Source organism: Mus caroli, unplaced genomic scaffold (assembly GCF_978045245.1).
Source record: "Mus caroli unplaced genomic scaffold, Mus_caroli_1 scaffold_14, whole genome shotgun sequence".
NCBI lineage: Eukaryota > Metazoa > Chordata > Mammalia > Rodentia > Muridae > Mus > Mus caroli.
This window is the reverse complement of record NW_028227269.1, coordinates 5,340,104-5,462,550: the sequence shown is the minus strand read 5'-3', so window position 1 is coordinate 5,462,550 and position 122,447 is coordinate 5,340,104. Positions and strand designations below refer to the sequence as shown.

General features: G+C 44.5%; 2 protein-coding genes across 4 annotated transcripts; one reads left to right on the top strand and one right to left on the bottom strand.

Moving 5' to 3' along the window:
• The first annotated feature begins 9,854 nt into the window (after positions 1-9,854).
• Gdf7 (growth differentiation factor 7) lies at positions 9,855-15,489 on the top strand. Of its 2 annotated transcripts, none has more exons than XM_021178516.3 (2): positions 9,855-10,224; positions 12,843-15,489. In XM_021178516.3, the coding sequence occupies exons 1-2, from the start codon at positions 9,855-9,857 to the stop codon at positions 13,808-13,810; spliced, it is 1,338 nt and encodes a 445-aa protein (XP_021034175.1). In that variant the 3' UTR covers positions 13,811-15,489. The 2 variants fall into 2 exon arrangements, with proteins under 2 accessions (XP_021034175.1, XP_021034174.1); XM_021178515.3 differs by having other exon boundaries at positions 12,822-15,489.
• Positions 15,490-26,192: 10,703 nt separating this feature from the next.
• Positions 26,193-120,655, bottom strand: Ldah (lipid droplet associated hydrolase). 2 transcript variants are annotated; one of them, XM_029484714.2, is made up of 8 exons: positions 120,585-120,644; positions 119,979-120,047; positions 108,741-108,896; positions 99,730-99,873; positions 88,165-88,337; positions 44,749-44,983; positions 36,050-36,132; positions 26,193-28,052 (listed from the first exon to the last, which is right to left on the bottom strand). In XM_029484714.2, exons 3-8 carry the CDS (start codon positions 108,892-108,894, stop codon positions 27,861-27,863), a joined length of 981 nt encoding a protein of 326 aa, XP_029340574.1. In that variant the 5' UTR covers positions 108,895-108,896; positions 119,979-120,047; positions 120,585-120,644; the 3' UTR covers positions 26,193-27,860. The 2 variants fall into 2 exon arrangements, with proteins under 2 accessions (XP_029340574.1, XP_021034530.1); XM_021178871.3 differs by lacking the exon at positions 119,979-120,047 and having other exon boundaries at positions 120,585-120,655.
• Positions 120,656-122,447: the final 1,792 nt, after the last annotated feature.

The following is a 122,447-nucleotide window of genomic DNA, read 5'->3' as shown; positions in this document are numbered from 1 at the left end:
CATGCACCATGGAGAGTCTATAGAGGTCGAAAGACAGCTCTATGGAGTTGATTCTCTCCTTCCACATTTCCATAGCTTGTAGGGATTGGAATCTGGAGGTCAGATTTGCAAGAAATTATTTTAACTTGAGTCATCTTGCAGGCTCCATGCCATGCTCTCTAGGTACCATCTCAGCACACTCAAACCATTATCCTCTGTGCTTCAGTGAAGTAATCTCACAGTCAATTTTAAAAGTTTGAAAATGACTTCAAACTTTGCCTCTTGAAACATATACATTCATGCACTTTGTTAGCGATGTTTTGGATTTGTCTAGAGAAAAGGTGACAATAATAGATGTTTTAAATGTTAAACTTATAATTATTACCACCATTTACTACTCTCTTTCTCTCCCTCTCCCCCCCGTGTGTGTGCATGTGTGCATGTGTGTGCATGTGTGCGTGTGTGTGCATGTGTGCGTGTGTGTGTGCATGTGTGTATGTGTGTGTATGTGTGCATGTGTGTGTATGTGTGCATGTGTGCATGTGTGTGTTCATGTGTGTGTGCATGTGAGTGTGTGTGCATGTGTGTGTGTGCATGTGTGTGTATGTGTGTGTATGTGTGCATGTGTGCATGTGTGTGTTCATGTGTGTGTGCATGTGAGTGTGTGTGCATGTGTGTGTGTGCATGTGTGTGAGTGTGTGTGCATGTGTGTGTGTGCATGTGTGTGAGTGTGTGTGCATGTGTGTGTGTGTGTGCATGTGTGTGAGTGTGTGCATGTGTGTGTGTGTGTGCATGTGTGTGTGTGCATGTGTGTGTGTGCAGTTAACTCTGCACTTGTGAGATCAAGGACAACTTTCAGGAGCTGGATCTCTCCTTGCACCATGGATTCTGGGGTGCGGATAGAATTTAGGAGATCAGGCTTGTATAGAATGTTATTTTACTCACTGAGCCACCTCATAGGCATTAACACAGAGATTTAGTGGAGCCTCCCCTCCTGTCCCATCCTAAGCCCCTCTCCTTTTTCCACCCTTCCCTTCTATCCCCTTCCTCCTCCTCCTCTTCCTCCTTCTCTTCTCCATTGCAGAACAAAATGGAGTCAAAAAGGGCTGTGTGAAGGAGCAGTTTCCTAGAGAGACAAGAATTGGCAAACTAGGAATGTTCCCGACAAGGAAGGAGTCAGTAGGGTCTGAGCAGCGGAGGAAAGCAGGAGTCAGGGCATGAAGCTCAGTGTGTTTGAGCTTAGCCTTTGCACTGACACTGGTCACCAGAGAGGTGTGCACAAAGGACCCTCCTGAACAGCCTAGCTGTGTGCAGTGGTGTGGAAATGCACGTACAGCACAGGAACCCAGAATAGGGGAGATGGCGAAGGCTGCTGAGGTGCAGAATAATAGGGAGCGGGCGTGAGAACCGCAGGAGATGGGGCTTTTCATGAGCACGAGCAGAGGAGTCAGGATGCTGCTGTGTGGCTGAGCGGCAGCTCTGCTCTTACTGTGCTTGCCGGCCACACACGAGGGCCTGCGTTTCACGCCAGTACCATGAAAATCCATGGCCAGAAGCCCAGCACTCAGGAGGGCTGAAGGGAGGAGAAGCAGAAGTTTAAGGTCATCTTCCACTCTACAGAGAGTTTGAGACAGAGGCAGCCTGAGGGCATACGAGACCTTGTCCCCTCAATGTGTGTGAGTGTGTGAATGTAAAAGTTTAAAAAGATGTTGCTATGGTTTGGCTCGTGTGAGTGGCTGGACATCTGGAGGAGCCTGAGGTGGTAAAATGATCAGTCTGGTTTGGACAAGAAAGGTTTCAGGGCCTGGGATATAGAGGCCATTGAATCTCTCTGGTCAGGACCTGGGGATGTGAGACTTGGGTGTGGGGTCCTAGGTGGAAAGGAGATAGTCTTTCCAGGTGACACATCCTGCATGAGAGTCCTGAAGAGATATTTTGAGGGGGGTCTAGGAAAGCAGAAACCATAATGGGGACTTGCCAGGAAACCCCAGACTGCTAGCATGCCTGCCACCAATACCTTGTGAGCTAATGAGCTGGACTTCCCGGTGACTTGGGCTTGTCCTGTGCACCACAGGAAATTCAGCACACCTGGTGCCTGTCAAGAGTACCCCAGGATTCCTGTGGAAGTGACCCGCTTCCTTGATAGCAATTCCATTTTCTGCTTCCATGGGTCCCACAGGCTCCAGTGCATAATTGTGTGCAATACCTGGAATGTGGGATCTGAATCTGATATTGTGTGCTTCCTGCTCAACGCCATGGCTAAGGCGGTGGTAACAAAGACCACGCTGCACAGTGTTGTCCTCCTTCCCGTCTCACCCTGGGAGGACCACTCCACATGTGCTTCTCCCAGAGGGAGTCAGACTCCAGCGCCGAGGCCACTCAGACTCTGCAGGGGGATGTCTAAATGCTGGCTTAGCCTCCTGGCACCCCCAGGTTTGTTTCTAGTGGGGTGGGCTGTCTGAGGAGCTGCTCGTTACCTCTGTCCACTAAATGATGCTCAAGGGGTCTGCTCATCCTCATGTGATAAAGTGGGAGGCCCCACCATCTTGCTGGCCATCCAGCCAGTGCTCACAGGCACAGCTCAGGCCTGGGGCTGCAGAAGGAGACTCGGCTTTGTCCAGTGGTGTTCACTGACCACTTGAGGATAGTTGGAGATTTCAACGAGAACGCAGGCTCTGGGGACATGAGGACACCCTGGAGATGAAGGGCATATGAGTAACAGCGTGGGGTGGGGGTGGGGGTACAAAGAACTGCCAGGAGGAGTTGGTACCAGACTTAAGAAATGAAAAAGTGAATGTTCTTGTTCTAGCTTTCTCTGTGAAGAAATGGGTCTAACAGAGCCACAGCCCAGAGTGGTGAAAGCAATGGAGCAGAACAAAATGCACAACAGGCGCTGGAGGTCAGGAGGTCAGGAGTCACCCGCTGCAGAGGACCTGGTGCTCGCTCTCTTCTGACTTTTGCACATACACACACACACACACACACACACACAGAGAGAGAGAGAGAGAGAGAGAGAGAGAGAGAGAGAGAGAGAGAGAGAGTACATTCACACAAACACAAATAAAAATAAAGTTTTTTTTTGTTTTTTTGGCTTTTTGAGACAGGTTCCTTCTCCTCCTCCTCCTCCTCCTCCTCCTCCTCTTCCTCCTCCTTCTTCTTCTGTGTAGCCTAGAACTTGCTTTGTAGACTAGACTGGCCTTGAACTCATAGAGACCTACCTGTCTCTGCAAAGGAGTGCACCACCAATCCCAACTCTAAAAATAAGTCTTAAAAAAAAAGTCCTGGGGGTGGGGAGAGGGGTATGTTGCATTACCAGGAGAAAATTTATGTCTTCTTCTACCTGAAAAGAGCTTTAATGTTGGAGATGAAGACAGCCATCTTGTGAGCATGAGATACAAACATGTGTTTGGAGCCAACGTGTTCAGGATGTAAGAATCTGAGATCTGATGGAACATGATTCTGACAGAGGAGAGGGGGGGGAGGGGGGATGGAGAAGAAGAAGAAGAAGAAGAAGAAGAAGAAGAAGAAGAAGAAGAAGAAGAAGAAGAAGAAGAAGAAGAAGAAGAAAAAGAAGAAGAAGAAAAAGAAGAAGAAGAAAAAGAGGAGGAGGAGGAGGAGGAGAGAGAGAGAGGAGGGAGGGAGGGGGAAAGGGAAAGAGGGAAAGGGAGAGAAGGAGGAGGAGACAGATTGTTTTTTAAAAGCAACAAAAATCACCTCTGACTTAATGCCAGACACGACCGCCAACAATGCAGCAGAGCCCCCAGAACTGTGTTGTTGGGGAGCATGGGTTTGGGGAATAGCGTCCTGGGGAACACTATGTTGAAAGAACCCATCATTGGTGTGAGGAGAAACCACGATGTCAGTGTTCCCTGAGATGGTAGTGTTGAGTGTGATCATTTAGTTAAAGTCATCTCTGTACTTAGAATATTTTATATGCATGGTTCAAGACTTTTTTTTTTTTCTGAGACAGGGTTTCTCTGTGTAGCCCTGGCTGTCCTGAAACTCACTCTGTAGAGCAGGCTGTCCTCAAACTCAGAAATCTGCCTGCCTTTGCCTCCCGAGTGCTGAGATTAAAGGCGTGCACCACCACTGCCTGGCTATGGTTTAAAATTTTACAACTAGATGTTTCATGACTAAAAGCAACTTGGGGAGGAGAGGGTTCCCCCCCCCCACCACCACCACCAACCCTTACAGGTTACAAACTATCTTCAAGGGAAGCCTGGGCAGGAACTCAAGGCAGGAACCTGGAGGCAGGAACTGGAGCAGACCATAGGGGCACACTGCTTACTGACTTAATTCCCGTGATTTGCTCAGCTTGCTTTCTTATACAATGCAGGAACACCAGGAGTAGTGATACCCACAGAAGTCAGGGCCCTCCCATATCAATCATTAATCAAGAAAACATCCCTCAGACATGCTAGCCAGCCATGTTTATGGAGGCAATTCCTCACTAGCGGTTCTGCTTCCCAAGTGACTGTAGTTTGTGTTAAGTTGGCAAGCACGAACCATCACAACCCCCTTCATCTTTGTGTATCTAGAACAGGAACCCTGAGTTCTTTGACCACGGTTGGAGGAATGGGCACTCCAAACTATCACCCAATGGCAGCACTGATTCTAAAAGTCCTTGTTGATTTCTAATTTTGGGTACTGTCTTCATTACTGCTTTATTGCTGTGAAGAGACACCATGACCAAAGCAACTTATGAAAGAAAGCATTTAATTGAGGTCTTGCTTACAGTTTTACAGTTCTAGTCCATTGTCATTGTGGTAGAAAGCAGTGGAACAGGTTTACATCCTCATATGCAGGTAGCAGGCAGAGACAGACAGACAGACAGACAGACACTGGGCCTGGTATGGGCTTTTGAAACCTCAAAACCTACCCCCAGTGACACACCTCTTCCAACCAGACCACACCCCTTCAACCAGACCACACCGCTTCCAACAAGGCCACACCTCCTCCAAGGCCCCACCTATTCCCATTTAAAGAGGCAGAGTAGGTGTTAGGCTTTGTTTGGAGAGATGGCGTCTCATCATGTAGCCCAGGCTGGCTAGAAAGTCAAAATCTCTTTGCTCCGTGAATTCTGGGATAGTGGATAGAGGTCAACTCTGTCAAGGTCAAAAAGTCCATAGTAATGGTGGTTTGAAGGCAAGTTCCTCCCCATACTGCAGTGTTATGTTTGTTTGTTTTAACTCTGGATGGTCATCTCAGTTTAATAGTCCCGGGCTGAAGCAATCAGATGCAGTTACATACTGTGGCCAGAAGGTGGCACTATCCACAAGTCTTTTGCAGTTTGTCCCGACTAGGAGGCACTGAAATGTACCCCAGGAAGGCCTCTGGGAAAGAAGCTACCCTTCTATCTTATCCCTCCTTTCCTCCCCTCCCCCACCGGGTGGTCTGGGTCATAGAGCAGACCACGCCCAGAGGCCTGGGGCCAGGGCTTTTGAGGACCCCAGTGTGAATGCCAGAGCTGTTGCTGGGGGCAACCCGGGCAGTCTACTTATAGGTTAAGCATGGGAAATTCCTGCAGCTCGAGGAAGCCTGACCCTGGGTGCTGTGCTGTGCTAGAACCTTCTGGAATTCAGGTCTTTCTGGAAGAGACTCATGAAGCTTTCCTAGGGGCTGAGTAGGGGAGCTCGTGTTATCAGAAGAGAAGGAAAAGGTGAACGTCTCTACAGGTTATTCTTCTCTCCCTCCATCTCCTCTCAGGGAAGTCTAAACTGGTACCCTGTTTCTCCAGACAGAGGAGATTCTCCTGGCCCCTCCATCTCTCTTTGTCCCCAGTCTCACTATATTGAGCAGGAGGCAAAGCCAGGAAGAGTGAGGGGCTTGCAGCCAGAGGTTAGTCTTGAGTTCAGGTCTCTTGACTTTAGGTTTGTGAGGCTGCAGGGACCCAGAGCCCCCTTCAGTGGCAAGGACAGAGAGCTTCATGTCACTCTTCACTTCATTCACTAGTACCCTCGGCAGAGCAGAACCACAATGTTCTGGACCTCAGTGGAGAGCGAAGGGTTAGCCAGACACAGAGATGGCTGTGATGCCAAATTATAGGCTGCAAGTCACCACTGTCTGCTGCAGGACTTGGCTTCCTCTCATGGACCATGTGGGCTGCACAGCAGTTCACTTCTAAGGGACCCCTTGTTCCCATCTCAGCACACAGGAGACCTAGACATTTGGGTGTGGCTGGAGCTGGCTACAGGCATCTCAGGTTTCTTTCAGTTCCAGTACCCAGAAGCCATCACAATATCTCTTGTGATACGATTTAAGACTAGATTTCTAAGTAGCACCGTCCCAGGTCATAGCCAGCTCCCTGGAATGGAAAGCTGGGCTAAACTAAGAAGGCTCTGTGACTGAAGCAGGGGCTTTGAGCTCAGAATAAGCCAATAGTTTCTGAAGGGACAATACACAGAGAGTTTATCCCCAGGGAGAACACTTGGGGATAAAAATGTGGCACCCACCCCTCCTGACTGTGCTGGGGCTGAGCATCACAGAGACCAGGAGGTGAAGACTTCCTGTCTTGTTTGTGCCCCATCCCTGAACTCTGCCATCGTCCGCTGGGATGCTGCAGGTGCTTTCCAGCGAGTCAGTCCTGTGGCAGAGCCAAGGACAGGGACCTAGCCTGTGGCAGAGCACACCTCTAGAGTCCTCTGGCTGGGATCTCAGCTGCCAAAGGCTCCCAGCACCAAATGTGGGCCTCTTATGCATGCCTGGGCTAGGCTTGGAATTGTGGATCCAAGAGGGGCCATCTCCTCAACGGGAGGATTTGAGCTAAGCACAGTGAAGGGTGAATGGCTGAGGGAATTCCCTGACATTCTTTTTCTCTGTCTTCTGAATTTTCACCCCAGATTGGTGTTCATGCTTTGGAAGCCCTGGGCAAGGGAGCCAGAGACCTGCAGGACAGGTGAACCCTGCCGCATCTCCTCCAGGCTGTTTCCCAAGCACAGTGAGCTAGTTCCCAGTTTGTGGCTGAGGCAGAAAGGAGAGCCCATTGGGGAGTTCTCTCTTAACCCTCCCTGGGACCTTACAGTCACTTTCTTTGCTGAGAAGATTCCAGAGAGCCAGAGAGGGCCATGGAGGGATTAGCAGACCAAAGCCCCTTCTAGTCTTAACTCCTTAGTGTGGTGGAAGCCAAAATCTGAGCTAAGACAGTTAATCTAGGCTGGGCTACTTATTACATGACCCCAGGCAAAGTTCACATCTTCGTGACTCAACTTTCTTTTTAAAAAATTCTATCACAGGATAGAACAGCTGGCATGGGGCATGTAAGGCAATGGGCTGGTGACAAGTGGCTAGTGTCACTTAAGCAGGAGGAAGAGGGAAAGGAGCCAGGCAGGCCTCCAACACCCCCATGCCTTCCTTTTTTTAGGGCTCTGCTTCAATGTGGTCTTTGCGGACAGAAAAAAACCTCTCCCATCAAGGTACTCAGAACGTCCTTGATGGTCTGCCAGGCGTTTGTGTATTACTGGCTGTTGTTTCTTCTGCACACCCTGGCTCTCCATGAGTTTGCCTTGAGTATTGATGGATTCTCAACACCCGAAAGAGTGCCTAGCAATAAGAAGTTGCTACAAGAAGAGATGAGTGGAGATGGATGGGTGAATGAATGGGTCTGGACCGAGAAGTACAAATGACAAGAGTACAGTATGTCTTCCATGCAGCCACAGCTGGCAGGTTGGGCTGAGCCTCCCCCCCCCCCCCGCCCCTTTCTATTTTCCTCTAACATCAGCTTCCAGTGAGCTCATAAAACCTACTTCTCTTCTGAACTCTGTTAATGCTCAGAACATCTTGTGGGACAGGAACAAGTGACTGAAACACCTCTGCTCCAAGCTGCACCTAAGCCACACATCATGGACCAGGAAGTTGAGTCTCAAACAGTAGCTATGTGGCTTCCTTGACTCCACTCCAGGAAGGATCACTAACCTGTCCCAATGGCCTGAGCTCCAAGGTGGCCTAAGGGAAGGGGTGTCATGTAGTCAAGAAACACTTACCATCCACTGGGCCAACATAGTGCCAGATCCCTTCTGCTCTTCCCTTTATACAGTTGGTGAAACGGAAACCAAGACAAGTGGAGGGGACTCGGAGGGGCCAGGACTGTTAGTGGCCAAAGCCAGAGCTGGAACCAGGGTGGTGACAGGCCAGGGCTCTCTGTTTTCTAAATATAGAATTGATTTGTAAAACACTCAAAGTCTGGACATGAGTGGCGTCTGTGGAAAGAAGGCCAGTAAGGCACCAGAACCCACTGTCCCTCTGAGCAAAGAGACCCCTGGCTGGCCACTGTAGGCAGGGGTGGATGGGTGGGCAGGGAGTTATGCCAGGAAGTCTCCACCCTACTAGAGCCACTTCCTCCAGGCACCCAAAGAAAGAAACCCATAATTATGGCTTTTGCATCCGCTCCCCAACCTGGCCACCAAAGGTAGGTTGTCATCCCAGATGCCCACCATCTGGCAACAGCAGGAAGGCCCTGAGTAGGGAGGCCGGCAGCACAGACCCTGGTCCAGATGCACGCATGCCTGCTATCCAGAGGGTGGGGTGGGAGTATAAGACTCCAATGCGGGAGCCTGGGCTATGTAGTTTATTAGGAAGAGGCTTTTAGATAGCACCTCCATCTGACTCACAGACTGGGCATGGATTCTGAGTTTGGTATCCAGAACAATGTTAAAGTAATGGGTTTGGGGTCCAGGCTTTTAAATCCCCCGGACAGTTGGTCTATTTTCTGGACATTCTTGCTCTGGGGTTTGTCTGAACTAAATCGACACACATGCTGGCGCCTTCCCCGCTCAGAGCAGGAGTGGGGAGGAAGTTAGCCAAACAAAAGTCCCAGCGTCTGTATGCTCAAGAGTCACCCAGGCATAGGCCAGAGGTGGCCCTTTCCACCCATGCTCATAGAGTGCTATAACCACGCTGGCATCAGAGCGCTATTCCATGGCTTTGCTACACAGCCTCTGGGCTTGTGGCTGCACTCGAACGTTGCCCTTGCTCTGAAGACCTTGAAGAAATGTGGTCACCTGCCCCACTCTCCCCCTCCCCCGGGCAGATTACTTTGCTTGCACATTCAAACCCTGAGACCTAATTTGAGTAGGATTCAGCTGGTTCCCGCCTTCCTAATTCATTAAACCCTTTAAGGTTTCAGCTCCTGCTTTGGCTCAAGATGCCCACCCAAAGCTTTTCCTTTTCGACAGCCGGTCGGTGCCCATCTGTCCCCTCCAGCCTACTCATCCTTCATCACAGATTCTCTCCCTTTCTCTGGCCTCCCACTGTTATCTTCAGAGGGCTGTGGACAGGAGAGGGTGGCATCCAAATGTGTATCGTAAACATCCCTAGTAACTCCCTAATGAGCATCCAACAAGGGGGCGTACGGCGAGAAAGCTGGATGGGAGGGGCCCAGTCTTGTCTTGGCCCGGGTCTGGCATCCCTAGCACTCACAAGATCACGGAGAGGGCGGTGTTTCTCCATGAAGGAGTCGGGAGGAAGCTGGGCGGGTACGCGCGACGCCCCATCTTCCAGCCAAGGAGTGCGCTGAGGTCTTGGGGCGGAGGGGGGGTCGTAGTGCCTTCGGGAGGGGAGGCGGGGCACCGGGTTGTGGCAGGAGCCTCGGGCGGATGGCCTTCTCTTGGCAAGGACAAGGACCAGGCACTACAGCAAGGGGAGGCGACTTCTACCCTGCATTGTGCGATAGGCCTGAGTTGGGGGGCTCAGCGCTGCGGGTTGAACGTTCAGCAGGGGGCGCTGCTCCGAGCGCTGGGCGGGGGTGGGGTGGGAGAGGAGGGGGGCAGCGGCTTGCTGCGCACACTTCCCCCATTATTAAACACTATGTTCAAAAGGCGTCGGGGGACTTCCCGGAGCCACGGAGCCCGTGTCGCGAGGCCGGCCGGCCCAAGGAGCCCATGGACCTGAGCGCTGCCGCCGCGCTGTGTCTCTGGCTGCTGAGCGCTTGCCGTCCCCGCGACGGGCTAGAAGCTGCCGCGGTGCTCCGAGCGGCGGGGGCAGGACCAGCCTGGAGCCCCGGGGGCGGCGGCGGCGGCGGGCGGACCCTCGCCCCGGCTCCAGGCCCTTCAGCTCTCCAGGCCGCTGCGGTTCCGGGTCCCCGAGCTGTGCGCCGCGCTGCGGGTTCTGGCTTCAGGAACGGCTCGGTGGTGCCACACCACTTCATGATGTCGCTTTACAGGAGCCTGGCGGGGAGGGCTCCGGTCGCGGCAGCTTCAGGGCACGGGCGCGTGGACACAATCACCGGCTTCACAGACCAAGCAACTCAAGGTACTTTACGCGTCTTCTGCGCACCAGCCCATCCCGTCTACTCTTGACTGGAGACGAGCCGGGGGAGGCAAGCCTCTGCCCGATTCGACCCTGAACTATGATCCCTATAGCTATCCTCAGGTGCTGGAGAGAAAACGTTGTCTTCGAAGTCATTGTTCACGAACCCCTAAGCCTGGACGGTGGTGCTAGTCCAGGCTTGGTCTCCGAGGGCTGAGGGAGTGGGAGCTGCTCTTCGGAACAGGCTGGCAGGTTCCCCTCAAGCCAAGCGGAGTTCAAGACCCGCTTCTTTGGGGGAAGGGTCTAGTGTAGCCTCGGGCCTGGAGCCCTGGGAGAAGAAAGAAGGGCAGGAGTTGGGGCCTTTGAGTTTCCGCCAAGAGGGACGAGCAGTGATGGTAGTGCCTTGTGTCCAGCGGGGGACTGGGGGCTACACACAAATTGAAGCTCAGGGGAATTCAGGGTAGAGAAGGTGGTATCCAATTAAAGTAATGGCCTCTCTCGGTATCAGGAGGACCCCACTCAGGCAGACCGTTTCGGGTGGATGGTGGCTTGTGTATGGGAAGAGAGTTTGGGTGACTGCCTTCTGTGGCAGTAGGCCCCAGCTGCCAGAGTCCAGGACCTCGGCTTGTGTGGGGAGAAAAGTGATGGTTGGAGCTCAAACATCCCATTTTACCCTGTGTAGGGCCCTCCAAAGGTAGGATGTGGGTGGGGTTGTGGGGTGGTTGTAGAATGTGTGCGTCATCTGGCTTTTATTAATCTCCATTGAAGTCATTAAAGCAGACAGATAGGGAAAATTTAACTAATTTCAGGCGGAAATGCAAGTAATTTTGGCTTCAATTCTGCCCAGCCAAAGATCTAGCTTGGAAATCAGGAGGGAAAGGAAGGCAAGTAGGGCTGGAAAGTGAGTCTAGGCAGCCTTTGGCAGTCTGCAGGCCTTTGATACCAGCGTGGGAAAGCAGGCTGTGGCTACCGCGCATCAGCCATCTCAGAAACACACTCAGTGCGCAGCATGTACGCACAGACAGCTTTGTTTCCATACATAGAAATCTCTGGTCCAGATGGTCCTATGGGGCACTTAGGACCAGCATCTATTTTCTAAGGGTCTGTCGTGGCACGCCACACTGACTGGAAACTCCAATCCCAGTGTGCAGAATCAGGGAAAACTCCTAACCTGTCCCTGCATAGGATGCTTTCAAGCTGCCAACAGTGAGAGCGGCCTAAAGTAACAGAAGCATCAGACTTTGTTAGGGCTGGCCAAGTGTACAAGGTTATAAAATCAGCTAATTCCTTCCGGTGTAGCTCTGTTTCACCTACAAGACCCAGAGGCCGGTCACCTTTTCTCCCTCCCTCCCTGGGGAGGTAGCAAGGCCGAGTAAGCGGGGTGAGGCGGAGGCTGCAGAGAAGGGTCTTTGAGGGGAAAAGCAGGGACAAGGAATATGGCCCAGGGCCTCTGTCTAGCTTGCTCCCACCAGTTTCAGTTTAGAACAGAGCTGGGAAGGCAGAACAGTACACCCAGACTGTAGACTTAGAACATGAGGGCCTGGCTCCATGGTTGAGAACAAATCCCCAAAGCTGGGGGGAGTTTGCATGCTCTCTCCGATGGGGCAAAACGAAACCATATGACCCCCTTCAAAGGCAACGCCTTATCTGCTCTTTGGTGGAATTTAAACATTTTTTTTTTGTCTGAGTCCACCCCAAAAGAAAAAGGACCCATGACCAGAAATAAAACCCCAAGCCCGAAATAAATCACACCAGAGCAAAAGAATAAGCAAGCCTCCACAGCAGAAACACCGCCACCTCTTAATGTCTCCGTGAAGGTTCTCTGTCTTTTCCATTCCTCTTGGTGGCCGCGGGGGCACCAGAAGGAGCCAAGAACGGGGTTGACGTCGCTATCCTGGCTGAACGGGCAGGGTGGGCTGAAGCAGAGGGTGTCGCAGTGCTTATGCGTTCCGTTTCCGGACAATTTTCAAGGGCCCAATTTGCACGGGAAACCGTGGTCAGTGAAGGTGTCTAGGCTGGGTTGGGAGAAGAAAGGAACCAAAGGGAAAAGTGCTTTTAGGGAATGAGAAGTTTTCGTTTTCCCGCACATCCAGGAGTGCTTGCAGCTCTCTGGGGCACTCGGCTCAGCAGTAAGGGACAATTGTCACATAAAGCAAGTTATTGGGAAAGTGTGTGAGCGCTTTCTGTTTGGCCCCCTTCAGGACACCCCTGCTCAGAAAATTGACCTACCTTTCGGCAACAGTAAGATGCCAGTGCAGGCAGCAGAACTAATGGTTAAGTTTTTGGTCCGGAGATGCGGTGGTGCGCTCTTGGGTCCCGCAGTCCAGCTATTAGGTGTGTGTATGTGTGGCTGTCACGGTGGGGTCGAAGAACCAAAGCTCCAGGTGTAGGCGACAAGAAAGAATCCCTTTACCCAAGGGATTGACATCATTCCTGCGGGAACGCAGATGCGGGGACGCTTGCCGGCTCTTATGGTCCTTTCTGGGTCGCTTTATGTGTCAGGGATAGCCAAGCCAAACGAGGCCAAGCTGCCCTCCCCATTGCTGCGTGTCCTGGCTTTACCCTCACACTGTTCTTTCTGTTTCTGTCCTTCCCCGCAGACGAAACGGCGGCCGAGCCAGGCCAGAGCTTCCTGTTCGACGTATCCAGCCTCTCCGAAGCAGATGAGGTGGTGAATGCGGAGCTGCGCGTTCTGCGCCGGAGGTCTCCGGAACCAGATAGGGACAGTGCGACCCTCCTTCCGCGGCTGCTGCTGTCCACGTGCCCGGACGAGGCCGGCACAGCTCACCTGCTGCACTCCCGGGCCGCCGAGCCCCTGGGCGGTGCGCGCTGGGAAGCGTTCGACGTGACGGACGCGGTGCAGAGCCACCGCCGCTGGCCGCGCGCCTCCCGCAAGTTCTGCCTGGTGCTGCGCGCGGTGACGGGCTCGGAGAGCAGCCCGCTGGCCCTGAGACGACTGGGCTTCGGTTGGCCGGGCGGTGGCGACGGCGGCGGCACTGCTGCCGAGGAGCGCGCGCTGTTGGTGATCTCCTCCCGTACGCAAAGAAAAGAGAGTCTGTTCCGGGAGATCCGAGCCCAGGCCCGCGCTCTCCGGGCCGCTGCAGAGCCGCCACCGGATCCAGGACCAGGCGCTGGGTCTCGCAAAGCCAACCTGGGCGGTCGCAGGCGGCGGCGGACTGCGCTGGCTGGGACTCGGGGAGCGCAGGGAAGCGGTGGTGGCGGCGGTGGCGGCGGCGGCGGTGGCGCAGGCAGGGGCCACGGGCGCAGAGGCCGGAGCCGCTGCAGTCGCAAGTCACTGCACGTGGACTTTAAGGAGCTGGGCTGGGACGACTGGATCATCGCGCCATTAGACTACGAGGCATACCACTGCGAGGGCGTTTGCGACTTTCCTCTGCGCTCGCACCTGGAGCCTACCAACCACGCCATCATTCAGACGCTGCTCAACTCCATGGCGCCCGACGCTGCGCCAGCCTCTTGCTGCGTACCCGCACGACTCAGTCCCATCAGCATTCTCTACATCGACGCCGCCAACAACGTGGTCTACAAGCAGTACGAAGACATGGTGGTGGAGGCCTGCGGCTGCAGGTAGCATGCGGTCTGGGGAGGGTCTGGCCGCCCAGGACCCTGGCTGAAGAGCACATGTCATCAGGCCCGAGGGACGGCGGACTATGGCCTCTGCCAGCACAGAGGAGAGCACACAGTTAACACTCACATTTACACACTCCTTCACTCACGCACATGTTTACCGTGGACGGCAGGCGCTAAAAGCCTTGCTTATTTGCTACCATTGATACAAACCTCTGTCCTTTTTGGGAGAGGGAAGGGCATCTGTGTTTATGTTGCAGTAATTGGCACGAAATCCTAGTAGAAACGGGTTAGCATTGGATTCTCCTTTTAGTTGGAGGCGGTGTGGCTGGATTCCTGACATTGGCTATGGAGTGCACTGCAGGGCTGTGATACCCAGAGTCTCTGGATGTGGGCATTGGGAATCTTCAAAAGTAAGGAGCCGTGGGGCTTGGGAGGAAGCACCCGTTTCCTAAACAAGTCTGATGCGGTACTGGCTCAGTTTTGAAAAGGAAGCTTTATCCAAAAGAATGTGTTGTGTTGCAAAATGCCAACACAGACTTTTAAAACTTCATTCCAATTAGGAATGATCTGGAAAGTAGAAAGAATAGTTTTCTCCGGAGGGTGTGTGTGAAATGGAGGAGACAGGTGAGGAACAGGATAGGATCTGCCAGGTTTAGGAGTGTCTAGAAGGTGCCAAGAGGATTTCCTAAGGGGTTGTCAGGGATACAGTGTCCTGGGGCCACCAGCATCAGCCCAGGATTCAAACCCATTTGCCAGATAGGCACAGCCCCCTCCAAAAGGCAATGAGTGTGGTAGCCTGTGTGTGCCTTTCACTGTGTTCGTTGCTATTTTTTTGGCAGCAAGGCGGAGTGAAGCCACACCAACACCTTTGTCAGACCTAAACACACAGCCTGGACATGCAGGGCTGGAGGAAGCAGGGTTCCGCTCCTACACTGTGGAATGAGAAGGTGGCAAGCCTGTCTCCCATCTCCAGAGTTTTTGTTCTGCAGAGCCCTTTGATTTCTTGGTGCCAGTTCATCCTTTGGGGCCTCCTGTCAGTGGCCAGGGAAACAGAAACAAGCTGGGCTGCACCTGTTGAGAGTCAGAGGACCACTTTGACAACAGTACCCTAGGTTTTCCACTTTGACAGTACCCTAGGCTTTCCACTTTGACAGTACCTGAGGTTTCCCACTTTGACAGTACCCTAGGTTTTCCACTTTGACAGTACCCGAGGTTTCCCACTTCAGGTTTTAGGGGAGGAGTCAACTCTGCACTTGTCCTGAATGCCAAGGCCCATGACGTTTACAGGTCTTTTAGTTTTTAGTGGATACTCCCGAGAGAAGGAAGGATGGACATTTAGATTCAGCTAATTTATTTAAGAGTCTCATCTGAGTCCTTTTCATTTTGTAAAATTTCCTCCCAAGGGGAAAATAATCCATGTATAATTTATTCTTAAAATGAAGACTTCTCTCCTTTTAGAATGTGAACTTATATGACTGGGGATCTCTGTAACCAGAAAATGCAATTATTTTATCATTTTTTCTTTTAAATCATAAAGTGGCTACTCTTGATATAATTTCATCTTTGGGGGAGGTGTGCCTGGGCAGAAATGTGCATCCAGACTTCTTGATTCTGCCAGGGAAACCTCCCTTTTCTGTTTTAGATGATGTAATAGTGGCTGTTCTGATGTCACAATGGAGAATAAAGTGGTCATAAAGCTAAAAGCTGTATTAGAAAGTTTAGAAAAATCAATGAAAATTACAGTTGACGATTACTTAGGAAAATTTGAGGATTATTTGAGGAAAATTTAGGGTGCTTACTACTTTTGTATAGAAGCAAACATTTTAATACTTTTTTATTTTTGTGACTAGGCCAAACAATTTTTGGGGAAAACTAACTCAATTCAGCCTGGTTGTTGTACAGAAGGGATATATCCATGTCCCACCCCCTTTAAACTTGATGACCTCTTTCTAACAAGAAAGTGATGTTTTGAGAGTGGGAATCTCCCTGTGTTGAGGCTGCACCCACAGAAGGGTACCGTCACTAGAATGGTCAACATTGTGCACTGGGCTGTAGTGTTCATGTAGTGCCTCTGAGGCCTCAGGTGTGTGCTGAATGATCTGAACTTCTCCCAGGGCTCCCTTGATCCTTCGTGGATCCTCTGTGGAACTAGAAACAGGGCTCTTCTTCTGGTTCGGTCTCCTGTAGCCATCCTCTAGAGGATGTATTTTATGACCACAAAAGGGCCAACCGCATGTGGGGCAGATGGGATGTGGTTAAACTAGCTTGCCAAGAGGCGGAGAAAGGCTGCTGCCTGCACAGTTGGGAACACTCTTCAACATCTGCCTTGTCATCTAGGCTTTAAGAGGGGCGGGTGACCAGGACAAACTCAGCTGCATTCTGGAATCCCTGTCTGGATGCTGTAGTCAGCACAGACCATGTCAGTTAGGGTGCCCCCTCCTGCCCAGCCTGAGATCACCAAAGCCTCCCTTCTGAAGTAAACCGAATTCTCCATGTTGCTGGGAACCTGAACCACTGCTTCAAGTGAGGGAAGGCTGACAGGCCTGCTAAGGAAGTAGGGGAGGCCAGCTGGACTCTCAGTCCTGCCAGACACCAAACTGGCCTGGTTTGCTGCTTGAAGCCATAATTTATGGATTAAGGTAGCCCCCTCCATTGGCAGGAAGGCATTTTCAGGATTCCTAGACTCTGGTCTTGTGGGATTTGGGGTTACCAAGCAGTTGGACTGGACCAAGCAGAGCGGGTAGTCGGCTACTTAATCTTATCGTGAGGAAGAATGTCTGGAGTTGTGCTGTGCTGTAGTGTTCATGCTTGGCCTTGGCCCACTTTCCTGGCATTTCATGTTCGGATGGTATGGGGTAATTAGCTTGTGCTTTGTGTGATAGTGCTACCAAAGGCCAGTGGATCTCTCTGTCCCGTGCTGATCTTTCCTGACAACCATCATGGTGTCAGCAGGGACAGAAGCTGGATGTGAGTCCTGAGGCGAGCCTGGGTAGATTCTGGATGCTAACTCTACAGGTTCTCATCTCGCCAGATCCTCCCTTTCAAGGCCAACACAAATGCAGTTGTAGACTGCACCTGTTCTTAAAGTGCCATGTCCGGACGCATCCTTTCCAAGAGCATCTGATGTCCCGAGAGGCTAGCTCCTCCTCTGAGCCTGCCCTGAAACGGCAGTGGAAAGTAGAGAACACACTGTCATAGGCCTGGATGCTTCTCCAGAGAGTGTCTTCTTGGGAGCCAGGTACAGGGAGGTAGGGGCCTTTCCAAGGGACTGAGCATCAGGGGCCTCAGCTGGTGAGCTGGGAGGATGGGGATCTGAATGTAGCTTTCTGCCAGGGAGCAGTGGGCCTCTACTCCCCTTTTAAAAGTGTCAGGGGTGGAAAGGGAAGAGAGGATGTGGAGAAGATGGAAAAGTTGTTACAACATCTGAGGAGTGGGTGAGACATCACTAGATCTCCATAGGGTGGTCAGCTGATGTCTCTGGTTAGTCTTAGAGCCAAGGCTTCTGTACACAAAGGACCCAGCTCTCTTCATAGTGTAGCCTGGGCCCACCTTGTAGGAGGCCATGCAGGTATCAGGATTACAGTACATCTCTTGAGAGACATCTGAGGAAACTCAGTCATGGGCAGTCATCTCCCTACCTAGATCCCTTAAATGACAACTGCTCTAGTCTCAAGGTTCCTAGATTCTTCCTAGAAAGCTGTTCAGATGTTCCAAGGCAAGGCAAATAATCCTAGCCACAGCCACAGCGCCAGAGTTCTGTGAGTGTGGGCTTGTGCGCGCCTACCATCTTATCTAAATGCCAGCCTATGGTGGAGCTTCTCAAATGTTGCTTCAGTTTTCTACCCAGGCTGAGGCAGGTGCAGGAGAGGCCAGGATCTGGGGCCTGGGGTTTGGCTCCCCACCAGCCAGGAGCTGTTTTGTTTTGGAGAGTGTGGTTACCCTGGCTCCATGTGCTCGAGTTCAGATTCAGTCACATCCAGGCTGAGCTGGGGAAGGGCTGCTGTGAGTTCTCTCTGGAGACAGGGAAGGAAGTGAAAGTTATACTCTATTGGCAGCTCAGGTGCTGTAGGTAAAGTACGGGAGCCAAGGGTGCAGGTAGGCTGCCCTCCCAGGGTCTAACATCTGCCTGAAGCTTACCAGCATAGTGATTTGGTGGCAGGAATTGGAGTCAGACGACCTCATCTTCTTTTATATGACCTGGAAAATGGTGGCAGAGTTAAGCGTTAAGAAGCACTAAATGGGAAGAGTTCAAGATCCCCACCCCCCAGCTTTGATTTTTGTAGCAAATCCCTTCGTAGATTTAGGCTGAAGCTAAGTTCCTCCCCCCGCTTTTGTGCCAGAGCTGAGGAAAGCACAAAGAGGTACCGCAAGTGGGGCAGTGGTAATGGTACCCCGTTCTTAAGAGGTCCAAATTTCAGGCTGCCTTGAGACTGGCAGTTGATCTCTCATCAGTGGCTGTGAGCTCTGAGAACGATCCAGGGACTGGGGGATGCTGTTTCTGGTGTGCACACATCCATCTTAACTGGGCCCCATCTGTGCTGTGCTTGTAGACAGCTTACAACTTGGCTCTAGACTTTCATCCAGACAGAACTGGGGATGGTGCTTCCTGGCAGCAGTGGCGACCATTACAATAGAGTGTAAGTCAGCGTGGCCAGTGGCAGGTGTGAGGTCACCGCTGACCAGTCTGAACTTCAAAACTCTCTCGCTATTGTTGGTCAGTGTTATCTCTTAGCAGCAAATCTATTCAATGGTCCATTTCTACTGCTTGGTGTTGAGCTTGCAGGTCTCGTCCAGCACCTGTGAGGCAAACTCAGGACTGGTTTCTTTCCTGTGCATCCCTTTCAATGGTAAGAGGGCTTTGGCAGCCACACGCTTCCTGAGATCTGTTTCTGTGTTTGGTGTGAAGGTGTGAGAAGCACATTTTGCTCATCAGATGAACTCCCTTCCAGAGGGGAACTCTGCTTTCAGAGGGAGTGGCAAGAGAGGCTCCGTAGTCCAGAACGTCTTATCCCTTTCAATGGCTTCGTAAATAAACTGCCTAAGGAAATCAGAAGAGGCTGAAGCCAAATTCAGGCCCCGTAGGTACAGTGCTACAGGCCTCCAGAAGAAGGCCAGCTATTTTGCTTTTGCTAGTTGTTTTGCTATTATTTGAATGGTGGTGGCTGGAGATGTGGCCAGGCAGGAGGTGGGCATGGCGTTGTCCTCTTGTATCCAGGTACTGCTCCATATGACCAGCACTGGCATCTTGCACTGTCTAGAGATGGGATGAGATGCCATGCTCTGCATCTAGGGCCCTCAGACTCTTGGCTGTCACTATCTAGAGTTATGTTTGGCCGTTTGGCATGTGCAAATGTGGACCAAAACAAGAGTTGTGGTAAAGGTGCTGTAGAAGTCCTGCTGAGTTAGAAGCAAATGTGAACTGATCCCTCCAAAGCACACAATCTCAACTCCCTTGGGGGTGGGGGGCACATGTGGCCCCATGCCTGAAAAATACTTGTTCTCAGCAACTGTGTATAACCTGTCCCTACTTAGACAGTTAGAACTTCCAGACCCTCCTGATAGTCTAGCCCCTTTCAGACAACCCACGTAGGCGATAGAAAGCCCTTGCCTGGCTTCTCAGCGGATCAAGTCTGCAAGGCAGTGATAGGGGTGGGTGAGTGGCTTTCCCTGAGACAGGAGTGAGGTCTGTGATTCCTCCCGGGGTTGGGGGCTGGGGTGGTGGTGCAGCAGCCATCTGCTTTGAGGATTGTGGGATGGCTTGAGGAATGAGCCTCACTTTTGGAGCCAGCCTGTCCATACAGAGTTCACTAATCTGCACCTCTGTTTAGAAACCATGATCCAGTTCAGTGAGAAGGTTCAGCCTGCAACGCGCGTCCTGGCTGGGCAGCAGGCTAGTGTTCCAAGCTGGGGACGGAGACTCCGAGAGCAGTTTCTCCGGCATGCTCCACCTCTGATAAATCACAGACTAAATAGAGCACCCTTGGGGTAATTTGATTTTTGCATTTCACGTTCTATGGTAGAACAAAGAGCTTTTATGTTTTGTGTTCTTTGATAAAGAGTCATAATTAGGTCTTTTAGCTGGACGATTTTTGTTTGTTTGTTTTTCTCCGAACTATAAATGCAATAAAAACAAAAATAGGGTTTAACACACTGTCTGTGACTTGCTCTTTCAGCAGATGAGGTAAGCTCTTCTGAAAACTTTGGGATTGTTCATCTTGCCTTCTGTACAAAGGAGCAGATCCTTCCAGTCCTTCCACTGAGAAGGTTGTTGCTGAGCCTGCGCATGGCGTGATGCTGTGTAAGTAGGTCCTGGGTGGGCAGTGGAATGCGGCACACGGTGAGTGGCCCGCGGCTTAAAAAGTAAATTTAATCTGATTCTGATACTGTTATTTTATGGAAATGGCAGAACTCGAGCGATGGTAATGCCACCAAGGCTCAATTCCACAGCTGTTCCCTCAGCGGCTAAAGACAGAATTAATTAGTTTCAGGGGAAGTAGCTTTCATTTTGCAATGACACCTACTGTTCCTCAGACAGTGGAGCAGGCACTGGGAGGGAGAGGTTTTAAAAACTGAAATCTCCTGGTTGGCAATCTTCCAGCTTGGATTTGGCCAGAGCAGAGCTTGGGAGCTTGCAGGCTACAGTCGAGCATCTGCCTGCTGCCCAGCCTGGCCGCTTGGGCAGTCCCCGATGACACTGCGCAGTGCTGCTGTGACCAGACTAGCTAGCAAAGAACCAACCCTTGGGGGTCAGGCACGAATCCATGTGTATATGTATTCTCAAATTTAAGTAGGTTGTACATATTGAAATGTAAATGACCTGTAAAACAGCGAACTATTTTTTCTTAACCATTACATAGCAGTATATATTTGTTAAACAGCTTGTATGCTCATCATTCACCACTCTAATATTTTGTACAGATAAGTCGATTAAATCTTTTACTCATAAAACTGCTTCTGACTGGTGCTTGGAGATGGAGGTCTGGACCAGTGCCGTTTAGCCTACTTAGTCTTTGGAGAGCAGCAGCCAGGGACTTGTGCGTCAAAATGACTGGATCAAAATGGGTAGATACATGGTAGGCCTGGCCCTGCTAGTCTGTGTTGACCATGGTGCTCTCAAGCAAGAGGGTTTCAATGAGGTATCTATCCATGGCCGGGATCCCTAAGCACAGGGCCATCACTGTGAAACTGCTGAGGTCCCTATGCATAGCCCCGAACTGTTCACCGAGTAGTCCTGGGTTCAAGACAGAAGAGGGCTTTTCTCTCCAGGAAATGACAAGCACGGCAGCTTATAAGGAGTGAACAGTCATTCAGAAACAGTTGGAAGGGATAAACCTTTGGCTTTTGCCTACTCCAGGCTGCTGAGGATCTATCTCACTGCAGAAAGCATGGGTCCTCTCGCTCTGGAGGCTGCATGGCCTAGCCTCTGAAGGAAGTCTCAAGGCATAAAGGCCAGTTGAGTGGCTTCCTCTTTGAGACCGAGCACATATTTCCGAGGACCAAGTCTGAGAGAAAACGTGACGAGCCAGTCTGCTTGGTCCTCCACACACCTCCTTAGCTGCTCCAGCTTCTCCCCCAACAGCCTGTAGTGTGTAGTGTGCTCTCTTGGCTCTTTTGCCCGACTTCTTCCTACATTTGCAGCAGGCTACTTCATTTGCCTTCTGGTTTTGATCACGGAGAGGAGCAGGGGTGACAGCTGACAGACCTGGCCCTCATGAAGGACTCGTGACCAATATGACCTTTGAGGATATAGGGTCCTGGATATGGTGACCCACCTTTTTGATAGCAACAGCAACACCTACCCAGTTTGGATCCAATGTTTCTGTAGTTCGTTGATGGTCTCTGTGGTCATGTTTCCCTCCTGTCAAAGACAGACAGACTCTCTCTGTGCTCTTAATTTCATTATCAAACACATTTTTCTTTTATTGAGAGAATATATATCTTCTCAACTAAATACTGTGGCAGGTATAATAAATGTGTCCTAAGACCCTTCCAATGGAAAGGTGTAAAGTCTTGTTCATCATATTCCTAGGCTAAAATTTCAGTTTTTCATTGTCTATATGACCTATTCCAGCTTGCTGTGCAGGGGCTCACACATTCACAAGAGAAGGGGCACTTGTGGGGAGAAAGTCAGGGATTTGAAATTGTATCCAACTTCCCAAACACTGTTGTGAACAGCTCTAAAAGCCTCTCCAGTGGCTGACACTGAGAAAGCCAAGTTCAACTTCTGCCCCCTCCCTGGCTCTGCTGTGCAGTCTGCCCCTGGTGGCACTCATTTCCGAGCAGGGGTGAAGGTGTCCTCACTGCTGTCCCCCGGGAACGGAGACTCTGTGGTCACAGATGCACAGGGCTCGTGTATCCCTGGAACCTGTCCTCATCTGGTCAGAAGGATCAGCGATCTGGGGAGAGGCTTCTCCGCTGGGATATGTCGCCAGTGCTGACTTCGGTGGGGCTGTGGGTGTCTGCTGAGTCCTAATCACATGCAGGTGTACCGTGATGGCTGGTAGGAGGAAGCCCAGATGTTCTTCGGAGCTTGAGCTGGGTGGATTTGCAGAGGTGGGAATCTAGTCCCTCTGTGAGGGAGGGAGGGAGACCTTGCAGGTGCACCCACACCCTGTGGCTCTAATGGACGCCCAGTCAGGGGTCACATTCCCATCCCAGAGAAGAGGGATTTTCCCATAGACATACCCAGGAAAAGAAATCCAGCCTGCTGTGGGGAGGTCAGAACAAACCCTTCACCAGAATGTTTGAGGAATGCAATACAAAATGAGAGCGTTCGACTCAGCTCGGCCATTGTCCTGGGTATTGTTGCTGTAATTCCCATTTGGGGCACTCTGCAGGGATCATGCTCGGTAACTAATAAGCCACATATTTGGTAGCTGCCAATGCCTAAGCCGCAAAGGTTTTCTAATTATAGAAGAAGAGAAACAACCATGGTAGTCATATCAGATGAGACGGGCCACAAGGGTTAGTGGCCTTGCTTTGCAGTTTGCGCTCAGAAGTGAAAGGTTGTCTTTGAATTTACTCTGCTCAGGAAGTGCACACATGGCTCTGTCCGATGCTTTCATCGACATCCCTAGTTTGAGGATGCAGACCTCCTCAAATGTGACTTCCTGACAGTCTGTCCGGCTGAGAACCTGTATTCTGTGAGAGCTTTCTTGCTAGGTCTGGAAAAGATGTACACTAACTTTAGATAACCAAATTTATACTGAATTTCTGTAGCAGGCCCTATTCTCTGGTGATGACTGCAAGTCCAGTCTACCTTCTACAACACTCATTTGAAGAACAAGGAGAGCCGGGCATGGTGGCACACGCCTTTAATCCCAGCACTAGGGAGGCAGAGGCAGGCGGATTTCTGAGTTCGAGGCCAGCCTGGGCTACAGAGTGAGTTCCAGGACAGCCATGACTACACAGAGAAACCCTGTCTCAAAAAACCAAAAAAAAAAAAAAAAAAAAAAAAAAAAGAACAAGGAGGAGGGGTGATAGTAGGGGCCAGGAGAACCAGGCTCCTGCTCCTGCAGTCATGATGCTAAGAGATCCAAGAGTCATGACCAGTCTTCCAGGATGGACTGGCAAGAGGGAGTTAGATGGACACTCAGGAGGTAGAAGCAGTTGGTGTTTTTGGGCCAAGTCTCAGGATGGGCATGATTGAGACTTGAAGCAGGGATTCTCAAGGCTTAAGAGCAAGCACGTCTGCAGAAGAGTTTCTGTGTTAGGCCCAGAGAACCAGGTGTCTAGAAGGCTTGGCAGAGTGTATCTGTGATAGACACCAGTATGTGGGTTTTCCATCGCCTGATGGAGCTCTTGCCTGTTTGGAGTGCTACAGCTTTCAGTCTTTTACAAGCCTCATGTATGACCTACCACCTCCTTTCACTTCTGCCTAGGGGCGGGCAGGGGGAGGGGCTCGCTTGCCCTTTCTGTGACTTCCTTTCCAGTCCTTCTGCTCTTGCAAGCTTGCCCACTGTGGCCTCTAGGAGGCAGCACGGTGTAGTAGAAAGAAGGGGACAATGCCATGTCTTTAGAGCCCTGGCCTAAACTAGGATCTTGGCTCCAGTCACCTGCTAGCTATAAACTAATGTTTTAAAAGTTTATTTTACTTCTGTGTATTTGTGTGGATGTGCATGTGGCTGTAGCACATGTCTGCTCTCATAGAGACCAGAGGTATAAGATCTCCCTGCAGTTGAAGCTGTAGATCATTGTGAGCAGCTCCACTAGTGTGCTGGGAACCAAACTCAGGTCCCCTGCAAGAGAGTGCTTCATCACTGAGCCATCTTTCCAGCTATGAGAGTGACCCAAGGCACGTTGTACCTCAGGTTATTTGAACACTGGGCAAATCAGAGCCTCCGAGGACTGGGAAGTCTGCGTGCGAGACAGCACAGGGGAAAACTTACCTGAACTTGCTCTCTTTATGCCAACCTGACCCAAGTCCTGCCTGCTCTTTATGAGAAAAGGCCTCCCCCTCTTCCCCAGGAAGCCTCAACTCACAGAACTACAGCAACACCGTGTATGGCCATTGTGTCACCTGGAGCTGGCAGAGTCCCTACTAATGCATCCCAGCTGCTCCCCACCTGGACCAGGGGGATCTCTCCCCTTCATCTATGGGGCACAGATAGGACTCAATCCCCCCCCACCCCCAAGTATATCTTCTCTTCTGTGCCCAGGAGGGGACCAGGAACAGAGACGTCTCACATGTTCTGAGAATTGCTGTGTTTCCAGGGTCTTTTCTAAGCCCACTCTGACAGAATCCTAGGCTGTGTGTGTGGAGGCTGCATGACCCAAGGCCAGAAGGCTGAGCTGGGTTAGCATGTCACAACTGAACAGGAGCAAGGTCCAGCAGCTTGGAGACCACAGCATCCTTACAGCCTGGGTGATAGCATGGGTACTTCTACTTCACTGGCGAGACTGAGGGAGGTTGCCAGTTTCTCCCGTTAGGGGCTGTGATAGCAGGCTGGCCAGACACTTTGCTGACTGCCACACACATGAACTCATTGTTTTATAAGAAACAAAACATCTTCGATCTCCTCAAGCAAACCGACAAACAACAACAAAAACCCCTAACCAGGCAAGTGCTGCTATCATCCCAGCTTCAAAGGTGAGTGGTGAGGAGGCTCAGGGAGAGATGGCATCTTTTTGGAGACAGGGTTTCTCTGTAGACCAGGTTGTCATTGAACTCATAGATATCTGGGCTCTGGCCTCTTTCTCCCTAGAGTTGGGATCAAAGATATATGCCACCACTGCCTGGCTGGGATGAAATATTACATAGTGTTGTGAAGATATAAACAAAAGATCTGTGATTTAAACTCAGTTTGCCCTTTACTGCCTAGAAGAAATCTACTGTCTAGAAAACAATGACAGAGAGGCGTAGTGGAAAGCTTTCTGTTTTGAAAACTGTTTTTATATATCCTTGAAGTATTGCAAAGCCCCCAAATATTGATAGATCCAGGGGAAGTACTCTCTGGTACATTTGTGAGAAAACTGGCAGGAGGCACCACAGTCCCTAGGTGTGTTCTGGCCTTCTCAGTATAAAACAGGCATTCTCTTAGGCTTACACAGTGCAGTCACTGAAGTCCGAACATTAACACTGCCATCTTTAGGTACTATCCAAATCATTCCCCAGTTTATTTTATAATAAAAATATTCAATCTAGAGTCAGGGGTGGTATTAGCTTATCATGCCCCTTTATTCTTATTTAATCTGAGTTGTGACAACTTTCATAAGGTTGAGGGAAAATCAAAGCACCGAGGTATGGGGATGTCCAAGGGTTGACTGAATTAAATACTGAAAGGACCCCAGAAATGAGCCCGCACGAGGAGCCTCTGGAGCGTCATTCATGGCTCAAGACAGACTAGGAACCAGCATGGGCCTGGATCAAGGTTCTAATGCTTTTCACCCAGCACCAGACAGTTTTATAGTGAGCACTATGAAGAGCATAGGGACCATCATGTGCTTAACTGGAACACTAGAGAAAGCTCCCGGGAAACGGATCACAGCTACTTCTCATATAGTTTTGTCTCTTGCCCTCTCTTGTCTGATGTTTGAGGCAGGGTCTTGCCACATAGTTCGAGATGGTCTCAAAGCATGTTTCTGGTGTCTGGGGAGGCCAGAAGAGGGTGTCAGAGCCTCTGAAACAGGAGTTCCAGACTGTTGTGAGGCGACATGTGGGAACTGGTGTGTGGGTCCCTTCCTCTGGAAGAGTGGTTAAGTACTCTTAAGCACGGAGCCATCTTTCCAGATCCTCTGTGTATTTCTCAAGGATTCACTGTCCTAAAACCCGATTCTTCCCTCTTCCAAAAGTGCAGTGACAGAAGCACCTTTAATAGCTGAATTCAAACTGCTTATACAATATCTTGGATACAACAGTACAGAGATCAGACCAGACACAGTAGTGGCTGTGGAGGAGACATTTATTATAAACTATCATTTGACGTTGAGGTGAGGAATAGGAATGAGGAACCAGGGCCTTTTAAGCAGGATTTGGAAAACAAAGAGTGATGTAAAATAATTTGTAAGAGAGATCCACAAATGCCATTCCTTTGTTCCAATAGGTCTGACTTGCCAGGACTTGTTTTTATGCATTGATTCCCACCAGTGACCAAGCCTGTTCTATAAGCAAGGTACTCACAGCCTGAATCCTGGCTTCGCAGGTCAGTTCTGCAGGAGGCATCCTTGTGCAGGCACCAGGGAGGACCTTGTGTTGTCTTCCTGGACTAAGGCTCCTTGTCTGGAGCCTGGCTTATCCCCGCTGAGAGGCTGAGCTCCTCTGTAGAAACCACATGGAGTGAGCGGAGTGTTGAGAACCCATTCTTCTCACCACTGAGAGGCAGCACAGCAGAACCAAATCCTTCATCATGGCCTTAGGCATTTGAGAGGAAGGGCCGTCTCACTGCCCTTGAGGAATGAATGGTACTGCTATGAGAGCTTTTCTCTACAAGACAATGGAATGCTTCCAATTGTTCAAGTCATATAGACAGTTGGGTTTATTCGCCTCTGAGATCTTAGGACTGAGTCAATTAAGGTAAGGTAGCATAGCTGTCCAGTATGTCAGGAAGGAAGCATCTCGGCCAGGAATATGCTTTTCTACTGGACTTCAAGGCTTTCAGGAGTGAAGAAATACAAATTTAATGGCTTTCAGAACTCTGTACATTCACAAAATCCTTTCTTTCCAATCAATAAAGTTTAGGCAAATGGAGGATGAGCTAATGCTTTACTCAACAACTTAAAACACCTTTCCAAAGATGATGTCCTAGGAAATTTTCAGAAGGGAAGAGTCCCAAGGCAGTTAATGGCATCATGAATGGAATGGGTGGCTCACTGCATCCTGTCCATGGAGGTCACTGGCTGAATCACACTGATGAGAAATCCCATGCAAATCTGATGTGGACACTTCATCCCTCCCTTCTTGCTCTAGAGGAGCCAGCAGGAGCCAGCAGGAACCTGGCCTTTCAGGGGTCAGGAGCCTGTTGGTTATCCTGTGGTAGGATGAAGTCAGGAGCCTTCAGCAACTCTGTCGAGTTAGTTGATCAATGTCAGGCAAACTTGATTTTTGGTTTATTGCAGGTGAATCATGACTATCACGGTGATGATCTCAGCAAGGACATGTATGAAGTCAGAATTGATTTCCCCTGAACTAGGCAAGTGCACCGTCAGCATCCTCTGCTCACTGCTCTCCCATGGAGTGAGCTGTCAGCCGGGTTCACTTTAGTCTTAGTGCAGGGTGTGGGAGCTGGTAATCTGTAAGCCAGGAAGGTCTCTAGTTTTCTTTTAAGCATTAGGATTAAACATTTGCCCCTATGCAGAACACACCTAGAACTTTCATGTATTGGCTGTAGGTGACTTTTTTTCCCCACTTGGGCCAGTACTTATTTTTTTTTTAAGAATTATTTATTTTTTTTAATGTTTATGTAGCTGTCTTCACACACACCAGAACAGGGCATCGGATCCCATTACAGATGGTTGTGAGCCACCATGTGGTTGCTGGGAATCGAACTCAGTACCTCTGGAAGAGCAGTCAGTACTCTTAACCACTGAGCCATCTCTCCAGCCCGGGCCAGTACTTATTTTCTGGGCGGTCTATTATTTATCCACTCAGCAACTATGGTAGCCATCTCCTGGCTAAAATCGAGAACAAAAGCATGTGGTATTCCTTTCTCACAGAGGTAAATATTGCCTTCTGGAAAATCTTTCTTCATGTCTTCATAGTACTTTACTGGACACCAGCCGTCGACTTTACCATAGTAAAACTTAAGCTGAAAGAAAAGCAGCAACACGTTATCTTCCCTTCCCAGTAGCAACTGATACGGGTGGTTTGCAGGGCCCTGAGGGCAGCACTCTGCCCACCGGTCCTAAGGGTCTCCCCAACCCCCGCCCCGAGCCCTCAGAGCCCTCAGAGACCACAGGATTCATTAAGGGAATGTGATGGGAAGAAAGCCACCTGGAGACTCTGTGGGGCAGATTCCTCTAACTCACCAAGGGAGCACCTGGAAAGGTCGTGAGTGCTGAGGTTGGAGTGGAACCGGGGAGGAGGGGGAGGGACACAGTTAAGCAGACACAGTCACTGAGAGACTAGTGACTGTGAACTTATTGTTTTCAGTAGGCACATGGATAGGTTTGCTGAATGGATACAAAGAAGTCAGATCGCCTCTGGCTTCTCAATGTAGCTGATAAAATGTGACCAGCACTCTAAGGGTCTGTGCCAGTGTAAGGAGGCTCAGTGTGACAGCAGAGTGTGCTACATTTAGGGAGAGCACTTCACCTCAGTCTCCGGTGACACCAACGAGGCTGAGTGGCAACAGAGCCTCTTCTGAGGCATTCCTAAGACTGTTCCTGGACATTTATCTAGACGTGCACATAAAAAAGATATGTGCACCATATAGATGCTACATTATAAACTGCCGTCCTCCACTGAAAAACTGTCCTGTACCCTCTAAGTCTTTACAAAACAGCAAAACAGTAAAATCATATTCAGAATGTTACAGTGATGATTAAAAATATTTAAGAAATGTGTGGCTTTCTCCTTCCATCTTTATGTAGGTCCAGGGGAATCAAACAGGTCATTAGACCTTCACAGTAAAATACCATAGTAATACTCTTTATTAAAAAAAAGACTAGAGCCGGGCAGTGTTGGCGCACGCCTTTAATCCCAGCACTTGGGAGGCAGAGGCAGGCGGATTTCTGAGTTCGAGGCCAGCCTGGTCTACAGAGTGAGTTCCAGGACAGCCAGGGCTATACAGAGAAACCCTGTCTCGAACAAAAAAAAAAAAAAAAAAAAAAGGAAAGAAAAAGACTGTATTTTAAGGGACAGAGGAGAAAAGACATGCTTCTTACTTATAGAACACTGCTTCCCTTTACTGGCACTGGAAGAGCAGTGGGAACAGAGGAGCCCAGGGAGCAGGGCCTATCATGGTTCTGCCTGATGCAACCTCTGCTGGCTGAACAAGTATGCATCCAAAGGTGTGCATGATTACCACTCAGGAGGCACAGCTTCCTTTCTCCCTCCAGGAGTGTGTACCAAGTAGCTAGCAAGCAGCTTCATCTAAAGGCCTCGGGGCTTGAGTGAGGAGCTGAGCCAGGGCATGCTTTCCTTTGCAGAGGCCACTGAGTACAGGCCCTGAAAGGCAGATCATCCTCGTCCATTGCTCCCTGGGTCGTATGCCTCAGAGCGGTGTGCTTGAGGAGTCAGGCGAAGCTGAGAGACCCGGAGCCCAGCTCATCAGAATCCCTGCACTTGAGGACTGAGCCCAGGCCTGGTAAAAATTCAGCAACAGTTTCCCGGAATCATGGATCCCAAAATACAGCTGCCTTAGGCTTCTTCTGTGGACCAGTGGACTGGACATTCCAGGGCCCAGCCACACACTTAATATCAATAACTCTCGTTACAGAAGCATGCAAAAGTGACCAGTCTTTTAAAAAAAATGTACTCAGAGGTCTATCTAGGCTTTGACTACTTTTATTAGAGTAATAACGAATGTTTATTGAATGCCTGATATACACTGGACACTCTGTGTGAAGTCTAAATTATAAGACAGGAGGTATAGCTATCATTTTAGCACAACTATCTGAGAATATGTTAATATTAAATGATTTCATTGATGGGGAACGACATCCCACAATGAAGCACGTGGCTGAGTTTAAGTTTGAACCCGGGTTGTGCCACCGAGAAGAGGACTCTCTTCTCCCACACTCAACTCTTCTCAGCCAGGCTCCCCTAGAGAACCTAAGGGCATGCCAAGGCAACTTCTGTGGATGCCGTGCCCGAGGTCAAATCAACATGGCGGAGATAAAAACAAGCCTATCTGTTTCCAGGATGATCACGACATTCTGAACAGGTTTCAAGTTAAACAGGCAGAACTAACACAATCCGTTTCAGAGTGGGGCTTGGCGGAAAGGCAGTCCTGGTGAGCTAGTCCAGGGAGCACTTTCCTATGCTCCACCAAGCAGGACGTGTGCATGTCAGAAGGATTTGCATGGCCATTGTGCAAATGTCGGTACTAGGGCTGTTCCCACAAGCAGCACACACCTCTGGCTGTGGCAGGCTAAACAGAGGGTGGGGACAGAGCGAGGGCAGAGCCCCCTCCCCCCACCTGAGAGTACTTTGCCTCCTTTAAGCCATGTGGTAGCCTGGCCTGGAGCAGAGGCAGTACCCTTGCCCTGCCATGGCTGCCAGTCTTCTCCCAAAGGTTGCAACCACTGTGTTCTCTCTAAGAACTGAAGACTCCTGTGGGCCCAGAGTGATACCCGGGTTCAGCCCGGAAGTAGCACACAACAGCTGTTTCCATAAGCTTGGGCCAAGGATGGTCACGGCAGAGTAGAATTTCCCTCCTATTTAAATGAAAACTTCAAGTTTATAAGCAAACTCGAGTTCACTTTGCTATGAAGGAGACTTGGATCCCCTATAGTTGAGAGCAATGACAGGATAAGGGAGCGCTGGTCTTCTTGTTACTTCAGATACACCAGGTGCCCGGAAAAGCACAGCAGACCCCGGAGGCTCCCACACAGATCTGGGTCATAGCTCCGAGTCACCACACAGGTGATTTTTCCTCCCTTGGCTTACTCTATTCCAGAGCTCACCTTATGCCCCTCCCTGCCTCTCTTCTCGGATTAACTGGCTCCTTTCCCCTAACCTTTAATTCGAAATGGCCAGACATCGATCTTGAGATGTTTCTATCTTTATATTGTAGACTTCTGTAAGTAGCCACTGTGCACGCTCACAGCTTCAGCTACAGGCCTATCATGCCACAAACAAAATGGACCCAGCCTCCCGTTTCTGCTTTATCGTCAGTATACATCTGGGCATGTATTCACTTGGCTATTCCACAAGTACCTCATATGCGTATCAGATACGCTGATATCTCACGTCCACTCAGTGCCTTTACAATCTCTTCAGCCCCGAGCCCACCGCTGCCATTCTTCTAGAGGCCTGGGAGCAGACATGCCACATAAAATGTAACTGTTTTCCAATATTCTTCCACACTTTTCCCAAAATGATCCCTCTCCTGGGGCAATCTTGTCACATTTTTAGGGACAACTGATACATGCTGGGATCCCTGAATGGGCTGTTGGCAGCTGCTTTGTGTTCTGATTGGTCAGTGGCTAGATCAATGGTGGTTGCCAAATATTTGCAATATTACCCCAGTTCAGTGGTTCTCAACCTTCCTAGTGCTGTGACCCTTTAATACAGTCCCTTATGCTAAGTTGACCCAACTATAAATTTATTTTTGTGGCTACTTCATAACTGCAATTTTGCTACCATTATGGAGTAAAATGTAAATATTTGTGTTTTCTCATGGTCTCAGGCAATCCCTGTGAAAAGGAATTTCATCATCCAAAGGGGTTGCAACCCACAAGTAGATAATCACTGTTCTAGATGCTGTCACCTTGCTTATAACTCAGTGTCCCTGACAGACAGACATATCCAGCCTCTCTTTCCCTAATGCAGGACTACCTTGGAGTCTACTGGCCCAAACAGACCCAGTGTTTGGGAGTATAAACTTGTTATTTACTACAATATTTTTCTTTTGATTATAAATACAGGCAATCAGCCACTATGTTATTAATATATATAATATATATATAATATATTCAAATCACAGTAAACTTACTGTAGATGACTAAAAGATGAATTAATTACACTCACTACTATAAACTCACAGTAGTAACTTTGACTGTTATATATTTTTAATTTTATTTAATTTTTAATTATATATATATATAATTATATGTATATGGGCATGTGTCTATACACAGGAGTGTGGGTATCCACAGAGACCTGAGGCATCAGATCCCCCAGTGCTGGAACTACAGTGGTTTTGGGTTGCCTGATGTGAGTGAACGAACTGAACTTGGGTCCTCTGCCAGAGCAGTGCTGAGCACTGAGCTACCTCTCCAGCACCCATTGTCTCCTCTTACTATTCAATGTGTTAATAAAGATGCACACAGTACTATATCACAAATTAATTTTTAAGACATTTTGCTAACTGTATTTCAATACTCTATTTTCTATGGAAGCTTCCTGACTGGATCTGTCTCTTTACCTAGAGCACAGTGTTCACTATCCACCAGAGGCTGTGAGCTGTGCTGAGGCCTCAGATGACAAGAGCAGCTCCTTCCTTTGGGGTGAGAGGAAGGCTGCTCATTTACATACTGTGTGTGACAAATGTGACATAACCTTAAACAGGGAGCCAGCGAGCCAAGGGGGAGGCCTGTAGGCCTGCAGCTGGGGAAACTTCCTGGAGGGGACAGTCAGTGCGAGCCAAGTTAAAGGAAAAGTGGGATTTAGCCAGGTGAAGAGACGGTGTAACCTCTGATGTCACCTGGCTGCTATACTCTTCCGGACACAACTATGATGAGTTTTCTTCTGGAAAGAGAAGCAGTTACCTGCTGTTGGAGACTGTATGTCAATGCAACTGTCCAGTACTGGGCATACAATCTCCAGACCTTGCAAAGGAAGGCAGCTGGCCTAGACTTTGCGGAGCTAAAATTGGTCAGTTTCCCTAAAGAATAGTAAAACCTCTCTATGTGCCAACAATGGAAACCAGTGGCAGAAAATCGGAATGTGACTTTCAAGCCGATGCCTGACAATCAGGGTGGAAGATGGATCCAGGAAGCTTTCGGCAGGATGTGGTAGCAAGACTATTTTTAGAGTAGTTTTCAAGTGGCTTCTTGGCTAGATGGTACAAACAATACTGTTAGTAACTGTTCTGAGTTGAACAAAGTGAAAAATGTAAAAGGTTTTAGCATCAATGCTGGTTCAAAAACTTCACACTGGGCAGTGTGAATAGGCAAGAATGTTCTGAGTTCCTCTGCTTAGGTTGAAACATGGACAAGGGCATCCTTGCACACAGCATCTAAGGAAGAGACATCTGCAGTCTCAGGAACAGGGCTTTTAGCTTTGACTAAACGAACCTTGGAAGCAGGGAGGCAATGCCCACCTTCCTAGAGCGATGTGCCCCGTTAAGTTCCCTTACTTTCCTAAGCTATGGGGACACAGTATGCTGAGCCATCTCTATCAAAATTAAATTGTAGCATGTCTCCTCCTTTTTCATTATGTGACATGAAGCGGTCTTGTGTCTGCACCTCACTTCGCTTTGGAATGCCGAGGAAGTGGGACAAACCTATCTGAGTAGAGAGTGGCTGTTCAGCTGGTAGAAGGCAGTCAGTGACTGGCTGGAAGGAGTTACCGAGTCACAGCAACGGACGGAGCTGCTTCCCGCCAGGCTCAACAACATACACACTAGTTGCTTTAAATTCTACGTGTGCATTTAATGTTATTGTCATGGGGCACAATTATTTCCTGGAGTTGGACAGCTTATTCCCGAGCTTGTGTTAATACTAACCTTGAAATGTTGACTAGCCACCAGAATATTCCCAGGTTTCTCTCAAGAAAGTCTCAGGAAACTTCCAGTCCTGCCACAGTTGCCATGAGCAGACCTCTATCTGGGAATGATTACTCGTGCATATGGGTTTAACTCGGCACAGGAATAAGCTAGCACCTTTCTTTGACCTCTTTCTTAGCACAAACACACAAACAGGATCCAGAATGAGTAGTATTTTACAGCAGCTGGCTTCCCCAGGTGGTAGGCCCGGCTCTAACATGACAGGCCCCGTCATTCCCCAAGTGTGAATTTTGGAAGTGAGCATCTGCCAATCTTACTATAAAGCAGTTGAACTGTTTTTATAAACTTCCAACCTGGAGAACTAAAGTGCATTTTGGAAACAGTCTCAGTTATAATTTAACTACAAAATAAAATGCTGTTTTCTGGTAATTTCATAGCCTCAATGCTAGAAGTATCTGAGAGCCCTGGAGAGCAGGTTCTCCCTGCCCAGTTTTCTCCATCTAACTAGTAACAGCTTCCTCTTCATTCGAAATTTTTATCTCTAGACAGCTGCTGCTTAAGAAACATAAAGATGGCTATGGGCAAACCAAAGAGACATGACATCTCCCAAGGACCTGTCGGAGGGAATATTTTTAATATTGTAAAATCCCTTTAAAGTAACACATATAATGCCTGCTTTCAGAAAGTTGTATTGGGAGGCTACAGAACTATGAATAGCCCTGTGGACAAGCTTCAGTCTAATGTCTCACAGCTGAAGAAGAGCCCCTCAATGCCGTGACGATCTGGGATTTGACCTGCAGGCTCTAGCCGAGTAAATGTCCATCAGGATCATTCTGTACCCAGCAGATGTCAGTGTCACATCAACTGTAAAGTTCTAGGCCAGTGCTATCTTAAAAAGTATAGGGCAAGTTCATATATATATTTAAGACAATTTTAGTAACAAGGTTAAAAAGAGTATGAAGGAATGAGTAAAATTACTTTAGATGTATTTTAAACATTTTTACTACAATATGTCTAAACTATGTCAACACGTAATAAATATATTAATGAAATACTTTCCTTTTAAGATACTGTTTTCCTGCCTGTGCCAGGGTTGAACTCAGGTCTTGTACAACATCAGGCAAGCTCTCTACTACTGATCTATATTCTGCGCACCAGGCACTAATGCTTTAAAAATTAATTTGCATTTATACTTCTGAAACACCTCAATACAGACTAATTACATGTAATACTTGTGTGGATGTGGGATTTTAACCATGCAGTTCTGGGCTGTGCACGAAGTTTAGCAGCAGGTTGTGTGCCCTTAGCATGTGCAAGGCCCTGGGTTTGATGGAACCAAAGCCATAGAACAGAATTAGCATAGACTTGAGCTGGAGAGATGGCTCAGTGGTTAAGAGCACTGGCTACTCTTTCAGAGAACCTGGGCCCAATTCCCAGCACCTATGGGGCAGCTCACAACTGTCTGTAACTCCAGTTCCAGGGGATCCGGCACCTTCACACATGCATTAATCCAAATAAAACACCAACACACATAAAAAACACATCTTTAAAAACAAACAAACAAACAAACAAACAAAAATAAACAAACAGTGTAGATCTACTATCTTCAGGATGACAGAGACAGATGAGGTGCCAGAAGTGCCAAGGCCATCCATATACTAGGATGTTTGGGTATATTCCAAACCATGGTGGCGTTACAACTTCAGAGACTTGTGCTTCCAAATAAATCTGTGTGTTGAGTCTAGTGTTTGCAGGTGCCACACGCCTGATATCTCAGAAAGCTGCTTTTAAAAACTTTATTATTTTATTTTATGACTATGGTGTAGGGGTGCTCTGACTGCATTTATGTCTATGCTCTAGTGTCTGGTGCTCAAGAAGGCCTGAGGATCCCCTGCAACTGGAGTTAAAGATGGCATGTGGCTGCTGGGAATTGAACCTGGGTCCTTTGGAAGAACAGTCAGTGCTCTTAACCACTGGGCCATCTTTCCAGCCCAGAAAGCTGCTTTTTATGTGGCAACAAGATAGCCTTACATGTTGGAGAATGAGAAAGGCAAACTAAATGGTCATCAGGTCGCACACAATGTTAGTTCTTTCCTACTGTTTTATTATATTTCAAAATAACTCATTTATTTTACAGACACTATTGAGACTTCTTAGCATAATACACTGCTAAACAGGGAAGTATTGATTTTAAAGGTAAATTCAACTAAACAAGTGGCAAAAGCTACTTATGAAGCTGTAATCAGCTTTGCTTATACCACATAACTCAAGGGTAACAGAAGAACTCTGGCTAAATAGTAACTTCAGCATCTTAAATCCAGTTCTTAGCCCATTCTTGCCTTGTGTCCTTAGGAAGCATTTCTAGCCATCAACTGGCAGCCTCAACTGACCCAAAATGCCCCCATGGTTACCTTAGGGAGAAACTCCTTTATGATGTCATCATCTCTCTTCACTATCTGGACCATTTCTTGGCTCCCGAGGTAGGCAGCGTTAGCTTTATTAAAAACAAACCAACCAACCAACAGTTAAACACTTAGAATATATCGAAGAAACATCAATGTCCAATTAATTTTAGAAAATTCACATGTTCCATTTTTGTAGATGCCAAGTGCTGTGTGACATGAGATACTGGTGGTTGTAAAGGAGGCGTATGAGCTGGCTGGTGGACTTGCAAAAGGAAGCTGTGTTTACAGAGGGCCACGGCTACAGTTTGGCTAACCCCAGGAGGGACAGGGCGGCCTACCCTGGCCAGCAAGACCCTCAGAAGCCAATGCATCACAGAGAATCAGACCGTGACCAACACCCTCTGTCCCATATAGAAGACATCCACAATGGTCTCCCTCCCCGCACAGCAACCTGGGAAACATGAAGCAGGAGACAAGTGTAAAGCCCACTTCATTGCTTTCTCTGTTCTCAGAATCTCTGCTCTTCACCGTCCAACATCCAGTGTCCTAAAAACTTTGCTTTCACATTTTATTTGTTTTTTTTTTTTTTCAGTTGTTTTAGGCAAGAGGGCAAACGAGGTCCTTATTATTTGTGTCAGAAGTGGAGGAGCAATGGGAAGTTATTTCCATTTGAAAAAAAAATCTACTTGTGATCTTCCCAATAGAATTTTTTTGGAAATAAGCAATTTAAACACACTGGCTGCTACTTTTACAATTCAGAAGTCTTCATTAAGAGATTATACTTTCTGTCTCTGGAAACATCTAGAAACATGACACACTTCAGATTTAATGAGGAAGACTTTTTTTTTGGGCTCTGTTTTACAAATTTAATTCAGAAATAGTTTTTAGTAACAGTGGCTAAAGTTTAGATGTTTTTTGGCTAAAAGATTTTATTAACAAATACCAAATACATGGCAGCAAGTCACCCATTTAGTGCTGCAAAACAGCAGAATTCAAGCCACATATGTGGGACCTTGGAAGGCCCCTCCATGGCTGATGCATATTGGTTAGGCCTTCTCATAGCCCATACGAGAGCTTATCAGTCAACACACATTTCCAGCTGGCCTTTCTACTGCACTGGCAGGCTGGAATGTTATCAAGGTGGAGGATATTTAATCAAAACTCCTATTCCTGGTTATCAATACTTTGTAGGTCAGAGACAGAGACTCTCCTGTGAACACGTCTTTCTTATACAAGCTAACCCATCAGCCTTGAACCCTAGGTATCTACTCTTTGGACAACTTTGACAGAGCAACCCAGCACCATCCCTTTCTTCCATCTGAAATCACCCCAGGGCCAGGGACCAGACAACAGAGACTACCCAGAAACTTTAGAATTTCCAATGGCCAGTCCTAGGTCTCCCCACCTGCTTTACTTCATCCTTCCATGGAATCTACAATACAGGCTGTAGGTCATCTGTCCCTTCTGCTTCCTAATCTAACCGGCTGCCTCCCTTTGCGGTCCTGTGTGATGTGACATGTACCCCACCCCTGGAAGCTATAAACAATAAACTGTGTTTTCAGTGGCAGTTGACCATGTCTGATTTTGCATCAAGGACAGGGGCATCTGGGTAGGTGAATGTGGTGGCTCTGGGAGAGTTGAGGAGGGGAGGGCAGGGAGCTATAGCAACCTAACGCTCCAGAGAGCCACAAAGGCTGCACTCGAGCTTTACCTGAGTACTGACCAGCACAGTCAAGTGCCACCGCCAGCATCCAGGGCAAGAACCTCTGAAGGACTGCAGGAACAGTGTCTGACCTGGGTACCACGACTATTGCTGCCAGCCTAGGGGAAGCCCCTTCATGTGATGCACAGCATGCACAGGACTCAGAGTGCTCTTTGGAACCCCAGGTCAACAAGTCAGAATCTGAACCGTGGCCACATTACACAGGAGGGCGGGGAGCCCAATGGCTGCCCACCAGGGTCTTCAGAGAGAAGCTGCCTATTCTGGACATTAGACAACCATCTACAGAGTGGAGAAAGATATGCACCACATGGCAAAAGTATTGGCATCTGAACATATTTGAAAACTTCTAGAAACCAACAAAAAAGAGGTAGATGACCAAACATCGAAATGAGAACAGGCTTAATAGGGAAAAAAATCTGAATACTTTGATAAGCTTATATTTCTGAAAATCAAATTTTCAGTTGGGAATATATTCTAACCTATTTCCACTCTTCCTTTCCTTGTCATTTCCCATCTAAGTATATTTTTTTCTTTTCTTTTAGACAAAACTCCCTGATTCTTTTCCAGTAGTCACTCTGAGCACATCATCTTTGTCATTCCTCAGCCATGCCCCCAATGCAGCACAGTGGTCAGAAATAATCATACCAAACAGAAGTGTAGTTTCCTCAGTGGAAAACACACTGCTCTTGGCAGTGGTTGCCCACAGCACAGCTGAGTTTCAAGCGCTTTGGAGAAGGAAGTGCTCAGTACAGGAGAACAGAAAAGAGAGCACGAAGGGAAGGCTTTGACCTGGGAAAATGTTTCTGTACTCGGGTTTCATCAAAGGCCTCAATAAGTTCCCTCGTTGAAGACTCACAGGGAAGCCAGCGCTCTAGTTCTTTGTTACCACTGCCCTCTGCAATGTTTAACTTTCAAGGGTCACCACAGGATGCACAGGAGAGAGGCTAATGGGCTCAGGGCAGCTGACAGGGCTGATGGCCAAGGACCAACAGGGCATTCACCATACAGCAGCCCAGTGTCACTGGGTTTTCCCAGTGCTCTTAGTCTGCACCAAAGGGCGCCTTCTGTATGACCCGCGGCCTGTCCCTACGCATGCATACAGCTATCCTCGAACCATCCTGTCACTCTCATGATCAAACTCAAGCAATCTTCTCTTCTGTAACTGATCTAGGTCTGATTTCCTCTGAGCCATATCTGTCTTCTGACAGCAGGCACTGGGAGGCAATGAACTGTCCACAGCTCTCTCCCACTCCCCTGTTAACTTGGAGGCAGGGGCTGTGTCTCACTCACTGTCCTACCCAGTGTCTTACTTACAGCAAGTATGCGAAAATAAAGAAGGAGTCAGTGCCACAAATGAGAAGGGCTAAGGGATGGTTGCTTGGCTAGGTATGTTTGGGGGTGGGGTGGGGAAGAAATGCCCGTTTAATATAAAGCGGTCCAGACATGACATCACAACGGAGGCCAAAGATGGCGGCTGAAGGACACTGATGAGCTAAGCAGGTGGACAAGTGCTATGCATAATCACAGAGAAGTCTAAGTGTTTCTCTTGATAGCAGTCATTAACTCAGAACACCCAGAGATGGTGATGCAAGGGAAGAAAAAGCACAATTAATGAGAAGAAAAAACGGAAGGTTATAAAGAGATACTCAAAGAACTTTCTGAAGCAGAATGTGGGGATGGGTGAAGCTGTGTGGCTCTTTGGAGGAACGTGGTTTGCTGCTGCTTCCAGGAGTTACAGTAACATGTTCTGGAATTGTTTGGTTTTGCAATCAGTCTGGAGGATAAAGATTGCTGGTACTGGAAGGAATTACTGACGATAGACAGTTTATTCAGGGTAGGTGAACGGTGGAGGTAGAAAATGTACTGTATGTGGGCATATATACTGCAGTGCAGAATGTGACCATTCCAGGCCAGGGTGGTAGCACACAGCTGTGAAGTAGCACTGAGAAGCCTGTTGTACATAGAGAGTGTGAGGCTAGCCTCAACTACCTATCAGTACCTTTTGCTCCCCCTACCCCCAAAGCAAACAAAAGCCATGGTCAGTCATTACCATCCTTTACCAACAGGACTGTCGGTCACTTCTGACTGGGTATACTACTTCTACTTACTCTGAGCATCTTTAAAGGGCTAATAGATCCTAATAGATCCAATATACTCAAAATTAGCCACATTTACAAGGGAGAATTTCTCTAGTGTTTATCACAAGACTTGGTTGCACAGATGACTGGGGCTTATTAGCACTAACAGAAATCAAAGAGTAAAAAGTTCTGTTTTAAACTCTTTAAAATGTAAACTGTTGTAATCATGGGTACAGAGGGGCTCTGCTACGGACAGGTGCATCTATGGAGGTTTTTGAGAGGGCTAGAAAGGCTGAGATAAAGAGCTGCCCGAGTCTGAGGTTACCATGCTAGGCTGACCCTACTGAGGTCTCGGGAGTGCTGTTATTGGTTTAGTTGGGTGTTAGGAAGGTGGTTGGCTCTATGAACAATGAGTCTCGGGATCAGCTTGGGGTGGGGTTGTGGCAGACATGAAGTAATCATCTGAAGACCGACAGGAAGACCCTCATCTCCAAGTTGAAATCAGTGACTTCAGCTTCCTTACATGGAGGGATATGGCTTCTAATCTACAAGAGGAGAACAGTGGGAAGCACGCGCCTTTCTAGCCAGGAGTCAGCCTTTTGCTTTATTTCTACTCTTTGCCCTTCTTTCTGTCTATGGTAGAGAGGAAGTTGAAGGAGCCATGGGATTTGGAATACTAAGGACAAGAGGGAGAGTGCCGCAAGTACCCACATCCCTGCAAGCTGTGGGGATGGAGTTCTAACCATTTCTCCATGGAGAGTTTGCAGTTCTTTGTTGGCGCACTAGGAAACAGCTTGCTATCTGCTGTGGCCACTGGAACTGAACTTTCTGTGAACTACAGCTCATATCAATTCCAACAGAGAAAACATGAAGCTGGAACCTCTGAATTTTCTGGGGATCTTGAGTCAGAGCACAGAGGATGGAAGCTTAACTAGATGGGGAGGAGGGAGGCATCATTCTGCATCTGTATGCATTGGAGGTTTCCCTGGACAGCCCCTTCCTGCACACATTACGATTATTTCTAGGAGTGGCAGGGTGTGGCAAGGCTGTACAGCAGCAAAGCAGAGCAGAAGGTAGACTTGGGGACTGGGGGGGTCCTGGAGACAAGAGCTTCAGTTAGAACAGAGGCCCAACACAGAAAGAGCTGTGGTACAGGACAGCATAAACCAGGAGGCCCAGAGAAAAGACTATACAGGATTAGACACACACAGAAACCCAGACAAAGACATTTAGTAGGGACCTTATCTAGCCTTCTTTGCCTGTACTGTTTTCTATCTTTGTCAATGTTGCAAAATGTGCTATATAACAACAGAGAAACTAGGTCTAGAAAAGAAATTCACCTGGTCTAAAATTCCTCCATAATTTAGAAAAATGTTACTTGTTTTTGCACTTCATTCTGTTTCTTTATAAGGCAAGACTCCAGTAAATTACCCACTGCACGGAGAGGGCTACCTGCCTGGTCATTATGGACATTGGGTTAGTATGCAGATGTGCAATCTTATCTAAGTAACTGTGTTTATTGCAGTGAAAAAATGATTATTACAACCATCAGATTTTAGACTAGAAGATAATTTAAAAACGGAAGTTAAAGCTGGGCGTGGTGGCGCACGCCTTTAATCCCAGCACTCGGGAGGCAGAGGCAGGCGGATTTCTGAGTTCGAGGCCAGCCTGGTCTACAAAGTGAGTGCCAGGACAGCCAGGGCTACACAGAAAAACCCTGTCTCGAAAAACCAAAAAAAAAAAAAAAAAACAGAAGTTAAAAAAATTCAGGAAAGCAGTAATATATTCCTAGAACCAAGGATCCCCCTCTTTTCTTTCTGGGTTTTAGGCTGAGCATCCTCTGGTCACTAGGCCCTCAGGTGGACTTTCTCAACAGATGAAACCTGCGCATCTAAGCTGACAGAGCACATCGCATGGCTGTCTGGTTTCCTTAAAGTAAAAAAAAAAAATATTCTAGGACTAAATGAAAATATTCTAAGAAGAAATTTGTGCTCTGTAGTGAAACTTGCTATCATTAGCTCATTAAACAGTTTGAAGAATCATTTCCATATTGATTAAGGAAGGAGAAAGATTATAGAAGTTCCTTTCACAGAATTATTTGACAAAACACCTTAACGTGGAAGAAAGTCCTCATGTCTTGGGCTACGTTTCTCTTGTTAGGTAATGGAAATGAATTAAAACATCAGTTCACTGGACCCTTGAGATCTCTCAGACACTGAGCCACCAACTGGGCACATACACTAGCTGGTGCAAGGCTACATACACATGTACAGCAGAGCACTGCCTGGCCTGGCCTCAGGGAGAGGAAGCACCTAACCCCTCAGAGAGCTGAGGCCCCAGGGAATGGGGGGTCTGGCGGGGGGGGGGGCGGGGGACGGCCTCTTGGAGACAGGGGAGGAGGAATGGGATGAGGAACGATTGGAGGGCAGACCTAGAGGGGGACAATGAATGGACTGTAAAAATGATTAAAAGATAATGAAAAAAAATTAGGGATGGTTTTACTCCCATTTCATGAGGGCAAAACAGAAGTGGCAGCAGCATTTCAAGTACCTTAGTGCCTACTCTGCCTAAGCTCAAAATGTGAAACAAACAACACAAAACAAACACCCCGTCGGCTCAGCCTAACAAAGGCTTTCAAACAGTATAAACAGTTCACTGTTTGACCTGTGATACTGTTGAGTTAAAATATATTTTCTTTTAGCTTTGATGAGAAAATCTAATTTAGCTGTCTGAGTGGGAGCCTACTTCTCACGAGACGGACGCACATCTACTCCAGGGAATCTATGTAGTAGCAAACATTCGGGAGTTGACTTAAGGGGGGAAATCCATGTAGAGTCTTTAAAAATAACATTGCAGACAATCTAGTTACAATCTAATTACCCTAATGAATGCAGAGGTAATGTTTATACTTTATGCGAATTGAGTTAGAGCCACTCTCTAGATGGGAAGTAACATTTCTCTCCTTCCATTGGAGAAGAACTCTAATGCCGCAGTACTCAGCACACCCGAGGGAAGATGGAGTAGAGGGCTTGGGATGCTATCTTTTCCAAAGGGTAGCAGCACTTGAAACTCTTGAACATTTCAGCTTTTGAAGTTTTCAGAGTCGAAATCAATAAAAATGTGTACAAACTAAAGGACACTGCTCTATCTAGACAGGGCAGGATTTATAATCTACTACTTGGACCAGCAAACTCCATTTGTTTCTGTAAGATCCCTCCTGGAGCACAGACATTACATAATTGGCAAACACTGCAAGGCAGCCTGCAAGTCAAACAGTAAGTTAAAGGTCACTCTCTGCAGGGCAACTGGAGCTCAGAGCAGGCCTACAGGGAGTGCGGGGCTGGACCAAAAGCAGGACCAGGAATGAGCTCTGGCTTGCCCTTCTTTCCAAATATCCTGACAACCTCAGCACATGGATGGCTGCTATGAATCCTGGTTACCTTTATCTATAAGGCATAAGATGTGGCAGGGCTCACTAACCACCCTCACTAGCCAGCCTGAGGCCATCTCTTATGAGCAGTGCCCTTCAGGAAGTCACCAAAGGGATGACCAGGTGACTGGACAGAGGTAGTTTATGTTTGTGATGATGCTTGCAAGAGGAGGCATACTGGCAAGCTAGAGGAGAACGGGGACATGCTGCTTAGGATGTCTGAGACACGTGGCTAATGATCACCTCATCACTAGGTTACTAGGTTGAACTAAATATCCTAGTTGTCATGAGTGGAGGATTCCAAGAAGGACAAGTAGTTTTTGCTTCCTTTCCCTGCAACCAAATTACACAGACTAGGAAGAAACTGGGGTCATTGAAGTACTGACCTCTCAGAGGTTGGAAATGGAGATCCGGAGCCAAGGAATCAGAAGGCCAGCTGAAACAGGCACAAGAGGGCCATGTGCATTCTGAGGCTTTAGGGTCTACCTTGTAGATGGTGAGCCTACTATGGCTGTGGAGAAGGCCTGCAACTGTGCGGCTGGAAGGCACTGGTTGTCCTTCTTGAGAAGGGGAATTTGTGCTGTGGTTAAACTGTCTTGCTTCCTCGGAATACACCAGAGGCCAATCAGTGGCACTACGGGGAAGAACTGTTCTCACTTGTGACTTCTGGGGTCTAGTTCTCTAAGAAGGCAGTTAGAACTCTTGTGTAGAAGCGACTAGAAAACACCTTCACATAAGCATTTGCTTAGACAAAAAATGAAGTGCTCATATATGCATTACACACTCAGCAAACATACAGATGTCGCTGATTACTGTATTCAGACTTTATCTACACAAACAGAGAAACAAAAATGCTTTCTTATGTTTCTTATCTAGATCTGTCCACCTTTTCTGGCCTTCACAAGGCAACAGGTAGTGCAGTTTAGACATACAATGCAGGCAAAACACCCATACACAAAAGAAAAAAAATAAAGTCATTTATAAATACTAGTAAGTAATTATTATCTAAAAATACAGATTAGCAACACTATTTTCCTGGCATACTCAGAAAAGAATGCATAGCAAAGCATCCAGTATCAAGATATCTTAGCATGGCGATCATTTACTCTTTGTAATCTACACTCTTCTAAAGTGACTGCAAGGCGAGCATCACGGTGGTAACCTGCTGACTCTATGAGGCTGTTTTCACAGATGGATTCCTGGGAGGACTTGGCCCATGCTGTGTACTAGCTGGGGCACATCTCGCCGTGCCGTAGCCACAGTGTGGAATCAGGAGCAGAAGAGAACACCAAAACTCCATAAAGCTCTTCTCTCCAGTTTTCATGCAAGTTCCCCTCACCGAGTCACAGTTCTGTTCTTAGATTAAGGTTTGGGGTAGAAAGAGCTGAACAGCTAACTTCCTGGTCACACACACAGCCTATCCTGTAAACATTTCCTTATACTACAAACACACACCTTTAGAAACCATGCTTACCAAGGCAGAATGGTTGAAGGATGTCCGTCAAAGGAAGTTCAAGCTTAAAGTTCATTTGTCCCGCGAGTTTTTGGATTATGAAAGATTTTATTACTTCAGGACACGGCTTAAAAAGTAAGTAGCTGGTAGCATAGAGCAGGTATCGAAACTGGCACAAAAATGGAGTGGCAAACTTGCCGTTGGGCGATTCAGATATTCGTTCGATAGTTGGGAAGAGCAGAAAGGCGTGGACGACCTATGAGAACAAAACATACTTGGATGAGAGGTTTTCTTCAGGAGTAGCCGAATATCTGCTCTTTTTCCTAGGTTCTGTTGAGTTTCCAGGCTTGCAACACCACTAGGGACCTGGTCAGACCGAACTAAAGCTGACTGTATTCTTCCCCTGTGACTACTCTGGGTCATTCCTTGGAGGCCCGGGGGCTAACTGCCGGAAGGAGGAATGGTATTCTTTGACTCATCCTAGAAGGGAATAGTGATTAACCACCCCTTGAAGGATTGCTGCAGCAGGAACTGGTACTACTGCATTGACTTTGAGGGTCAAACGAGAGGTGCCATTGCTGTCACCATTTCTTCTACAGATTAGGTTCCCTTGATTAGACAGCTCCCTTTTGAAAGGCTCTGCTATTCCTAATGCTAACTGTCAGATTAATTTTTAACAGAACCAAATATATTCCCAATGGATTCGATCAGTTCTTGGAAAGCAGTGCCTCTTAACTTCACTGTAAAGTGTCAAAGGACAACAAGCATTACACTAGCTCCATCAGAAAGACAAGAACTGATCCAAATACTCTGGGGGTGAGAATGAGCATTCCTGAAACCATTTCAAGTCAAACACTATTTACTATATGGTCATTATTAAAACATGATCTCTACAGGAGACAACAAAAGTCAAAATAGTTATATACAATCTGTTAACAGTAATATAAATAGGCAACCTTAATAATATTAGAAGATCACAGAACAGAAAAATGAAAATAGAGGCAATAGATTTTTAAAAATTTTTTATTTTTATGTGTATGGGTGTTGTACCTGCATGTATGTCCATGCACCATATGTATGTAGAAGTAAGAAGAGGGTGTTGGCTCCCCCTGGGACTGGAATTACAGACAGTTTTGAGCCATTATGTGGGTGCTGGGGATCAAAAGGTCCTCTTAAAGAGCAACCAGTGTTCTTAACCACTGAGCAATCTCTCCAGCCACCCCCTAATTTTTAAAAGATTTGGAAATTTGCTTAATGTATGTGTGTGTGCACACTGGTGTGCCCTGGTACACATCTAGAAATGAGCGACCATTTATGAGAGTTAATTCGCTCCTTCCACTATGAACTTAAGATGTCAGACCGGCACCAGTCCTGGCTTTATCTTTAAACATTTTAAGTTGAACAAACACACACACAGTGAAGCATGTCAAATGTAACATGAACATAGCAAGTCATTTTACAGCAAACAGTGAGGCAGGGGAAGATGGGATGTGCACAGTCTGCCTGCATCTCACAATGACGCCCCCCACCCCCCCGCCTCCTCCGTGTGCTTCATGACTAAGGGGCTGCTGGTGAACTAATTTTATGTAACACAACAAAGCTCCTAGTTTTAATTCATTTATTCAACCTCATGTTTATAAACTTCATATATGTTGGCCTTATCTTTGCTTTTGCAATCTTTAGTCAGATCTTAGTTTCTGACCCAGGGTTTTCTGTCAGAAGAATGGGACACAGTTCTTGCAAAGGCAGGTACTGACAATGACTTCCTCAGCTGTTTCTGTGCGCAGCGTCTCTTTTTTCTTACCCTTGGAAGGATAATCTCACAGGGCAGAGAATTCCAGGTTGGTGTTTTTTTTTTTTTTTTTTTTTTTTTTTTCTTTTTTCCTCCTCTACATGAAACATATCACATCTTCTCTCTCACTGTTTTTGTGAATTCTGAGAAGTTGGAAGAAATTCTTGCCTTTGATTCTCTGTAAGTAGAGTGTGTTTTTTCTCCTTGTCTTTGACTTTGTACTTTGGACATCCGTGCTTAACTATTTTTAGGGGTGTTGATCCTGGGCAGTGTCTTCCGAGGTGTCTCGCATGAGTTTAGTCATTACCTCTCAGAGTGCTTTCTGGTTCTTCTCCTCCGTACACTTCTCCTGCTACCCACGTCACGAGTTTGCAGAGCCCTGAAGTGTTCCGGTGCTGCTCACTCCTGCTGCTTCTTACTTTCTGACTGTAGAGGTTCCTACTGAGATATCTTCAAGTTCAGAAATTCTTTACTTAGCCATTTTCAAGTTATTCACGTACTCAGCAAAGGCCACGTTCACTTCTGTGCCAGTAGGTTTGGATGGCTACTACTCCCTTACCTTGAAGGAGTTCATGTTGACCATTCATTCTACTAGCGCTTTTAGCAGGTTCATCATAGCTGCTCAGAATTCTCGGCTTGCTAATCTTCATATCCCTGCACATATGGGTCTGTTGCTTACTTCCCTTTTCACTGTGCATTTTGCTATTCAGCATGCCTTGTAATTTCTTTCTTGCTAGCTAGACATGATGTAACAGGCAAAAGAAAGTGCTCTAAGTATGGTGTTAGCAGCATACTGTGTATTTTCGTTACTCTTGTGTGTGTTAGTTATTCTTGTGTATTTTGGAGTGGTGTTTTGTCTCTGCTTTCTGCCAGAGGGATAATAATTCTACAATATCTTCTGTGACAACCTGACTGAGCTTTTGGGAGACAAATCTCAAAATACAGATCCTACATGTCTAGGACTTTCTGGAATTTTAAACTTCAGAGTTCTCTACTCTGAGCCTTTAGGAATTCTTCAACTACCATGCAGCCTTTTCTACTTTGGCATTGGTGCCCACCAGAATTTCAACTTGTGACTCTATGCTCTGGTAAGTGGTCGCACCTTGTACATCCATCTCTCATTCTGTTCTCTGCTGGCCATCAAGCCTGCTTGGCTTTTACATGGGATCTGGGAATCTAAAGTTGATCCTCATGTATGCATCACCAGTGCTTTGCCTACTGAGTCATCTCCTCGGCCCTCTTGTTTTTTTTTTTTTAATTTATTTTTTTATTAGGTATTTTCCTCGTTTACATTTTCAATGCTATCCCAAAAGTCCCCCATACCCACCCCCCCAACCCCCTATCCACCCACTACCCCTTTTTGGCCCTGGGGTTCCCCTATACTGGGGCATATAAAGTTTGCAAGTCCAATGGGCCTCTCTTTGCAGTGATGGCCAACTAGGCCATCTTTTGATACATATGCAGCTAGAGACAAGAGCTCCGGGGTACTGGTTAGTTCATATTGTTGTTCCACCTATGGGGTTGCAGTTCCCTTTAGCTCCTTGGGTAATTTCTCTAGCTCCCCTCTCTTGTTTTTTAAATAGCTGTTGTGTAATTAAAAAAAAAAAAGACACACCCCACATAGGGCATCAATGACAGAGACAGAGATGATTTCACCCGATGAGCTTACCTGGAGTTACTTTTGGGACTGTCAGCAACTTACGGATTGCTACACTAAGAAAAACTCTTTCCTAGCACTGTCTATAAATTTTCAGTGCGGGTGTAGGGCTTGTGAGTCCCTCTCCTCTCCAATGAGTGTAATTACTGCTGCACACTGTTCAAGAGGGCAATGGCCATGTCATGTCTAGAGGGCGGTGTGCCACAACAATAGTTATCCTAACACATCCCCAGTGATAGCGACTCTGTGGCTTGGATTTGAGCCCCTAGTGATTAGTGATGCTGAGCAGAGTCTCAGGGAAGTACTGGTCAATGGTTTTCTTTTTTTGTAGACATATCTATTCCAATTTTTGATCATTTCCAGATTGAGTTTAGTCTTCTCTTTTAAAAACACTTTTATATTTTAACATTTATATTTTATTATGTACGTGTATGGCAGGCATACATGTACAAAGTGCTCATATGTGGATTGTAACATGTGGGACAGAACTGGTTCTCTCTGGAAAGCATGTGGGCTTCAGGGTTCCAACTCAGGTTGTCAGGCTTGCTGGCCTCTATTCAACAAGCCACCTAGCCCACCTGGTCTTTTCATCTCAAGTTATTTTTCTTTGTATTTTTGAAAAGACATTCTTCTGTGACTCTGAATTAAGAGTCTGTTTTTTCATTTGAAATGTTTCTTTATAATAAATTAGATACGCTGGCTCTTATCTTCTCTACAATGGCTGCAGTACATCAGTTGTGGGTCTGTTCTCTGATTTCAGATATCAACGACTGTTTGACCAGCTCCTTCATGTAGTTCTATGTATCAGTGCACTTTTCCTGTGGACCTGGAGAGGTGAGTCTCTTTTTCATCTTCTGTTGTGGGCAGTTCCTTTCTTATGGTAACCCATTTGATGACATTGCCCAAATGCTAAATTTGGCTAGGTGTCCCCTGGAATTCTCCCTTTGTGTCTCTTGCTAATAGGGAACAGGGATCTGAGAGTGAAAGCTGAGGAGGGTTTTTTCTTTCTGGTCATATCTTGCTTTTTCTTGGTCCCATCTCTCAGCTAAGTATTTAGGTATTTCCTGTAGACTTTTTCATCCCACAATAATTGAGATATTTTATTTCCGTTTTGGTCACAATACTTTGAGTTTCTCTGGCTTTCCTCCTCTGTCCAGTAAGAAGAGTTTTGCTCCTGGAGTACCTGTATGGCCTGGACAATGAGTGAAAACGTTTTGAGAGGAAGGGGTAACAGCTTTTTCAGACAACTTAAAATGCTGCTTTGGTAGCTGTGTTGGCAAATGCTCCCCACACTTTTTAAACAAAATGCAGAGTTCAGCTACAACAGAAAGTATGTTCTGTATATTTTCTAAAGCTAAGAGTATAATGCAGGGATTTGGCATGCTACTTCAACACTAGGCAGCATGCTTAGGAGTCTGAGGGGTAAAAACGATGAAAAATCCCTCAGGAATGGAAGTGGCGTTTTATTAGCCATTGACTTTCCAGCTCCCAATTCAGAGTCCTATCTTTTAAGTAATTCTAACGTCAAGAGTCCTTTCATTGTGAAAGCCACAGAGATGCTGTGGATTTAATGAGACTTGGCAGTTTCAAATGCATGGTTTTGTGCAAAGTAGTCATCGATACTGAGACAGGAAGGGCTTCTCAGCCCTGGGAAGCTTCCCTGGTGGAGGGCTTCCTCCCCACCTTGTTAGAAGAGATCCCCTCTGCCTAAGGAGAGGCTGCTTGGGAACAGCTGAGGGAGCAGCACAAGGACGTAGAAACTGAGACTCTAGGTCCAGGGGTGACAATGTGGTAAGGAAGCCAGGCTGGCCACAGTCAGTATTGTTCATGCTAGGTAGACTTCTGTATGCTGGTAACTAGGAATGGTCTGTCTCCTTCTTTTCCCATTTGTGTCTAGGTTTGTATATAAAGACTTCACTGAGTTGCAAAGCATGGGCCCTTTCTCATTATTTGGAAAGTTTAGTAAAATACCACAATTATTTATGCTCTGAATGTTTAGTGAAGCTATCTGGTAACGGGTTTTTATTTTCCAAAAGGGTATGGACTATTGATTGATTCAGTATATTTAATAGGTCAAGCTTACCCAAGCTATTTCTTTTTGAATTTACTTTTATATATTTTTCCCCTCCCATGGGCTTGGGTTCATTTCATTTAAATCCCCAAATTAACTTGATTGATGTTATTTATAATACCCAGTTATTATACTTCAATCTCTGTACCACCAGTAACGACGTCACTACTTGTATTTCTTATATTGCCTGAAGAGCCTGAAAGAGTACGCTTTTATAACTATAAAGGAAGTCACTTCATTTTTGGTTAATTTTTTTCTCTTGGGGCTTATTTTGTAAACTATTACACAGCTAAAACAGCGTTCTCTTAGCAAGAACTACAAGATAAGACATTTCCCATTCTTTTACTTTCTACATTTCTATGGTTGGAATTTCTACCCTCATTTAATCTTATAATTTAATTAAAATACATTTTCATTCTAATGTTAGTTAATAATTTAGGTATGAACCCAAAAAGCTCTTCTCCCAACCTCTTTTAGTTTTCTCCATATTTCTTTATCACATTTTAATAGGTAATAATAAAGGCAATATAAATCTATAATACAACAGGTCACATTCAAAAAGCAAAAAGCAAAAACTACACAATTATGCCAACAATGCAGAAAAATCAACTGACAAAAATATAACATCCTTTCATTACAGAATTTCACAACAAATTAGGTATGGAAGGAACGTGTCTCAAACCAGCGATGTACGAGGACCCCGGTGCTAACATCATGTTCCATGACAGGGAATTAGGTATGAGAAGCAAACAGAAGGTATCAAATCAGAAAGGATGGAATGGAACTGTGGACAGTAAGACACTGAAAATCTATTGGAACTAAAAACTGAGTTTAGTAAAGTTGCAGAATAAGAAAATCAACATTCAAAAGAAAATTGGTAATGTTTCTATACACCACCATCAAGCTACTCCCCAAAAGGTATCAGGAAAACAATTCCATTTTTATTTAAGGATGAGTTTAATCAATAGGACTGGAGACATAGTTCAGCAGTTAAAAAATACGCACTGCTCTTCCAGAGGTTTACCTCCTAGCACCCAAGTCAGGTGGCTCACAACTACTGCAATGCCACTCTCAAGGGATCAGACACCTTCTTCAAGCCACTGCTGCTACTGCAATCATGGGTACCCCTAGTCCATCACATACATATAAAATAAAATCTTTTTTTTTTTTTTTTTTTTTTTCAGTTTTTATTTTTTTTATTTTTTTTTTAATATTTTTATTACATATTTTCCTCAATTACGTTTCCAATGCTATCCCAAAAGTCCCCCATAGCGCCCTTCCCACTTCCCTATCCACCCATTCCCATTCTTTTGGCCCTGGCATTCCCCTATATTGGGGCATATAAAGTTTGCAAGTCCAATGGGCCTCTCTTTCCATTGATGGCTGACTAGGCCATCTTTCGATACATATGCAGCTAGAGACAAGAGCTCCGGGGTTCTAGTTAGTACATCATGTTGTTCCAACAATAGGGTTGCAGATCCCTTTAGCTCCTTGGGTACTTACTCTAGCTTCTCCATTGGGAGCCCTGTGATACATCCAATAGCTGACTGTGAACATCCACTCCTGTGTTTGCTAGGCCCCAGCATCGTCTCACAAGAGACAGCTATATTTGGGTCCTTTCAGCAAAATCTTGCTAGTGTATGCAATGGTGTCAGCGTTTAGAAGTTGATTATGGGATGGATCCCTGGATACGGCAGTCTCTAAATGGTCCATCCTTTCATCACCGCTACGAACTTTGTCTCTGTAACTCCTTCCCTGGGTGTTTTGTTCCCAATTCTGAGAAGGTGCACAGTGTCCACACTTTGGTCTTCATTCTTCTTGAGTTTCATGCGTTTAGCAAATTGTATCTTAAATCTTGGGTATCCTAAGTTTTGGGCTAATATCCACTTATCAGTGAATACATATTGTGTGAGTTCTTTTGTGATTGTGTTACTTCACTCAAGATGATGCCCTCCAGGTCCATCCATTTGGCTAGGAATTTCATAAATTCATTCTTTTTAATAGCTGAGTAGTACTCCATTGTGTAAATGTACCATAATTTCTGTATCCATTCCTCTGTTGAGGGACATCTGGGTTCTTTCCAGCTTCTGGCTATTATAAATAGGGCTGCTATGAACATAGTGGAACATGTGTCCTTTTTCCCGGTTGGGACATCTTCTGGATATATGCCCAGGAGAGGTATTGCTGGATCCTCCGGTAGTACTATGTCCAATTTTCTGAGGAACCGCCAGACTGATTTCCAGAGTGGTTGTACAAGCTTGCAATACCACCAACAATGGAGGAGTGTTCCTCTTTCTCCACATCCTCGCCAGCAACTGCTGTCACCTGAATTTTTGATCTTAGCCATTCTGACTGGTGTGAGGTGGAATCTCAGGGTTGTTTTGATTTGCATTTCCCTGATGATTAAGGATGTTGAACATTTTTTCAGGTGTTTCTCTGCCATTCGGTATTCCTCAGGCGAGAATTCTTTGTTCAGTTCTGAGCCCCATTTTTTAATGGGGTTATTTGACTTTCTGGAGTCCACCTTCTTGAGTTCTTTATATATATTGGATATTAGTCCCTTATCTGATTTAGGATAGGTGAAGATCCTTTCCCAATCTGTTGGTGGTTTTTTTGTCTTATTGATGGTGTCTTTAGCCTTGCAGAAGCTTTGTAGTTTCATGAGGTCCCACTTGTCAACTCTCGATCTTACAGCACAAGCCATTACTGTTCTATTCAGGAATTTTTCCCCTGTGCCCATATCTTCAAGGCTTTTCCCCACTTTCTCCTCTATAAGTTTCAGTGTCTCTGGTTTTATGTGAAGTTCCTTGATCCACTTAGACTTGACCTTAGTACAAGGAGATAGGAATGGATCGATTCGCATTCTTCTACATGTTAACAACCAGTTGTGCCAGCACCATTTGTTGAAAATGCTGTCTTTCTTCCACTGGATGTTTTTAGCTCCCTTGTCGAAGATCAAGTGACCGTAGGTGTGTGGGTTCATTTCTGGGTCTTCAATTCTATTCCATTGGTCTATTTGTCTGTCACTATACCAGTACCATGCAGTTTTTATCACAATTGCTCTGTAGTAGAGCTTTAGGTCCGGCATGGTGATTCCACCAGAGGTTCTTTTATCCTTGAGAAGAGTTTTTGCTATCCTAGGTTTTTTGTTATTCCAGATGAATTTGCAGATTGCACTTTCTAATTCGTTGAAGAATTGATTTGGAATTTTGATGGGGATTGCATTGAATCTGTAGATTGCTTTTGGCAAGATAGCCATTTTTACAATGTTGATCCTGCCAATCCATGAGCATGGGAGATCTTTCCATCTTCTGAGATCTTCTATAATTTCTTTCTTCAGAGACTTGAAGTTTTTATTATACAGATCTTTCACTTCCTTAGTTAGAGTCACGCCAAGATATTTTATATTATTTGTGACTATTGAGAAGGGTGTTGTTTCCCTAATTTCTTTCTCAGCCTGTTTATTCTTTGTGTAGAGAAAGGCCATTGATTTGTTTGAGTTAATTTTATATCCAGCTACTTCACCGAAGCTGTTTATCAGGCTTAGGAGTTCTCTGGTGGAATTTTTAGGGTCACTTATATATACTATCATATCATCTGCAAAAAGTGATATTTTGACTTCATCTTTTCCAATTTGTATCCCTTTGATCTCCTTTTGTTGTCGAATTGCTCTGGCTAGGACTTCAAGTACAATGTTGAATAGGTATGGAGAAAGTGGACAGCCTTGTCTAGTCCCTGATTTTAGAGGGATTGCTTCAAGCTTCTCACCATTTACTTTGATGTTGGCTACTGGTTTGCTGTAGATTGCTTTTATCATGTTTAGGTATGGGCCTTGAATTCCTGATCTTTCCAAGACTTTTATCATGAATGGGTGTTGGATCTTGTCAAATGCTTTTTCCGCATCTAACGAGATGACCATGTGGTTTTTGTCTTTGAGTTTGTTTATATACTGGATTACGTTGATGGATTTCCGTATATTGAACCATCCCTGCATCCCTGGGATGAAACCTACTTGGTCAGGATGGATGATTGTTTTGATGTGTTCTTGGATTCGGTTAGCAAGAATTTTATTGAGGATTTTTGCATCAATATTCATAAGGGATATTGGTCTGAAGTTTTCTATCTTTGTTGGGTCTTTTTGTGGTTTAGGTATCAGAGTAATTGTGGCTTCATAGAATGAGTTGGGTAGAGTACCTTCTGTTTCTATTTTGTGGAATAGTTTGTGAAGAACTGGGATTAGATCTTCTTTGAAGGTCTGATAGAACTCTGCACTAAACCCATCTGGTCCTGGGCTTTTTTTGGTTGGGAGACTATTAATGACTGCTTCTATTTCTTTGGGGGATATAGGGCTGTTTAGATCATTAACCTGATCTTGATTCAACTTTGGTACCTGGTATCTGTCTAGGAACTTCTCCATTTCATCCAGGTTCTCCAGTTTTGTTGAGTATAGCCTTTGGTAGAAGGATCTGATGGTGTTTTGGATGTCTTCAGGATCTGTTGTTATGTCTCCTTTTTCATTTCTGATTTTGTTAATTAGGATGCTTTCCCTGTGCCCTCTAGTGAGTCTGGCTAAGGGTTTATCTATCTTGTTGATTTTCTCAAAGAACCAGCTCCTTGATTGGTTGATTCTTTGAATAGTTTTTCTTGTTTCCACTTGGTTGATTTCACCCCTGAGTTTGATTATTTCCTGCCGTCTACTCCTCTTGGGTGAATTTGCTTCCTTTTGTTCTAGTGCTTTTAGGTGTGTTGTCAAGCTGCTAATGTGTGCTCTTTCTAGTTTCCTTTTGGAGGCACTCAGAGCTATGAGTTTTCCTCTTAGAAATGCTTTCATTGCGTCCCATAAGTTTGGGTATGTTGTGGCTTCATTTTCATTGAACTCTAAAAAGTCCTTAATTTCTTTCTTTATTCCTTCCTTGACCAAGGTATCATTGAGAAGAGTGTTGTTCAGTTTCCACGTGAAGGTTGGCTTTCTATTATTTATTTTGTTATTGAAGATCAGCCTTAGTCCATGGTGATCTGATAGGATGCATGGGACAATTTCAATGTTTTTGTATCTGTTGAGTCCTGTTTTGTGCCCAATTACGTGGTCAATTTTGGAGAAGGTACCATGAGGTGCTGAGAAGAAGGTGTATCCTTTTGTTTTAGGGTAAAATGTTCTGTAGATATCTGCCAGATCCATTTGATCCATAACTTCTGTTAGTTTCACTGTGTCCCTGTTTAGTTTCTGTTTCCATGATCTGTCCATTGGTGAAAGTGGTGTGTTGAAGTCTCCCACTATTATTGTATGAGGTGCAATGTGTGCTTTGAGATTTACTAAAGTTTCTTTAATGAATGAGGCTGCCTTTGTATTTGGAGCATAGATATTCAGGATTGATAGTTCCTCTTGGAGGATTTTACCTTTAATGAGTATGAAGTGCCCCTCCCTGTCTTTTTTGATGACTTTGGGTTGGAAGTCAATCTTATCTGATATTAGAATGGCTACTCCAGCTTGTTTCTTCAGACCATTTGCTTGGAAAATTGTTTTCCAGCCTTTCATTCTGAGGTAGTGTCTATCTTTTTCTCTGAGATGAGTTTCTTGTAAGCAGCAAAATGTTGGGTCTTGTTTGTGTAGCCAGTTTGTTAGTCTATGTCTTTTTATCGGGGAGTTGAGTCCATTGATATTAAGAGATATTAAGGAAAAGTAATTGTTGTTTCCTGTTATTTTTGTTGTTAAAGTTGGCATTCTGTTCTTGTGGCTGTCTTCTTTTAGGTTTGTTGAGGGATTACCTTCTTGTTGTTTCTAGGGCGTGGTTCCTGTCCTTGTATTGGTTTTTTTCTGTTATTATCCTTTGAAGGGCTGGATTCGTGGAGAGATAATGTGTGAATTTGGTTTTGTCGTGGAATACTTTGGTTTCTCCATCTATGTTAATTGAGAGTTTGGCTGGGTATAGTAGCCTGGGCTGGAATTTGTGTTCTTTTAGTGTCTGTATAACATCTGTCCAGGATCTTCTGGCTTTCATAGTCTCTGGTGAAAAATCTGGTGTAATTCTGATAGGCTTGCCTTTATATGTTACTTGGCCTTTTTCTCTTGCTGCTTTTAGTATTCTATCTTTATTTAGTGCATTTGTTGTTCTGATTATTATGTGTCGGGAGGTATTTCTTTTCTGGTCCAGCCTATTTGGAGTTCTGTAGGCTTCTTGTATGTTCATGGGCATCTCTTTCTTTAGATTTGGGAAGTTTTCTTCTATAATTTTGTTGAAGATGTTTGCTGGTCCTTTGAGTTGAAAATCTTCATTCTCATCCACTCCTATTATCCGTAGGTTTGGTCTTCTCATTGTGTCCTGTATTTCCTGGATGTTTTGAGTTAGGATCTTTTTGCATTTTCCATTTTCCTTGATTGTTGTGCCCATGTTCTCTATGGAATCTTCTGCACCTGAGATTCTCTCTTCCATCTCTTGTATTCTGTTGCTGATGCTTGCATCTATGGTTCCAGATTTCTTTCCTAGGGTTTCTATCTCCAGTGTTGCCTCATTTTGGGTTTTCTTTATTGTGTCTACTTCCCTTTTTAGGTCTAGTATGGTTTTGTTCATTTCCATCATCTGATTGGATGTGTTTTCCTGTTTCTCTTTAAGGACTTCTACCAGTTTGGTTGTGTTTTCCTGTTTTTCTTTAAGGACTTGTAACTCTTTAGCCATGTTCTCCTGTAGTTCTTTAAAGTCCTTCTTGATGTCCTCTACCATCATCATGAGATATGCTTTTAAATCCAGGTCTAGTTTTTCAGGTGTGTTGGGGTGCCCTGGACTGGGCGAAGTGGGAGTGCTGGGTCCTGATGATGGTGAGTGGTCTTGGTTTCTGTTAGTAAGATTCTTACCTTTACCTCTCGCCATCTGGTAATCTCTGGAGTTGTTATAGTTGTCTCTGTTCAGAGGTTGTTCTTCTGGGGATTCTGAGTATCCTCTGTCAGCAGACCTGTACAGACTAAGTTCGGCGGAGTCCCGGAGCCAAGATGGCGCTCCCTGCAGGGCAGGTCACTGTTCTCCGGCTGGGAGGGTGTCGGATGTCTGCGGCCCCAAAAGGGTGCTGCCTCAGCGGTTCTGTGGCTCCCGCCTGTCCCAGAAGCTGTCTGCCTCTGTGGTCCTCACTCTGTCCTGTGCAGACTAAGTTCGGCGGAGTCCCGGAGCCAAGATGGCACTCTCTGCAGGACAGGTCTCTGTCCTCCGGCTGGGAGGGTGCCGGAAGTCTGCGGCCCCAAAAGGGTGCTGCCTCAGTGGCTCTGTGGCTCCTGCCTGTCCCAGAAGCTGTCTGCCCCCGTGGTCCCCACTCTGACCTGTAGAGACTAAGCTTGGCGGAGTCCCGGAGCCAAGATGGCGCTCCCTGCAGGGCAGGTCACTGTCCTCCGACTGGGAGGGTGCCGGATGTCTGCGGCCCCAAAAGGGTGCTGCCTCAGTGGCTCTGTGGCTCCCGCCTGTCCCAGAAGCTGTCTGCCTCTGTGGTCCTCACTCTAACCTGTAGACTAAGTTCGGGGAGTCCCGGAGCCAAGATGGCGCTCTCTGCAGGGCAGGTCTCTGTCCTCCGGCTGGGAGGGTGCCGGAAGTCTGCGGCCCCAAAAGGGTGCTGCCTCAGCGGCTCTGTGGCTCCTGCCTGTCCCAGAAGCCGTCTGCCCCCGTGGTCCCCACTCTGACCTGTAGAGACTAAGCTCGGCGGAGTCCCGGAGCCAAGATGGCGCTCTCTGCAGGGCAGGTCACTGTCCTCCGACTGGGAGGGTGCCGGATGTCTGCGGCCCCAAAAGGGTGCTGCCTCAGCGGCTCTGTGGCTCCTGCCTGTCCCAGAAGCTGTCTGCCCCCGTGGTCCCCACTCTGACCTGTAGAGACTAAGCTTGGCAGAGTCCCGGAGCCAAGATGGCGCTCCCTGCAGGGCAGGTCACTGTCCTCCGACTGGGAGGGTGCCGGATGTCTGCGGCCCCAAAAGGGTGCTGCCTCAGTGGCTCTGTGGCTCCCGCCTGTCCCAGAAGCTGTCTGCCTCTGTGGTCCTCACTCTAACCTGTAGACTAAGTTCGGGGAGTCCCGGAGCCAAGATGGCGCTCTCTGCAGGGCAGGTCTCTGTCCTCCGGCTGGGAGGGTGCCGGAAGTCTGCGGCCCCAAAAGGGTGCTGCCTCAGCGGCTCTGTGGCTCCTGCCTGTCCCAGAAGCCGTCTGCCCCCGTGGTCCCCACTCTGACCTGTAGAGACTAAGCTCGGCGGAGTCCCGGAGCCAAGATGGCGCTCTCTGCAGGGCAGGTCACTGTCCTCCGACTGGGAGGGTGCCGGATGTCTGCGGCCCCAAAAGGGTGCTGCCTCAGCGGCTCTGTGGCTCCTGCCTGTCCCAGAAGCTGTCTGCCCCCGTGGTCCCCACTCTGACCTGTAGAGACTAAGCTTGGCAGAGTCCCGGAGCCAAGATGGCGCTCCCTGCAGGGCAGGTCACTGTCCTCCGACTGGGAGGGTGCCGGATGTCTGCGGCCCCAAAAGGGTGCTGCCTCAGTGGCTCTGTGGCTCCCGCCTGTCCCAGAAGCTGTCTGCCTCTGTGGTCCTCACTCTAACCTGTAGACTAAGTTCGGGGAGTCCCGGAGCCAAGATGGCGCTCTCTGCAGGGCAGGTCTCTGTCCTCCGGCTGGGAGGGTGCCGGAAGTCTGCGGCCCCAAAAGGGTGCTGCCTCAGCGGCTCTGTGGCTCCTGCCTGTCCCAGAAGCCGTCTGCCCCCGTGGTCCCCACTCTGACCTGTAGAGACTAAGCTCGGCGGAGTCCCGGAGCCAAGATGGCGCTCTCTGCAGGGCAGGTCACTGTCCTCCGACTGGGAGGGTGCCGGATGTCTGCGGCCCCAAAAGGGTGCTGCCTCAGCGGCTCTGTGGCTCCTGCCTGTCCCAGAAGCTGTCTGCCCCCGTGGTCCCCACTCTGACCTGTAGAGACTAAGCTTGGCAGAGTCCCGGAGCCAAGATGGCGCTCCCTGCAGGGCAGGTCACTGTCCTCCGACTGGGAGGGTGCCGGATGTCTGCGGCCCCAAAAGGGTGCTGCCTCAGTGGCTCTGTGGCTCCCGCCTGTCCCAGAAGCTGTCTGCCTCTGTGGTCCTCACTCTAACCTGTAGACTAAGTTCGGGGAGTCCCGGAGCCAAGATGGCGCTCTCTGCAGGGCAGGTCTCTGTCCTCCGGCTGGGAGGGTGCCGGAAGTCTGCGGCCCCAAAAGGGTGCTGCCTCAGCGGCTCTGTGGCTCCTGCCTGTCCCAGAAGCCGTCTGCCCCCGTGGTCCCCACTCTGACCTGTAGAGACTAAGCTCGGCGGAGTCCCGGAGCCAAGATGGCGCTCTCTGCAGGGCAGGTCACTGTCCTCCGACTGGGAGGGTGCCGGATGTCTGCGGCCCCAAAAGGGTGCTGCCTCAGCGGCTCTGTGGCTCCTGCCTGTCCCAGAAGCTGTCTGCCCCCGTGGTCCCCACTCTGACCTGTAGAGACTAAGCTTGGCAGAGTCCCGGAGCCAAGATGGCGCTCTCTGCAGGGCAGGTCACTGTCCTCCGACTGGGAGGGTGCCGGATGTCTGCGGCCCCAAAAGGGTGCTGCCTCAGCGGCTCTGTGGCTCCCGCCTGTCCCAGAAGCTGTCTGCCTCTGTGGTCCTCACTCTAACCTGTAGACTAAGTTCGGGGAGTCCCGGAGCCAAGATGGCGCTCTCTGCAGGGCAGGTCTCTGTCCTCCGGCTGGGAGGGTGCCGGAAGTCTGCGGCCCCAAAAGGGTGCTGCCTCAGCGGCTCTGTGGCTCCTGCCTGTCCCAGAAGCCGTCTGCCCCCGTGGTCCCCACTCTGACCTGTAGAGACTAAGCTCGGCGGAGTCCCGGAGCCAAGATGGCGCTCTCTGCAGGGCAGGTCACTGTCCTCCGACTGGGAGGGTGCCGGATGTCTGCGGCCCCAAAAGGGTGCTGCCTCAGCGGCTCTGTGGCTCCTGCCTGTCCCAGAAGCTGTCTGCCCCCGTGGTCCCCACTCTGACCTGTAGAGACTAAGCTTGGCAGAGTCCCGGAGCCAAGATGGCGCTCCCTGCAGGGCAGGTCACTGTCCTCCGACTGGGAGGGTGCCGGATGTCTGCGGCCCCAAAAGGGTGCTGCCTCAGTGGCTCTGTGGCTCCCGCCTGTCCCAGAAGCTGTCTGCCTCTGTGGTCCTCACTCTAACCTGTAGACTAAGTTCGGGGAGTCCCGGAGCCAAGATGGCGCTCTCTGCAGGGCAGGTCTCTGTCCTCCGGCTGGGCATAAAATAAAATCTTAAAGAAAGAATGCATTTAGCAAAAGAGGTGTGTGGCCTGCATGCTCAGAAGTATAAAATACTAAAGAAACTAAAGACATAAATAATGAAAAGCTATCCTATACTCACAGATTAGAAGACTGCTGTGAAAATGTCCACACTACCTTGGGCAATCTACAGATTCAGTGCAATTTCTATCACAGTTACAATTCTTTTTAAAGGAAAAAAAAATAGACGAACTGTGTACAAGCCACAGAAAATCCAAATATCCAAAGCAATCTTTAAAATAAAAAAAAGAACAAAGCTGAAGGCATTGCATGGACTGATTTCAAGATATACTATAGAGCTATATTAATCAAAACAAGGTGATACTGACATAAAAGATAATTAGGCCAATTAAATGAAGTATGGTCAGTGTACAGTATAACCTGTATGAAAAGGTCCTTATGCAGTTCCTCATCATATACAATGAACAGATACAATAAAAAACAAAACAAAACAAGGAACCTTCCACATACTTGACTTTTAAAAGAAAGATGTCAAGAACACTGGGAAGAGAGAGACCCTTCAGTGAATGAAGTGGGACAACTGGATGCCCACATGCAAAACAATGAAATCAAACAGTCATATTATTGGAAATAAGAAAAAAGGATTAAAGATTTAATTGTTAGACTTACTACTAGAGGAAAAGGTGAGGGAAAATTCCCATGAAGTTGGTCTGGACACGGGTTCCTTAGATAGGATTTGAAAAACAGAAGCAAAACAAAACAAAACAAAACAAAACAAAACCAAAACAAACAATCAAAAACCTACCCCCTTAAAAGGAACCCAAACCCAAAGTAAAAGAATTATATTAAATTAAAGAGCTCTTCACAGTAAAGGGAACAACTGAGAAGTAGGAGAGGCAATCTGTGGAGCAGGAGGAAACATTTATACATCATGTTTTCATGCACAGCAGATAAGCAATTCAACAAATCAATAACCAACCAAGAAATCTGATTGAAAAATGAGAGAAAGGGGTAAGAGAGATGGCTTGACAGTGAAAAAATACTTGTTGCTTTCCCAAGGGCCAGACTTTAATTTCCACCACTTACATCAGGTGGCTCATGACTCTCTGATACTCCGGCTTCAGGGGATCTGATGTCTTGTGACCTTAACAGGCACTTAGATTCACATGAACACACCCCCTCCCCCCACACACTTAAAAATAAATCTTGAAAAAGAAATAAGAATAGGATCTGAATAGACGTTAGTCAAAGAGAAACATACAAATGGCCGACAGGTATATAAGAATGTTTAGCATCATTAGTCGTCAATAAGATGTGAATGAAAACCACCATGGGCCACCACTGCACATGGTGAGAGTGGCAGGCATGTCTGCAAGCATACAGAGAACCACCTCCATTCATACCATGGCTTTTCCTTTAGGAGAACAGAACCAAACCCACTGTGTTCTGAACATGGGAAAATACGCTAACACATGCCACAAACATCTCACACAGTGATGTTAGAAATGATTTCTTTTAAGCTTTCCTGGTACATCTATAGCTAACCAGTGTGCAATCAATTAATGAAAACATTGTTTTCCAAGAAATCTGATAATTTAGTCTTGTTTGGAAACTCAATGTTCATTTTAGTTTCAAGTTTATTCACTTCAAAATCAGATGCCCATGTTCACCAAATTGTCTTCAGAGCTTTGGAGACTATAAATGGTTAATTCAGTTACTACCAAACTGAAAGTATCATATAGATTCCACACTAGCTGTGTAACCCACAGCACTTAAGGAACTTTGGGCTGATCAAATCAGCTGGCAGAAACAGGAAGCAATCCATTATTTTTACAAGTGATCCTTTACTGTGACCCATGTTAAAACAAAACTGCATGCAAGGGAAACTAAACACACACGAGCAACCACAGGGTTATATTTGGTTGATCTCTATCGAAACAAATTGAGAATTAAAGTGCACTCTGAAATCATGGGAATGGACCAAAACAATAAGGAAGTTCTAATATTTGCTTTGAATGCCTCATTGCCTCCCCCAAACACAAGAAGACCAGAGACTTTTTGCCACAACCAATACTCAGTAGATTGGCCAGGCTCTCCTCTTCTGTCTGTGGAGAACAATTAACCACTGCCCAATTGAAACACACTTCCCCCAGACATCATAAGAGAGTTTCAGAAAAATTTACAGTTTAAGTTTGGTAGGAAAAGTCACTGTGGAGATTTCTTTTATTCTTCATATAGAAACCTACTTACAAAAGGAAAAAAATCCACTCAGGCCAAGGAAGTGGACCTAATTTTCTAACACAGCTGTGCAGAGCAGCTTTCCAAAGCTCTGTATATAACAAGCCATTTCCTTATGCTACGGCTCCGTTACACAGATACTGTCCACGCTGACCAGCTCAGTCTGCTCTAAGGAAACATTCTCACCATAAAACTACCAGAGTCAACCTCAAAAAAACTGTTTTTACATTACTTTTGGTGTATTTGTGCATGTGGACACATACGTATATGTCAGAGAACAACTCCATGTAGTTGGTTCTCCTTCTACCATGTGGGTTCTGGGGATTAAATTTGGGTCACCATCAGGCTTGGTAGCAAGTGCCTTTGCCCACTGGTCCCAGAGGTGTTTCTTTCTTTCTTTTCTTTTCTTTTGTTTTGTTTTTCTATTTTGAGACAGGGTTTTACTATATAGCTCTGGAGAGCCTGGGACATGCTATGGAATAGGCTGCCCTCCACCAGGTAGAGATGGCCCTGCCTCTGCCTGCATGGGGCTGGAATTAAAGGTGTGTATGACCACACTTAGCTCAAAGTCAAATTTTGATAATAAGGCACAATCAGTTTTTTTTTGGACATTAGAAAAAGTAAATAAACATATTAGGACTTTGTATACTGGTCACATTTTGGGGTCAGTGGTAGTGTTCAGGCGTTTGTTTTTCAAAAAGAAGTTAAGAAACATTCTGAGACGTGGCTGTGGGAAAAGAGCATGATGCTTAGGTATGACGTCGATTTCACTAAGAAGCATTTATTTTTCACAGTATCTGGAAATCAAAATGTAATAGAATTTAATATTAAAAATAGTAAATCTCAAAAGCTGTTCATATGGGGCTGGAGAAATGGCTCAGTGGTTAAGAGCACCGACTGCTCTTCTGAAGGTCCCAAGTTCAAATCCCAGCAACCACATGGAGGCCCACAACCATCTGTAATGAGATCTGACGCCCTCTTCTGGTGCATCTGAAGACAATTACAGTGTCCTTAGATATAATAATAAATAAATCTTGAAAAAAAAAAAGGCTGTTCATATGCCACCATTTAGTTAGCTTATTACAGAGGCACGATTGTTCTGGAAGAGCAATGGCAATGCTGTGTGCTGTGACTAAGGGGGCCATGACAGTAATACTTTGACATGTCAGGAGAACACCGTCACACCCTTACCGTTTGTTCATTATGGTTCCCACTTGGTACAGTAATGGTTGAGCGCTTTCCTCCTCTACGACATACAAACAGGAAACATAGCACAGAGCCTTCCTTCCATGATTGCCAGCAGTTCTTCGCAAGTATGCAATATAAACCTCCCTTCAAAAATCAACTAAAGTGTAGGCCTCCAGGTATTCCTAGTTCTGCTTTATCTCTTTCAATGTAAAGTCATGTTTCCCTCTCTGTAGCGTCCCTTTGGAAACACAAGCATAGTGGTTGTGATGGTTTATATATGCTTGGCCCTATTAGGAGGTGTGGCCCTATTAGGAGGTGTGGCCTTGTTGGGTGTGGGTGTGGGCTTAAGACCCTCATCCTAGTAGCCTGGAAGTCAGTCTTCCACTAGCCACCTTCAGATGAAAATGTAGAACTCTCAGCTCGGCCTGCGCCATGCCTGCCTGGAAACTGCCATGCTCCCACCTTGATGATAATGGACTGAACCTCTGAACCTGCAAGCTAGCCCCAATTAAATTCTGTCTTTTATAAGACTTGCATTGGTCATGGTGTCTGTTCACAGCAGAAAAACCCTAAGACAGTGGCTTACTTGGTCAGTAAGCAGTTTATAAATAGCAAATGTTCACTTAACTTTAATCAGTGAGCTTACTTTTGAGATATTATTGTCTTTAAAATTTCATATATAATGATAGAAATATGCTCCACATTAGGCTAACACTTATCAAAGAACTGTGATTATCTGCTATTTTCTAGGCATTACATGAATGCACGTTAAGCGTTTTCTCATTTAACACACAAAACAGCCTTATGAAGCAAGTGTCTTCCTTTTCATAGAGGAGAAAACCTGAGGTTTAGCTACAAAGTAACAACAATGAAGCATAATCCCAAGCAGGGTGACTTGAGTGCTAATTACTAAAAATAGTGCCTATGAAAAACTTCTTTGTAATACCTATTGTTTCCTCATGATGGAACAGTTATTGCCATTATTGGCAGGCAATCTGCACAAGGTTCTGAAGCCACTCAGCATGAGAACAGACTAGCTCCCCATCTTAAGGAGGTTGAAATTCTTCACCTCATTAGTTTTCTACACTTTAATTATCCAAATATAAAAGAAAAAAGGCCATTTCATGCATTTAATCTACAGATCCGAGTTGCTACTTCCCAGGGAATAAACACATGAGTATTTGCAGAGATTCTTCATGACTTAGTATGCAGAGATTTGAACCTTTGACTCAAAATCACCCTCTTCTCTCAGTCTTTAGTCTTTTTATCTTTACAGCTCACAATTATTTTACTTGGGGAACAAAGAGCTCCTCTTAGCTTGAGATCTCTTGAAAGAAATCTTCCTGACACTGCCACTAAGAATCCCTAGAGATGTAGGGCACATTATATGTTTCCTGCAGCTCACACCTCACAGGCTGCTCTAAGCACAAGAATCTCTTAGGAAGCCCCTGCCACGCTGATTTGAAGAGTACTCTCAGCTGGGCCGAGGTAAGTGCACACACATGTCTTTATACTAGCATGCAGGAAGCAAAGGCAGGCAGATCTCTGAGTTGGAGGCCAGCCTGGACTACAGAGGGAGTTCCAGGACTACGCAGAAACCCCCAATCTCAGAAAAACAACAACAAACAACAAAACCCCAAAAGGATACTCACCAGGTGGCCTGAGAATTCAGTGACTGGTGACAACAGTGAGTCACCCTTTTATACAGCTACAAAACTCTCATGTTGACAACTATGGCCTCTGGCACACCAAGCCTTTTCATCCAGCATTCACTATGGTCATGAAGTCAGAATACCTCAGCCACTGGCTAAGGAAACTGAGACACGTCTAAATGAGATACCAGTCTTCTAAACGTTAGATTGGGAATGAAGAGGTCTACTGGCTGTGCAAGGTTTTGTTCACTGACAATGTATTGGGTGTCCTTAATATGACAGATGGTGGTGGTGGTGGTGGTGGGGAGGGTATGGGGGACTTTTGGGATAGCATTTGAAATGTAAATGAAAAAAATACCTAATTAAAAAAATTAATAATAATTAAAAAAAGAAAAGTACTCAAAAAAAAAGTTAAGTGGCAAAGACTTTCCCTAGGTAAGAAAACACTAACAAATCATTGTTAGTAACACAGACCCACAAAGGACTGTCCAACTATGACCATCTATTATTGTTTTATTTCTTCAAATTGATTAGCAATATTTTTACAAATAACATTTGAAATGTAAATAAATAAAATAACCAATAAAAAAGAAAAATGATGTCTAATGATAAAAAAATATGACAGATGTTGTAGTGACTGACAAACAATGGCAGACTGGCAATGAAGTCTCTGACTTCATAGAAGCTGTGTGTGTGTGTGTGTGTGTGTGAGAGAGAGAGAGAGAGAGAGAGAGAGAGAGAGAGAGAGAGAATGTGCAACAGGTGTCTGTATACAGGAAATAAAGAGCAAGGCAGAATTACTCATAAAAGGTCTCAGAGAGAATTTTGACTGGTCGTCACCTACACCAGCAATGCACTGACGGCACAGCAAAGGTTAATCAGGGAAATCTCTAGATTATTCTTGCATTTAACAGCAGAGAGACATCGCAAAACATTTTTGTACTGTACACTAAAATGATGTTTTAAAACCTGTACTAAGGTGTGGTAAGGAATCCTTCACTGTGCCTCAGGCTAAGATAGAGACAAAGGAGAGGCACACAGTATGTCCTCAGCACACAGTACAGGCTGTTCAAGGACTCACAGCTTTTCAGAAGCCATCTGGAAGGCACAAAGTTTGGCTTTCCACTTCCATTTCAGCAAAGAGCAACCCATCAGTTGGGCAGCTAACCCGAGAGACAGTGATTGCAACTTGGGAATGTGGAAGTTAACTCATGGCCAACAGCTTCTGCTGAAGCTACAGATTCTCATACTAGTTGTGATGATGAAATAGGGGGATCTGTCCTGTTCAGTTCAGAGACCCACTCTGTAAGAACTTCTTCCTCACAGGTCTCTGAGGGAGATGTCCCTTCTCCTTGAAGCCACCCAACCACTGGCTTCATGAGGCAGCTCTTAATCTAGGTGAGGGACACTCACCTCCCTTGAAGAGACTCAACAGCATTCCTGGTAGCCTTGAGGTGTCTACCTCTTAGTTCAAGAATACTTGGCTTACAGAGATAGGTCACCAGTTTACCAGTCAAAAACGCCCACAGTCTCCCCATCTCCAAATGCTGTCTAGAGGAACTGTAGACAGTTACCCATCCAACTTTCAGTCAGGAACTGTAAGACAATTCAGAAGCTCTAATAGCTGTTCAGTAAACATGGCTAATGTTTCTATATTCACATTTTAAGTGAATACAAAGTTTTTCTTAGTAAACACAGTGCACAGAAAGCTTCTTTTGGTCTAATTCTAAGTAGCTCTCAGTTAACGCCATCTGTCCTTTTAAAGATGAAAAGCACTTGCTTTATCTCCAGTATCACAGGACTTCTGCCAGTCTGCTCTGGACTTCAGCTTCCATGGGTAGAAAGCGCTTACTACATGAAAAAGTGCTTTTCTTAGGAAAAGCACCCTGAGACCAAATGCCGCCAGGCAATAGTGGTTTCCAGACTTTATTTTGAGGTAAAAATATTTCCCTTTCTTCTTTAAAAAATCCCTATGTAACAATCATGAGACCATGAATCAAACAATTTACAATTCAGCAAATCAAAGAGACATCTGTAACAATAAGTCATGACACATTTGTTCAGTCTCATGAGGGTAAATGCCTCTGAAATATTCTCTCATATAGTACATTCTAATGTCTTTAAAAATTACCATTCATTACTTCATTTCAATAGGTGTGCACAGTAGAAACTGTGCCTTAAATTCCAAACCCCACTGAAGTAGACACAATTACTTCACAAATTAAAAATCCACATGGTTGGGCGGGTGTCTTGTAGGTACATGTGTATGTGTGTGTGTGTGTATATGTTTATCTCTCTGTGTGTAGTCAGGAACAATAACAGGCAAGAATTCACTCTGTTGTTATAAATGGAATTTTTGGCTCTTTTGTTATTAAAATATCTCCATAATCATTGTAAAGAAGCCTGATTGTGGTTACCATACTAATATCTGAGGACCTTGACAAAAATCTAACTTGTACCTAATCATGTCTCAGTAAAGGCCAGAAGTCCATGTGTTCATAAGTTCAGCCCACACAAAGACAGTCTCCAAACAACTAATTTATACTCTTAAGTGCAAAAAGAAACAAAAGATTGACAGGCATTAGCTAAAGCCAGAGAGCAAAATAAATGCAAAAATAGAGAAAGACAATGAAGCAGAAGAAATAACAACTTGCTTAAAATATAAAACGATATTAGTCAATGAAGGCCGAGGTATTAGCAGGCAGGATTATTGGGTGTGGGGGAGAGGGAAGAGGGCAGCTGCAGTATGCACTCACAGGAGTAGTGACCACATCCATAAGACTTGGGCAAGCTCAACCTTGACTGAATCACAGCATAGAGAGGGGATCAGGATTTGAACTCTATCCCCAGCCATGGAGCCATTGCTCCACCCCTCCAACTTCCAAGCTATGGAGCTCTTGGCAACTGCTAGCTTTTGGGAGAGGGTGAGTCAGTTTTCTCAAAGAGTGTGGCCCCTTTTAAATCAAGTATGCTCCAGTGGAAGAGCACATATCCAAGAATATCTGGGTAACTTATATTGGTCTTGACTTTTGTGTTTTAAAGGATAAAAAGCTAGATGAATAGAGAAAGGGTGTGTGTATGTATCTACCAAGACTTAGGGGATGAGAAAGTCAATATAGTCAAAACATACTATATGAAATTCTCAAAGAACTAATATATATTTCCAACATACACCCCCCAAAAACTAAAGTTCTCTTAAATGAGTTCCAAAATGAGAAGACACACACACACACACACACACACACACACACACACACACACACTGGGAAGGGAACCTAACAGAAATGAAGCATGCAAGTGTCTCCTAGTCTCTCTCTGGTGCTGATTATATAAATGAAAGATGGGTTACGAGGTGTCTGACGCTCCACAGTCTCTCCCCACACTGTCTTGCCAAGCATTGCCTGGTCATCTACTCTGTCTAGAAACAGAAGGACACAGGTGTGGTGGCACAAATGTGCAATCCTACCGCTTGGTAAGTAGAGGCAGGAGGATCACCACAAATTCAAGGCCAGCCTCGGCTACATAGCAAGTTCTGGGCAAGCTAAGGCTATATAGCAAGGTCGTGTTTTACAGTAAAGAGAAGAGCAGCGCTTCTGAATCCAGGCACAACAGGGAGAATGGCAAAAGCCCAACCTGGATTCCAGGAATCTCAAAGTCAACACCAGCCCGGCGGGCTGTTTGCTTCTAGGGCACTGAATTCAGGCAAAGCAGGGCTTCTCAGCCTTCCTAATGCTGCAACCCTTTAACATAGCTATCATTAGGATGACTCTGACCATTATTTTTGTTGCTACTTCATAATTTTGTTACTGTTATGAATCATAATGTAAATATCTGAGATGCAGATGATCTTAGGTGACCCTGTGAAAGAATGACTTGACTCCTTTATAAAGGGGTCACGACCCACAGGTTGAGAACCATGAGGAATCATGGCTCTAGAAAATAAAAACAAAACCACATGCACAGTATATGAGGGCACAGCAGACTCTGAGATGTCAGGATACCTGCTTTGTTTTACAGTGAGGCTGAGCAAATGCATTTCCAGTGCCCCATTCTTCACTGTGAAGAAATGGCAAAGGAGCAAAAGACAGCTGAAGGAAGCTCTGATTGTAACAGATAAAGATAAAGAAAACACAGAAAAGTGAACTTGGAGTGGAGACAATTTGAGACAAAACTCTAAAAGTCTGGTTTTTTTGAGATCCATGAAATGAAAGATACTACAAAAAGAACAAAGAACAAGAAATTCCTCAGAATCTATTAGCATGAATGCTGAAATCAAAAGTTTCATTAGATGAACCAGAAGATAATGTCGAGGGAAATTATTTCTCTTCATATAGAACTAAAAAGCAGGAGATGGGCATAAGATAAACAAAGGAAATCTTTTCTGAAAGTGTAACATGAATAACGAGAAATCAAGGAGACAGACTCTTAGTATGTGAGTGTGCCAGTATCCACCCACAGCAACGGAGTAACAGCCCATGAGTGCCTTCACGAGATGCGATACGGGGACGAGGTGAAGATGCTGAGCTTCCTACAGAAAACTCTAACTGTCCTACAGAACCAAAGGCCCACACTGGAGCATACATTTTAGCAGACAGGCTGCAGGAACCTGAAGTCAGACAGTGCAAAGGCAGTGGACAACCTCCCTGCCAAGACCTATCTGAAAAATCAGGGAAAATAACTGTCTAGAAGTCCCCCCACCCCCACCAAAACACAGTACAGAAGACAGTCAAAGGGCAAAATCCAAAGAAAAGGAGAAACAGAGAGAAGTGGGCCAAGGAGCTGAAGAAGTTTCTGGAAATCTTATGGGGCTCATGGAACAAAGGCAGGAAGTAAACATGAGGTCCCTGTCCTAGTTAGGGTTTTACTGCTGTGAACAGACACCATGACCAAGGCAAGTCTTATAAAAACAACATTTAATTGGGGCTGGCTTACAGGTTCAGAGGTTCAGTCCATTATCATCAAGGCATCAAGGTGGGAGCATGGCAGTATCCAGGCAGGCATGGCACAGGAGGAGCTGAGAGTTCTGTCTTCATCCAAAGGCTGCTAGTGGAAGACTGACTTCCAGACAACTAGGGTGAGGATCTTATACCCACACCCACAGTGACACACCCATTCCAACCAGGTCACACCTATTCCAACAAGGCCACACCTTCAGATGGTGCCACTCCCTGGTCCAAGGATATACAAACCATCACATTCCACTCCCTGGTCCCCATAGACTTGTTCAAAAACAGGAGTCTATGGGGGCCATACTTAAACATAGCATAATGCAAAATGCATTTAGTGCAACTTTCAAAGTCCTCATAGTCTATAGCAGTTGCAACAATGTTAAAAGTCCAAAGTTCAAGGTCTCTTCTGGGATTCATTCAACTTAATTAACTGTAATCCCCAAAGCAAGGCAGGAAACCAGCTGGGCAAACTCCAAACTCTGCATCTCTATGGCTGATGTCAAAGTGGTCTTCAGATCTCCACTCCTTTTTCATCTTTTTTGACTGCAACAAACTGCTTCCTCCTGGGCTGGTTCCACTCCCTGTTAGCAGCTTTCCTCAGCATGTATCCCATGGCTCTGGCATTTTTAACATCTTTGAGTCTCCAAGGCAATTTCAATGTTACATCTTCTTCTTTCAGTGTCGGGGATTCCACTTGATGCCTAAGGGCTGGCATCACTTCTCCATCTCTGTCCTCTGTAGCACTCTATGCTCAGGTTGATCCACTCTATTACGGCTGCTGTTCTTGGTGATCATCCCATGGTACTGACATCTTCAATACACTGGGGTGTTCCACTCCAACTAGGCTTCACCAATAGCCTCTCATAGGCTCTCTTCAGGGTGCCAAGCCTCAAATCCTTTGCATGACCCCTTCAATCCTGAGCCATCAACTACAGCTGAGGCTTCACCTTCTCCAATGGGCTTCCCTGGCCTCTCACAGTGCTAAGCCTCAGCTTCTCTCCATGATCCCTGCATTCCTTCACAAGCAGTACCACCTGAGTGACTCTTACACATTACCAAGTCCAGCCGCAGCATGAGGTACAACCTTGGGTATCTCTGGAACACAGCTTCTTTGTGATCCCAGAAAACAATTTCCAGAAGATTTCATCTCAACGATGCTGGTCTCTTCTTAATCACCGCTAATTCCTTAGCTCCAGCTAACCAGCATCAATTTTCCCAGTAGTTCCTTCCATTCTTAACTCTAGAGCCAGAGGCACATGGCTGAAGCTGCCGAGTTCTGCTGCTTACAGGAACTAGAACATGATCCCCTTGTATTATTACATTATCACTAGCTTTATGTTTTCTAAATCCTTCACTGCCTAAGCTTGGCTATCCTGGTTCTTGCTCTGTAGATTGACCTTGACTCCAGAGATCAGCATGCTTGTCTCATGGGATTAAAGGTGTGTACCACCATGCCTGGATCTAATTTAGCTGGGTAGGATCTTGCCCCAAGGTCCCACTCCCTTAATCTTTATCTCTTAGAACACAAGATTTTGCTCCATTTCACTTCTTGGTACTCCTTTAATACTCAAACCGTATATTTTATATTTTTCCTTTCTAAGCTTGCTATGCTTGTTCAAACTTTTCTTCATAAGACTTAACCAGAGAACAAAGTCTCTGCTGGGCTTTTTTGAAACTTCTTTTGTCAATGCAATTAATCCAAGTCTCTTTACCTTAGCCTCAGGCAAACTTTTCAGACAAGGGCAAAAAGTAGCCACATTCTTCACCAAAATACCACAAAACCAGTCTTTATGCCACATTCTGAAATTCTTCTCCTTTGAAATCTCTTGGGCCAGGTCAACACAGTTCAAATCAATCCCAGCAACAAAGTCTTCCATATTCCTACTAGGATGACCCATTAAGCCCCATTTAAAGCATTCCACTGCTTTCCAAATCCAAAGTCCCAAAATCCACATTCTTTCAAATAAAAGCATGGTCAGGCCTATCACAGCAATACCCCACTCCTGGTACCAACTTGTCCTAGTTAGGGTTTTACTGCTGTGAACAGACACCATGACCAAGGCAAGTCTTATAAAAACAACATTTAATTGGGGCTGGCTTACAGGTTCAGAGGTTCAGTCCATTATCATCAAGGCATCAAGGTGGGAGCATGGCAGTATCCAGGCAGGCATGGCACAGGAGGAGCTGAGAGTTCTGTCTTCATCCAAAGGCTGCTAGTGGAAGACTGACTTCCAGACAACTAGGGTGAGGATCTTATACCCACACCCACAGTGACACACCCATTCCAACCAGGTCACACCTATTCCAACAAGGCCACACCTTCAGATGGTGCCACTCCCTGGTCCAAGGATATACAAACCATCACAGTCCCCTAGGCTTCGACGGCCTGCCACCCGGCTCTGGTCTCCCACTCAGCCATAAGCACTCTTTCCTGGGTCCTGAAAATTTTGTTCTTCCCGGTGCACTACAAGGAAGCTGGCCTGGGATGTCGGATCTCAAGGTGGCCGTGTACTATTCTTGTGAGGTGCCCTACACTTGGTGCCTCCTGGACTTCCCCACTTCAGGGAACCGTTGTGTGGTCTCCACTGCATGTTGCTCACGGATTTTCCATACAAGCAAGAAGCGAGTACAGACAATATTACAGTACTGCAACCATGGCTCCTCCTTCCCTAGAGCCCATGTTTGCATTTCTCATCCCTATGGCTAGCGAGGGAAAGAAGCGTCTGGGTGGGACAGAGAGAAGGCAGTTTCACGGGGTTCTACTCATCTGGTTGGCTCCCTTCCTTTCATCTCTGTCCTGACAGTTTTGTTCACCCACTGAGAAGCCACAAGCTGAGCGTCTATGAAGTGTCACATGTGGCAAGGTGCAAGTTGTACTTTTTCACATTTACAGCCATCTCATTGCAAAGGAATTCACAAATAATGTATTCTGCCTTACCACAGGCTACTGACTCTCTCCCAGGGTCTTTTACTAGTACTACGAATCCCACGGCAGAGTGAGATTTGAATACGGACACTCTTTTTTTCAAAGCTGATTAACTCAGCAAAATGAATGATGTTATCTCCACCTACGGTTTTTCAGGACTTCAAAAGCCAGTTATGAGGCAGACAACTGGAAGATGTCCGTCCTAACCATTCTGGTTATCTGGAGGCAAGGGAGGCACTGCTAGTACAACAATCTAAAACAACAGAGAAGAATGCTAAGAGTAGGTTAGACAGGGCAGAGGGGAAGAGAGGCAGGGTGAGAAGCTGGGGAGGATGCTGCTGTTACCTAAGTTGTTGATGCTCTGTGCGGTGACTGGGCTGAGAGAGCAGGCTTTCTGTAGAGAAACCATGCGGTAGTCTCATTATTTCACTTTGCTCTTATTCTTGATCTGTTGCTACCTGACAAACTACTAAAACCTTTGCAGATTAAAATAATATTCATGCCATTTATGTGTGTCGGTCAGGAGTTCAGGTGTGGCTTTAGCTGGGTTCTCTGCCTATGACCTCTCAGAGTGCAATCGTGGAATCAGCTGGGACTGGGACCTCACATGAAGCTTGTCTGGGGTCAGGATCTAGGATCACTGAAGCTGTTAACAGGAGTCTCTTGCTGTGTAGGACCAATGGCTCTGGTTTTTGTTGGCTGTTGTAAGTGGGACAGCTAAAAGCATGGCAGTTTGCTTTTCTAGCTAGCAAGAGGGACAAACTTCAGGTCTGCAAGTCATACAGTTCCTCCCAGCTTTGTTGTATTTTGTTAGTTAGAACTGTAAACATGGAGAAGACTACATATAAATGCAGACATAAGAGGAGACTATGGGGTGGGGGGACACCCAGAGTCCACTCACCATATTCCTGGCCACTTTCTTCTTCCTTTCATAGTATTTTGTATAAAAGTTTGTGCTGTGCAAATTACATCTTTAGCTAGTCTGAGGCTATAATATTTTTCAGTCCAATCTTGTAGGTGTTAAATTACAATTGCTCCTTTACATATGCCTCGCTGATCTCTCTTCCTGAAAACAGATCAACCTGGATCAAGGCAGGTGTCACAGTCCTCACATGAAGAGAAGAAATCGGTGGAACTCAGGAACCACTGACAAAGTTACACAGCAGAACTGTTGTCATGGTGACTGTCATGTGTGCACTTTAACTTAACTCAATTAGGAAAAGAAGAAAAGTGTCTTCCTTTGGGGATATATAGGAAATATAAGGCCTCACCCTCAAACTTGCAGGGGTACAAAGACCAAAAAATGGTCAGCATCTCTACTTATGTTTGTAACAAAATTAGACCCAAGCTATAAGCCAACAAGCTATAAGCCAAACAGAAAAGCTAACAGAAATATGTATATTTCTGTTTTTGTTATAATGAATGATATATTTGCACATGAGTATTTCCTGTATCACTAAGAATATTTTCTTAATACCCCAATTCCAAAGGAACGGATTAATAAAGTTAGAAGTTTGATCACCATTTACAGAAGCTATTTCCCCCTGATATACAGGATCATTATAGAAAACAGTGAAAACGAGGGACTCAACACTCCAGTGAGCACAACCATAGTCACCTGGAGCCTCTCTGTTCAGACCGTAAAGACTGTATGCAGAAGACACATGTCCTGGGTTCCACAATGGCTGTCCATCTGTAACTGCACAGCTTCGGTCACCAGGCACTAACTGGTTAAGTGCCATGCCACACATTGTGCATCTTCACAGTTGTTACACTTTTCAGCCCATTATCTGTTGCTAGCTTTTGCATCTTTATTTGAGAGCTTAGAATTCTTTTTATGGATTTCTAGAAACCCTTTACAATAAGATGTCAGTTACTAAGTGTTACATAATAACATGGTGGGTTCAGATCCTAGCACTGCTCCTTGATGGCTGCCTGGACCTGAGTTAATTATCAGGGTCCTTCAGAGTCTCTCTTTCCTCCCCCATGAGCAGGATGATAAAAGTCTCTTTAAGTTGCTGAAAGGATTAAAGAACATTCCTCATTATGATATAATGACCATGGTAATGAGACTTAAAAACATTACTTGTAAATAGCCACAAGGGAATTGCATATTTGAAACAAAATTTATATTCTAAAAGAATGTTAAAAAAGAGTTCAAATTTTCTTTCATTTCTCTATTAAATAAAAATAAACAGGAGGGTACTACAGTATTTTCTTGGTTCTAAGCACAGGGATAAGGGCTATGCTAGCTTTAAATATGTATGTATGTATGTACGTATGTATGTATGTACCTGTGTCTGTGTGCAGATGCACATCACAGAACACATGTGAAGGTCAGAGCACAGCTTCTGGAGTCCTCTCCCTCTCTCACGTGGTTTCCAGAAATGAGGCTCACACTGTCAGTCTTGGCAGCAGGCCTTTTTACTCCCTAAGCCATCTCGCTGGCCCAAAGGCCCAGGCAAACCAGTACCTCTTCCCGCAGACATTGCAGAATGCTTTCCCCTCGGCCATGTTCACTTGTTTTAGTTCACTCCAATGCCACTTGCTGCACTGGAGAAGCAGCCAGTGAGTGGCTCCGTGCGGGAAGTCTCTCTGCGTGCGTCATCATGGGTGGGCACTCTGCTTTAAACTGTTTTCCTATCTTTCTGAAATTTGAAGATAGATACCTTCACTTTTATAATGAGAAAATAAGTGTTAAAAAGGAATACTGTAAAAACAAATTCTGAATATAAAGAAAATCAAAACATGGATTGCAGCTGATGTAGCAAAGATTACTGTTAATTCTGGTAGGAGTGATGTTACCCAAGGATGTGGGGATTTTAAGAAGCTATGTTGTGTCCTGAGCCACACGATGAACTAGACGTATGGGTGAACACCCACGAGTGCCATTGCTCAGACACTCATGGAAACAGTGAGGTGAAAACAACTGACATTAGGAGCTAACCAACTGCGGATGATGGCTTCTTGTAAATTCATTACATAATTATTTTAGTTCTGAAAATTTCAAGCATTTTAATTTTTATAATTAGGATTTTTTTAAAGTTTGAAAAATGTCATGATAAAAATGTAAAATTATAAATAAATTTAAAAAAAGTATTCCTTGCTCTCTATAATAGCAAATACTGCTATTTGGCTGAGATGGTTTGCTGCTAAATATGCCTACTTTAAAAAAAATTATTCTTTATTTTGTTTTGAAACAGGGTCTCAATCTATAGCTCAGGCGGCCCGGCACTCACCACAGGAGTCTCAAACTCACAATAATCCTCTTGGCTTGGAGTAGACCTGTAATCTCAGTATCCAGGGTGCTGAGGCAGGAGGACTCATGTTAGTTTGAGGCCAAGCTGGGTTACACAGCAAGTTCCAGGCAGCCTGGACTTTAGATTAAGATTCTGTCACAAAACAAAGCAAAACACAAAACAAAACAAAACGGAAGCATATTCAGCAATATACCATCTCAGTGAGAAATATGGGAAACAAACACAGAGGGAAAGGGAAACAAATGTCTCTTGTTAATTGCTAATTTTACTTTTATATTATGAAACATTTTCAAAAACTTTAAAGATAAAATTTAAGGTATTTGTTAGTCTCAGAAATAAAAAATAATTCCTCCTGGACCAGAAAGTGGCATCATAAAAATTCACACAAGAGGTGCTCAGCCAGCAGGCATTTCACCTGTCCTATGACTTTTAAACGCATCTCACCAAGAGCTGGCGGGATGGGAGAGCCCTCTACAGTGTCTGGCAGTGCTCCCTAGATCTACGCAGTGCTCAGAAGCCCTCAGAGGATACCTGTTAGATAAAACGCAATGCTGACATGCACGAGGAATGCTCTAGTATAAACCCGGTTTCACTTTCTTGCAGCTTTCCAAAAAATTAGCCTTTTGTGGTGAAATTTTCCATGCTTAGTTTCAGCCCAAAGGTGATTTTTCTTTTTGCAAAGTTTGAGAAAAATATATTAAATAGTTCTTGAGTTATGAAAAGATGAGAAAAAAAAAAAAAGACCACATAAATTTTCCACTTTGAAAGCAGTTTCAGGATTTGCAAAAATATTCAAATAGCTAACAATGGCTGAGTTGAAAAGTTGAAGTTTTCCATGAGTCCAGTTTTCAACAAAGTAGTCTGGGAGATATGGAGACTATGTGCACATGGGCATAAATAAACATATACTGGATCTGGCGAGGTTCCTCACTGAGTAAAGGTGCCTGCTGCCAAGCCTGCTAACCAAGTTCTATCCCTGAGACCCGACTCCTGCAAGCTGTCCTCCGACCTCTACACGTGTGCAGGGATGGCATGTGTGACCACTACCTCTGCATATCCAGGCACACAAAATAAATTAAGATGTAAAGAATGTTCACGTTTGACCATCTGATTCACTAGCGGGTCACATGACAGATGCTTCTGTGCATTGCTTCTGTAGGATGCAGTGTCCTACACTACTGTCCCATATGCCCCATCTCGATTCTCCAAGTCTGATGCTGTTTTTAATTTAGTTTTTGTCCTATATACGTCTCTATGCTAACTTCCTTTACTCTTTGCCTCTACAACTCCAATTCTCTCTAAACTCACTGCAAAGCAGACATCCACTTACTTCCCCTGAAACCTCCCTATGTACTTGAAGACCTCAAGTACTGAAGAAACAACAGTACACTTAAGTCAAAGGAGCTGGAGAGATGGCGCAGGGGTTAAGAGTGTCGCCTGCTGTTCTCGCAGAGAGCTGGGATTTGATTCCCAGCGCGTGTGGCAACTCAGTGGACTGAGAACCAGTCTCGGGGGATCCAACACCCTCCTCTGGTCTCCTCTGGCTCTGCATGTATGTGATATACAAATATACATGCAGGCAAAACACCCATACACATAAAGATAAAAATGGGGCAAAAGAAAAATATGTTCCCTCAATCAGTTCTTCTCTTCCTATATTGAACTTTACTTCCCACCGGTCGGCTTCTAGATTAATATCTATCACTCAGCATTCTGCAGCTTCTGTTTCCTACTTCACTTACAATGTACTCTCCATGACAACCCCCCAATTGTTAATCCCAGCAAGGTGATGCTGCCCACCTCTTTACCTTATCAACCAGCTGTGAGCTTGTTTTCAGCCCTAAGTAGAGCTCTGTCTCAGGACTCTGCATGTGAGGAATTGAAACGGGGTCAGTTGGACGGCTGTGTGGCTCCTTGTATCAGCTAGGGTCACCAATAGTGTTCAGTGGTCTAGAGGGCTGCTTTGCTAAGTGCCTCAGGACCTTCTCATGTGGCCAGCCAGGCAATGCCCGAGCAGCTGGATCACTTCCGTGGCAGTTGCCTACTGCCACCAAGGACATAGAAGTTCCCAGACTTCTGAGGCCTGGGCGTAGAGGTGCCAGAACTTCACCCCCAGGTCACTGCAGTGACTTGGTGACAGTAGGTCAAAGGGGAGAGGAAAGTCACTTCCTTTTTCGAGGGATGAGTGTCAGGGACCAGGCTCCTCAGTCCTGCATCTCACTGCACCTTGCCTGACCTTCTCTCTCTTCTCTCAGCTTCTGTGCTATACGGGTCTGGATGAATGGTTTTCAGAACTTTAACTCACAATTAGATATACATTCCAGAATGTAATCTGAGATAGAAGCACACATTTATAAAATGAGAAACAAATGTCTCAGGATAAATACCTATATTACAATATAAATATGCGCAGTTCTGTTTTTTATAAAGTACTGTTTTGTCTTTCACAAACGCATCTCTCCTCTTGGGAGAGGAGGTGACTTTTCAGCCTCATGGACCAGCACTGGTCACATGACTTGCAGTGGCCTGGGGGGAGCAGTGTTACCTTCAGAAGGAGACTAAATGCAGCTCACCTCCTTTCTACCCTCTCCATGAAGCCAAAAGACATCTGACAGAGGCTACGCCATCAATTTGGATTCTGGAGTAACACCGTTCAGAAAGAACTAATAGGGATAGCCTATGTTCAAGAGGACTTGAATTACAAGCAAGAAACAAGCCTTTTTGCTCAGGCTTGTGCCCTGTGCCTGCACAACTGTCGCACAATCTAGAGTCTTCCCCTTCCACTACGACCACCCACTGCAATGACCAAGGATGCTCCAAGGTGCTGTGCTGTGGGCAATAGTCTGGGGTACACTTGTATTTTCTGCATCTTTCATTCCTCCTTTGCAGCAAATGAAACAATTCCTCCAGGATCCATACATCCTGCCCTCTCTATTTACTTTCACTGAGAATTACTGCTCTGGATGCTGCAGTCATCGTTGCTCCCTTGGACTAGCAAACGTGCCCACCACCTGCTTCCTTGCCTTTTACTGTATCTTCTCTTTTTCTTTCCTTTTCTTCAGTGAGAACTGAGTTTATTGGATGTCTGACATCATCACCCATGACCCTTCAGCAGCTTCTAGCTAACCTACCTGTTGTCCATCCCCACAATTAGCGCAGGCTCTGACTCCTGATGGTTCTCTTTAAATGTATCAGACTGCAAGCCAACTGAACATTTTACCTGCTATTAGTTTCTCAGGGGCTCAGTAACAAACTCTTTCCTTTCCCTCATAGTGGTTCATTGCTTAGAAGGCAAAGTGACTCCCACTTTCTATCTCATGGAACATGTACTTCTAGAGGCTTGTTCAAACATTCCAGCTCTGAAGAAGTGCTTTGTTCAACAACTCCTGCCAACAGGGCTGTTTTTCATCTTAAGAGCTGGGAGAAGGTTCTTCCTTCAACCCGGCCAGAGCCTCTCAGCTTTTCCCTACTTTGCTTTCACTTCTTATCACTGGATCTAGGGAACAGGGCTCCCGGCCATAGCGACTACAATACATTCATCATCTCCTTTCCCCTTTCTGAAGGTTAGCCTGACTACTGAACAGAACGCAGCACTGTTACAGGTACTTCTGCTCGCCTGACTCGGATGGGGCCACGGAGGCACCATAGAGTAGGGCTGTTCTTCATAGACCGTCTCGATAACTTCACAGTTGGCAGAATGTCTGAATTTATTTTGTCCTAATATGGAGGAGATGCAATCAGAATCGACACGTTAAATAACCCAACTTGCCATTCTTACCATTCTCCTCAAAGTTTCCCAAGCTACTCAGTCGAAGTCATACATTTTAAGTCTAAGATTCTGAATATCTGAACTACTTACTGAAACAAGAGCCCAATGTACTGGCTCACCCTGTGTACATGCCCAGTGTACATGATCAACCCTGGAGAGGCTTCAGCAGGAGGACTGCCTGGGCTAGGAAAGCTCAAGGCTAGCAAGGCAGACCCTGTCACAATAGAGATCAGAACACCCAGAAAAGAAAAACAAAAAGAAACAGAGGCAAAAGGCTCTGAGCTTTTAGAGTGACCGCCCCTCATTTTGCCAGTTTTTTTCTCTGGGATCTTTATGGAGACACTGTTCATTGTTACTGACACACAGTATAACATGGCCACCAGTTTCTTCTGCCCATAGCAAGCAGCAGCAATGTGTTTTAGGAAGAGAAATGGCCCCTAACACTAAGGGAGGAGACAGAAACCCACAAAATGGACAGACAGAATACATTCTTAGAAACAATGAGAAGGGCTCAGTTTCATAAGAATTTTCAGAATACTTGGTCACATTATATCCCAACACAGCACTACCAGGAAAACAGTTACTAGCACTGCTCTGAAAGAATAAAAAGTCCTCTCTGGTCCCCAGACCTTGCTGAAGAAAGCTAAGTAAACAAAAGGCCTGGGGCAAGGCCTGCAGCACCTGGACAAGCGAGCTGTGGAGTTTAAGCTATCACCTGGAAGCGCCAGGAGAGGAAGGCACTGCGGTTGTTCTGAAACAGTGTGGCTACTGTGCACTTTCCCCAGGGAACACCAGGTACCACAGGATTAGGATCTGCTATCTCTGAGAGATACGACCCCCAAGCACCGAGTAAATCCCGAAAGGAAAAGAAAAAGTAAAATTACTTGAAATTGCCCCACCATTCAGTCCACAGCCCAGGTAAGTCCTAATTTTGACTTTATGGAGATAGGACTTTCTCAGATGGTAACTTCTTACCATGCAGAGGGCTGATGCTGAGAAAACAGGCTCTAGGTAAGATGGGAAGATTGCTACCCTATTGTTCACATGCCAACCACTGCATCTTACTCTTAATTGCTACAGCAGTGATTCTCAAACTGTCGGTCGCACCGACACCCTTTGGGTGTTAAAAGGGCCTTTCACAGAGGTGAACTAAGACCACCGGAAAACACAGGTGTTTACATTATGACTCATGACAGTAGCAAAATTACAATTATGAAGTAGCAGTGAAAACAATTTTGTGGTTGGCGTCACCATAGTATGAGGAACTGTATTGAAGGGTTCCAGCATTAGAAAGGTGGAGAGCCATCTGCAGCATCTCCAACCCCTTGAGCTCCACATAAATCCAGTCATGCACACTGTAGGCACACACCATAATCTTATCACCCAAAGGCTGAAGGACATTCTTAGACGCGCTTTATAAACACAGCTAACAGAAGCACGTTCCACTTTAAGATGCAGCTCCAGATGAGACTGAATCCTGACAAGGTCCCTCTCTCTGACTTCTTACATATAAAACGAAAGATGACCCTGTGGGTCTAAAAACAATTATGTTTTCTATTACAAGTTAGAGCAGCTACTACTTATCAGTCTTCAAACTCACTTTTTTAAAGAAAAAAACATCTCCATTCTGGACATTGCTTTCCAAGTATCTGACAAACTTCTATTTCTACATTTTTACACATCAAACTAGATTAAAGAGAAAAACAAAAAAAATTAATTCCACATTTTAAAACAGGCAATTATTTTGCACTGTATTGAGCTACAGGTCAGACAATATATCCAGCATTATACAGTAAGTCTCTTAAATGATGTAAGAACAAAGTTGTCAAAGATTACACAAAAATATTGCAAAGTGCTGAACCAAAGGAAAACTAAACAAATCAGCTACCAAACTGCAAATATGCCCTCAAAATCTTATGGGAGTCAAAAATTCCAGTAAAAATAACAGAAGAGATGAGAACACAAGTTTCTTATTATCACACTTCATATGTTATAAAACATAACAGCTAACTTATTTTTGGCAACGTGATTAGGGATTGCAACACTCTGGCTTCCACAACTTACTTGATTGTCAAATGCATCTTAAATGGAGCGTTTCATGTTAATTTCAGGCATGCAGGCAGTGTGCTGTCTTAGAGACACTGAAATGTCAACGCTTCAGCATGGATCAGCCCAGCAGTTATTAACTGGCCCAGGTGTTTAGTGGTAGAGAGGAAGGCAGGATGTCGTGGTGGAGAATTTCAACAATGCAGATAATTGAAACCAGATATAGCTTATTTTACAAAAGATTTATTTATTTGTATGAGTGTTATGCCTGCATGTATGCATGCATGTATGTATGTATGTATGTATGTATGTATGTATACCATGCATACATCAGAGTATTCTGCAAATGTCAGAAGGTGTTAGATTCCCTGGAACTAGAGTTACAGATGGCTGCCAGCTACCATGCAGGTTCTGGGAATTGAACCCAGGTCCTCTGTAAGAGCAACAGTTATTCCTAACTGTGGAACCATCTCCAGCCCCAGATCAAACCTTTGAGTAATGAAAACACAAAGTTGTACAGACAACACCTTTACCTCCCTAAAGGTGACTTTCATGTAGTAACACACATTATTTTCTAGTATACCACTCGTGTTTGTGTCTCTTCTTTCTATATGTGATACATGTATGTGGGTGTATAGTATATGCATGTGCATGTAAAGACAAAGGTTGATGCTGGGTGTCTTTTCCAATTGTGCTCTTAGTTTTTGAGACACTCACTGACTCTGGAGCTCACGGGTTTTTGGAGGATGTCAGGTTCGCACACTCCAGGGATCTACCCTCTGCTCCCACAGAATTGGGGTTTACACCTGGCTTTTACACAGGTGCTGGAGATCCAAACTCATGTCCTCATGGCTGTGGTACAGGGGAGCCATACCTCCATACCATTAAAGAGGAGGAGGTACAGTTTCATTGCTCTCTGAAACTCTGAATCATAATATGTCTTTACAAAATGATTCTGTACAGCTTGTGTTTCTTCCTTTCCCCCTCCTCTTTTCCCTTCCCTTCCTTCTTTCCATCCTTTCCCATCTCAATCCAAATATTCACAGGCGACTACAACCCTGGGAAGACACACAATTACTAGCTTGTCAAAGACTCTGCAGTCTGGGACCTGGTTAAGCTGTGATCAGGTTTCTCACCAGAGACTGACAGTAAATACATATGGTTTTACAAAACTAGTCTGGGGCAATTTTATATATAGCAGTAGGTAACCAATATAGTAGTTAACCTAATGATTGAAATGAGTCTAGTATTATTTCCATAAGAACAATAATAGATACTTGCTTAGAATGTTGAAATCCTAGGCAACACTCTTAATATTTTGCATAAATCTTCACAAAATCCTTGAAGAACATATTTCCAAATTGCTGATGGAGACACTGAGATAGAGACTCAATGATTTGTCTCTTTACACAAACAAAAATGTCAGAAACTGATTTGAGCCTAAGTGAGTAGGTAGAGACAGAGCTCATAGTCACACTCAGCCTGAGTGCTGGGAAATATGGCAGCCACAAATAACATGAGAGGAATTTCAAGGACAGAAAAGAGACTGTAAGTGACGCCAAAGGTAACATCAAAAGCAAAACTGCTTCCTGAATAAAAGGCCTTATCTAGGGCAAAATACAAATGAGTGGAAGTAAGAATTCAATGAATAGAGTGTAATCTTTAATTTATTGAATTCACACAGACATAAAAGTTTATTTTCTTATATCCAAAAGGAGAAAATTAAAATCCATTTGGTATTAAAAACAGTCAGGGAGTCTATAGTTGTACTTTTTCCAAGTGCTGGTTTGAGCACTGAATGAAGCAAGCTGGCAGGAAAGGAGGCAAATTCCTAGTGGGATCCAAGACCCCGCTGGAGGTATTTTATCACACGGAGTGAAACTATTCATGGACAGGGCTGCTGTGAAGGGATCCCTTCCTCTTGCTTAGCTGTCTCATCCACAAGACTCCAGGCCTGTAGCTAAAAAACATCCTGTATCCTCAGGGGGTCACACACACAAACACACACACACATGCCAAATGCAGAAATAACTTGTAAATTGCAGCCACTCACTGGGTCATTTCATGTGAGTTAAAGAGCACCTTTCTGTAAAGGCTCTTAAACAGTTCGCACATTAAGTTGGACTCTGTGATGTGAATGCCCCAATATGCAGTTCATAGCTGCACTTAGGAGCCAGTGGCATGAGGCTGGGTGCAGCCCTGTAGTAGAGCATTTGCCTATCATGCTTTAGGCCCCAGTTTTACCCCCAGGATCATAACAACCAACATAAAGACAAAGAAACCAAGCATCTGTGAAGGAAAGGATACATATGTACCTGCAAACTACAAAATAGAAAAGAATCTAAACTCACGATCTACTTAACATATTCCACAAAGACGGGCATTACCTGTCGATGGTGATGATGGGATACCAGTTTGCTTCTTAAAAGAGACAGGAATATTTTCTTATTTAAGTTTTTTGGAGAGTGTCTTAGTCAGGGTTTCTATTCCTGCACAAACATCATGACCAAGAAGTAAGTTGGGGAGGAAAGGGTTTATTCGGCTTACACTTCCATGCTGCTGTTCATCACCAAAGGAAGTCAGGACTGGAACTCAGACAGGTCAGGGAGCAGGAGCTGATACAGAGGCCATGGAGGGATGTTCTTTACTGGCTTGCCTCCTCTGGCTTGCTCAGCCTACTCTCTTATAGAACCCAAGACTACCAGTCCAGGGATGGTCCCACCCACAAGGGGCCTTTCCCCCTTGATCACTAATTAAGGAAATAAATGCCTTACAGTTGGATCTCATGGAGGCATTTCCTCAACTGAAGCTCCTTTCTCTGTGATAACTCCAGCTGTGTCAAGTTGACACAAAAATAGCCAGTACAATTGACCCCTTGTCAACTTGACACACAAACACATCACTAGTAAGCCTCAACCTTTACATTCTTATTCATCCCCAAGATCTAAATAACTTTAAAAGTCCCACAGTCTTTACATATTCTTAAAATTTCAATCTCTTTAAAATATCCGTCTCTTTTAAAATCCAAAGTCTTTTTACAATTAAAAGTCTCTTAACTGTGGGCTCCACCAAAACAGTTTCTTCCTTCAAGAGGGAAAATATCAGGGCACAGTCACAATCAAAGCAAAAATCAATCTCCAACCGTCCAAAGTCTGGGATCCAACTCACGATCTTCTGGGCTCCTCCAAGGGCTTGGGTCACTTCTCCAGCCATGCCCTTTGTAGCACACACGTCGTCCTCTGGGCTCCAGATGCCTGTACTCCACTGCTGCTGCTGCTCTTGGTGGTCATCTCGTGGTACTGGCATCTCCAAAACACTTCGTGACCCCTTCAGTCCTGGGCCTTCAATTACAACTGGGGCTGCACCTTCACCAATGGCCTTCCATGGCCTCTCACAGTGCCGAGCCTGAACTGCTGTGTGACCCCTTCATGCCTTCAAAACCAGTACCACCTGGGTGACCCTTACACATTACCAAGTCCCACTGCAGAAGGAGTACAAACTTGCCTATCTCTGGAACACAACCTCTTTGTGCTTTCAGAAAACACTTCCCAGAAGATGTCACCTCAACGATGCTGGTCTCTTCTTAATCACCGCTAATTTCTTAGCTCCAGCTAACCAGCATCAATAGTCCCAGTAATGCAAAGTTTTTGCTTTAGTAGTTCTGGTATCTTGTTAATCACAGCTGATTCTTCAGCCCCAGCTAACCAGAACTACAAAAACTTCACAATAAAAACAGCAATGGCCCTGAAGAGAGTCTTTAATTTTCCCTCTGAAATTTCACAAACCAGGCCTCCATCTTCTGCACTGTTCTCAGCATTATCTTCCAAGCTCCTACACAACATCTGACAGAGCTCTTAACAACGAATGGATCTTCAAGCCCAAAGTTCCAAAGTCCTTCCACAGTCCTCCCCAAAACATGGTCAGGTTGTCACAGGAATACCCCACTCTGCTGGTACCAATTTGTCTTAGTCAGGGTTTCTATTCCTGCACAAACATCATGACCAAGAAGCAAGTTGGGGAGGAAAGGGTTTATTCGGCTTACACTTCCATGCTGCTGTTCATCACCAAAGGAAGTCAGGACTGGAACTCAGACAGGTCAGGGAGCAGGAGCTGATACAGAGGCCATGGAGGGATGTTCTTTACTGGCTTGCCTCCTCTGGCTTGCTCAGCCTACTCTCTTATAGAACCCAAGACTACCAGTCCAGGGATGGTCCCACCCACAAGGGGCCTTTCCCCCTTGATCACTAATTAAGGAAATAAATGCCTTACAGTTGGATCTCATGGAGGCATTTCCTCAACTGAAGCTCCTTTCTCTGTGATAACTCCAGCTGTGTCAAGTTGACACAAAAATAGCCAGTACAGAGAGTTGCTGTTTTTATTTTACTGTATGGGTGGTTTGTCTATCTCAGATTAGAATGTGCCTCTAACTCTACACTCCCAGCAGAAGATCCTGTCTGCATTCAGGGAACCTGGGTTACAGGGCATTTATTGTCTTTGCTTATTAGTTAGACAGGTGATTGGCATGCAGGATGCCAGCCTTAGCTCTGGGTTGTGTCGTAAGTGCTGTGTCAGGAATCGTGGAAGTTCTGCTGTGTGTTGTGGCCAGTGGCCTACCTTCCTTGGAGTCATCCCACTAACTCTTCCACTTTTGCTGGGGATTTTGTTTCACCCTCAGATTCCCCAGCACCCCATACCCACTGTGCTGCTCATTCTAGGCTACTTGCTCTCTAACAGAGAGGCAGGCAGTCCCTGTAGAGAGGGTCTCCCTTGACCATATCCCTGCTGTTGAGACAAGGTGCTAGTATACCATACTGCAGTATCACAACTGTGTTCTTAGTGTCTCCTAGCCTCAGCCTGCAAGTACCCGCAGGGTGAGTGAGATACAGCAGATCAGAGGGATCACTCAGTGTCCCACTGTGCACCACACATCCAGTGTGCGTACACATGATCAGAAGGTCCTTTCCTCTGACTGTCATTCCAAAGCTAGTCCTGTACCACACAGGGCAGCTTGTTCTCTGTGCTTCTCATCAGCTTCACTTCTTCAAGATCTCTGTGTGTAACATCTCTGGTATTGGTTGGATGTGTGAGGAAGGTTAGCTATAAGCAGAACATGTCATCAGCTGACCTTGTATGTATATCTGTGCACCTTCTGCATGCAGTGCCTGTGGAGGCCAGAGCGGGCATAGAATCCCTGAAGTGTAGTCACAGGCTGTTTAGAACCACCTTGTGGGAATCACACTCGGGCCCTCCAGAAGAGCACTCGGTGCTCTTAGCCTCTGGGCCATCTCTCACCTATGAATATTTTCAGAACACTCTTTCAATAAAGACAGAGTCCTTCCCATGTCACTCTCAGTAACTGTTCTTAAACATTACTTCATAAAAGACAGAAAGTTAAACATGACATCAGAACTCCTGATAACCCTAGATTCAAAGAGATTCATTTAGAAAACCTTTTTCCCACTATTATTCACTGGAACATCATGGGAATTTCTTAAACACATCTTTGGTAATAAAGAGATAAGGATAAAGGTAGATACCACACACCCCTCCCTCTGCTTTCCAAAAAAAAAAAAAAAAAAAAAAAAATCAAAGGAAAGATGAGGATTTTTTCAAAAACACAATCAGGCACCCACAATCACCTTCAAAAGCATACTTACAGGCAGCTCGGGGGCACGCTTCATCACGTGAAGGGTCATATAGGTGCCTACGGAATGGCCAATGAGTATAAGCTTCACATCCTTTGGCACATGAGCTCTCAGAAAAGCTATTTTGTGCTCTATTTGACCATTCAGACCATAGACGTCCTCAATTTTTTGAGCATTTGACTCTTCTAGAAGCAAAAGTATGAACATGCTTTAATTAGTAAGTAAACAAGCTTATTAAAGAAGAAAACGTATCTGCAAAAATGCTGAAGCTTAAAGCAGTAACTCAGAGTTAAGTCTTTACCATGCGTATAGTAAGTATACCAGACTAGCTACAGCAACAGGCACTGACAATCCACCCTTAGCGTAGAACTGGAAAAGAAGCGTTATCTGAAACAGCTCAACTCACAGACGTATGTGTGAGACTGTCGGGCACAGACCTATGACAGAGAGGAGGTGAGATGTTCTCAAAGTCCATGGATTTCCAACTAGTCCATGAACTATTGTTAGTTTAGGCCAGGAGTTCTCTAACTTGATCATGTAACAGAATATTTGGGAAGGTCTGTTGGAACAGATACCAGGGCCCTGACACCAGAGTTTCTGACATAGTAGGTCTGGGTAGAGGGCCAAGAATTTTCTAAGTTTCCAGGAGATACAGATATGATTCTAGGATTATACCCTGGGCACCACTGGATTAAGCTTATATTCAGTGAACTAACAAAACATGTGATGCTGCCTATGTTAAATAATCTGTTTATATTTAAAGAACTTAAAAGTCTTAAATAGAAACTTAAATGTTAACTCATACAGTCTTGACCTATGACTTGAAATAGCCTTTCTTTCTGTTCTAACTCTTTTTCTAGAGTTTTCAAGACTTAATTAAAAACTACATTTGCGGGAGTGGGTGGGTAGGGGAGTGGGGGGGTATGGGGGACTTTGGGGATAGCATTTGAAATGTAAATGAAGAAAATACCTAATTAAAAAAATACAAAAACAACAACAACAACAAAAAACTACATTTGCTTAACCCCACTGTGCCAGAAAGACAATCATGGTATGTAGTTACTTACAAGTGGACATTAGCTGTTAAGTAAATGATAAACATGCTACAGCCCACAGACCCTGAGAGGGTAGGTAACAAGGGGAGTTGAGAGGTGGGGGTGCACACGAGTCTCCCTGGGAAGGGGAAATAGAATACATCTGCAGGTGGACTGGGGATAAGTGCAGATGGGAACAGGAGGGATCAAATGGCATGGGGAGGGATGGAGTGAACGTATGGGGAGATGACTGGAATGGGAGGGGATGGGGGGACAATGTGAAACCTGGTGCAGGGGACACTCATGGCATCTATAAGGATGCTTCGTAAGGACTCCTAGTAATGAAGGATACAGAGCCCCAACAGTCCATCTTCTGCAACCAGGCAAGATTTCAATGGTGGGACTGGAATACCAACCCATTCACCTTTGACCTACAATCTGCCCTGTATGCAAGATGTGCTGGGATGATGGTGGCAGAGAACTTGTGGGAGTGGCCAACCAATGGCTGGTCTAATTTGAGGCCCAGGTCATCAGGAGGAACCCATGCCTGACACTATTCAGAAGACCAGAAACCTAGGGTAGAACCAAACACAACTGGGAAAAAAAAGAAAGGAAGGAAGGAAGGAAGGAAGGAAGGAAGGAAGGAAGGAAGGAAGGGAGGGAGGGAGGGAGGGAGGGAGGGAGGGAGGAAGGAAGGAAGGGAGGGAGGAAGGGAGGGAGGGAGGAAGGAAGGAAGGAAGGGAGGAAGGGAGGAAGAGAGGGAGGAAGAAAGGGAGGGAGGAAGGGAGGAAGAAAGGGAGGAAGGGAGAGAGGGAGGGAGGAAGGGAGGGAGGAAGGAAGGAAGAAAGGAAGGGAGGAAGGAAGGAAGGGAGGGAGGGGGAAAAAGAAAGAAAAAAGAGAGCAAAGAAAGAATGTTCAAAGAGAAAAGAAAGAAAGAAAAAAGGGTATCCTGATATATTCACAGATCAGTGCCTAGTCCAGTCATGAGAGAGACCAACTCTGGCATCTGTTGGGAGCTGGTGCTGAGATCCACAGCCAAAGATTAGGTGAAGAGAGAGCCCAGGTTGGAGGTCTCACCTGCTCTGTCCTCTCAGAGCTTGGGAAACCCCTGAGGACAAAAGGGGAAGGAGGAACTGTGGGGGTCAGAGTAGTTGAAGACACCTCAAGCCCATGGCAGGTAGAATCAACTAAGGGGGCTCAAGGGAGCTCACAGTAACTTAAGTGGCAGTCCCGGAGCCTGCATGGGACTGCAGTAGATTCTTTGCATGTATGTTATAGTTGTTGGCTTGGGTTTTCTTTTTTTGGGGGTAGGGGGGAACTCCTGAGAGTGGAACTGGGAGTGTTTCTGACTCTTTTGCCCGCTCTTAGGACCCTTTTCCTTCTACTGGGTTGCCTCGTCCAGCCTTGATGTGAGGGTTTGTGCCTAGTCTTATATAGTATCTTGTGTGTTCAGTTGATGTCCCTGAAAGACCTACTCTTTAGGACGGGGAGGGGTATGTGAGTTAGGGGAGGATAAAGAGGAGTAAAAGTAGGGGAAGCTACAATAGGGATGTACTGAATGAAAGAAAAATTAAAAAAAAATAACAACAACAAAACTACACTTGCCTTCAAGGAGATCACGGCCTAGGAAGAGGAAATACAGATTTTATTTATTTTGCATATGTACATGTGCTTGTGGGTCTGAGTGTTTACACGTGTGTGGGTACACATGTGTGTACATGTTTGTGGAGGCTTGAGATTGATGGTAGGTGTCTTGATCGCTCTCAACCTTATATACTGAGGCAGGCTTTCCATTAAATCTAGAGCTTGCTATTTGATTGGTCTGGCTAGCCAGCTTGTCCTGGGAAGCCTGTCTCTGCCTCTGCTTTCTGGGGCTGCAGTAGGCCATCATGTCCTTTTACATGGGTCCTGGGGTGCCAAACTCTGGTTCTCAGGCTTCTGCTACAATCACTTTACCCATGAAGCCATTTTCTCAGTCCCCCTCCCCCAATAGATTAAAAATATAATCATGAAGCCCTTAAGAAGTACTTCAGAGGGCTGGAGAGATGGCTCAGGAGGTAAGAGCACTGACTCCTTCCTCTTCCAGAGGTCCTGAGTTCAATTCCTAGCAACCACATAGTAGCTCACAACCATCTGTAATGGGGTCTGATGACCTCTTCTGGTGTGTCTGAAGATAGCTATAGTGTACTCACATACATAAAATAAATAAATCTATTTTAAAAAAGGACCTCAGAAAGGCAGTGATCATTTGTACTGAGAGAAGTGTCATTATACCTCTTTCCAATTTATTCAAGAGAATACTACAAGAACACTACCATAGATGTATACGTTTAGTTACATATTTGAAGTTGGGCATAAGTCTATACATACCTTCCTATATAAGTATAGTTAACTACAGATTAAACATTAGGTTTAACTTTAATTAGGCATAAGTTTAACTATCGGTTTTCACACAAACAGTATTTCTAAGTCTTTGGTGACCATAAGACTATAATTCACTGCTGTGCTCTGGGATGTGTACATCGGAGCCCTTCCCCTTTCACACAGTTATTTTCACTGGTGAATGTGACTTTCCCATCTTGCTCCACCATCACTCAATAAGGATACCCTGATAATTTCAATCAAACAGCTTACAAGGAGAAATAAAAGGCTGAAATCAGAACTTTGCATTTGAAATTCTTTGATCAAAATGGGTGTACAATTTATTCTTTAAAAACAATGTTTACCATACATGTATATTATAATAAAAAAATCTAAAAAGCCAATGAAAATTTTACTCTAAATTCATGAAGGTAGAACAGAAGCGGAATGTAAGAAACCTTTTTATGTATTATTTTATTTATAATATTAAAAAGAGTAGCAATGCTAGCCATCATTTGGTAATAGAACTTTACTGTTAAATAAGTATAAATATTGACCTTAATGTTTGAAAAAAGGAGAACTTTGACATGCAGTCCCCAGGTATCTTGCTTCTATTTTACTGGAATAAAAGTTACTTTGCTGTTACTCAAATGGGATATAGAAAGCCCAAAGGACTTTGTGGGTTCATGCTAAAGATCAGAGAAGCAGCTGGGTGAGAACTCTGGCCCTCAAGTCTTTATGCTTCCTTCACTCAGAGATCCAAATGACTTTCCTCTCACTATTATCTCTAGGTTTATTGAGGTGAAAGGGCATGCTCACACTTTGGGAGCATACTGTATTCCCAGCTCAGTGTTCTGCAAGCTCCTTGGATGGAAATGTTGGTGAGACTCTGCCAGCTCTCAAAGTGTTTGACACACCGAAGGGATGAGAGATGGACATTTACACTTATTTACAAATGCTACCTAACTTAAAAAACAAATAAAAATAATCTATGAACTTCAAGAATATCTTTAAAATAATTTTAATTATTATTCTCCAAACAGAGTGTTTAATCAAAAGTCACCAAGTTATGTTTTCCTCTTGACAGGCACAAATGAACAACTAAGGATTTCAACTGGATAAATATAGGAACAGGTAGAAATGCAGGAAGAACAAATGCTAGAACCAGTAAACAAAAGCAAGAGGCACAAAGTGTCATACTTGGAAATGGTGAGGAGTTTGAAGGCTATTACTGCCTCCAGGGAGAAATGGGACAAAGTGGTTAGAAAAGGAAGTTGTCACAAACTAAGCATGACATGGGACATTGCACCAGGACATGTATGTGGACAACACCGAAAGGAGCAGCATGCTTGGCTGTGGGGTCCATGCTACCATGCCAACAGCCCCCAGTGCACTTAGAAAGATGCTGGGGTTTTCAGACACAACATCCAGATACTGATGAGCATGTAGGTCATCCCAAGGACCTCTTATTGGAAATGCTGTCACCAGAACTGTCTGGATTTCAGGTCTCTGTCTGTCTCTGATTTGAGGATATCTCCAGTGAGGGTACTCATTGAGTGTCTCTCACCCATACATCTGAAACCTGAGTCAAGCTCTTCAGTCCTCTTAGCAGCCTCAGGGCGGTAACAATGTGCTTGGTTTCTAGATTCTTCTCCAGCTCTGCACTTTAACTTGGAAACTTGCTTGAATTTCTAGTGGTCATGAGCACCGACCTGACTGTCCCCACTTTTGGGCACATCTTTCCTCAAAGTTCTTCTGCTACGCACTTTCCTGGGAGGAGAGAACTTTACAAAGCAGTCTCTCTGTCTGTCTGTAGGACTATTGGGTGTGGTTTTGTTTCTTTACAACTGCACGAGACAAATTCATCATTTATGAAAGACTATATAAAATTTTAAGGTAATGTTGCCATCTGCTAAAGCTAAACCAGCTTTAGTTCCGAGCTTGTGTTTTATATGTTTTGAACAAAAGACTTGAAGTAGTTGATAATAAATTTGCCACGGAGTAAGCTGTTCTAGTGAGTCAAAGCCAAAAAACATTTTAAAGTCCCAACTTGTTAACATTTTGTCTCAGTTTTTCCTGAATCATCCCTTTGTGGTATCAGAGAACATCTCCTCTGTCATTATATCCACTTTATGATTCTGTCGATGTGCTGCAACCAGAAGAGTATTTCCAACTGTTCATAATCTTAACACGTGCTAGTATGAAGCCAAATGTCTGCCAACCTTTGATGTGCTGCCATAGCTCTCTTTCAGTCAACATGTAGTTTTCAGGCTATATCTTGCATGTCAGGGCACCTACACTCAGGACCATCATCTGGGATGGGAAATGACGCAACCGTCCTGCTGCACTCACCCATCTGCTAGGGCACACACTTGTAAGTGTGACCTTTACATTACCTCTGCTAGGTCTCCGAGGATGGTAAGGCCATGGCTACACTTGGCATCATAGAACTTTTGGGATCCTCAGGGTACAGATGGAAAGAGTCACCTCAGAAGGTGGAGACGGGCATCTCTAGTTCTACTTAATTCTCCTGCAGCACTGCATAACATCTCCTAGATGAGGATCAGTAAGTCCTTAGTGGTGATAAACTGCCCTTCTACCCAGCTACTCAGTATCTGCTGGCCCTCTGGGCTAATGCCTCTAGGTGGCACTGTTCTCATTAGGTAGCAAAGAGCTCAGTGTAATTGCTAAGTCATTAACTCATTAGTAAGTCCAGAAGCAGTCCCAACAATAAGCACTCAAGTAAGCAAGCTTCAGTTTCAAACACAAACTGAATACATTTCCTGGAAATGTGGACTCACAGCAGACACTTTTCACTGGTTGGGTGCACCAGTGCTTACTTAGTAGGGAAAAATCCATGGCCAAGGTATAGAAGATGCGGTCCTAGCACAAGCAGCATGAAGGCTTCTGGGAAGTTGTTAGAAATACAGATTCTGATAGTGTCCCACATCTACTGAACCAGTGACTCAGGGAAGTGGCCATTTACATTCATAAACAACGTTAGTGCATGTCAGAGTTTGAGAACCCTGATCTTGGTTGATCCTTCCCATCTGTTTTCAGTTTCAAAGCTGCTACTCAGAGAGTGTTTATTTGCTTCTGATTTTCGTACAGCTTTGGATAGTTACTGTGACTGCTGTTGTTGCCATAACTAAGAATTCTCTCTATGCTATACATATGTCTTTTTCTCCATGATGAGGATGAATAAGACATGATGGCTGCTCATGACTCAGAAGTTTGAGCAAAGGGAATGGATAATAATTAGTTTTCACTAAGGAGCCACTAGTCTCTTATATTTAAAGAGTTTCTTGTACACAGCAGATAGTTGGATCTTATTTTTATCTACTCTGAGAGACTACCCTTTAAAGTATTCATATTCAAACTGATTATTAATACAATTAGATAAATGATCATATACAATTTTAAATCTTTAAATATTTGATTTAATTTTTAATTATGTATATATATGAATGTCTATGTGTAGGTATGTGCATGTGAGGGCAGGTGCCTGAGGAGACCAGAAAACTGTCCTGGATTTCCTGGAGCTGGAGTTACAGGTGACTGTGAGCTGCCCAACTTGGGTCCTCTGCAAGAAAATTCCTCTTAACTACTGAGCCCTTTCATCTCTGCTAAGTGTGTTATATTTTGATGTTTCTTTTTCTTTCTCTCTTCTACTTGTTTTGGTCTTAATTGAGTATTTAACTATCCCATTTTCTTTTTATCATGTCATGGTATTTCTTTAATTAAAAAATGTATTATGATTATTAATAATTTTTTTAGTGGTTGCCCTAGAATTTGCAGTACATAATCTAAGCTGAATGTAAGTTACAATGTATCACTTTACCTTTAGTTTTGTTACATAACAATGATCTTAATTGTTTTTCTTCATCCTCATCAACTTACCCATATATTACCATCACTTACTAATGGAGCAGTTATTTACAGCCACCATGTGGTTGTTGGGAATTGAACTCAGGACCTCTGGAAGATCAGTCAGTGCTCTTAACCACTGAGCCATCTCTCCAGCCTGAGCAGTTATTTAGAATAAGGAACTTTAAAAACTTAGTAATTTCTTCCTTGCTTTTCTTTTTTTTATATTTGTGTGTGGGTGAGTGCGCACGTGCACGTGTAGACACAGACACAGTCACAGACACACACACACAGACACACACTCTGGTGTCTAAAGAGCAGCAGGTCTTAACCGATTAGCCATCCCTCTAACCTATGCTATTCCTTTCTTGTTACAGATTTGAGTTTCTTCCTCCACTTCCCTTTTCTTGTAAGGTAGAACTAAAGCAAACAGTCTCTTCCATTTTTGTTTAGAAAGTCACTACTTTCTTTCCTTTCCTTTCCAAGTATAATTTTATTACACTCGAAATTCTGGGTTGATATTTTTCTTTCATAATTAAACATTTTACTTTATTCTCCTCTTTGTGTGTAACAAGAGGGTTCTTGGAAATTTCTTTATTGTTTTTCAAGGGTTCTATTGGTTTCCTGTAATTTCCATATGTGACATACAGGTGAAGATTCTGAGTATTTATCCTGCTCACTGTTCTTCAGGCTTCCTGCATCTGAGTTGTACTGTGTGAGTTAAGTGCTTCCATTACTTTGGCTCCACTCTGTCCATCCTCTCCATTCTGTCCGTCCTCTCCTCTCTCTCCACCCCCTCCATCTTCTGGTATTGTAATTATGCAGATGTTGGATCTTTGAAACTGCCCATAGTTCTTAGATATCTTTCTTCTTCTTCTTCTTCTTCTTCTTCTTCTTCTTCTTCTTCTTCTTCTTCTTCTTCTTCTTCTTCTTCCTTCTTCCTTCTTCCTTCTTCCTTCTTCCTTCTTCTTCCTTCCTCCTCCTCTTCTTCTTCTTCCTCTTCTTCTTCTTCTTCTTCTCCTTGGTTTTTCGAGACAGGGTTTCTGTATAGCCCTGGCTGTCCTAGAACTCACTTTGTAGACCAGGCTGGCCTCGAACTCAGAAATCTGTCTGCCTCTGCCTCCCGAGTGCTGGGATTAAAGGTGTGTGCCACCACGCCCAGCTATCCTCATCTTCAAGAGCACATTTTTTTTTTTTTCTATCTGCATTTTCGTTTGGGAGGTTTCTACTGATCTATTTTCAATTTCACAGATCCTTTCCTTAGCTACACTGGGCCTAATAGCAAGTCCATGAAAGCCATTTTTCATCTTTGTTGTAGTGTTTTCTAGTATTTTCTTTTTATTCTTTCTTTAAAAAATTATCCAACTGTCAACTTGGATCACTATTCTTTTGTGGCATGTTATAGTTTTCATTAGAGTCTCAATTTATTAATTGTCATAGTTATTTTAAACGTTCTATCTGATAAGCTTAAAGTTGGCAACAGGCACATCTGAATTTGGTTATGGTTCACAATTTGTTGTTCGGTCTTACCGTTTTTCTCTTGCCTTTACAAAGCCTTGTAACTTTTCTGACTAAAGTTGGACATGATGTACCAGTACTGGGAACTGAAGTGAATAGATTCTTGGCATGTGGCCAGGAACTGAGCTACATTTAATATTTATTAGAGGCTTTGATTTCATCCATGCCATTGTTTGTTCCCCAAAGACCTCTTTAATAGGTCCTGTAACTTGCAGTGCACACACCTTTATTATAGTCAAAGGCTATTAACATAGTGTAAAATATGGGGGCAGGGGAAGCATTCTACAACTGTATAGTTAATATAATCTAGGGGTCTGAGATTCTGTGCTGTGATCAGAGCCAATGCTTTTCAGATCCTTCTCTATGTGAGGCAAGAAGGCTAGCAGGCCCTTCCTCAGGTTAGACAAGGTCTGGCAGGGTCTCATCCATTGGAGAGTAGGCTTTTGCTACTGAGAATTCTTTGGGAATGATGCAAAGTGATCCCTCCTCCTGCTCCCTCCCCTAGAAGTCCTTGGAAGATATTCTCAGATAATCACTGTGTTAGCTTTACTGCCATGACAAAGTACTTATAGAGACTGGCTCCTGGTTTTAGAGATCTCAACCCACAGCTGTCTGGCCCTATTGTTTTGGGTATTGGGAAACAGACCACCTCAGCAAGAGTGGTAGAGCAAAGCTGCTGGGGACTAGGACAGAAAAAGAGAAAGGAAGAGGACAAGGAAAAAAAACATCCTCCAAGGTCATGTCCCCAATGAACTTAAACTACTTACTCCACAAAAGGTTTACCACCTCTCAGGATTCCATTACATTATCAATCCCTCAATGGAGTGTTTCATTCATGAGGTCAGAGCCCTCCTGGCATACACCTATCGAAGGCACTAAAGTGTGTTTGAAAACGGCTCACTGGAGACCACTTCCCAGTGGAAGAACATTTTGGGGACATTTAAAATCTAAACTGTAATTGAGAACTGGCTTCTTCCTACAATCCCACCACTGTGAGGGAGAGGCAGAAAAACTACCAGTTTAAAGACATCTTGAGCTATTTAGTGAGGTCCTGCCTTAAAACCTAAACAAGCAAAGCTGGAGAGCTGGTTCAGAAGTTAAGAGCACTTGTTCTTGCAGAGGACCTGGGTTCAATTTCCAGTACCCACATGTTGGGTCACAACCAATTTGTATCTCTGATCTGACCTCCTTAGGCACCAAGCATGTTTATGGTGGATATACATACAAGCAGGCAAAACACCAAACATGTAAAATAATAATCTTAAAAAAAAAAAAAGAAAAGAAAAAAGAACAAACTAAAAAACAAGCACCAAAACCAAAACCAGAGCCCTAACACTGACAAAGAACTGAAGAGGGAGTTTCTGGAGGGAATTCTCACGGAGCCTGGGAAGCCCCTGAGAATTCCCACTTCACTCTCAAACCTTCCGCATTGCACCTCTGTGTGTTCTACTGGTTAAGGCTTGCCTAAGTTCTTCCAAGTGAGCTGTTCTTTCACAGCGGTGCCACTGCTCCAGACTGTACACACCCTGGCCTGTTTTCTTGAGAGCCTGACATTTGGATGTGAGGACAGGAGTGGTAGAGTCCAAGCCCTACAGGTCAGAGATGAAACTGGAAGTCTACTACTTATTTTGGGCGAATTTTGCATTCGATCCTTTCCTTGTGCATGTTTCTGAACTGTAACCAGCAGTACATAAATAATGTTCATCAGTACCTTTATGAAAAAAGTAAGTACATTAGTCAGGTCTAAGATACACAGTTCATCACTGCAGTTTTACAAAGGGAAACAAAACCACAGGCTTCATTCAGTCTGTGCAAGATGCCTGGGCTCCTGTACCCAGCAGTAAAGTACTAGAGGATCTCTTCTCTTGGTGTTAATGTGCCAGTGTTTACTTATTTTGAAGTTAACAATTTTTGATCATAATTAAATCAAAGCATTATAATTTATAATATTCTTTTCCAATTTTAAATTATAAAGCAGCAATTTAAAACATTTTACTTAGCTTCTGTATTGTACAAATTTTACCTAACAGGTACATACCATTTTAATTTGAAAAATACAATATTTACTTTAAAAAAATGAATAAAAACATGCATTAGTCACTAGAACTAAGAGATCATCTATAAACTGTAAAGTTATGAACAAGATAAATTGGTATTATTTATCTACCTGAATACACTAATGTTCAGAGAGTACTCAGAAGAGTTCACATACATAATCATAACCAGTCATTTTAAAATAGAAAATAATTACATCTGATATGATGGTGAGTGGCCAGAGTACAATTAAAAATTAATTAATCAAAACTAGCCTTGAATATCACCTGAGATCATTTGTAAAGTACAACTTTGTGTATTGAAATCTGTATATTAATTTCAAAGAGAATCAAGAATATATAATCATAAAAAATACAAAGGTAAAATGTTACTGTGTCTTTAATTCAGAAGAAGTGGTCTGTAAGAACCAGGAGCGAAGCAAGACAGAAGTCCTTACCTCCCTCCAACCACCAAGGGGAAAAGCCCTTGGCATACGCTTAACATTTGAAGGGAATTTAAATTATGTATTCTCTTACTTAAACACTTTAGGAAAGTCAACATCTGAGAATTCTTATTGGTAAAATGCAAATATGTGCAATGCTACACTGCCATCCTTTCCCTAACAAACCATCTAGCATACCACCACACAGGAGCCCAGCTCTCCCTTCTCAAACTTATAAAAATGTGGCCCTGGGTCTCAGGACACAGCAGAGGCTTTTGCTTGTGAACTGTGAATGCTAACAAGCTGTTAACTAGGACATACCCTGTGGTGCTGTAAGAACCTTCTTGTCTTTGGGCTTCACCGAAAACCCAGCATGAGAGATTATCCATACTGGGAAGCGGCTCTTCATCAAAGTGTACAAGGCCTTTGCAAATGGCACGTAGAAGGGGGAGTAGCCTGGGTTACCTAGGGAAAGAAAAGACTCAGGATTTGAAAGAGCAATAGACCTATGCAAGGTTATGTACAGGCCAGAAAAGGTGGCTCAGAGTTTCTCATACCATTCTCTACAAATCTAGTAACATTCACATTTATACTTAGGTATCACAAGGAAGATCTTCAAGCCACAAATCAGAGCACAGAAATATCCTTTTAAGTCACCCTTATGTGGCTTCCCACTGTCACCTGGCTGAAGCCCCAAACCACTAATCCTGTCTTTATGGCATTTCAAGATCAGACCTATGGCATTTCAGATCATTATTAAGTTATTAACCTGTACCAAAGTTAAACTAGAAGAAATCAATAACAAAACAAACCAACCAACCCATGCCAGTCAAATCAATGCCACAATCTTAGAAAACTCAAGGGAGTTTATTCAGTGTTATCTTGTCACTTACCACAAGTATTTGTAGTGTATATGTATGTGGATGATCACTGACTGAAATAAACACTACATGTGACTTATTTGTAGAATGTAGAATGTATTTTTGACATGGGTTAGGTACAGAGAAACAGAATAATGAATACGTTACGGCTGCAGGGTGAAAGACAATGAAGTAGGGGTATCTAGCCTGCACTCCTCATCTGTACACATTCTCACTGTCTGTAGTCCTTGTCATAGATGTCTCCTGATTTCTTCATTCTGTCGGGTTTTCTCTACTTTGGCTGAACACATCTGTGACGATGGTATTTGAATCACGATTGGCATCTACACCTAGTGTTCCTATTTTGTAGCTCCTTGGATAGGCAGCACAGTAAAAATGGTTAAGAATGCAGGCAGACTGGCTTTCCCTATGGACTGTAAATTTCAGAAGTTGTTTACTCTCTCTATGCTTTGACTTCCCCTCCAGAACAGGATGATGTATAAATGTACATGATGCTCAGGGAATTTATAGATTAAGGCATATTCTAACATGACTTGAAACATGGTAACAGCTATATAGGTGTTAACTATTCCCCTTGTACAGCCTTCTGGAATCATGGCACTCTGTAACGGTTTCATTGTTCATACTGTTATCATGCTCCTGTAGTATTCTGACCGAAAGCTTTAAGTTTTGAGCATCTTACAGTAGGGTTAACTGGCAACTTTGCCAAGTAACATGAAAACGTTCTCAAACGTGCTCTATGGTCAGCTTGCAGTCATTGTGCAGTTGCAGATGAGGGAAGGGAGAAGGGGACTATCAACAGAAGGCGGCACCCATGCTGTCTGTGAGTGTCTGCCCCCTCTTTATAAATGTAAACCTTCCCAATGGGGATGCTGCTGCTGAGCATTAAGTAGAGAACAGCACTCAACATCTTCCCATCTAAGAGCCAGTGTCATACACCGCTAACTCTGTCCCAATCCCCCTCTGCACCCCCTCCCTCCCCATAGGAGCATCTTCTGATCCAGCACTGAACCTCTGCAGGAACTTCTTGTGTTGGAATCAAATAATTCAATTTATTTGTCATTTAGTCCTTTGTAAAACATTCCATCTTATACACCTTTACACACACACACACACACACACACACACACACACACACACACACACACACCATACAGGTGTACATGCTCATATTTTAGTAACTGGCAGGGCAAATCCTTTCTCTTTGTTTAAAACTTTCTAGGCTGGTCTCAAACTTTAGTTCCACTTAAAAATTCTTTTGGGGATTCTGATTGAAATTATATTTAATTACTCCTCCTCCTCCTCCTTAGTTTTTTCGAGACAGGGTTTCTGTGTAGCTATGATTGTCCTGGAATTCTCTCTGTAGATCAGGCTGACCTTGAACTCACAGAGATCCGTTGGCTTCTGCTTCCCCAGTGCTGGGACTAAAGGCATGTACCACCACTGCCTAGCTTACATATTACTTTACAAAAATTTTACTGACTGTGGCCTCCCAGGAGCGTGTTCTATCCTCAAATCACATTTTAATGCCACATAGTCAACATATGCTAGAGGTGTTACTTGCTAACCCTCTGAGCACAGGAAGATTGTACCTGAAGTTAGTGTTTACACGTTCTAACTCAGTCTTCATTTGATGTGGCAGTGAGAACAAACAGGTTGTGTAACGTTTGAGACAAGGTAAAGACATCTGGGAAGAGGGAATTGCAATTGATAAAATACTCCCATCAGACTGGCCTGTGGGCAAGCCTGGGCTGCAATGTTCTTGAGTGATGATTGATGTGGGAGTAACCGGCTCACTGTGGGTGGTAGCATCCCTGGGCTGGGTGCTATAAGAAAGTATGCTGATCAAGCAAAGGGAGGCAAGACAGTAAGCAGCTCTCCTCCATGGCCCCTGCATCAGTTTCCGCCTTGAGTTCCTGCCCTAATTTCCTTGAATGATGGAAGGTAAAGCTATAAGATAAAATAAACCATTTCCTCCCCAATTTGTTTCTGGTCATAGTGTTTTATCACAGCAATAGAAACTAACCATCAGTAAACAGAAGCTGTTAGAATTATTACAAGCAATGATTTAGATTCAACCGTTCTAAAGACAGGTTATGCAAAAACACTTTGAGCACAAGGTAACGGCACACTATAGAACGGCTTTTTTGGCAGTGTAGGTTCCAGCCCATCCTCTTATTGATTATAGGATCCTAATTAATTCTTCTTACTTTAATATACTATTTTATTATCATCAAGTCAAATGCCAACTACAATATGCTCAGTTTCCCTATTCCCACTGTATAGCTTCCATTGTATATTATTTTAACCATTACATTTGCATTGGGAACTTGCTGTTTGGAAGTCACTGTGCCATACATAGGCACACAGGAGCTCCATGGGGTTTATACAGTATGAGGGAATATACACACATAACCAAGTGGGTGAGCTGATTCACCAATGGCATAACTCTTACAAACAAAACAAGTGTTTGATAGGTATTAGTATGTTGCGATAGGTAGTAGTATAGATAGGATGTTGTGATAGGTATTAGTATGACTTAAAAAACAACAAACCCAAGGTCTGAGGAAGTGACTTTTCTGAGGCCCAGAAGGTAAGACAAAGGCAGTGAAGCAGTAAAGAGCATAGTTACTAAAGCAACACAAGTCCCCCAGACCTTGGCTCTTCCTATTACATTCAATAACATCGTTACCAAGGAACACACCTGGATTCCAAAGCCTGGCTGCACAGAGTGGAGGGGGAGAGATAACCTAGTCAGCATCTTGAGACTACAGTAAGAAATCTGCCTTTTAGTCTACGAAACACAGGGGCTGGTTAAGAGTTAAGGCATGATTAGGTTTCAATCCTTTTTTTAATTATAAGAATAATTAGAAAACATTATGATTTTAGTAATATATATAAAACATAAAATAGGTAACTTCCTATAAAGATACAAAGCACCACAGCTTATTCAAGAAGACTTCAATAATCTCAATGGTCCCACTAAGAACTAAAGAAAGTCAAGCTTAAAAATTAAAGATCTCATGAGCAAATCCAGACCTACATGGCTTCACCTTTAAATGCTGTCAAATATTTGAAAGGGAAAAATACTATCAAGTTTATAGGTATTCTTCAAGATAACACACAAGGAAGAAATAGTTATCAACTTGTTATGTGAGGTATATATTACCCTCATGCCAAAACCAGATGGAACTTCTAGAAAAACAGAACTACAAGTCAGTATTCCAATGAATACACATGAAAAATTCGAATCTAAAGGCTAGCAAATTGGATCCATTAAGATGTTTTTAAAAAGTACATTATGACTAAGTAGAAGTGACTGTAGATGACAGGATTCATTTAACATTAAAAATAGATTTTACTTATCATGTTTATAAGCTGAATGAGTCACATAGTCATCTTAGAGTAAAATTGGAACTTATAGTTTGTCAGGAGTGTATTTAGTAATATAGGTACAATTTTAAACATACTGACCATGAAACACTGAATCAGAATTCCTACCCTCTATATACAGTCTTTACACACAGTGACACTAGTCTCTTTCCATTAATGTCTACTTGTCTTTGTATTTACCCTCTCTTTCACCTTTAAGACAGGGTTTCTCACACTCTAGAACATCCTGGCCTGGTACTTTACCATGCATCCAGGGCTGTCCTCGAACTCCAAGCAGTCCTCTTGACTCAGCCTGCCAAGTGCTGGGATCATAGTCATGTGCCACCATGCTGACCATTTCTCCACCAAGTTTATCTACCTCTGTGTAGGCAAGGTTCTCTCCTCTCAGCTGGTGTGGTTCTGGGATCCACTTACCACCGTCTTCATATTTCACTGCACCTATCTCGGAGGACTGGGCAGGTTTGACCTCTTTACCCTTGTTCTTAGCAACCTTCTGAAAAATGAAGGTTCTATACAACCACGGATGGATAGCATTTAGAGAGCAACACACAGTGCAACACAAGGAGGCTGCTGAAGATAGCACACCTGGAGAGGCCACAGAACTCCAGATGCCTTCACCTGTAAACACGCACCCCAACTTTCATGACAGTTCCTGTAGATGAGCTCCCAAAGACAGGGTAATGGAATGCCACCAACTAAGGAGCAGAATAAGCCTAGGCCTCTCAGGAATCTGACAGAAATGACTGAGGCCACAGAGGAAAGAGACCATGGAACCAGGAATGTGTCCCACTTCCCTCCATCTGCAGTGCACCTGGCAACAGCTTCCTCTACTTCCTCGGCACACAGGAAGCATGGCTTCCCTGTGGGCATTCTGCCCCTGAACCTTGTGAGTAGAGCTCTCACTACTCTGTAATACCTCACACACCTCAGTGGCAGAGGTGATATTTTTGGTCTTTGCAGAATACACAGAAGAGACAATAAGTAAAGCGAGTCCCCTAGGCGGGGCATTCAGTGGGCAGCCTACCTCACTCAGCTACTTCACAGACGTTAAGACTTACTTGCCAATGCCACCCTAACCCTTCTCAGCCACTCATGTCTTCCCTGAGAAACGGGATACTTAAGTGACACTCCTCTTGTTATGCCCATGTTAAGTGATTGCAAAATCCAGCTGGATTGAGTCACTACCTCTGCCCCAGAATTCATCACAGTTATCAAATCCAAAAGGACTTATTTGTATTAAGTTTAAGCAACAAATTCCTCTTTTACGCATGACTGTGACACCTCCAGCTTTTCTGCATCAGAAATCGGTGGCAGGGCAAAGGGACCTGTGTCCTCAGGCGCTGATTCCCATGCAGGCACTACTTGTAAGAACTAGAAGCGTAGGTCCTTTCATTAGCTGGAAGTGGCTAACTAACATCCTAAGCACCCCTAACTCTGAGGACTGCAGATGAATCTTGGACCCTTTCAGACTGTACTCTCAATATGTCTGCCATTTCATAGTGAAGCTGCTGAAGAATTTATATACTTTTTTTTAAATTTAATTCCTTTCATTCAGTATATAGGCTACTCTACTATCCCCAAGCAGTCTGTCTCCTCACTCTCCACTAGAGTCACTCTCAGAAAGAAACTTCAACCCTTAATGGGAGACAGCCAGGTGGCGGGGCAGGGACTATTTCAGTTTCCTCTTAAATCCTTTCATATTTTGTCCATTTCAGTTGCCAAATTTTGTTTCAGGAAGACACTGTGCTTCCAGTCCATGATCGTGAGTCTATTATTTTCTGTACCCCATCTTCATCAAACCTCTGCTACATGGAGCAGCACCCACTATGCTGATAACTTCAAGCTCTCCCTGCTGGTAGAGTACATCTATTGTTCATTTTATCACATGCTATGAGACCGAGTTTCAAGAAGAATCTTGGGCTGGAGAGATGGCTCAGCAGTTATGATCACTGACTGCTCTTCCGAAGGGCCTGAGTTCAAATCTCAGCAACCACATGGTGGCTCACAACCATCCTTAATTTGAGATCTGATGCCCTCTTCTGGTGTGTCTGAAGACAGCTATAGTGAACTTACATATAATAATAAATAAATCTTAAAAAAAGAGAGATGCTGAGTCAGGACTGTCAACCCAGCTGAGAATGGCAGGCCCATACTGAGGAAAGGTTGGAGCCGATCCAGCTGAGCACGGGAACCTTCGACTCCTTTGCCCCATTCAGCTCTGAACATTAGCAGACAGGCTCCCACTTTTCACGCAGAAAAACTGAAGAATGAGCAACAGATCCCGAAAAACCAGAGACTGCTAATGAAATGCCCTGCTATACCCCACAACGAGGCTCGCCCACAGAACCCAACCATTCTGCTTTGCCCACATCTGTTAGAACTTAATAGAGGTTGTCGTGGATCTTGGGGTTCTTAGTCCTAGGAAAATGGCAGTAGCTGATTGCTCCGGGCATGTGGGCAAACCCTACCTCTGTTTGTAATGGTGCCAACCAGCTTTTCCTATCTTTACCTTAAAAATGAACATGTAGTAAAATATTTGAAGAAAAAAAACACTAATAAGAAAAAGGAATAGAGTAGAAAACTTAACAAATACAAAAAAGCCAAAGAAAATAATATTGTTCCTATGAACCAGGAGTAAAGCAAGAGTAAAGAGGGGAAAGCGCTTAGAATTCATGTATATAAAGCTGGGTGTGATGCTGTACACCTGTAATTCTACACTTGTGAGGGTGAAGTAGGAGGATTGTCAGTTTGAGACCACCTTAAATTACAGACCAAACGAAAGGCTTAGTGCTTGACACTCATGTACAAGGTCTAAGAGTCTTTGGCTTAAAGGACCCACTAAAACCCCAAATCAGAGTAGAAAATGCCAGCCATACCAAAGTGCTCCATTGTAAAATTCTAAATTCTTAGAACAAAAAAGAAAGTCTCAAAAACATGAACTGTGGGGGAAAACTTCACAAGTAAAATATAATGATCAGAATGACGCCAGAATTTCTAACAAGCAACTCCAGACCCTGTGGGGAGAAAGGATTACTGTCTCTGAATTCCAAGGAAAAATTATTTCCCAGCCAGAAGTCCAAGACAGTGTCTTTTTCTCCTTCCATACATTGCACACACTCAGACCACCATGCCACACCCCCAACCTTACACAACTCTTGGATAGGCTGCACTATTGGCAAGATGGCTCCTCTGCACGTCTCAGGAAATAACCAAAGCACTTCACCAACAGTGAGGGAATATCAAGAGTGCAGTGTGAGCTCTAGGAAAGGGATCGAACCTGACACAGAGTAATGAGAATTTGCAGGAGGGCAGCCAAGCAGGAGCATGGAGCATGGTCAGCGCAGACCAGGTGTGAAGGACAGCACACTAGGGCTACAGTCCCCAGAACAAAGGGAACCATCCCCGAAAGAAGGTCTCAGAACTTCTCACTTCTAGAAAAGTGCTAGGCTAACGGGGTGACTGGAGCATAGGAAACTAAGGAGCAGAGATAGACATTCCCTCAGTGAAGGCAAGCCAAGAGGAAAGGAAGTGCAGTTAAAAGACAGTACAAGAGACAATACAAATATTATGCAGTTCTATTTTAATCTCAGAACTGTAAAAGCACTAAACACTGACCAGATTAAAAACAGAAAAATAGGAAGGAGGGGTGTGTGACTATGTACAAAGAGGCAAGGTGTACCCTCCACCTGGGCGGAAGTGAACAGAAAACCGCCAATAGTCAGAACAGAGTGCAGAAATGTACGTGCTGATTTAGAAATGCTGACCAATACCTAGCACACGTTGGTCAGCACAAACTGGACTTAGATATTAAGGGAGGGAAAGAAGTTAGGAGTGGATAGGGACGTGAGAGAGATCTGGGAGGAGAATATGATCAAAACACATTATATAAAATTCTCAAAGAACTAATAAAACTATCACGTTTAAAAAGAGTAGTGTTTGACTTAAACCTTGAGTTTGAGTCCTGGGACCCATGTGGTGGAAGGAGAGAACTGACTCTTCCATGTTGTCTTCCGACCTCCACGCTAGCAGCATGTACTGACCCCCACCCACCCCGATGTACCACAGGAACACAAGGACGTGTGAACTAATGCCAGGAGCATATAGTACAAGCGTTTCTGAGTATCTGTCAGAACAAAGCTAATTTTAAAGATCAGTTCAATGAGGTTTCTTTCTTCTCTCAATAAGATAACACTATGAAGGCAAATGAGGAAACTGAAAAAAGTACCTTGGATAAGAAAATAGTGAGCAAGGACGAGGCCTAGATGTCAAGGCATTCTACGAACAGGGAAATACACTGAGCTAACTGCACGGAGGCAGAGGACACAGATAGACTCAGCTGCAGAACAATCTGTTTTATGTAGAAACATCCCTGCAGACCAGGAGGGCAACAACAGCCTTACTGATCCGATGAATGGAACTTAAGGAACCACCCAGCTCGAAAGCAAAGAGAACACAGGGCTTCCAGCTCAAAAGATTATCAACAAAACAAAGCATGCAAAAGGGCAGGGCTGTCTGCATAAGCTTAGAGGAAAAGACAATTTGATCAGTTTCATGATGATGAAAATAGCTGTACAGCCACATAAATATGGAAAATAAGGTAAAATACAGCTCAAAGGTCTCTTGCCACGGTGACAGGAAGAACACAAGGCCAAAGCTTCATGCTTGCAACCAACCGGACATCTCTGACTGTGACAGAGCTAAGTCAGAGACAACCCAGATGAAAATCCCAGAGCAGCAACGCCACCTAAGCGCATAAGCATCTTTAAAAAGGTGGAAAGAAGTTATTTAAAGCTTTAGCTTCTATAAAGCTGTAAATATTTAAAAAAAAAAACCATTTACAAGGCAAATTACAAAACTATGTATGTGGTACATAAGACAAGGTTTCTCTATACAATAACTAATATAAAAGATACAAATGTAAAGAAAACTAAAAACACACACCCAGAGTAGTAACCGTGACTATCATTGGTAGTGGTAATTTTATTTGTCGGATTCTCCAGTTTACCGGCAGTCACTCTGAAACCAGAGGTTTTGAAAACCTGTGACTTTTCGACTTACCGGGAATGATGAAGATAAGCTGTTCTGGCTTGCTGACACCTTGTTTCTCAAAGAGGTTAGTCCAGGGCCCACATTTTATGATCTTGGTTTCAACTCCACCACAGAGAAAGAATTCCTCATGCACAGGGATTTGTTCCTCGACTTCTGAGGCCATCTCTAAATAAAAGGTGGAAAGGGTGAGTGAGAAACAAAGTACAGAGCCAGCAGCTGGCAGGTGCGGCACCACACCTGCAGTCTCAGCACTCGAAGACATGAGTTCAAGGTTAGCTTCCTCAGCTACATAGGGTTTGAGGCTAGTGTGGATTACAGGAGACCCTTTCTCAAACCCCCCACCCCCACAAAAGACAGTAAAACAGAAAACCATGAGCCAAAGACAGTACTGGAGAATAAAAAGGGGGGAAGCTTAAAACACCACGTAGAAGAAAATGCCACAGGGCATGTGTCAAAGATACAGCACTATTCGACTATCTACATTAAAGGACTGAAAGACAAATAAGGGGATTCTCACAAAACAGGCAGTCGTATGGTCAGAAAGGAGCAGAAATCAGAGCCAGATCAGCATGCTCCCCCCTGTCTCCAGTTGGGAGTGACAGTTCCCTTGGATGACATCCACCTCCCTAGTCTGCAGGTCTCGGATGGCCCGGTGCCTCACCTGACACAGGCCCTTTACCTCCACCTGGCCAAGGTTAGTGAAAGGCTCAGCTCTCCCAGGATGGAAGGCCACTGAGCTCAGTCTAGTCATCTTCTTCTTTAAAACTTCTGTAAGCACACTGTTTTGTGTAATGGAAACACTACGTCACTGAATTATGAAAGAGGTAGGCAGACAATGTCTAGGACATGAGGCAGCAGGCATAAATAATTCTCTAGATAACTTCATACAGACAAACTGGTGATCCTGAACTCTTTATGTAATCCCTCCAGTGCCCTTCTTTGTTCCATCTGCGGGCACTGAGTCTTTTTAAAAATTATTATTTTTACTTATTCACTTTACATCCTGGGCACTGCCCCCCTCCTGGTCACCCTTCCCACTCCCTCCCTCTCCCTCTTCTCTGAGCTGGTCATCCCCCCACCCCCACCCCTGGCCCATCAAGTTTCCATGAAGCTAGGTGTATCCTCTCCTACTGAGGCCAGACAAGGCAATCCCTGAGGCTATCAATGATCCTCTGTTACGCTTGCAGGGCACTGTCTTAACATTTCAAAACTCTATCCTTCTAACCCAGTGGTTCTCAACCTTCCTAATGCTGCGACCTCATGTTGTGGGGACCCCCAACCATAACATTATTTCGATGCTACGTCATAACTGTAAATTTTGCTTCTGTTGTGAATTGTAATGTAAAGATCTGATATGCTGCCCCTGTGGAAGACTGGGAATCACTGTTCTAGGCCCTTCACACCAACCTGCCCCTCAGTCTAAACTGTCCCTCCCATAGTGCCACAGCTCTTCTGTTCCTGTCACTCTGCTCACAATTCTGTCCCTCAGTTACTTCTGGAATGCTTTCCCTTCCGCTGTCAATGACCAACTGACTGCCTCCCAACCCCCAGGTCTAGCCCCACTCTCATCCTAGCATTCACAGCTCTGACCCAGGCTTCTAAAATGCTTTTCTTTTGTGAGGGGAGGCCATGGTGAGCTCTTAGAGGAGCAGATTGGAGAGTTCCAACGGTGGCTTCCTTGCAGGCTCCTGCCAGCTTGTGCTTCTCCCCCTGTGCTGTTAGCTGTGAAATCCCCCAACTGCGGCTGCTTTCCAACTGGAGGAAACTTTGTCAGCAAAAGATCCATAGCAATCACTGGAGCTTTTCCACTGGCAGAACTAAGAAGGACTCCTGGAATGGAGTGAGTGGAGGGCAAGGATGCTGCTAAGCATCGAGGCCCCACAATAGAGTTTCAAAAGGTAAAGGATGCCCAGGGTGGAAAACACTGCTCCAGGTAGCTGCAGAGGGAGATCTCTTCAATTTCCAATCCCACTGACACTTAATGTGTGCTCTAATTTCCTCTGAACTTACCTATGGGACTCAACTCACCTGTATGAGGAGACCCCTACACATACCACATCTCTGGGCCTCAGACTAGCAGCAGTGTCCCGCCTCCCTCTGCGAACCCTCCTCCCAGTCTTGGTTCACAGTGACTGGACACTAGCTTTGGCCTGTGCAAACCAGCACACCTCTCTGTCACGTACTAGGGCTGCAAGCATACCACCAATGAGCTCTGAACTTCAAGTCTATCCTTCCTTACATAGTTTTCTCCAGGTCTAGGGTAGTCATTTTAGAGTTCCTTTTACATAGAAATGTTGTGGCTTTTCTCCTATCAGAGCTTAATGGATCTTTGTGTTACACTCACCATTTGTGAATAACACAACGTGTGGCTTCTGTCTCCTGATTTAATTAGGACTCACATATCCCTCCTGAGATGCTGTAGTGTCCTCTGTGAATCTTTCCTACCTTAGACTCAGCTCAATTGTGCTTCCCACATGAAGCCTGTCAGTATCTTGCTTCATATTACCTGTTGTCATCTTTTAAAAAAGTGTTTGGTGGTATGTGTTTGGTGTATATATACTTGTATGAAGAAGTCAGAAGGGGACACCTAATGCTTTCCCGTATAGCCTTTTTGCTTTATTTCCTTGAGATAGTCTGTCACGGAGCATGAAGCTCTTTCTTTGGCTGGGCTTGCCAGTCAAGAAGCTCCAGAGAGCCTCCTGTCTCTATCACCTTATGCTCAGAATACAGGAACTCTGGTCACACCTGACTTTTATGTGGGTGCTGGGGATTTGAACTCAGATCTTCATCCTTGTATAGTAAGCATTCTCATTTCCCCAGTGAACAGTCATTTTCTCAAGTGGACACTGGTTAGGTAGCCAGCTAATCTTAAAACTTAGTGTAAGCACACTCAATGTCTTTCCCCAGACTAACCATCTTAATCAAGGCAAATGCAATGCCAGTTAGGATGCAGTGTAATGGAAAATTCCACACATCTGAAAGCCATCTGACAGCTTAGGCCAGAATCTATAAAAAACAATCACTTTGCCTCAGCTTGAAGAATTGATCCTAAAACAAACAAAAATTACAAAAATATTTCTGTAAGACTGATATAAAAATGTGGTTTACAATAGCCAAAGTGCCAAGGAACCCAAGCGGTCATTCGTGGAGTTAAGCAAACTGTGATAAAGCGGTCTACAGACAGTCCGTTGTACAATGTCTGGTATTGGAGAATGATAAGCTACAGTTCGGTATCCATCGAGGCAGCCTTGCTAACTGCCTTTAAGTTTCCCTTTCTCCTAACATTTCTGTCTCACTGCTCTAGTCTTAGGATCTGCTGTCCCTTATTTCCATTGTTTATGTCTATATTACTTTACTATCATTTCTGTGAATTTAGGTAGGAAGAAAAAATGAATACAAATACTCAAAATTTCATGTTTAATCAAGTCTTAATTGGTTTTTCTTAGGCAAAAATGGAAAGAAAGCCTACGAAAGTGAGAACCGTTCCCGATACCGAATGTGTTGATTAAGTGTCAGTCACCTTTTTACACACACTTATTTTAGGTCACCAGTAAATGCCACTCTAGCCTCGTCTCAGGAACTACCTACCATAGCACAGGAACTCTGTTTGTGAAGGTTTTCTGATGTTTACAATGCGTCAGAAACAAAATTAGATGGGGCTTTACACAAAATGTTAACTTTGGACCTGGATCTCGAAGCCACTGGCCACACTTAACAGTTCAGCAGTGGGAAACGAACAGGTTTGCGTAAGTTGCACAAATTTTAATCACACTTGGTTCTCATCCAGCCCGCCTCCTGGAGCCGCCATTAAACACATCTGCCTCTTAACTGCTTAAGTACAAGTAAATGACACCTTGGGGGGTTGATTTCCCTCGAGATTTATGAGAGTTCAAGCAGATAAGAAATTCAAGCACAGTCTCTAAAAACTGCAAAACGAAACCTGCAAGTGCAGCTCTAAAGTCAGCTCAAGCCAAGCAGGGCTGAGAGTGTGCAGTTCCCACGCGTGTTCCCCAGGCAGCCTTCCCTTCCCTGCCCTCGTTTGTCTTATTCTCAACAAGCATGAAGAAGGAAAGAAAATCTTACCTAAGAAGTAATTCAGTTCGGCAAATGACACAAAGCACTGTAAGACAAGTATGTTTCTGAGGAGTGACAGTTCCACTGTCAGCCTCAGCTACAGCCTATAGGCAGGCTTGGATTAAATCAATTTGATAAGCATCGAGTCTAGCTGGATGAGAACCAAGACCAAACCAAGTGTGACTGCAATTTGTGAAACTTAGGCAAACCTGTTTTCCTAAGGGCAGTGCTTATGTGTATTAATCATTTCTGAATTTTGAATTTTATGTGGCAACATAATTTCTCCACTTTAATCTTATACAAAAAAATAGGTAAAACAGAAAACCAGCATTTGATCAGTATGAAGCTTAGATTAAACTAATATTTTCATTATATCTATACTATTTATAATGCCGATATATAAACTACATTGTACGAAGCCCATGAGAACAATAAAGCTGAACTGATGAACAAAAATATTCAAAGTAGAGTTGTATGTGCACCTTACTGGGCTTCAGTATCCGGCTGCCTGCTGTTTTATTTTTTATATTTATATTTTACCTACTCAGAATCCCTACAATCATGTAGGAACAGGCATAACTTTTTAAAAAGCTTGATTTTTAGGATGTCCTGAGAGCCTTCAATCACATTAAACATAAAAAAGACACGGGAGATTTTTGGATTTCCTTCCTTTCTTTTGGGCTCTGTGTCTTTACCCGTTATGCATATGTACAGCAGACAGAGGTCAACTTTAGGTATCTTGGTTTACTGTTTTCTGGAACCTCCATGTTTCCATACAGTCTCACATGAACTGACTGGCTGGTCAGCAAGCTCTCAGGACCAATATGTCCCTCCCTACTCTCCCTATGCTGAGGTTTCAATAGGGCTTTTAAGTGAGGACTTGGGGTCCAAACTCAGGTCCTTCTGAGTGCACTGAGCTCCCCCAATCTTCAAGAGTTCAATTATTAACGATATCTAATAATAACTTGTAGCACTTACTACACACATCTGGTGGCTAAGAAGCTTCTAAAAAAGCTAATTTTTATGCACATTGTCAAACACATACACCACTTATTGTTTCACTCTGAAACAGAGCAGAACATACACTTTGTATGTGTCTGCTTCTGAATGAAGATTGATTTATGTGTTTTCCTGGGTACCACTATTTAACCTAGTTGTGAAATACTTGGCGACTGGACATGTACAGATTGACTTTTTCAAGGTTCATGGCAGACACACAAAATGTGTTTCATATGGAAAGACAGTATGTGAAGAAAATATGAAAAATAGCAGAAGCTCTGTTTCAAACACCAATATGCTGGCTATCTCCACGCATTAAACAACAGAGGTGAGCCTGGCAGTTGGTTCTCACTAGAGCAATGCTGGGGTTTGAACTCAGGGCCTTGTACATGCTAGGCAAGTGTTCTACTACTGAATAATGTTACCCGTCATTCAAGGTTTGTTTTTAAGTTTAAAATCTGATTTTGCAATAGCAGACTAGCTCGCTTTCAAAAATCTTCCACAATGACAATTAGAAAAAACAAATCCACAAATCAGCACCTAGACCTATAATCACTCCAAACCCAGATGCTTAGGTGCCACTGTAAGAACACAATAACACCCAGGACAGTATGTCTCTGCTAGAGCCCAACTAGCCTATCAGAGCGGATTCTGAATAGTCCAACATGGTGGAATCTGATAGAGGTCCTTCAAGAGGAAATTAATAAATCCCTTAAAGAATGCCAGGAAAATACAAACACAAACACACATATTACACCACCATCACCACCACCACCACCACCACCACCACCACCACCACCACCACCACCACCACCACCAGCAGCAGCAAAATAACAGAAACTAACAATCACTGGTTATTGATATCTCTTAATATCAACAGCCTTAATTTTCTAATAAAACATCACAGGCTAACAGAACAGATTACAAAACAGAATCTACCCTCCTTCTCCATCCAAGAAACATACTTCAACATCCAGAATAGACATTACCTTAGGGCAAAAGGTAGGGAAAATATATTCTAAGCAAATGGACCTAAGAAGCAAGCTGTATAGCCATTTTACTATCTAACAAAATAGACTTCAAACTAAAACTAATCAAAAGAGATGGTGAAGGACAATACATAATTAACAAAGGAAAAATTCACCAAGATATTTCAATTCTTAACATCTATGCCCTAAATACAAGGCCCACCCACTTTTTTTTTCAAATTTTTATTGATATTTTCTTCATTTACATTTCAAATGCTATCCCAAAAGTCCCTTATACCCTCCCCCCTGCCCTGCTTCCCTACCTACCCACTCCCACTTCTTGGCCCTGGTGTTCCCCTGTACTGGGGCATATAATCTTTGCAAGACCAAGGGCCTCTCTTCCCAATGATGGCCGACTAGGGCATCATATGCTACATATGCAGCTAGAGACACGAGCTCTGGGGGTACTGGTTAGTTCATATTGTTGTTCCAACTACATGGTTGCAGACCCTTTCAGCTCCTAGGTACTTTCTTTAGCTCCTCCATTGGAGGCCCTGTGTTCCATCCAATAGATGACTGTGAGTATCCACTTCTGTATTTGCCAGGCACTGGCATAGCCTCATACAAGACAGCTATATCAGGATCCTTTCAGCAAAATCTTGCTGCCATGTGCAATAGTGTCTGTGTTTGGTGGCTAATTATGGGATGGATCCCCAGGTTGGGTAGTCTCTGGATGGTCCATCCTTTCGTCTTATCTCCAAACTTTGTCTCTGTAACTCCTTTCATGGGTATTTTGTTCCCTGTTCTAAGGAGGAATGAAGTATCCACACGTTGGTTTTCCTTCTTGATTTTCTCTTGTTTTGCAAATTGTATGTTGGGTATTCTAAGTTTCTGGGGTAATATCCACCTATCAGTGAGTGCATATCTAGTGACTTCTTTTGTGATTGGGTTACCTCACTCAGGATGATATCCTCTAGATACATTCATTTGCCCAAGAATTTCATAAATCTATTGTTTTTAATAGCTGAGTAGTACTCCATTGTGTAAATATACCACATTTTCTGTACCCATTCCTCTGTTGAGGGACATCTGAAGGCCATCCACTTTTGTAAAAGAAACACTACTACAGCTTAAATCATACACTGACCCTCACACTTGTAGCAGAGACTTTATCTTTTACATATCCCACTCTCAATGAAAATGAATATACAGCAGAGCCAAACTTATGGTAAAAAACGAAAGTGGTGATAAAAGGAAGTACATAGCACAATGTGCCTACATAAAAAGGCTGGAAAGGGGCTGGTGAGATGGCTCAGCAAGTAAGAGCACCCGACTGCTTTTCCGAAGGTCCTGAGTTCAAATCCCAGCAACCACATGGTGGCTCACAACCATCTGTAACGAGATCTGACTCCCTCTTCTGGTGTGTCTGAAGATAGCTACAGTGTACTTACATATAATAAATAAATAAATCTTTAAAAAAAAGGCTGGAGAGATCTCAGATGGTTTTAACGAAGAATTCTACTAGACTTTCAAAGAAGAGTTAACTTCTCAAATTATTCAAATAAATAGAAACTAAAAGAACATTGCTCAATTCATTTTATGAGGTCACTGTTATCCTGATAGCCACACCACATAAAGACTCATAAAGAAAGAGAATAACAGACCAATTTCCCTTATGAACATAGATGCAAAAATACTCAATAAGATACTTGCAAACTGAGTCCAAGATCACATCAAAAGGATCACCATGATCAAGTAGGCTTCATCTCAAAGATGCAGAGATGATTCAATACATGAAAATCTGTCAAGGTAATCCACCATACAAACAAAGTGAAAGAAAAAAAAAACCCACATGATCATTTCATTAGATGAAGAAAAGGCCTTTGACAAAAATCCAACACCCCTTCATGATAAACACCCCGGAGAGATTAAGGATACAAAGGACAAAACTAAACATAATAAAGGCAATTTACAGATTTACAGCAAGTGTATAGTCAACATCAAATTAAATGGAGAGAAAGCTAAAGTAATTTCACTAAATTGAGAAATAAGACAAGGTTTCTTGTCACTCTATATCTATTCAATACAGTACTTGAACTTTTAGATAGAACAATAAGACAATTAAAGGAGATCAGGGGAATATAAATTGAAAGGAAGAAGTCAAAGTATCATTATTTGTAGATGATATGATAGAATATATACAAAAGACTTAAAAAATTCCACTAGAGAACTCCTACAGCTGATAAACACTTTCAGCAAAGTGGCTGGATACAAGATTAACACAAAGCAAAGCAAAGCAAAGCAAAGCAAAGCAAAGCAAAGCAAAGCAAAGCAAAGCAAAGCAAACAAAAAATAAATCCTACCAAACTAAAAGAAAACAAACCTTTCTCACCCCCCAAACAGTAGACCTCCTATATTCTTATATACAAATAACAAATGGACTGAGAAAGAAATAAGGGAAATATCTTTTACAATAGCCTGGAATAATATAAAATATCTTGGATAACTCTAAGAAGTGAAAATACTTGGATAGTAAAAACTTGAAGTCTTTGAAGAAAGAAACTGAGGAAGGTATTAGAAAACTGAAAGACCTCCCATGTTCATGGATTGGTAAAATGGTCACCCTACCAAAAGTCTCTCTGCAGATTCAACATAATGCTTATCAAATTCTAACACAATTCTTTACAGACCCTGAAAAGGGATTTTTCAACTTCATATGGAAAAACAAGCAAGCAACCAAACAAACCAAAAAACCAGGATAGCTAAAAACAATCATGAATAATAAAAGAACTGCTCGAAATATCACCATCCCTGATTTCAAGCTGTACTACAGAGCTACAGTAATAAAATCCACATGGTACTGGCATAAAAACAGACACATTAATGAATGGAATGGAATTGGAGACCCAGATATAAACCCACACCTGATTTTTGGCAAAGAAGCCAAAATTATATAATGGGGGGAAAAAAAAGAAAGCATCTTCAACAAACAGTGCTGGTCAAACTGGATGTCTGCATGTAGAAAATAATGAAAAAGGAAAATCCAGCTAATAGGGATGGAGGTAAGGAAGAGATGGTCTTTCGAACAACACAGGCTAACTAGATCTCAATATGGAAACAGAGAGTGCCACATATAATTCAAAAATGAAAAGAGAACACTAAAGCTTCCAAGCAATGAGTGTTTACATTATAACATATCTTTTGATCTTTGGACAGTCAAAGGTTATTTAAACAAGATATAGGGTACCTTAACCACAAAGGAAACAAGTTTTAAAATGCATTCTTTTGATTAAGAACTTGCATTTGTCAATAGACATGGATAGAGTATAATCAAGAGATAGGAAAGGAGGCACTCTCATATGTAGTATTCTGGATATAAGATCGTTGTTAGAATCAGCAACATGTTTAAATCCTGAATGCTACTCATGTGTCATGCATATTTGTGTGTGTGAATGTAGGTTTACAGTGTTCTCTGACTCTGTGATTTTTCTTCTCATTCTCTTAATCTCTGTATACTATCTATCTAAACAAATAATTACTTTTTGTGTGAGGCTAGGGGTTGAACCCAGGACTTTGTATATGTTAGGCAACTGCTCTATCACTGAGCTATGTCTTCAAGCCCATATTTTTTTGGGTGTAGCATCTTACATACAAAATAGATTTCACCAACATTCACATATCCAGAATATGTAAAGAACTTCTATGAATAAGAGAGAGACAATCCAATTAAAATATAGGCAAAATACCAGAAGGGCGTTATAAAAAGAGAAGAGCCATAACCAGACTGCTAATAACCATAAGGGTTTTCTAAAAGAGTCAAGGAATATCACATGGAAACTATCATCTGGGTATGTTGGTGCATACCCATAATCCCAGAATTTGGGAGGCTGAGGCAGGAATGTTGTGAGTTTGAGACCAGCCTGGGCTACTTGGTATATAAAACTGTCTCACAAACAAACAAACAAACAAACAAACAAATCCCCCAAACCACACACCAAGCTGTCGTGGTTCATGCCTATTTTTCTAGCCCTGGGGAGGTAGGAGAAAGATCAGGAGTTCAAAGTCAGTATGGTTTATAGAAGATTTGTCTCAAAAAATAATACAAAACAAAAAACTCTATAAAGTGTAATGCTGATCACAAGAGACAGATTTACAGAATCTGTCTATCTGTCTGTCTGTCTGTCTGTCTGTCTCTCTCTCTCTCTCACACACACACACACACACACAATTTTAGACTAGTGCTGGGATTCTTCTACTCCAGATTATGACATCCTTGAATATCAGGTTAAGGAGTTGGGAAACCAGTAAGTAATTCTAGAATTATCTTCCAAGGAACATGCACTGATAGCTGTTACAGTTTAAAAAATAAAAGGTTCCTAGAAAATACAAGGGATTTCATTTATTCTTGGTACATGGCACACCACCATAAAACTTAATACCTGAAGATATGTTATATTCTCACAGATTGTGTGGGTTGGAAATTTATAGAGTACAGCACAGTCAGTTTTTGGGACAATCCAAAGTAGAGTTAGCTAAGAAAAACTCAACAGCTGGCTTTGACTTGTTCACTGGGACAGGGGTCATCTGGAATTACCTTTATTGATAAGCTTAACAATGAATGCTCTAAAACAATAATAGGTTGAACACATAATCTTATATTTAATTCATATTTAATCTTTTCACATGGCCAATTTTAATAGGTTCTTGCAGTGCATGTAAGCTGCCTCCTGAGGTTGAGAACAAAGTTGCCTCACCTCTTACGACGTCACCTCACTAGTCACATAGCATTAGCTTTCAACACACTGATAAGCATATTGACCCTTTATGACACAGGCATACAACACAATGTTTCAGAAAAAGTGACCTGATATTTTGCCCATGATGATCTTAAAAGTCTCTCCTACTAACATTCCAACTTCTTCATCAAAGTAGTTTAGAAAAATGTTGAAGGCACCTGGAATGTAACAGTTTCCCAAAGTAAGAAAGAGCTTGATTAAAATATTCTTCTAAGAAGACAGCAAAACCTAGAAAAATGTAAGAGCACACTAAAGGTCAGAAGGTACCATAAACATTATATAAGAAACAAGAGCAAGGAATTTAAAAGTAATAATTGAAAGAACAGAACTTATGGGGTGGATTATCGGCAGAGTAGTATCAACAAAGAACGAGATGAGAGAATGTGGATAGATCCACAAAATTTACTAACCTGAATTGGTGGGAAACAGTCTAAAAACTCAGCAGTAGCCCCGGGACTTGTACTACAATGACAAATGACCTAAAATTCATGCAATTAGAGTTTCAGAGAAGGCAATGTGGGGCTAAAACACACGTTTTAAGAAAGAGTATCTGGAAACTTCTCAAATTTGGGAAGGACATAAATCTATAGATTCAAGAAGCTGAGCTTCTCACGCTGGAGAAATGTATACTATACTATTAGAAGCCATGCATTTTGTAAAACAAACAAACAAAAAGTTAAAAGCAGAGAAACAACACATCATCTGCAAGGGTAAAGGTAATTTTAATGTCAGCAGATTTCTTAGGAGAATCCACGAGGGACAGTGTCGACCACAGATGCCTGGGGAGCCCCAGCGCAGACTTGGATTTATTTCTAGAAGGCTGGCTGCCAGCGCATTGGCAGGGAGCCTCTGGCGACCTGGCCACAGGTCGGGCGAGTGTAGTACCATCGCATACCGCATGGCCTAGCGGCTGTGCACGCGGGGTGATGGCAGCTCAGTTATCCTGGCATCACCCCATGCGCAGCCCACGTACTCTTCCTCAGACAAACCACACAGTACTGGCAGCATCACCTCACCTGCCCACCCACAAGGTATCCGGGTCGTCCGCCGACTTCTCGGCAAAGCCTCACCAGACCCGGAAGTTCCGCCTGTACTGACGTCACAGCGCCGCGCCGCGCCGGTCCCGGAAGTTGGGACCGGTAGAACGTTTTGCATGGAACTCCCGTGAGAGAGTTTTGGTGGCAGCTTGGTGGGTAGGTGGTTTATAGTCAGCGAGGTTGCTGGGAGCACATAGAGCGTTTCTAGCATCCCACCTGAATTTTACCCGCTCTCTGTTCTTTGTCGTTTTGGTAAACGAGTTTTTCCTCTCTTCTGAGGTTCTTTCATTTTTTTTTTCCTCTACATCTGCCCACTTTTCCTTTCTTCCACCACCAGTTGCTTTTCTTTCCTGATTCATGAACACAAGAAAGTTGACTCTAAGCTGACCTTAGTGCTAGTATTCAACTTCATATACTATGCTATTTAGGATAATGCGACCTTCCAGAGCTATTTCCAACTTACTACAAACTTCAAGATAGTATCCTCAACACTTGGTACAATTGTAGGCAATCAGTGTATTTCTGTCCCCCAAAATACTGTAGCCAATATGGCAGTATTATAGCCAGAAGAAGCATGGAACTTAGAAAGAAAAAAAAAAAAAACATAGATAGTGATTATCACACATGGAAAAGCTTTGCACTTGTATCCAGCATCTCGGTGATAGTACCAACATCACTTATATTTTAACTTAAAACTCTTTTTGTATATTAGTAGCCTGGTGCCTATGGACGCTGGAAGAGGGCACTGGATTCCCTGGGACCTGAACCACAGAAGTCTATGGGCCACCATGTGGTTGCTGAGAATCAATCCTAGATCCTGTGGAAAAGCAGTTAGTGCTCATAACTACTGAACCAACATCCAACTCGCTGTGGAATGTAAACCGATAAATATCTTCATAACCCTTCTTTATCACTTCTACTTTCCACATCCAATAGGTAACATTTAATGAATATAGAAAAAGATATTCACCGTGTTAAGAGTTTTTCATGAACTAATTTTTAAACCCTTAGCATTTCAGTGTGGTCAATATTAACAAGTGATCACTAGAGTTTGGAGATATAAATACATAAAAGTAAATGATTATGTTACAGTGACCATAGGATATGTACCAAGTGGTGTCAGTTTTATGTGTGTAAATTTCCTGCCAGTAATGCTGTTAAAGGACTACTGACCTACCAAGGGCATCTTTCTGGGTATCTTTTCCATCCTTCTTTCATCCATAGACGACATGACAGAATGCATTGATGCAGGATTTCTTTTAATTCTTGGATATGTGTCTATGATGCAGAATCTCAAGTGATTTATGTTTCTGAATTCACTGAATCTGTGCCAGAAATAACAGAAGCAACAACAATTCAGACTTTATAGTTGGTAAGAGATTATTTCTATTAACTGCAGTGTAAAATGAGGTGTGAAGAAACTGACTTTCCCACAGTTAGTTAGGAGAGCTAGGCTCAGGTTACTTGCAGCAGTTTCTGTATTCTTCATGTTTTCTCTGGGCCATCTACTTTTGGAATATACATGTTCTTACTAAGTTGTCATATTTTTGCACACAATGTTCACTTTGCTACATGGCAGACTATGACTGTTGTAGCTTATATACGTAGCTGAATAGGATGCTCTCTGGAGGCAGAGGCTGGAAGATTTCTGTGTTCAAGGTCAGCCAGGTCTACAGAGTGAGTTCTAAGGCAGCCAAGCTTAGGCAGTGAAGGTAACCATTAACAACAGAAATCTGGTGAAGATGGCGTTGAATATGGGGCCTGGGAAGTGGAATATAGTTTGAAAGAAAATGGCTCCCATAGGTTCATAGGGAATGGCATCATCAGGAGGTGTGGTCTTTT

What these genes read in the sequence shown, in the direction of transcription:
- Ldah (XM_021178871.3), bottom strand. Translation starts at nt 108,894, where the DNA reads ATGGCCTCAGAAGTCGAGGAACAAATCCCTGTGCATGAGGAATTCTTT. An exon ending in GGTTCTTACAGCACCACAGG is followed by an intron (nt 88,338 to 99,729) that starts GTATGTCCTAGT and finishes TTTTGCTTCTAG; the next exon opens with AAGAGTCAAATGCTCAAAAA. An exon ending in CCTTCAACCATTCTGCCTTG is followed by an intron (nt 36,133 to 44,748) that starts GTAAGCATGGTT and finishes TTTTTAATAAAG; the next exon opens with CTAACGCTGCCTACCTCGGG.
- Gdf7 (XM_021178515.3), top strand. Translation starts at nt 9,855, where the DNA reads ATGGACCTGAGCGCTGCCGCCGCGCTGTGTCTCTGGCTGCTGAGCGCT. An exon ending in CACAGACCAAGCAACTCAAG is followed by an intron (nt 10,225 to 12,821) that starts GTACTTTACGCG and finishes CCTTCCCCGCAG; the next exon opens with ACGAAACGGCGGCCGAGCCA.